This window comes from Monodon monoceros, unplaced genomic scaffold, assembly GCF_005190385.1.
Source record: "Monodon monoceros isolate NGI ecotype Baffin Bay Population unplaced genomic scaffold, NGI_Narwhal_1 Super_Scaffold_1, whole genome shotgun sequence".
NCBI lineage: Eukaryota > Metazoa > Chordata > Mammalia > Artiodactyla > Monodontidae > Monodon > Monodon monoceros.
In genome coordinates this window covers 73,108,365-73,252,042 of record NW_021703765.1, presented here as the reverse complement: position 1 = coordinate 73,252,042, position 143,678 = coordinate 73,108,365, and the positions used below count along the sequence as shown (strand labels likewise).

Sequence of the window (143,678 nt, the reverse complement as noted above, 5' to 3'; positions counted from 1 at the left end):
ATCTTCTCGGACCGGGGCACGAACCCGTGTCCCCTGCATCGGCAGGCGGACTCCCAACCACTGTGCCACCAGGGAAGCCCCTAAATATATTTTTTAAACATATGATAGAGCTCCGAAGGGAAAACAATCCAAATGTTCATCAACTGGTGAACGGATACATAAAATGCAGTGTATTCATATAAAGAAGTATTACTCAGCAACAAAAAAGAACAGAGCACGGATGCTGATACATGCTACCGCACAGACGAATCTCTAAAACCTTATGCTAAGCGAAAGAAGCCAGTAGCAGACGATGCCAGAGTTCATCCATTTATACGCAATGTCTAGAAAAGGCAAATTCATGGGGATGGAAAACAGATTAGTATTTGCCTGGCTCTGGAGTCAAAATGGGGAGTGGCTGCAAATAGACCCAAAGGCCCCTTTTTGGGGTGATGGGTATGTTTTCAAATTGGATCATAGGGGACGTTGCACAACTCCGTACATTTACTGAAATGGTATTGAATTACACACTTAAAATGTATCAATTTCATGGAATATAAAATTTGTTTAAACTTATAAAAGGTCAACTCTGCCCTTTCCACCTTTGTGATCAGTATTTCTATGTTCCTAACAACAGTACATGTTTAAATATATTTATTCTATTAGATATTTGTAATTATTATTTCCTTTTTATAAAATATGATTAATAGTAATGTACTGTTGCTGTAAAAAAACAAAAATCCTAGAATGTGCAGAAATGTAAAGTAAAAAAGTGAAATTCAGAAATTCATCTTTTTTCTATACCTTTTCTGTTCAACTAGCTTAGTATATATACTTCCAGACTTTTTCTAGAAATATACATGATATACATATACACTATGTATGATATATGTGTGTGTAATACTTATGTGTATACATTGTACACACATGCACACATATATGTATACATACATATATACATATAAAATCTATGTGTATATATACACATACATATATATATAATCTTTATACACACACACATATATATATATATATATATATACATGAAAAAGTTTTTTTTTTTGCGGTACACGGGCCTCTCACTGCTGTGGCCTCTCCCGTTGTGGAGCACAGGCTCCGGACGCGCAGGCTCAGAGGCCATGGCTCACGGGCACAGCCACTCCGCGTCATGTGGGATCTTCCCGGACCGGGGCACGAACCCGTGTCCCCTGCATCGGCAGGAGGACTCTCAACCACTGCGCCACCAGGGAAGCCCCCATGAAAAAGATTTTACTTCTGTCATTTTCACAGATGCGTGTTCATAGTATACAACTGTTCTGCAACTAGAGGTCTAATTTTACCCTCTAAGCAATCTTAGCAAAGATGCTTCTACACCATGAACCCATCACAGTCTCTGTCTTGGGCACCAGCCCTGTCTGGAGTCCGGTCTAGCTCCCCAAACCCATGCCTTGCTTACACGTCTGTCCCAAAGTTCAGAATGACCAGGCTCTGCATCTTATTCCCACAGGACAAGCTCGGGGTTCACCCTGAATGCACCAAGCTGAGTCCCTGTGGAGTGTGCTCGGCTGTGCCTCTCCAGTCTGTCACAGACTGGGGACCAGGAAGGGCTTCACAGACAACCTCTAAATCAGTGGTTCTCAGCCTCAGCATTATTGACATTTGGGGCTGGATAATTCTTTTTTGCAGGGGTAGGGGGCTGCCCTGTGCATTGTAGGATGTTTAGCAGCATCCCTGTCCTCTACCCACTAGATGCCAGTAGCATCCATGCAACCCCCTCCATCCCCTGCCCCATTGATGACAATCAAAAATGTCTCCAGACATCGCTTGATATTCCCTGGGGAGGACAAAATCACACCCGGTTGAGATCCACTGTTCTGGAGAAATCAGCTCTTGTTTGTTTTTTCCCATCCGTCATCTGGGTTCTTTCAGGGAACTTGTTCACATCACGTAGCCAGTGGGATCTGGTTAGCTGAGGGAAGGGTCCTCCTAAGGAAATATTTGTATATTCACTCAAGACAAAGTCACTTCCTGTTGACAGATCCATTAGTGACCATAATATATTAAGTCTTATACTGATCTTTATTGTGTGATTACAAAAGCATTTTATGTTTTTTTGGTTTTAAAAAATGGAACATTACTACTATGTATGATTTAAAGAGTGAAAGTTCCTGGAAATCCCATCCCCTTAGAAAACCACCATGAACATCTGACCCAAAGACTGCCGTACACATGCACACATGAACACACACATATGCAACCATATGCATCTATATTTATTTATTTATTTATTTTTTGCAATACGCGAGCCTCTCACTGTTGTGGCCTCTCCCGTTGCGGGGCACAGGCTCCGGACGTGCAGGCTCAGCGGCCATGGCTCACAGGCCCAGCCGCTCCGCGGCATGTGGGATCTTCCCGGACCAGGGCACGAACCCGTGTCCCGTGCATCGGCAGGCGGACTCTCAACCACTGCGCCACCTGGGAAGCCCTTGCATCTATATTTAAAAGAGAGACTACTATGCACTTTCTTCAGCAACTTTTTCCTCCGACATAATCAGGGCATCTTAAGTATTAGTCAGCTATTGCCACGATAATGCTGCATAACGAAGACTCAGAGGCTTAAAGCAACAATCATGCACTCTCAAGCTCACAGTTCTGTGGGTCAGCTGCCCCTCAGTTGGACTTCAGGCTTCAGTTTGAGTCCAAGTCTGGTTTCCCTGGACCATCTGGGGCATGTGATCTGCCCCATGTGTTTCATTTAGGGGCACTGGCTACCACGGGCATGCTCTTTTCATGGTGGGTCACCAGCACGCAAGAGAGCAAGGCCAAGTGCGCAAGCACATTTCAAGCCTCTGTGTGCATCACATCTACTAGCATCTCATTGGTCAAAACAAGTCACATGGCCAAACCCCACCCACCTATGTAATACAGTATGAGACCACAGCAAGGGTGCCCATCAAATCATTAGGACCAATCATTTAATCTTCTGGACTTATGTGTGGATGTGTCTCCATGTCTTACAATCAATCAATGGTTTCAGACCTTGCCTGGATTGGGGTTCAGATCAGCCCTTCCTCCCCGAATATTCTGTTTCCATGTGGCTTCATGGTCAATATTCGTAGCCACAGAACTTCTCTTCAGAGATTCCCTTGTGTCTCTTCAGAGACAAGTTATATGACACTGGGCAAGTTATTTAATATCCCCCTGCCTCAGTTTCCTCATTTAAAAAAAATGCGTAAAAACTATATCTAACTTGTAGGGCAGTTGAGAGGAAAAAAGGTGATAACCTAACCACGGATGCTGGCACACCGTGCAGGCTCAAAAATTGTAGGTATTATAGTCATTTTAATGTCATATAAAAACCTCTGGACCTGGAATCAGAATGCCTGGAGTTACTTCCTGCCATTAAGCAGCCGTGTCGCCTGGAGCCTGTCACATCTGTTTCCCTCATGTACAAAATGGAAAGAGCATTCCCTGACCTGCCTCTTTCCTGAATGTGTTGATGAGAGGGAAAGTACTGTATAACCACTCAACATCCACATCGAATTATTGTATGTATTGTTTTCAGCCAAGCTTTCTTTTCATGCACAGTGTCCGACAAGTTAAATGCTAGCCAGAAGGATCTTCCAGAACTGGGCAGCTTGAACATGAAGCAGATACAATTTGGAGAGGGAGAAATTTTGTTTGCTTCCCTGTAAAATATTGGAGAAGCAGGAGAGGCAATAAGGACAGGCAGTAAACTGTGCTAGTCATTTGTATCTACTCATTAACATTGATTCATTTCATGTCGTTTTCACCACTAAGGGGAGAGGTGGAGAGCCCACTGTGCACATGGGGAAACTGAGGCACCCAGAGTTTATAAGAGAATGGATATATACGCTGCTTGCTGCTGCCTGAAACCGTCTCTTGCTTGAGATGGTCTGCGCCAATCGGGGGCCCATCTGAGAAGCAGATTCGCTGTGAGGTCTGGGATAAGGAGCTTGCAAATATAGGAAGAGCTGGGGAACAGAAGGTCCAGGAAGAAATTAGAGGATTCTATCAATAGAAGGAATCACCAACCAGACGATCTGAGAAACCACATAGGTCCAGCCACGATGGGACTCTTTTCTTTCTTTTTTTTTTTGCGGTATGCGAGCCTCTCACTGTTGTGGCCTCTTCCCGTTGCGGAGCACGGGCTCTGGACGCGCAGGCTCAGTGGCCATGGCTCATAGGCCCAGCCGCTCCGCGGCATGTGGGATCCTCTCGGACCGGGGCACGAACCCGTGTCCCCTGCATTGGCAGGCAGACTCTCAACCACTGCGCCACCAGGGAAGCCCCACAATGGGACTCTTGAAAGGAAGCTTAGGGCGTGCAGATTTTGGTGGGAAGAGGGGTCCGTGAGACGATCTGCTTCTGTATGGCTGTGGCCTCTGTGAGTCCAGCTCCAAACCTCTGCTGGAGAGCCTGGGACTGATGGTGGTTGTTATTTGGGAAGCAGAACTGCAAACAGAATAGAGAAGTGCTGACACCTCTGCTTTTGTCATCATGTCCAACCAAGATGGCCCTCCAAGGATAATGGCTGTGTTTCATTCCACCCTCTATTCACACAAATCCCACTTTTGGCCACCTACCATCTGGACCCCACACTAAGGGGGTGGAAACATAGCTCCAATGTTACCAGGTTGACACTCTATCAACCTCCACGTATTCCAAATGTGAATCTGTCAACTCACAGGCACGTTTCAAGCCTCTGTGTGCGTCACACCTACTAGCATTCCGTTGGTCAAAACAAGTCATGTGGCCAACCCCCCCCCCGCCCACCTATGTAATATAGTATGAGATCACAGCAAAGGTGCCCATGAGTAATACCACCTCAGGGGACCATCACATCATTAGGACCAATCATTTAATCCTCTGGGAGAATCCACTCGCAGACCTCCTGTACCTTTAAAACAAGTCTCTCTGTTTAGAGGAATCCCTCCTATGCCCTGGCATGTATGTAAATGTACCCTTCCCTGACTGTAGTTCCTCATCTTAAGATCTCTTCATGACATTTATTATTCAACTGAGTTACGTTTATTGTAGAAAATAGGAGAATAAAAGAAAACAATGGAAAATTTTAACAACGTAGTTCCACCATCCAGAGATAACCTCTGTAACTTATCAGTATACAGCCATATAGATACATAGTTTTTCTAACGAAATTGGGGTCATATAGTGTATACTGTTTTATAAGCCACCAACACCCACTTACAGACTACATACATTCACTCTTAGCGGTAGTTTTCTAAGACATTCAATATGGTGACACAATCTAGACAACCAGTTTTCTATTGCTGGAAACTTGGGTTCTTTCCAATTTCTTTCCACTGTAAATAACACTGCCATGAACATCTCACATCTAAATATCAGTACAGAATTCTGAGTAGTTCTTTAGGAAGAACTCCTAGCAGCGAAGTTACTGGGGTTCAAGGCTTTTTGAAACATGTTTAAAATTTTCCCTCCAGATAGGTTGACCCATTAGTGTTTAAGAATTCCTCCTTAAGTTTTACAAAACTAAAGAATTTCGGAGTTAGCTGATATTTTCAGTTAGCAGTAAAGTTCATCAAAACCTTCAATCAAAGGTTCATCCACTCAATAAATGAGTGCAACTATGTGTCAGGCACTGGGGACACAGCGGTGAACAGAGCAAGCAGAAATCTTCACCCTGGAGAGTTACCATCTAAAGAGAAAGCAAACGTTGAGAGAGTGGCTACTTTTTCAGTTCGCCTAGTCTAGCCTGGCTCCTTGGAATCACAGAGCAGCCCATTTGCTCTCCAAGCCAATCCACTTTCCCTGTTATTTGCAAAGCATCATTGTTCTCCCTCCAGAAACCCTGAAGTAGGTAAGTCAAGGAGGTAGGTAAACTTTCTCCAAGTGAAAAGAGTTCACCCCAGCTCCCCACCCCCAAAGTGAAAGGGAAAACCCTCAAAGAAGTAGGTCAAATACATTTGGAGCTGCCCACCCCGCCCTCCCAGGCGACGTCCCCTGCTGTAGTGACTTCATAAGCCGTGGAACACTGGGCAGAGAATCTGGGATGATGTCACCTAGACGCTGGGATATATTTATGTCTTCGTGCCCGCAGCTACCTTTGGGTAAATACTTCAAGAGGCCATCACAGTAAAGGTGGCGAGTGCTGGCTGAGTGGTTTACGGTCGTGCCTAAGGTGAGAGGTGTGTTTGCAGGCCTTCTTGGCTGGTCCCTGGATGTGACTTTCTAAGATGCTGGGTCCTGGATCCCAAACCCACAATATCATGGAGCCTGCTTTTGTCTCTTTCAGGATGTTTCCTTCCCCCTTGCTTTCATCCCCTGTCCTCGATGTCAGCAAAGTCACTCTCCCCACCCAAGCGTCCACCTCCCCATCTTTTCTTTCTTGAGTAACCACAAAAGAAAGAGGCAAACCTCTTCCTCGGCCTCCCTGGACCAAATGCAAAACCCCTTCAGGACACACCTCAACTATGTCGACCTTTTGATTTTTGATTTGGGGAAAACTGAAGGTAAAGCAACTGAATTTCACCTCTTAGACAGTTTGGGGAAGAGTGGGGAGAGGTTCTCAGGAGACGGCTGGGAGACGGTGGGGAGAAGAGGACAGGAGGGGGAGATCTCAGGGGATAGCATCTCCTCTAGGAAGACTTTGCTGCCTCCCATCCCAAGCTGGATTCAGTCTCCCTTCTCTGTGCTTACCTCTGTCCCAGCATCTGTCACACTGCAGAATGACACACCGTGAGGTGCTTAACGATGGGGACCATGGGCCTGGCACATAATAGGTGCTCATTAAGGGTTTTTTTTCAAAGAAGTGAATTCATGAATGAATGAATACAAAAGTCTCCCTTAGTGCAGAAGCTATTTTATCTCCTATTTAACTTGCCCATTCATTCATTCATTCAACAAAGGACAGCAATGCCCACCCCCCACCCAGCCCTGGACCATATGCATCAGGCACTAGGTTACGATGGAATAACATTGATTCTGTGATTCATTTAATAAAAATTCACCCAGTGCCTGCTGGGTCCCAGGTTCTGAGGTTGAGTCTAGGGCTAAAACTGGCCTTTCCCAATTTCATGATGTCCAGTTGAGTTACGAGCGGAGCAAAGGGGATCCTGGTTCAGACGTTGAAGGGTCATGGAAGGCTTCCTTGAAGAGAAGAGAAGATTGAGGGTTCTAGTCGACTTGTTTTGGGGAAAGACTTCAAATCACCTGTCTGCCTCAACTGTCGACACCCAGAAGTCCTTGGCTTCCAAAGAGATCACATAGTCTTCCTCATAGCGATGCTTCTCAGTTGTAATTGCTGTCATTTGACAAAACCAAGGGTTCGCAAGGCTGTGGAACAGCGGGACCACCCAGCCACTGTTTACTGCAGGATAAAATGGTACAACTGTGTTGGACAGCAAATAAGCAAGGGCCAGACAGCTCTAAAAGGAGCATAAACATTTCAAGCCAGCTCCAACACTTGAGCTCTGGTCTCTAGAGAAACCCTTACACATATGCACCGGGAGCCAAACACAGGTATATTCATTGCAGCGTTGTTCGTGATGTTAAAACCCTGGGAACTGCCTACCTGGTCATCAACAGGAAAATGAATGAATAAAATCTAGGCGCATTCTTTCAGTGGAATGTTTTACAGCGGTTAAAAATAACCAACTAGAAATGCACATGTCAACATAGATTGATCTCAAAAACAATGTTGGGGGACTTCCCTGGTGGTCCAGTGGTTAAGACTTCACGATCCCACGGGCCCAGGTTCGATCCCTGGTCGGGGAAATAGATCCCGCATGCCGCAACCAAAAATCCCGCACACTGCAAAGATGATCCTGCACATGGTAACGAAGATCCCACGTGCCGCAACTAAAGACCCAGCGCAGCCAAATAAATAAATAAATATTACAAAAAAACCAATGTTGGGCAAAATTTGCACAAGGATATGGACAGTATAATACTATTTATATGAAGTTTTAAGATGTGTGCAGCAATACCAGGTGTTACATAATACCATGTATCATTTAAGAGCACATGCATGTAAACATAGATGGTAAGAGTGTAAAGATACGCATATAAATGAGAAACTTCAACATCGGGAAGGTGGCTACCCTTGGAGAGGTAGGGAAAGAGTGCAATTAGGGAGAGTTACTTAGGAGAAACCGTACCTGAAAGATTTTATTTCTTAAGCTGGGGACTGAACACACGGGTGTTTATTATAGGATTCTCTATTCTTTTGTGTGCCTGAAATATTTCAAGAGGCAAATTTTAAAATGCTGCTACATTCATACATGATGTCCTGTGCTCTTCCTGAAACCCTGTGGCCGGGAAGAAGGGAAGGATTATTTTCCCCTCCCAGCCATTCCAAACTTTTCTGTAAATTTTGGACATGGGGAAAGAGGTTCCCAATGTTTGGTTAGAAATAATAACGTGGATAAGGTTAAGTCCTCCTTAGCTGGGTGTGGATTATCTTAGGCACATCACAGCAGCACTCTGAGGCAGTTAGCTTTATTGTCCCCATTTCACAGATGCAGCAACTGAGGCTCAGAGAGGAAGCAGTTTGCAGAAGTCCCCTGGTTGTAGAATGCTGGGGCAGTAGGGTTTGATCTCATGACCCAGGGCTTCCCTGCCAGGTAGGCATAGAGTGTAGGGGTTAAAAGTGTCCCCTCTGGAGACACTCCTGGGCTAAACGCCCAGCTCTACCTCTTCCCAGCTACATGGCCTTAGGCAGGCTCGCCAGGCTGTGCCTCAGTTTCTTCACCTAAAACATGGGGCTAATCATAGTCCTTCCTCATAACGCTGTCATGAGGATTTAAAAAACTCTGAAGAACTCAGAATTGTGCCTGGCACATAGTAAGTGCTCCTAAAAAGTGCCCGTTGAGACTGTTTCTAATTAAGCCTGAGCACTCCACGTCTCAGAACTCAGGAAGGCAGACCCAGGTGACCTTCAAGCCACGCTCTGATCAGCACTGCCCAGAGCTGGGTGCTGGTCGGGTGCTGGCTGCCCAGCTTAGGTAATAAGGAGACTTTCAAAGGGGTACATACTTTGGCCAGCAGATGAAAAAGGACCAGTGATGGATTCGTGGACCAGGTACTCCCTCACCCTCCTTTGGCTTTTCAGCGTTTCCACCTCACCATCACTCACTGGCTCTATAAACAGATTTCCCAGTAATCGTTTTCCTTCCCTTTGAAGTCCCCCATCCATTCTCTCCCCACTCTTAGCCTTCTCCCCTTCCTCTCCAAGGAGGACCTCGTGTTGGCAACAGTTTCCAGCCCGACAGGGTGGAGACGCAGTGCAGAAGGGCTCTAGGTCAGTTCCGTTCAGTCCAACACATCTTTTCTGAACACCTACTGAGTGCCTTTGAAGAACTTTGCTGGGAAGAGAAGACCACGAGAGACAGGAGGAAAAGGTTTGACCGACCGGCCGGATTTGGAGATAAGAAAGCCAATTCAATTTGGAACACAGTGAATTTGAGGCAGTTGAGTATGGACCACATGGAGACATCCAGGAGGCGTCTGGCAAGACAGGTCTGGAGTCTTGAGGCTGAGATCATGAAATGGTCATCCTTCCTGAGATCTCAACTCCCACCCTTCACAGTGATCATGCAAACCTACCCAGAGAAGCTGGCATCCTTTGAAATTCATGGGGGAGAAATCTTCTCCCCAGACACCTAGCACTGGCACACACAGAAACCACACATCTCTGAGCCAAGTTCCTGGGCTGCGTCACTCAAAAGAAAGAACCCAGTTCAGAAAACGACCAACTATAATCTCCCTTTCACCAGAAGACAAAATCTAGCCTCATCCCTAAACTAGGGAAGGAGCAGAGGTGATGTTTCAGGGAGATTTCATTTTGAGGATCTTACAGCTCACATGACAAACGCCAGCAGAGTCTATGGATCTACATTCTACTCAGTAGTTGCCAACTTCAGAACAGGGGGTGGTCTCTGGTGGGATGCCCCTTGTCTCAGAGGTCTCAAACCATGAGACAGGTGTGGCTGGAGGAGGGACAGAGCGGGACCCTCCAAGAACTGACACTCAGGGCAGGCCCCCTTCCCCCAAGCCTCTGGATACAACTACACATCTGGATATAAGCGGGTTGGGGGGCCTCCATCAGCTAAAAGCGGTCATAAAGCTCATCCACAGAGCTTAGAGGACCACTTCTTAATGGTCATCTATACTCCGATTGCACGTGAAAAGTCATGACTGGGTGGGGACCAGAGAGCAGGGAAACAAATATTTGATCAATCGCCATGGAGAATGGTGGGTCCACTTTCTCTTCCACGCTTTGTCCATGTCCCTACAACACACTTCAAAATATTTTAAAATTCGATTTCATTTTCTACAAGGACTTTAATACTTTCATACAGATCTTAAGGGATCATTAGAAAAATAATTTCTTTAGATGAAAAAAATGGTTACAGACCCATTAGCAAAATGTTATCCTATGTAAATCTAAGAAACAGAAATGAAAAGTGTTGCTTCCTTTTCTCCTCCAATTCCCGGAGGTGTCCCCAGCTGCCACTCTGGATCATTGATTTCTCCAGCTTTCTCCACGTGGAATACATAGGGAAGCTTAACCGAACGCGTGCCAACAAATACAAAAGGTTTCAGAAAGTTCCTGCTAGTTCCACAGTTGTGAGAGCGGAGAAGCTATTGCCCATAAACATGTGTACTTGCAAAAAAAATGCATAAACGAAGATTGGTACTTTGATGCATTGCTTAAGAATTTATGGCGCATCTGCTCCACGAGAGGCAACATGTGTATTTATTTGTGTGCCAAAGAGCAAGATGGGCTGAGGGGGACTGCGCTCCCTGCCGGTGTCCACACACTTCTGTGAGCACGGCATGTGTAACGGGGACGTCCATTTTTTATCTCAATTGATTCCTTACCCCAGGGTCTGCTGGTAGCTGTTTAGCCCAACGCACATCATATGCCCGTCCACCCAAGCCCCTCGTCTTTATGGGACTCTTTGCTCTTTTTCTCCCCCTCTTTGGAGATTTTATTTATTATCTGTGGGGTAGTGTATTGTTTGGAGATTCTGGTTTTTATTTCTCTGCTGGCTTTGACAGATACTCAGTGAAAGGGGGGCGGAGGGGGGCAGAGAAAGCATTTGGTTTTGTTTTATGATATGCCAGGGAGGCTCTGTTAAATTCTCCTTGGGGTTTGGAGGACCATGTGAGTGAAAAGGCAATAGTGATGGTCAGGAGAGTTTTTGGTGGGAGTCGTGACAACACCGAGGTGATGGAAATTATAAGCCTGGTTTCATACGGGCAGTCATTTTAACAGTGCTAGGGATATGCAAGCATGAAGAGGGTGCTAAGGGCGAGGTATGGACCCTCTGCCTCTGAGAGCAGACTGCGTGTGTTTGACTCTGGGCTCTGCCACTTCCTTCCTCCCGGGTAACCTGGGGCTAGTTACTTGGTCTTTCTGAGCCTCAGTTTCCAGCTCTGCAAAATGGGCGTGATAATAATAGCTGCTGTGGCGACAGCCTACCGCACTCTGCCTGGTTGCTTAGGACTATAATAAATGTTTTCTGAGCACAGTGCATCCTTTTTGTAACAGTGCTGTGGGAGAGCCATTTAATCTCTTTATGGATTGACCAGCTTGTATTAAACTATGTCAAGCTTCCTGGAGAAGGATTCAAATCCTTGTTATCATGAGCCCAACATGTTCCAAATCGAAATCATTTCTTTCTTTCCTTGCTCTGCCCAAGACAGAATTCTGGGGATTCTCTAAAGGGTTTTTGGAAAGGCATCATGTATTCCCGCCGACTCCAACCTCAGTTGCGAGTGAGAATCTGCTGGGGGAGCTCTTAAAAAACACCAGTGATGGGTGCTCAACCCGGAGGTTTTGGTGGAGCTGACTTGGTGTGGAGCTCAAGCAGGTCCAGCTGGGGGAAAACTCTCCCAGATGACTCAGGTGCACAGTCAGGGTTGAGAACAGATGATGGCCACAGCTGCCCAGGGGACGAGCATGCTCCTTCTCCCTAGCTCCTCCCCATTTTCGGGACCCCTTTTGAACCCACTACCCAGATGTTCTTAACTCTGTCCCCGTTCTCTTCATCCTTGGCCCCAATTTGCACACTCATCACTTTTCACTTGGGCTGCTACAGAAACCTCCCTACTGGCTTCTGGGCATCTAACATAATCCCTTGTCAATGGTCAACCCATCCACCATTCCAGCCCCTCAAGTGTCCTTCCATAGTATGCATCCGGTCACAGCTCCTAATCCCCCAATATGATGGAGTCAAACTCCCCAGCCTTCATTTACCTGAGCCTAGTCTGCCTTTCCAATGTCATCTCCAATCTCCTCTCCTACCTGAACCTCCACTGTTTGATCGTCCTCTTCTTTGTAATGTGCTCTCTGTCCTTGCCTAACTGGTAAACTCCTGCACATCCCCCAGAGCCCAAGCCGCCATCCACCTCCCAGGCAATACGGATTGCTTCCTGCGGACTTTACAGCCTAATGTGATACATGCTGTAGAGGTCTGTACAGTATGGTTTTTATTTACATCTCCATCTCCTCCATTTGCCTTGGGAATTCCTCAAGTTCAAGGAGTGGGTCTTGTTCATCCACATGCTTATTTATCACCCCTCAGAAGCAATTGTTGAGCAGAACAAGCTGTATCACTACCAGGGTTTGTTCTGTGGCCGATTCTAGTTTCCAAAGGCTGCCCTGACCATATCACCCATTCTCCACCTTCTTCTCCAGAGTGACCTTCCACTCCCTATCAAAAGTCTAGTTTCCTGTCTCTTAAATCTGGGAAGGCTTTTGACTGCTTCCACCAAGAAATGGGATAGAATGAGGCTGTGTGACTTCCAAGGCCGGGACATGAAGGTCGATGCCACCTCAGCTTTGTTCCCTGGAACACCTCTGCGTGGATCCCTGAGGCCGCCATGATGGGAGGAAGGCGGGCTCTCCGTTGAGAGTCTCAGCTGAGCCCAGCCTCCACATGGTCCCAATCCGAGCACCAAACTATGAGGAAAAGAGCTTCCAGAAGATTCCAGCCTTAGCCATCAAGTCACCTCCAGTCATTTGAATCTTTCCAGGTCAGATCTCAGATTTTGTGGGAAAAAAAAAAAAAGACTGAAAAGGACCCAAAAAAGTTAAAAAAAAAAAGATCTCAGACATTGTGGAATGGCAATAAGCCGTCATTACTCTGCCCAGTCTAAATGTCTGACTCCAGGAATCTACAAGCATAAGAAAAGAGTTGTTATTTAAAGCTGTAATGTCGGGACTTCCCTGGTGGCGCAGTGGTTAAGAATCTGCCTGCCAATGCAGGGGACACAGGTTCGAGCCCTGGTCCGGGAAGATCCCACATGCCGCAGAGCAACTAAGCCCGTGCACCACAACTACTGAGCCTTTGCTCTAGAGCCCGTGAGCCACAACTACTGAGCCCGCGAGCCACAACTACTGAAGCCCACGCACCTAGAGCCGGTGCTCCACAACAAGAGAAGCCACCAGAGTGAGAAGCCCGCGCACCGCAACAAAAGAGTGGCCTCCGCTTGCTGCGACTAGAGAAAGCCCGCGCGCAGCTACGAAGACCCAACACAGCCGAAAATAAATTAAAAAAAAAAAAGCTGTAATGTCTTGGGATAGTTTATTATGTAACAATAGTGCCTCCAAGGGCTCTATTTTTTCTTTTGTGAAATACACAGCCCTACATCTAGCTCCTGCCTACCATCCCCTCTCCTACCATCCTTCGTCACTCTTGATAACACCTGCCCTGGCTATTCTGCTCCTCAGTCATCCCTACCTGGTTCCCACCTCCAAGTCTTTGCTATTCCCTTTCCAGGGAATAGTTTTCCCCTGTCTCTTCACAAGGCTGCCTTCTTATCAGAATTGAATTAATTCAAACAGGTGTTGTATAATACATATGTTATAAAGTTATAAACACATAAATATATATAATTATAGTATAACATGTAATATACAAAATTAAATGTTTCGTATAATGATGGCCAAGAAGTACCTGAAAAGGTGTTCAACAATATCAAGCATTAGGGAAAAACACGGTAAAATGGCTAAAAGTAAAAAGGTGACAATACCAAGTCTTGAGGACTTGGAACCGCTGGGATGCTCTTATGTTGCTGGTGGGAATGTGAAACTGTAGAGTCTCTTTGGAAAACAGCGTGGCCGTTTCTTATACAGTTACAAACAGAGTTACCATATGAGCCAGCAATTGTACTCGTAAGCATTTAACCAAGAGAAATGAAAACATATGTTCATGCAAAGACATGTGCGTGAATGTTCGTAGCAGTTTTATTCACAACAGCCCCAAACTGGAGAAAACATCATGCGTCCATCAGCTACGGGATGGACAAACGAACCATGGTACATTCACTTGGTGGAATACTATTCAGCAATAAAAAGGAACTGACTGATGATCCTTGCAGCAAAATGGATGAACCACAAGAGCACGGGGCTAAGTGAAGAAAACCCAGGCACAAAAACCTACATACTATCTAATTCCATTTATATTACATTCCAGAGAAAGCAAAACTATGGGACAGAAACTAGGTCAGTGGTTGCCAGGGACCAGGGGAAAGGAAGGAGACTAAAGAGTTTCAAAGGAAGTTTTCGGGGTGAGGGAAATATTCTGTACCTTGATTATCGTGATCATTACACAACTGTACACTTTTGTCAAAAGTCACTGAACTATAAGGTTATCAAGGGTGAATTTTAATGTATGTAAATTTAACTCAATAAAACTGTCTATTATTTATTTTTTAGAATTTATTTATTGTTTGCGGTACGCGGGCCTCTCACTGTTGTGGCCTCTCTTGCTGCGGCGCACAGGCTCCGGACGCGCAGGCTCAGCGGCCGTGGCTCACGGGCCCAGCCGCTCCGCGGCATGTGGGATCTTCCCGGACCGGGGCACGAACCCGTGTCCCCTGCATCGGCAGGCGGACTCTCAACCACTGCGCCACCAGGGAAGCCCTATTTATTTATTTTTAAATTGAAGTCTAGTTGATTTACAATGTTGTGTTAGTTTCAGGGGTACAGCAAAGTGATTCAGTTATATATATATATTCTTTTCCTTTACAGGCTATTACAAAATACTGAGTATAGTTCTGTGTGCTATACAGTAGGTCCTTGTTGGTTAACTATTTTATATATTGTAGTCTGTATAGGTTAATCCTAAACTCCTAATCTATCCTTCCCCCACCCTTTTCCACTTTAGTAAACCTAAGTTTGTTTTCTGTGTCTGTGGGTATATTTCTGTTTATAAATAAGTTCATTTATATCATTTTGCGATAAAACTTTTTAAAAAATTATTTTTGTGGGGAGGAATTCTCTGGCCCCATTTTATCTAAAAGACATTCTCCTCCACCGTAATTCTCTCCCATGTGATTTTATTTTCTGCATAGTACCTAAATATTTCTAAAAGTTATACATATATTATTATACTTATAAAATTATATAAAATTAAACAAATCACATATAACAATATGAAATTATATATAATTTAGAAATCATTGAGTAATATGCAAAAAATAAAATAAAATCATATGAGAAAGAATTATGGTGGGTGAGGAATGTATGTGTGTATACTAAAATTATGTATTATTTATAATTTTATCCATATAAAATTTTAGAAATCATTAAATACTATGCAGAAAATTACACACATACAAACATATATATTTTTTACTTGCTTATGGTTTGTCTTCTCCTCTAGAATGGCTAGCACCCCAAAACAGGGATACTATACAGCATGTTCACTGTTTTATCCCTGAATCTCACACACTGTGTGCACCTAATAAATGCTGTAAATAAATACTTCTTGAATTAATCAACAGGAAAACAAAAAAGCTTGGGCCACCAGATGCAGTGACTTAAACTGTAAGAAAACTCATTTTTGAACCCCGAACTGAGTTACTTCCAGACTCGGCTACTTAGCCATGGCTCACCCTCGGCCAGAAGAAACCACAGCCCTTTCAGAAGGACCAGATGTAGGGGATGAGAATTCCGGAGTGGTCTGGGATCAGGGGACAAGATAAGAGCTTGCCCTGGACAGCTGGGGTCTGGGTCCGAGAAGGAAGCTTCCCTCGGGCGTGGCTGAGACATGTGTTCCCATCAGGTAATAAAAGCCTGGTTGGAAAGCTTGCACCCTTTGGATTTCATTTCATTTTACTTTATTATTAAAAACTAAACATGTGGAACAGAGATAATTTGGTTCTGCACGAGGCTTCCTTTGGCTCCTGCATCTAAGGAATTTAACGAGGTAAAAAACAGAGGGAAATATTTGTATATGTGGAAAGATTGAAAGCAAATTTTTACATCAAAGGATTTTTAGGGTAATCTCTGGGCAAGTTGTGATCATTCATGCTGCCCGGATCATCATATTGTGGGCTTCTTTTGGAGGCGGGAGGGGGATCGTAAAATTTTTTGGTTTTGTTTTATTTAAATGAGTTTTAAAAGGAAGAATATAGTGAAGGTAGAGCCAAACTTTTAAATATCCTTTTTGCAATGGTTGGAATTGGGTTTCAAACCTTAATGTGCTCCAAGAGACAATAATACAGGCTGGACAATAATTATGTTCCAAGCTCCAAGGGCTCCTTTGCCCCTCTCTCTGCGCTGTCTCTGCACACAGGGCACAGCCCTGTTTAACTCTGTTCTCTGCCCCTGCCTCCTTCAGCATGATGGAAGGGACAGGTTCTCCCTTATAAACTCTTGGCGATCATTCCAGAGCAGAGCAGTTTAAAGAGTTTCGCCCTCTGGAGTGTGAAAGTGTGAGACAAATCAGGATTCAGTTTCAGCCGGGCCCCTCAGGTGTCATGAAGCAGCAATAGGAACCCTCACTATAGGACCCTTTCGCATCCTCTTCTTTCACTCAGTGTTATGCTTGAGAGATTCATCCACATTTTTGCAGGAGGTTGTAGTCCATTCGTTTTTACTGCAGAATAAGATTCGTTTTGGTGACTTTATCGCAATGCAATCACCTGTTTTACAGGTGATGGATAATTCGATTGTTTGGATTGTAAGGCTATTAGCAGCGGTATTGGAGGTTCTTATACCTATGCTGGGGGACATGGGTACCACTTGCCCCTGAAAATCCTTAACCTCTAAGCCCAGGAGCTCAAAACCCTTTTGGGATCATGGATAGCTCAGATAATCTGATGAAAGCTGGGCCCCTTACCCCAAATGCACAGACACACAGACAGAAGCAGAGAGACCGAGGGATAGAGACAGACATACCAGATATTAAAAAGGCAGAGGTATAGATATGCACAATATTGCATACGATTTTAGCGTGATCTCAAGGATGCTCAAGTGCACGCAGGGACCACCTCTAGAACCCCAGATGTACTCTGATTTGGGAAGGGAAGCAGAGAGGTCTTCTCAGCCGTGACAGGCAAGCACCAGGTATCTCTGGGGAAAAGCGGAGAAGGGAAGGTGGGTTTCCCTCCAAGTCTGCTCCTAAATGCTTTTGTTTTTCCTCCTTGGCACTGGGAGGGCTCCAGCTCAAGCAAGGGAGAAAGGAGAGGTCGGTTTCTTTGCCATAAGCCAAACCCCATGGAGCTCCTGCAAAGCCCACTCTGCTCTGTGTGGATGTCTTTGTTTGCACCGAGGGTGAGGGCGAGGCCAAGAACAACCGAGAATTCTGCACACAGCAGATTTTCTTGCCAAATGTGCTCCCAGAGGAAACATCAGCGATGGCAGGAGCTGAGCGTGGCTGGGGCCTCAGAGGGTGCGTAAGCTGTGGGTGTCAGAAAGGTTTGCAGACAGTGAGGGGTTCTGGGGGGCATCCATGGTCGAGTCCAGCCGTGCCAGGGCAGTGCTTGGTCTTGGGCAAGAGGGCCTCTGTGCTTTAGTGGGCTCCGCTCTGCCTCTTTTTGCCCATGCCCCTCTCATAGGGGCAGAGAGTTTGTAGGACAGAGGCTACATCCCTCCATCACTGGTACCCACATGTTCAGGGTACCCAGAAACTGAGACTTCTGCCCAAATGGGCCCCAGTCTGAACCTAGACCCTGCTTGGTCCTATTTCTTGGATGCATCACTGGAGGGTACATCCCCCTACCCTTGTGCTCACCCCTGGGCATGCGGGATGGCCCAGAGGTGGCTGTTTGCAGGAGGGAATATACATAAGGCTTGGGAGTGCAGGCTGGGGTGTCCACACTTGTGTACAGAGCCCCTCATGGTAGAGACAGACCAAGGTGTGGGGTGTGGGGCTGGAGGCTGGGTGTCAGCTCTTCCTCTGTCACTGGATTCTGGGACAGAACTCAAAGGAACTGAGAATTCTCAAGTCCACTTTGGTCTTTCAAATTATTAGAAAGGTACACTTGCCCACTTGTCAGATGATAGAACACATTTTATTTACCAGTTTCCTATCTTGGGACTTCCTTGGCAGTGCGGTGGTTAAGATTCCACACTTCTACTGCAGGGGGTGCGGGTTCAATCCCTGGTTGGGGAACTAAGATCCCGCAAGCTGCACGGTGCAGCCAAAAATTAAAAAAAAGAAAAAGGAAAAAAAAGAGACTAGTTTGCTATCTTGATTTATAACTCTGAAGTTCTCAATCACAGTATGGGGACCTCAATTTGTACCCTTGCCCCAGGGCTCCACATTGTTAAGGATGGGTCTGCCAGGGTGCTACAACCCAGTGGGTTTTTTTCCCTCTGCCTGGGAGGTGCAGCTCAGAGACAGAACTAGATATTTTGGGACAGGAGCTCAAAGGCAAAAAAAGCCCACCCTCTGCGCAGCCCCCAGGGAACAAGTGACCTTCCTGTTCGCACCCTACAGAACTTGCTTCCTGAGATGTGGCGCAAGTAGCTTAACCCCTGTGAACCTAGGGACAGAAGAGACAATAATGCTACCTCTTCATAGGTTTTTTGCAAGGACTAAATGGACATTGAGCAGGCACTGGACTGATTACCCTGATTCTTCAGCAGACATTCATGGGGCATCTCTAATGTTCCAGATGGTCAACTGGCTCCACCCTGCATTGGGAAGCTCTTTGCATCCCTCCTGGGGACCCCACTAGCCCAGTTCTCTGAATAAGGAAGGGTGCTCTCTTGCCAGCTGAAGTCTCACTATCGAGAGGTTGGCAATCTCTTGACACCAGTCCATCATTCTTCAATGGTACCTTCTTGTCAGATGTGTCGGCGTCCTAGGTGTTCAGTAGTTAGTAACTTCCTTTCATGTTGGGTCAGCCATGTAGCTACCAGCAAGCTACCAATCATGCCTAAAGCCCTCATCTGCTCAGATCCCAAGAGCCAAGTAACCACCGGGGACCTCGACAGCTCTCCCAGGTCTCAAACGGGACATGTGGGCTCACCGTACAAGGTGAGTACACAACTGGACCGAGACCCAGCAGCTGGAGGGGCTGTCATGAGGCTATCGGGCCACCATATGGCAGCCTGGCCACCAGAATCCCTGGGCTGTGGGTGATGCACACTCTGGACTCAGGATGCTTTGAGTCTCTCTACCTGTAGCTATCTCTGCATCTTTCTGGGTGCATCTCTTATGGTCTACCGCTCTGCTTTATCTACTTCTGTTTCACTATGTCACTTTGTCTTCTTTTACGTATGCATCTCTTCCTCTCTTTCTGATGTTCCTCTCTCTCTCTCTGTTTATCTCAGTACATCTCTCTCCATTGCACCCTCATCTGTCCTAAGCTGACGTCTCTTGGGACAGCTGCCCTCTGTGACCCCAGCACCCTTTGCACCCACTCTGCCCACCTCCCTTCTGCAGCACCAGTCCTGGGCTGCTGGAGAGGAAAGGGGTAGGGTGAGCTCAGCCCTGCCTGGGCTGAACCAGGCCCACATTTTTTCCTGCCCTGCCCCAGGGTGCCTAGCCATTAGGAGGTCTTCAAAACAATTAAACGATTGAAGACGACGATTTGGATGAGGTTTTCAACGACTCCTAGGATAGTTATTTTAATCCTCTTGGCCCCAGGGCCCACCTGAAGCAGACAGGAAGCTCCCTGCAATTAACCAAATCTGGATTTCCGGGGCCTGCCAAGGTACCATCACTTAAAGAGGTCTTCCGGACTTGATACTTGATACTTTATTCTAAGGGGAAGCGGAGGGAGATGGCCAAGTTTAGAAGACTCCTGTCCCAGCAGCCCGCTGTGGGGACCGGAAGGAAAGGACTGGGGCGGTGCCGGCAGTGTGAGGAGGTGGCCTCGTTGAAAAGTGGGGCACCGGCAGCGGCGGAATGTTCAGCGGGCCCAGGTTTCCAGGCTCCGGGTCTGGGGCTACACGGAGTCCCCAGTTAGAAGGCGTGCCTGCCAGCTCTTGCCTTTTCCAGAACGAGGATGGATTTTTTTTTTTTTAATTAGGTCGAAATGACCCCTGGCAAACAGGACTCGTCCCGAATTTTAATTGGAAAGGGTTCCATTCCAAGGCAAACGGCCGGGCAGAAGGTTTTGGAAAAAACTTCCGCGAATTGCGCAAAAACGGTCCGCTCCGGACTCCCGGAGCCTCCAGAAATTGAATACAAACGTATCACGTCCCTAAAGGGCATTTTTTTTTTTTTTCCCAGGGAGAAGGTCCACAGGTCTCATCAAATTTTCAAAGAGCTCCAAGGAGCTCACCACCACCGCCGCAAGGGTGAAAAGGTTAACCATCGTTACAAAGGTACCAGCGAGGCGTTTTTCAGTTGGAAAGAAAACTTCTGCCTGCCCACTCCCTCCCTCACCCCACCCCCTTTTCCTTTTGCAACTTTTCTTTGACATTTCAAAGCCCCCTCTCCTGGTTTCGATTTGAAGCTCCCGGATAAAATCGATCAATTTCAAAAAAAAAAAAAAAAAAAAAGAAGAATTCCGGGTCTGGAATTCAAAGTCCTCCCCCTTGGGCGAGGGCGGAGCCGGAGGCAGGAGAGCATAAAGTCTTTGCTTCAGCACCTCATTTCCCGGCTGCTTCCCCCTTCCCCCCGATCCCCCAACCCCTCAAAAAGAGGGGATCAAAGGAAAAGGTTTAAAGTTCTCGGAGAGCTAGCGCAGCGCACCCAGAACGCGTGGGGTGGGGTCGTTGAACTTGCCCTGCCCACTGAGCCGCAGGAAGCCTCCAAATCTGTTTACTACCTGTTTCTGCGACTTCAGGTATTTGAGGAAACCAGTCCCGGCGGCTTTAAAAGGCTGCGAGGTGGCCAAGGTCATAAACTGGACGACAGGAAGCGACTCTTGGAGCTAAAATCTAATTCGTGTTTTATTGATTAAGGAGAGGAGCCTAGATGGAGTTTAAACGCAAGACGGAAAGTTGGAATGTCCCACCCAAATCCTCTTTCTCGCTTCAGCCTTCCAAATAGCCTCGGTGCTGTTCACCCCTCCTCACCTCTTTGGGGAAAGGGGCGCGCGCAGGGAGGGAAGGTGGAAATTTATGGCTGTGGCCCTTACGGGAAATTCGAAGGGGTGGGGCTAAGGTAGTGGCAAAATTTAACCTCACTCCCTTGGGTTACACTGTGGGTTGCAGGTGAGAGGGGGCTATCCTGGCCACTGATCCTCGCTTTAAAATGTTGACATTTTGTTCACCGTGAACTTTTTTTTTTTTTGCGTTAGTTTTGTTTTTTTAATATACCGCATTAAAATATTATTTATCTTGATGACTCTTTTTTGGCCCTGTCCTCAGTGTTGCCCGGGGAGCCTTGCTCTAGTCCCCGCCTTGTTGGCAGGGCAGCTGAGGGATCTCAAAGGCCCAGTCTTGGTTTGGAAATTTTGGGGGTTGGGATACTGCAGCGAGGCAAGGGCACTCCGGAATTGAAGGAAAGGGAGAGAGGAGAGATTTCCAGGGTGCTGAGGGTTTTTTCGCCCCCTGACTGGAGCCCGGGACCAGATCAAGGCGAGAGAGAAATCTCATTTTCCTTCCCTAAGATGTGGCACGGTTCCTTGTGACATCTCTGGCTGTGATTGAGAGCAGGGAGCTTGGACCATCTGACTCGGGGTCAGAGGCCTGGATTTCATTCCTGGGAGCCCAAATCAAACTTACTGTGTGGCCTGGAGCAGGCTGTGTGCTGTGCCGAGACTGTGGCCTCCTTGGGGGAATTTTTTTTTTTTTTAGTGGAAAAGACTAGCCAGATACATTCAGAACATGTTAAATAAAGCAGTTTTCCAAAATGCTTCTTGGCTCATGAGTATTTCTTTCTTTTTTTTTAACCCCCAGAAAGCCTCTATTTTATTAAAAGGCTTATAATAATGACTAAGATTTATGGAGTGTTCACCCCAGGTCAGACACTTTGCCAGCACTTTCAAAGCATTATCTCTTTTAATCCTCACAACAAGTCCAGGAGATAGAAACTATCTTTTATCCTCATTTCATAAATGAAGAAGTTGAGGCTCAGAGAGGGGAAGTAATTGATTCAGGGTCACACAGCAGCTGAATGGTGGACTTCAGAGACCAGGTGGGTTTCCTCCAAAGACCTAGTTCTTAAGCACTACTCGTTTGTGAAAATTTTGCCTCATTTGCATTTAAAGACATTTAAGGACAAAGGAAATGCGAATGGATTCAGAGAGGTGATGCCACGTGCTGAAAGTCACACAGCCAAGGGAGGCTGCAGAAGTTGCCTCCAGACCTGCATTTCTGGACCATCTGTACGTAGACTGGCCTTCTGAGGAGATTCTTCCTTGCCCTACCCATGTCCCCCAGAATGAACTAAACCATCATCCAAAAACAGCTGTTTTTTAGCCAGTAACAACCTAGGCATGTACTCTGTGTACCAGAGCTATTTCAATAAGGCACAGATCCTCAGGCTGAGCGAGAAGGCTCTGGAAGTCTGCAGCCAGGGATGGGGGATGGAGCGGACAGCGAACATAAGAGGAGAAACTGGGAAACAGAATGTTCTTATCCTGCCTAAAGTTCCAGGAAAAAAAGGACATAATGATAAAGGACTGGGTATAGGCCGCCTGAGTACCATGGAGGGGAAACTATGCTGGTGGGTCCCTTGCTAGTGGCAATTCATATCTCTAGAGTATTTGCTGTTGAAGAAGAAACAGCTGTGACGTTAAAAGCACTTCCTGAGTGAAGCAACTCTGTGTCCCACAGAAGCTGGGACACATCTGATTTTGTGTGATGCCTTAAATGCAGAAGGAAACATGATTAGACTTTTAGCTTTTCCTATAAACCACTAGAAGAAGGCATTTTCGGGATGGTCTGTCAGATTTGGGGTTCTAGTTTTTGGTTTAGTAAACAAGGTCATTAGAGATCAGATGGGCAGCTGGAAATGTATGACCCTATAATAGTCTGAAATATTTTTCCTGGTTGTCAATGAAAACGATAACTTTGATTCATAAAGGGCTTACTCTTAAATGCTTTAAACACATTTTCTCCTTTTCTGTTTGTACATCTAGGTGATAGATAGATGAGTAGATCCTTTTACCTGTAAAGAAACTGAAGCACAGCAAGGTTAAGTTACTCACCCAAGGGCACACAGCTAGTAAATGGAAAAGCTAGGATTCAAACCCAGGTTTTGTGTTGAACTGCAGACACCATGTTCTTCATCCATCCCAGGAAATTTTGGGCCGGGGCAAAGCTGATGGAACATACCAAACGTTTTACAAGGCTCTCTGGGGGAGCCTCAGAGATTCAAAGCATCAAAGGAATACCAGAGTTTTTGGAGCCAGCCCCAGAAAGTTCTCTCAGTCCCTTTTCCTGGCCAGGAGGCAAGAGAGGAAGCGTGTAAGGAGTTGAAAGTTGCTGTCCAGGACATGGAGGGCAAAGGGGACAAGTGCTGAGAGATGGGCTGAGATTTACTGAGACACCGAGACCCCACCCCCAAAACAGATGCTCCATGAGAATTCTCAGTAAGTGGCCAGAAGAGATACTATCATCCAACCTATTTGAGCCAGAGCTTAACACAGCAGCCAACATTTGCTGAGGACCTGTGGACCATATCTACCAAAGTGCTAAGTAAACACTTGGCAGGCAGTATGAAATTTCCCAACAATCCAGTGAGGAATTACTGGGCAACCATGTACTGTTGCGCAGGTCACGCACTGCACAAAGAGGATGACATTCACAGCCTGGCTTGTACACATGTATGTCTATTTATTACAACAGCTTTCCAGCAGATGGCAGTAAGGTGTCTGTTTTAAAGAAATTAATATATTATGACAAATTTCCAACACAGAAGTAAGGTGACTTGAGGGAGGGGTGCCTTTTCCTAACTTTGCAAAGGCACAACAATATGGGCTGGCAGTGACTGTGGCTATGAGCATCCCTCCATTCACAGGTGGTACACTGAGGTTCAGAGAGGTGGAGCCCCTGGCTCAGGACCACAGAGCTGATTAGAGGGGATGTCAGCTTTCAAACCTAGGACTGTCTAACCAAAGTCTGGGCTTTCAAACACTCTATTAGGGCTCTTAGGATGTTGAGAAACAAGTGACCCAATAAGATGGGAAATAGAACATGGGAGATTACTTCATGTGATGGTCTATTGGTCATATTCCGGAAAGGAATAGCTGTTTCATCAAAGGGTAAACTCTGCTTTGGGTCTTTAAGCCTGATAACAGATGCAGCATTAATTTTTGACATGAGGACTCTTCCAAATTATCATGGAGAAAAGTCATTTAGATGATTGTTTGGGCTATAGTCCATAGCAACCATACTCTGGTAATGCTACAATTTGTTCACATCATGCATGACTATGTCGAGATTTGCAGGCATGCCTCTACAATTTGAAAACCTTGCATCTCACAGGCATGCAGCTTGTCTTAGTAATATAGCATCATGGTTAAGAGTATCGTCTCTGGAGTTACCGAGATCTGGGTTTGACCTACCTCTCCTACTTAAAGCTGTTGTAACCTTGAGCAAGTGATTTACACCCTCTGAGCCTCGGTTTCCACATCTGTAAAATGGGAGTATTAATAGTCCACCATGGCAGGAAAAGTAAGAAAATGCAAGCAAAGTGGTTAGCACAAGGCCAGGCATATAAATGTTGACTAGCATTGTTGTGAATTGTGTCTGATTTTCACTGGTTGAATCCTTCACTTTCATCTGTGTATTGAATGGATGGATCTCAGACCAAACCTTACAGCCCAGGACACAGGTTTGGGCATTTGGGGACATTTAAACATGGTTTCTAGTCATCTGGGCTTCCTGGAAGGGGCTCTGGTTTGGGAACATGCTGTCATCCCTTTTTTTTTCAGTCCTATTTTTCTTCAGTCTGCAGGTGGAGATGGAGGAATTATTGGGAGTGTGGGCATGTAGATGATTTGTACAGGTGTGGCTGCCTTGGGTTCCTTGATGGAGAAAGTAGAAGAGAAAGATGGTCAATCCAGAAACGTTCCTGAAGTCCTAAATTCATTTTGCAAGCGATGTCTATAATAATTCAAGCCCAGCAAACTCGGCTGAGAAAGTCGAAGTGCCACCTCATTCGGCACCTTGGTGACATTTGGAATTTAGAAGTCGGCCCCTCTCACTGCAGCCTGATGATGTCACCAGATGCAGACGATGGAATTTCCACACACACCGCCACCCCACCAAAATAAAGTTATGAAGTACGCTGGGGAACTTACGATTTTTAACATTTATTATATAATTGTTATGATTATTACCACTCTAATTTATTTCCCTACTTAAAAATGTTCTGGCAACTGTAACTCATTTTAGTCTGATCCTTGCAAACCAGGAGACCTGGGGTTATTTAGAGAAAGAGAGAGAGAGAGCATTTAGCCAGGTGCGTGGGTCTCAAATTTCTTCAAAATTGCTGCAGGGCAAGCTCTCAGTATAGAAATAAGCAAAGCACAGTGTGTGTATTATATCAATATTATGATAATGTGCACCAAATGCAGATCATAAGTGATTAATTCGGTCGTTTTCCAAGTTTATTCCCTGGGGTTTTCATCCTAAGTAGCCTGTGAATGCGTGCATGCATGCACATAATCCCATCTTCCTCGGACTCTCTGGAAAAACACCCCGATGCACAATGAGGGACGAGAAATTAGGTACTTTGGGCCAGGAAAAGCAGCTTATTAATCGCAGACTCAGTTTTGTCTGTCACCTGCGTGTGGGGGAAGGGGGAGAAAGAGGACAGTTTCGGAGGCACAGAGCCAATAAAAATGGCTGAATCCTGTTGTTCTGTATGTAGCATTTCATCAGTATTTTACTATTATACAGGTGAAAAGTTCTCCTAAGGAAAAGTTTGTATCTGAGGTTAAACTGAGTATTTTTTCTGTAAGGGCTGTGAATAGAAAGAAGGAACTGGACTCCTTCACAGCCAGTTAAAATACCAGTAGATATGTATTTTTGTATTAATTGAGCCATGGAATGTTTTAGGTTCAGTAATGATGATGATATAGAGGAGAGTTTATTGAGCACTTACTATGGCGGAGGACGTGGTTGTGACTGGAGACTTCCGATTGGCACAACTGTTGGGGTCGGGGGAATGCCCTCCACATCTAGTGAGTAGACGTTAGGGATGCTGCTAAACATCCTACAATGACAGGCCAGCCTACCCCTGCCCAGCCCCCTCCGTCAATCAAGAGTTCTCCAGTCAAAATGTCAGTAGTGCCGAGGTGGAGAAACATTTTGCTAAGAGCCTTACATGCGTCAATTCATTTAATGTTTGCAACAATTCCTCAGGCTAGATATTATTGTTTGTCCCACTGTACAGATGAGGAAATGAGGTTTGGAGATATTAAAAGGATGTCCAAGGTCACTGGAGGACTTGCTGGATCCAAGAGGCAAACCTAGGTATGTGGGATGTGGATGGTCCCACCTCCAGCCACATGACAAAGCACCTCTCTTAGATGCCCCACCAAGCCCAGCACGTGTTTTTACATGCATCCTATCTGCACTGAGCAAATACCAGAAGGATATACCCCAATCTCTCAACGCTTATCTCTAGGGTTGGATTATGAGAGACGATTTTTCACTTTACTCACACATAGTGCATGTATCAGTTCCATAATCAGAACAAAAACAGTGCATTTTAAAAATGAATACGTAGGAAGTCTATGTAACAACACGGGAAAGAATTGACTCTATTTTAGTACGTGAAACAGGATAAGAAAGTGCATCTTCCATGGCTGCTCTTGGCTTTGCAAGACTGTAAGCCATGAACGTTGTCGTGAATGGTCCTTGATGGAGGAAATGCTGAGAACTGCCTTTCTCGTATGAGGTAGGAAAAGAATGCTTTCCTTCTATTTTTCACATTGTCTGTTAAATTGTTTTACTCTATATTCGTATAGGATTTTTATTATTTTTTCTTTTTCATAAAATATATTCATAATAATAAAGTAAAATATCTGTATGGATTAATTTTTAAAACATATTTAATTCTTTTTTATGTAAAGGAAGGCAAGCATTTTATGTATATTTTCCTGAAGGGTCTTGCATAGCTTTTTGTAGATTCTCAAAGAGGTACAGGTGACCCCCAAAATAATCATTGCAACCAGCATGTATTAAGCATTTACTTTGTTCCAAGAATTATGCTAAGCACATCACAGACATCACTCACTTACTGTCCCAACAACCCTATGAGGTCCATACAATTTTTATTCCTATTTGACTCAGGCTCAGAGAGGTTAAGTCACTAGTCTAAAGGCCCACAGCAGCAGAGTCAGAATTTGAACCCAGATCCACCTGACTCTTAGAGCTTTCATTGCGTACCTCATAAAAAGAGTTAAGAAGCCTGGGATTCAGTTATTCTTTAGAGCCCTTAAAAGTGTAACATTTTATTCACTTCCAAGAGGGTTTGAGGAACATTTGAAATGGAACCCTATGCACTGAACAAGGATTCTTGCACCTAAGAGCCAGGGACCATCACATGTGTGCACAGTCAGAAAAAGACTCAAATCTTGTCCTTGTTTCCTGCTGGAAACCGGGCAGAGAAGCAATCCCAGAAAATAGAGAATGTGTCTACCTAAGGACGGGGGTGCGGTGGGAGAATGTGGCTTGTATCAGGTTAGAAGGGGGTGAAAGTAAGAAGGCAGAGTGAACAGGAGACAAGCACTTGGGTTGGCTATGGATAATTAAAGCTGATTTAAAAACACTAAGAAGACTCAAGGCAGGGATGGCAAATAGCGTGTTCTCCCTTGGCGAGACTCCTAATTAACCACAAGCCACCACGTCCTAAATTTGGACTGTGTCTCCCATTGTGGTTCCTTGAAGGGTGGAAGAGGGTGTAAAATATGTAGAAGCGGTAAGAGTGGCAGGTGGCGAAATCTTCCGCGGGTAATTACCTGGAAAACAGTGACCAGCTCTGGTTACCCTGAGGCAAGGCATCCCCCAGGCAAGGAATAAGGCGACTTGAGTTAGACACAGTGCCAGGACTAATGCTTCACTCGCATAGAATTTAAGGGGCCGCCCAAAAAACTCGGTAATCAGAATAAATAGTATTTTAATGCAATATTTTAAAAAAAACAAACTAGTGCCGAATAATCTGTGATTTTACATTTTATTTAAATTTTAAAGAAACACAAACCCTGACAGTTCCAAGGATTAAAATGAGGAGAAGTAAGGGCAGGGTCAGACTTTGTTTTTATCTAAAAAGGAGAACTTTAAAAGAAATCCCAGCCATTGTGTTATTTCATTGCTACTTCCATGGGCATCTTTAAATAACATGGGCATTTTCTTACATGGCTTCAGTGCTATTATCACATTAACAAATTTGACGATAATTCTTTGCTATCATCTAATTCTCAGTTTAGGATCAAAATTTCCTGACTGTCTAGAAAATCTTTTATGGTTGTCTTGTTCTAATTAGGGTCCAAACAAGTACACATATTACATTTGCTTGGTGTACTTTTTAGCTATCTTTTCATGTAGAGCACGCCCCAACTCCCTTTTCATGCCACTGACTTGCTGTAGAAACAAGTCATAGATAATGTCCCACATTCTGGACTTGTCTGTGTGCCATTTAGGTTCATTTATTTTCTCTATTGATTTCCTGTTTTCAATTTCATTGATTATTGCTTTAATTTTTATTATTTATTTTCTTCTGCTGACTTTGAATTTATTTATCTCTTCTTTTTCTAGTTTCCTAAGGTGGAAGCTTAGATGATTGATATTAGAGCTTTCTTCTTTTCTAATATATACATTCAATTCTATAAATTTTCCACTAAGCACTGCTTTCACTGCATCCTACAAGTTTTGATAAGTTGTATTTTAATTTTCATTTAGTTGAAATATTTTTAAATTTCTCTTAAGACTTCTTTGACGCCTGTGCTATCTAGAAGTGCTGTTTAATCTATTAATGTGTTATTTAGAATGTGTTGTTTAATCTCCAAGTATTTGGGGAGTTTCTAGTTATCTTTCTGTTACTGATTTCTAGTTTAATTCCATCATAGTCTAAGAACATATATTATATGGTTTCTATTCTTTTTTTTTTTTGCGGTACGCGGGCCTCTCACTGTTGTGGCCTCTCCCGTTGCGGAGCACAGGCTCCAGACGTGCAGGCTCAGCGCCCATGGCTCACGGGCCCAGCCGCTCCGCGGCACGTGGGATCTTCCCGGACCGGGGCACGAACCCGTGTCCCCTGCACCGGCAGGCGGACTCTCAGCCACTGCGCCACCAGGGAAGCCCGGTTTCTCTTCTTTTACAGGTGTTAAGGTGTGTTTTATGGCCCAGGATACGGTCTGTCTTGGTGAATGTTCCCGGCGAGCTTAAGAATATATTTTCTGCTGTTGTTGCCTGAAGTAGTCGATAGATGTCGATTATATCCAGTTGATTGATGGTGTTGTTGAGTTCAGCTATGTCCTTAATGACTTTTGGCCGGCTCGATCTGTCGATTCCTGAGGGGTACTGAATTCTCCAGCTGTAACAGTGGGTGTGTCTATCTCTCCTTGCGGTTCTATCAGCTTTGCATTGTGTATTTTGAGTCTCTGTTGTTAGGTGCATACGTGTTGAGGATTGCTAGTGTTTTTGGAGAATTGATCCCTTTATCATTATGCAATGCTCATGTGGTGTCATTTAACTTGTTTCCAGTCCCTTGTGTTTCTTGTAAATACCAGTGAGCTCTAAAGACTTGTAGTAGACACTGGGCCTCATGCCTGTCCTCTCGCATGTATCACTTTAGTATGAAGTGATAGTTTTGGCATTTCTGTACCTAGAGGCTGTCTCAGCTACCAGGGTCCGCTGGCCAGAAGTGCTGGAGACTCAACCCTCCCCACTCAGGAATAGCCCTTAACCAGTGGCTTAGAGGAATTGCTATATAAATACTCCAGCTGTGCCGTCCCTTGGGTGGGATGACCCTGAGGGGCATAGTTTACACTGGCTCCTGGGTTGAGGGTTCCAGGGTTAAGCTGTAATCACCCACAGAGGTAACATGCTTGATAACTCACCCTTTACTGTCTGCCTTCCCTTTCCGGTCTCATTTTCTCATTCCACTACCAGCATTTCCAGGCACTACCTCCAAAATACATTATGTGTACTTGAATTTTCATCTTAGAGCAGCTTCAGGGGGAACCCAAACTAAGACAAGGCTTAAGTAGACTCAGATTCAACCTTTTCATGAGAATCCATCACAGAGGGCTCACAATGTCTGGTTGTCCCACTATTAGTTGAATGCTGCAATTGATCAAGGAATTCAGGTGATGACAGCCTGATCTCTTCATTGCACGTTTCCTCATCAGGTTTTCATCTAATGGTTTCATCCACAGATCATCACTGCCTGAGTCTGCATCATTTGTTTTATGAGACAGAGAAAGCAAGAAAACTGGCTGTATCATTGAGCCCCTGGGTCAAGCCATGCCTGAAGCCATTACTATTCCTGGACTTCCCGGGTTCATGAGCCAATAAGTTCCTTTTTGGCTAAGCCAATTGGAGTTTAATTTCTGTCACCCGCAACTGTACAAGTTCTTGATGGATACAAAGTTCACCAAGTATGGCTGAGGGTACCAAAGGAGGAGATTCAGATGTGCTCGCAAACCAATTTATCTAATATAGACGCCAAACTGTGCACGACTGTCTTCCCTTGGTTGAGGTCCTCTGTCCTGAGATGGCCCCACCATTGCTGTGGTGCAAGGGGCTCCTGAGAAGGTGCTCAATGCCAAGATAACGCTCTTTCCTCCTTCCCAAGTTCACAGGGCGGGTGAGCAGAGGTGGCTAGGGTGGGCCTCACCCCAACTCTGTGGCATATCTTGTTACCTGGGCCGACAGGCAGCACTGCTTGATCCCAGAGTAACCCACCTTCCTACAGCAGCACTTTCCACTGTTTCCCATCCATCCGCATCCTTTGCAAGCAACTCTCAAACATATACAGTAAACCCCTACATACGAACGAGTTCCACTCCGAGAGTGTACTCATAAGTCCAATTTGTTCGTAAGTCCAACAAAGTTAGCCTAGGCACCCAACGAACACAATCGGCTATATAATACTGTACTGTAATAGGTTTATCACACTTTTCACACAAATAATACATTAAAAAACCCCACAAAAATAAAGAAAACATTTTAAATCTTACAGTACAGTGCCTTGAAAAGTACAGTACAACAGCTGGCATACAGAGGCTGGCATCGAGGGGACAGGCAAGAAGAGCTACTGACTGGAGGAGGGAGAGGAGGTGGGAGACGGTAGAGCTGAAGGATCGTCAGCAATAGGAGACCAGATGCACGTTCACATCTTTGAAAGCTTGCAACTTGAAGGTTCGTATGTAGGGGACTTACTGTACTTTTCTTCTCAAAAACATCCCTCCCTACAGGACAACGGGACGGCTTATTTCCTCTGTAACACGAACACACCTCTATTAGCACAGAGGTTAGCAGCCTAAAAAGCACAGCTCCAGCTCGCTCACACTCAACAAAATATATTTTCTCACCCATTCTGGTGATCTCTCCCAAAGCCCAGAGTTAAATCAAAGTTTCCATTTCTAAAGATAGAAAATTTCTTATGACCGTCACAAGTGGTTTTCCCACGGGCGGTTTTCGAAATATTTAACAACAGATACAGCAGGGACATCAATGAATCCGGATGCTGCCCATAAAAACAAATACCATAGGATGGACACATGCCAAGTTTCACCATCAGCCCCAGTTTTTCCCTCTTCTACTCATAATTTTTTTTTTTTTTTGGCGGTACGCGGTGCTCTCACTGTTGTGGCCCCTCCCGCTGCGGAGCACAGGCTCCAGACACACAGGCTCAGCGGCCATGGCTCACGGGCCCAGCCGCTCCGCGGCATGTGGGATCCTCCCAGACCGGGGCACGAACCCATGTCCCCTGCATCGGCAGGCGGACCCTCAACCACTGCGCCACCAGGGAAGCCCTACTCATAATTTTTAAATCTTAGAATCCAGTTGCCTCTGGGGTACCTGCTTTCATACACGAAACACCTGAGACTTTCTCAAATGATTGCTCATTTTTTCCTTCCCCCAGTAAGGCAACCAGAGATTGTTTCTGCCTCCGTATGAACACCACATCCATTTTACTGCAGCGGATCAGGGCAGTGTACACGCAGGAAGGCCGTCATTGGTTCTGATTAAACGCAGCCTGGCGAGCATCTCCAGGTCTCGCTTCTTGGAAGCTCCTCTGCCAGTACAATGTACAGGAGCTTCTGTTTACCGAGGAAAGTGGAAGAGAACAGGGAGAAGAAGAGGAAACTTTGGTTTGGTGTTAAACTTCAGTCTCAACCCAGTAGGGAGCAGGTGGTGCGACACACCAACTTCAAGGCGAATGTTGCCCCGGAGCTGGTGAACAAGCAGGTGCATAGAGGGGGGCATCTGGGGCCCTGATGTGCCATGCTGCAGCCTAGACTCCTGGAAGCCCCAGGACGATGATGGGAATACGTGGTGTTCTGGGGAGACCTTTCATCTGATGATCTCTGAGGGGGTTGCCAAGCCACACCCTTTCTGGGGCTGTTGGATACGGGGGAGGTCCAGGGCACCGAAGAACTGTCTGAATTATGCCTTAGTGGTAGTCACGGCTTACGGAGGTCTTCTATGGGTCAGGCATTTAGCATAAGTCATTTATGTACATTCGTTCGTTGACTCTTCATAGCAGCCCTACTTGGTGGGCAGAGTTATTTCCCCCTCTCTACAGATGAGGGAGCTAAGGCTCAGAGGTAGTTTGCCAAGGCCACACAACTAAGAAGTAGCAGAACCCATATTGAGACCCATATGGACTTTACTTAACCTCTCTCTTCTGCTGTCTTCTAGCCCAGATCAACTTCCCCATTCTAGGGATGAATTAGGAAGCTTTCGGTGCAAGTAACACAAAGCCCAAACTGGGGCTAACAGCGAAGGCATGATTTCACCCAACAAGAAGTCCAAGGTAGGGTGGGTTTCAGGGCTGGGTTGAGTCAACAGTGCCACAGTGCCATCAAGGACTCAGATTCTTTCTTCTCATCACCCTGCCATCCTTGGTGTGTGGTCCTTGCCTTCCACAATGATATCTCTTGTGTTCCCAGCTGGCTGCATCTAGACCTGACATGTCCAGGGGAAAGAAGGTAGGGTCATCTTTCTCTCTATCTCTTTCTGAGAAGCAAGATGACTTTCCCCAGAAGCTTCTCTCTCATGGTTCTTTGAGTTGACTGGGTTCAGCAGGGCGGTTGTCATTTGGGAGGTTTCTCGAGAGATTGCAGTCAGATGACAGCTGGGGTTACAGTCATTCGAATGGCAACTGAGCTCAGTGTCCAAGGTGGCTTCTTATCTAGTGCTTCAGCTGGGATGATTGAACAGCCGGAAGATGGAAGCCCAGGCATCTCTCTCTCTTTCCATGCAGTCCTTCCATGCAGCTCACCTGGGCTTCCTCACAGCATGGCAGTCTCAGGGTAATCAGACTTCTCATATGGCAGCTGGCTTCCTTCAGAACAAGAAATCGGACCGAGCCTCAGAAGTCATACGGCATCACTGTCACTGTATCCTATGAGTCAAAATTCAGTCCCAGGGCCAGCCCAGATTCAAGGGGAAGAGAAAACACAAGGGCGTGAATACTGGCAAGCCTGGTTTATTGGTGGAGGAGGCGTCTTTGGAAACTAGCTACCATAGACCCCTTCCTTCCAGCAAACTTCTCCTTTATATGTCATTGGCCAGAATTGTGTCACAGGTCCATTTCTAAACCAACCACTGGCAAGGACAATGGGGTTAGTAGGATTAGCCATCACACTAAGGGATGTACCACAATAAGGGGTCAACATCATTGTATTATGAGAAGTCACCAGGGCAGACTGACCCGTGGTTTCCCCATATTGTTGTGAATTCATTGGGTTTGGTTCGTACGATGATCCCTTCCCTCAAAGTCCAAACACATACTTACCTTCCCTCAAGACAGAGTAGAGAATCAAGAGCTGAAGACTTAGCCCAGTTCTGAAATTTTGCCAGTCCCCTGCCATGAAACAGACAGAGGCTAGGGCAATCTTCTCTGAGATTTTTTTTCTTAAGTTCAATTTGTCCTCTAAGTGACATGTACCAGCTTACTGTCAAAGACTATTCTCATAACTGACTTAGCTTCTGACGTCCTGTGACGCTTTCCTGTGTCCACGGTTGACTCTGCATGAACCCCAAGATAGACAAGTGAGAGGAGAGCAGAGGTAGCCTTGGGGTCACAGAATGAGAACTGGACCAAAAGTCAAAAGACCTTTTATTAGCCAGGTGACCTTAGACAAATGACTTGACCTCTACGAGTCTTGGATTCTTCATCCATAAATGATAATGATGATAATAATCAAATACAGAGCTGTTGAGAAGTTCCAATAAAATATTATCCAGAAAAAAATATGCATGGATATATAAATGCAAGATATTCTTATGAGAGAAGGGCAAGGTAGACTGTTATAATGGACTGAAGGTGAGGGGTAGAGTCAGAAGCCTGGGATTTGAGCTCTGCCCCTTCCCAGCTGTGTGTGTTCTTGGAAAAATGACACCACGTCTCTAATTCTCAATTTCCTTATCAGTGAAAGGAGGGTCGGGTGGGAATGCCTGCATATCCGTCTCACAGAATTGGGGGAAGTTCAATTGAGATAAGAGATGTGAATGAGATTTGAAACCCATCCAATGCTCTGTTGATGGGAGAGGAAGCAAAAGAGAATAGATATTTGTTGAAAGGGCGTAGGATGGGGTTACAGTAGATGTCTTAGGCAGGGTCCCCAGAAGCAGACCCTGAGACAAGGTTTCCCGTACAAGTAGTTGGTTTGGGAGATGATCTTAGGAAAAGGGAAGGGAGGCAGATGGTGGTACAGGGTAGCAAGTTACCCAGCTGGGCTCTGGAGCTTAATTCCACTGGGGAATTGTGGGAATCAGTGTAGACCACACACCTCAGAGTAACCCACCCCAGGGGCAAGGAAGGTGGGACATTAATTCCTTGGCAATTTCGGTTTGCTCGTGAGCTAGCCGAGAAGGCTCCAGTGGCTAGAGAAAGTCCTCAGGCAAAGAATTTCAAGTGCTGGCCGTTGGAAGTTCAACCAGCACGCTGGAAACGGAGATGTGACAGATATGGACAGGCACAAACGGCGCCTCTATACATAGATGACCACGGTTACCTCTTACATCCAACCTACTTGACAAGATAGGATAGAGAGGGTGGCCACTGTCAGTTCCAAGGTTGTCTACAGCCCAAGGGGTATTCTTTTGTTTAATTCTCACGCAGCCCATGAGGTTAAACAAGATAATGCTGGTAGAGTGTTTTGCCCAGTGTCTGGCATGGAGTGAGCCCTTGATTGCAATTAGACATTCTTCTTGTCATCTTTAGCACAGCAAAGGAAGGGACTCTCACTAAGAAGGGAAGCTCAGAATCACTTCTCCCTGGTCCTTGGTGACCTTAGAGGAGCCCCATTCAGCATCTGAGTTTCTCCATCATTGAAAGGGGATGCAGACTGTTTCTTCCCTCTCTCCATCTTTCCACTGGGCAATCGTCATGAGCGTTGGGCATTTAGGGTCCCTTAGCATGAAGGCACAGGGCAGCCCTAAACTTCTGAAGTGCATCTCACCCCATCCTGGTCCAGAGCGCACTCGCCCTCTTCTCAAATCTTGGCTTTCGCGCATCTGGAAATCCTGCTCATCCCACCCAAATACCCATAAACCTCTTTTTATTAGTCCTTTTCCGTGTCCCCTCCCCGGCCACCTCCAGTCATTTTACAATGATGATTTCAGAGATATTTAATGCACATATAAAGGAATCCATCCCATTGAGAGTGAAGACGGGAAACTCATTTTCTTCCTTCCTTTTAAAAAAAATCTACAAAAGAGTTCTTTTTAATGTGCATTTCAGAAATATCAGAAAGCAATGTGGAAAACAAAAGAGGAAAAGTGGAAAAACACCCACAAACCAAGGTACCTGGAGGTAACCAACTCTAAATGCTTAAATGTCCTTTTAAAAAACGTTTTCCCCTGCATAGAGATTCACAGGTATTCTCTGATGATTTATTTTTAATAATTTCATTATTTTCATTTACTTTTAATAGGCAAACATTTACATGGCTCCCATGTTAAAAGCTACAAAAGCATAAAGAGTGAAAAACCTGCCTCCTAATTCTGTGCCATACAGCTCCATTCCCCAGCCCAGAGCAACCAAAGTCATCACTTCCTTGGGTATATTTCTCCTTTTTATACACATTGACATATTCTAGACCCACTGCTATGAGTCTTAGCTTTTTCTTTAGCGATATATCTCAGAGATGGGTCCCCTTTTCCTCCTTTTAATGGCTGTATAGTATTCCACTGTGGGGATTAAATCATGGTTTATCTAACCACATCCCTACGGTTGGGTATTTAAAATCCCTTGTAGATACATGGTTGCGCAAATTTGCAAGTCTATATCAAACTATTTTGTGACCTTTTTTTAAACTTAGTGATGTGTGTGTGTATGTGTATGTGTGTGTGTGAGAGAGAGAGAGACAGAGACAGAGAGAAAACTAATAATAAAATTCTACACCATCAGGGATGTCGGGCATGTTTCATTTTGCAGACGTATCCTTGTTCATTTAACCCATCCTTAATTTGGGAATAATCGGCTGTTTCTGCCACTGTAGAATTAAAAATTGTTGCAGAATGACACCTGCTTTGTGGCTAGTAAGAAAGCCATTTGCAACCATGAGATTCAATGTGAAATAGAACAGTGAATCTAAACGCCACTCCATTAGACATTAAGACAATTCAAAAGGATGAGAAAAAAGTATCAAGAGCCTGGGTTTTATTTTTGTTTTGTTTTGGTTTAAGTCAATAAAGTGTCAGAGATCCTTTTTAGTTATTTTTTTCTCCAATAAGTATTCAATGTTTTAACTCAGACTGTGCAAATAAATTATTTATAAATGACATTCCTTTCTTTTAAAATAAACACGCTTCTTCCAGAAATTTAGACAAATAAAATGTCATCTATTTATCAAATTGACTCTTCATGCCTAATAACCCACAGCCCAGCTAAAGGAATTGTTATCTAACAGCTAGGTCAAAAGTGCAAGAGTCCAGACTTATTAATTCTAAGCCGAGCCAGGCCATTGATTAGGTCTGTGGAGGGAAGGGGGAGGCAGGGGCCTGTGGACACTTCAGTTCCCTGGGTCTTCTCCGCTCCAAGATGATACCATTTTCCCTAGCCTCGGCTTGTGTGTTTAACAATGTTTGTGTAGCACTCAGATAAAAGGCTCAGGGTGAGACTTAAGTGGTTGTTAAAATTGTCAGCCCCAAAGTCATCAGAATTCCGATTGATAACCCGCACTTACAGTGAGAGGAGAATTTGTTTTCTTAGGGAGGCTGATTTTCCCTTTTTAATGACTGGGAAAACTTCCACTTACACTTTGCTGCATTTTGGTCCTCAGAATCTTACACACACACACACACACACATATATACATAGAGAGAGAGAGAGAGAGAGAGAGAGTTTTGTTTGTATTTTTCTGTAAGAATTGAGCTTCTGAGCTAGGAGAAAGGGCTCATAGAGATCCTGAACTGGAAGGTCAGGAAAGGTAGGGTTCAGGAACATAGGGTCTTACAGTGATGGTACAGTCATGGAAACTGAGGCCCCGAAAGGGGGCTGCTTTGTACATGATGAATTGGGGACAGCTCTGGGATCAGGACCCCAGTTCTTCACTCTTGGTCCATTGTGCTTTCCCTTAATGGTTCCTTGACTTTCCTATTTAACCCTTGCCAGACCACTCTCAGAGGCCAATCTCCCCATTTAACAGGTGGATAAACTGAGTGAGATACGACCCCACAATCATTCAAGGGTAACATCCAGAATGCCTAAATTTTGTTCTCTACATCGGCTCTGCTCCTCAGAAGGCTTGGAGCCTATTTGCACATTCTACCAGACTCAAAGTCGCTATGAGTTTTAAAAATATCTAGCCATGTAGAGAGAACGGTTAGAGAAACAGAAACAGCCTAAACAACTCATCACATCCTGGAGTTCTTAGAAGTTATGACTTGGGGTCAAATCCCACCATCACTGCTTCTCACCTCTGTGGCCATGGGAAGCGGATCTCCCTAGGACTCAGTTTCCTCATCTATAAAATGGGGATAATAATGATCCATACCTTATAACGTTGTGAGAATGAAATTAAATAATCCATGTAAAGTTACATGACACTGATTAAATGAAAAAAAAATTTTTTTAAATCTATGCTTAGCATAGTGCCTGTCTCCCAGGATGCCCTCAATAAATGGTACCTGTTATTGCTATTGTTGCTGTGGCCATCGGTGTTGTTGAAAGGGGTGTGGCTTCGGGCAAGTCACTTCACCTCCCTATGCAACAGTTCCTCTCCTGCAAAACGGGTTTACTGTCTACTTGAAGGGATTGTTTGAGGATTAAATGAGATAATACATACACAATTCTCGACAAAGTGTCTGACACAGGATTCATGTGAAATAAATGGCGCATATAATATCTAAGTGGTATTTATCTATAAGAAACACCAAGTAAAAGGTCGTAAGAATATTTATGATGACATGACTTTGCGAGACTTATGTCCTTCTCTGTACCTTAGGACTTTCTTCTAGAAGTGAGCAGCAGTGATGCCTCCAGCAGTGCTGTCATTGTGAGTGGGCATAAGAACGACCCAGGTAAGTGTTAAAATCGCTGAGGCTATGTATCAGAGATTCTGATTCATACCGTTAGGCTGGGGCCTGGGAATCAGTGTTGGAACCCATCCATCGGGTGATAGGGTAGCAGGTGGGCCTAGACACACACTTGGGGCAATAATGCAATAAAAGTGGGGCCATTTTGCATGAGGACAAAAAATTTTCATGAATTAATTGATTCGTTTGTTCACACATCAAGGAGTTATTGGTGCCTCTGAGTTCCAGGCACCGCAGAGGAGCTGGCCACGCAGAACCCATGGAAGACCCTGCCCCGGAAGCTTACAGGCTCCTGTTCCGGTGGCCGAGCCAACAGGTTCTGTGTCCAGCTGTGACAGATTTCCACTTCTTCCTTCTCTCAAAAGCCAGCCTGCAGGTTTTCTGCAGGCTAGTGGGCAAGAATGCTTACTTCTGGTGGTTCCTTTAAGGATTTTGGCAAAGGAGGGCAATAATTAACCTTCTCTAAAATGGCTCAGTGCCCCAAACCTCAGCCCCTTTGTAATGGGACCTCTGCTCCCCTTCCTCTCAGCCCCCAGGCCTCAGTGGCCCCGCTGTCAGAAGGTTTCAAAGACCATTTGGAATTACTTAGCCCCAGGGTCACTGGGCCTCTCTCCAGCCCACGGAGATGCCCAGGTTTGCCATTTTCCCATTTCAGCTTCGCTGGGTTTGTTCATGCATAATAGCAACCAAATGTCCCCCAGGCCTAAAAGGCCCTCCTCTCACTCCCCTTTTCGCGGAGACTGTCTACGCTAACTCCAAGCCCCTTAGAACAACCTCTCATTGCAAACCCACCTAATTGACTTCTCCTGGCTCTGCCTCTTTCCTATCCTTGCTGACTCTTCCTGGACAGCTCATTATCGGAACTGGGTATCCAAGCAGGGAACACCTCCACCCACCCACCGTGGCCCCGCTCAGGGTTAGCAGGGTGTCATCTGGGTTTGTGAACCCCCAGAATCCAGAACCCTGGCTGCAATGGCAAAAAAAGCTTCTGGGAAGCTCTAAAGCAAGAGCCTCAAAAGGGAAACGAACGTGAATTACGTCTTTTTCTCAGCCAATGAAAGAAATATGCATCAATGTAAACGTTGAAAGTATGTTATTATGGAAAAGTTTCAAACATACACAGAAGTAGAAAGGACAGTATAATGAACCATGGTGATTTCAATACCCGGCTTCATATATTTATATATATATATATATATATTTTTTTTAATTGAAGTATAGTTGATTTACATGGTGTGTTAATTTCTTCTGTACCGCAAAGTGACTCCGTTGTACGTATATATATATTCTTTTATGTATCCTTTTCCATGACGGTTTATCACAGGATACTGAATATAATTCCTTGTGCTTTACAGTAGGACCTTGTTGTTTATTCATCCTATTCATTACCCAGCTTCAAACATCGACCTTTGGAGGAGGGAGATAGAAAAGTACAAACCCTTCAAACTCTGTAATCCTGACTCCCAGTATTAACATCTTGATGTACACACACCATCGTTTTAATGTGTATGTAATACACACACACAGACACACACACATAAAGAAAATGGCATCGTAAAAATATACACTACTTTAAATTTACTTTCCTCCCTTAAAATTGGATTTTTAGTGGCTATATAGTATTCTATCTAGAGCTAAAACATAATTTTACCAGTCTTCTATTTTGGCCATCTAAGTTCTTAATTTTTTGTGTGTTATTACATATTTCAAGACTATGGACTTTTATTTTTAACATCTTTATTGGAGTATAATTGCTTTACGATGGTGCGTTAGTTTCTGCTTTGTAACAAAGTGAATCAGCTATACACATATATCCCCATATCTCCTTTCTCTTGTGTCTATAAATAAATATTTGTCCACATTTCTGGGGACTTCTTGAGAAAACTTTTCTAGAAGTGGAAGAGTCATTGCGTGTACTTTAAAAATAAACTGCAAACTGCCAACAACCCCAGCAGGGTTGTTTCACATGTACAGTCCCCATTGTCAAAGAAAACTTGCTGTTTCAGTTAAAATCAGGTCCCCGACGACGCTGAATTTGAAGGCCCCAGAGACTTGGTATGCAGTTCTCATTGTAAATCTCCCTCCTGGAATAAGAGAGCTCTGAGGAGAGAGGAGAAGATGGGATGAAAAAGAGCGATGGGTGTAGTGGGAAGAGAGAATGACAGATAGGAAGGAAGGGAGGAAGGAAGGAAGGGGGAAGAAAGGGAGAAAGGGAGAAAGAGAAAATAGGAGTAAAAGAAGGTGGGAAATGGAAGAGACCAAGAGAAAAGGGGGGATGAGTATTCTTTGCTAGAGAGCTAGAAACTGGTGGGCAGGAGACAGTTTGAAGCAGCCCAAACCACTGGTCACTATTATTCTAAACAAGGAACAAGATATTGTGGTCCAGTAACTCTTCACCAAAGTACTTTCCCCTGCCTTGTGTTCTGGTCACTCTACCTTCTCTGAACAGATTCCACAGGCACTGGCCCTGCCCGCCTGTCACTGGCGGGACAGCCTAGAAATCTTCCCTTGGAGCTTCATGGGTTTGTCAAGAGGATGCTCTCTATTTGTAAACACAAATACCACCTGGGAAAACAACTTTGCAAAACATATACAAGGGACATTTATAAAAATTACGTGCTGACTGTTGTGGGTCAGCTGAGGAATGGGGTCAACATGACGGTTCCTTAAACTTGACGGCACCCTGGCAGGGAAGCCACCGTGGGGAACCAGGACCAAAAATAGACAAGCCTCATCTCCCCTGGTTCCTGTTTGTCCAGCGGGTCCGATGTCGCTGAGCCCTCCATCCTGAAAGCCTGCCCCTCCACACAAAACAGAGAGTGACTAGGGCTCTGGGAGACCATTTAAGGCTTTGAAAACCTCCTGCTCTGAAATGCAAGTCTGGTGACACCCCCGTGCCAAGGGCGGATGAGCATGTTCTGTTCCTGGGACGTGTGCTATCTCTGATTGGAATGTAAGAGCTGTCTGAGCTTCCTTATCCTGTCTCTCCACCCCGCTCCCTCCCCCCCCCTCCATTTCTGTCCTAAGTAGCTAAAATGACCCTGAGCAAAACTTGACCCTGCTCCATTCCCCAGGACCCCAGCCCCACCGATGCCCATTTTTTGTTCAGTTGGCAAGATCTCGTTTTTGGGTCCGGTGATCAGCGATTAAAAACCCACACCATTAAAGTGCTTCATCCAGTTAAGCAAATAATAAAAATGCGTAGTTCTGAGCAGCTTCTATCGTGAGCTCCATTTGCAATGTAAAAGGTGGGAGAATATAAAAAGATGTGCAAAATACGAACTTGGTTACCAGTGTTTGGGAGAGGAAACCAGAGGAGGAGAAGCCAGGGGTCATTTCCTATCAGACTCTTCTCCTGTTCGATTTTTTTAAAATTGCATTTATTAAAAAAAATCTATTGTTATTATCATTATTATTATTATCAGTAGTAGTAGTATTTAAAGCCTTGTGGGCCTGGTTTGAATCCTGCCCTACCAGCTGTGGGCATGGGGTATGTGACTTCACTAGATCTCAGCTGTAAAATGGGGCGATTGGACTGTTTGCCTTGTAAGGTTGTTGTAAAGCACAGTTAGAGTGTGCAGAGCTTTTAGCACCAACCTGGTGCGTGTGGTCACTAAATGTCGGTCCCCGGCATCATCACCGTCATCACAGTCATCACCATCCTTAGCATGTCTGTGGTTGTTATTCTGCCCACAAAGAACCCGGTTGATTGTTTGTTAGTTTCCTGAAAGCCAGGAAACCCCTGTAAAATCACCTACTGGCTGTTCTTTGAAGTAGGGCTGCCTCTGCTCCACCGAGCGGGGAGCGGGGGAGGGAGGGAGCCATGTGTTACGGTCCTGAAGCATATAGATCTTCCCCTGCAGATCATTAGGCTCACGTTTGTCACATTTATTTTAAGGAAACTGGTTGGGAGAGGGTGGGTGAGGTTAATTGCTCGATGGATGCTGGGCGGCCCTGTTCTCCAGATGGAGGGCCCGGAGTGACCCCAGAGGCACGACTAAGGCCCCCGCGCCCAGGCCTGACCAAACAGAAACAAGACTCTCAGCCTGGATTGGTGGCTGGAAGCTAAGCTTTCACCCCTGGGACGCCGGGCTAGCAGGGAAACCCGAATAGTTTGGTTGCGATTCTTAGCAAAGCTTGGGAAAGCACCAGACTCCATCCTATCCAGAGCGAGTCAGGCTGGACTCCTCTGAAGCCCACTCCCAGGGCAAGTTAAGGGCCATTCTGTTTGGAATTCTTCTCTGGCATGAATCATTCCATAGGGCGGGGAGGAAATGGTACGGGGCCTTTTGGGCTCTAACTGCTTGTCCTTCAGGTGGCAAACAGGTCCCCAAGACAAGCTAGTGAAGGGATCCTCTCTGTCTATCGTCAAGGGTCAGACGTTCCACCAACTTTTATCAGGGGCCTTCTGTATGCCTGGGTGAGGCACGGTGAGGGCCATTTGGGGCTGATCTTCCTAGGGCTGTGTGACTCTGGGACATCACTTTACCTGTTCAAGCCTCCAATGATTCATCTGCAAAATGGGGAAAATAAGAGTTACCGCCTTGTAGACTTTTTTTGAAGGATTAAAACACATAAGTGGTCAGTAAATGGTGGCTACTATATCATCATTGTGATTACGATCACTAAGACTACATAAGACCCAAGTTCAGCTTTCTCCTGAGAATCCTCTCCCAGCTCCCAAACTCTCCATTTTCCCAAAAAGAAAACAAATTAATCCATTAAACCGTATATGCCTCAGCCCTTCCAGAAAATAATCAGGAATACACAACAGTCCTGGATAAATTGGTTGGAAATTAACTCCTGGTAGATAGGAGAAGGAAGCGATATATCTATTCAATGTTGATTTGTCTGACCACCAAAAAGATTCCTTTTTACAGACCTGCTGGAGCTTTATAGATTAACAGCCTTGGCCCAGCACTCAGGCACTCATCGCCCCGACCCCGGCAAAGCTCCCCAGTCCCCCGGAGAAGGTGTGACTTCAGACAAAATGGTAAGGATGAGGGGGTGGGGGGCGGAATGCAAGCCTGTGTGTGAGGTGATTGTAACCAGAAACACCTCGGCAGGCATCTCGCTGCTGTCCGGAGCGGCCGCTGGCAGGCAGCCGGGCCGGGAGCCGGGAGCCGGCCCGAGGTGCCCTGGTTCGCCGCTGACCGCCCCTCCTAGGCCTGGACGGCCGATAGCTTATCGGGCCCACTCCGGGGGCGCCCGGTGCAACAACCGGAAACGCGGCTGGAGGCCAGGGGATGCTGCATGGAGCGATTTGTGGTGCGGTGCGCGCGCGCCAGCGTTTAGGCTCCGAGCGCGGGCCTTCGTCCATCCACCCTCGGCCAGGTAAGGCATCAGGTGGGTGGGGAGAGACGGACGCGCCTCTGCTCTCAGGGAACTGTTCGCTTTGGGCCAGTAAAATGCTGGCAATTTAGGGGCATCGGGGAGGTGGGAAGGGGCTGTGGAGGTGGAGAGCCAAAGCAGGGATGCCAGAGGTCAGTGCAACCTCGGAGCATCTGGGCTTCAGGGTGGGGATGTCACGAACGCAAGGAGAGGAGAGACAGCGCTGGGACCCGGGCTGTGCACCCCAAGTTGTCAGTGACGGTGCGTCTGCTAGGTGTGCCTGACCTCCGATACGTTTTCGCACAGCTGGCCGGAGACTCTTGGGCTCAGGCAACAATGTTCTGTTCCGCTGCGCGCCAGCGTGCATTTGGGGGTACCTGTGTGTTGGGGTGGGAAGCCCTGAAGTAGAGGCTGATCGTGGTGCAGTAGGAAACGCCAGGGATTTGGAGTCTGAAGCCCTGAGTGTGAGTCCAGGTTCTCCACGTTTTACTGTGCACTCTTGGGCTGACTGTTTAACCTCTCTGGGGTCCAGCCCCCTCATCTTGGAGGGAGACATTCTAAAGGCAACTAAGTGGGTTATTGGAGTTTAGTAAAATGATGATTTGGAAGATCGTTATAAAATAGAAAAAGCCTTATTTGGCGTTGTCTATTATTATTCGAAATTTGGGGTACTGTCTAGGGAGAGTCAACCGGCTCTGGGATATGTGGTCCCCTGGAAGGAGGCCAGGGCAGGATCAAACAGGTTGAACCATAGCCTGCTTCTGCTCTGAGCAGGTGTCCCCAGACTCGACTCGCGGAAAGACGTTTGGGAGGAATGACGTTGGGAGGCAAGAGTTGCAGACTTCAACCAAGTGCATCTCCAGGCCTCTTAACTCCAGCACCCCTAACAAGTCGCTCGGGACTGGGCCCCTGGGAGATCGCGGCCAGAGCCTGGCCCCCAGCGCGTGGTCTCCAGGGTGCGCCCGGGCTCACCGCGCGCCCTCGCACCGGGCTAGCCGCGCGCTCCCGCAGCGCGTCGAGTTCACTCGGGACAGCCGGGGACCCGCGGGCAGACGCGCAGACAGACAGACGCCGCGGTGCCGGGCGGTCTCCGGCTGCGCCCGGGTCTGCGAATCAAAGGAGGGGCGGGCGTACTCCTCTCACCCTCTTACCCTGCTCCGCTCGCCGGGGAGCCCTGAGCGCGGCTCGCACGAGTCAGCTCACGTGGCCCCCGAGCCCCGTGGCGTCCTGGGGTCCCTTCCTAGGGCACTGGTCAGGGTTTACGCTCCGTCTCTTCGCTTTAAGCAGGGGACTTTCACCTGCTCAGGGACTCCGAAAAATTGTATGCAAAATCGCCTATTTAAGTGCTGTTTTTTCTTTCTTTCTTGGTGCGGAGGAAGTCCATTTTTAAAATCTGCTTCTCAGTGGGATCCACATTCCCCCAAAGGTTAAGAACCACCTTGCCCCACCAGGAGCTCCCGGTCTTATCCTGGATGCAAGGTGGAACATTCTAGATTTTGTGTTCTCCTACATATACCTTCAAAATCAGTTGGCTGTGAAAGAGAGTACACGAGTGTTCGCGCGCGCGCACACACACACACACACATCCCGAATATGTCTCTTCCAAAAGTTTAAAGGGAAACTGAGGCTCAGAGAAGATTTGCTGCTAGCTCAGGGTCAGACAGCCAGTTAGAGGCTGGAAGCAAAGCTCAGGCCCCTTGGATCTTAATCTAAAGCTCTAAGAATCCTGAGTGTCCTGAGTCCAATTGTTACTCTTTAATGGCGCAAGCTAACCTGGTTTGAAGGACAAAAACTTGTGGAGCGTGCGGCTACCAGCAGCACGGGGAAGGTGAAAGACCCAGCTTAGCTCTTTCCTTAATTAGAGGGTTTTTTACCTTCTGGATCCACAGAAAAGCTAATGAAAACTGAGTTTTCTCCAGAAAAATACACTAATGTCTATAATTTTGCAAATAGTATCCAGTGCTCTGCAGATTTTTGATGGTCACCCATGTAATCATGTTAAGAACCTTCATTTTAACTGATCCGAAGATGAGGCCTGGGGGAGAGGCCGACTTGGGGGGACCCCCTCTGCGCACCCTCTCTCTGAAGAGGCTTGTCCCCGGGAATGTACTGGATACTCTACACACGTGTACACATAGACACAATCCATCAGCACACCCGCATGGGCACACGGCGCAACTATTGGCGTGGTCCCGCAGACCCCTGGCTACGCACCCACAGCCAAGCTGCGGGGCGCCAGGAAAAAAGTTCAAGTCGCCAGCCCACTGCCAGCTTAAGTGATCTTTAGCACCCAGGCCCCTTTAGCCTCATTGTTTATCCATCTGAACGACTCCCCTTCCCGGCCCACTCCCACTCCCCCCCCCCAACCTTTTCCGAGGTCGACTATAAAAATAAACTATTTTTCCTTGTTAATAAATCTCCGCCCGGCGCCCTCTTTTAAAGAACTCAAAAAAAAAAAAAAAATCACTGAGCCCAGCGCGAGCGAGCAGAGAGATTAATCTCGAAGCAGGATTTATGTGGCGCGGGCATCCTCAAACAATTGGAATCATAAAGTGAAATGAGATTCGGAGGCGGGTGGGGGAGGGGGAGGGCCTCGGGAACCACAAACACGTTTGTGTAGCTAAACAATGTGGAAACTCTTAAAGACCCTTTTCTGCAGACATCTTGCAGCAACGGCGCTTCCCTGTCAGCCCGCGGGAAAGGGAGGAAGATATATTAACTGAAGACACAATCTAAAATTACTTATGGGTTTTAAACATGCGGGCAATGGGGGCGGGGGTGCTGATAAACTGTTGTCCATATTTCCTTCTCTCAGTGTATTATTTCCAAGATATTTCACCCCCCTTCACAATGTCCCCTCTCTCCCCGCCCCTTCTTTTCTCTCTCCATTCATTACGTTGACTAGTGTGCAGCGGCCGAAGCCTGGCGGGACTGGAGACCAGCCGGCAGGATCCTGGTTTGCGCCTATGTGCGGAGCGCAATTGCGCTTGTGCGTAAAGACGCGGGTGGGGCGCACGGCGCAAAAGCACAGGGGCTTAAATCGGTCACATCCGCCTCTGGGCTGACCTTTTTCAAGACCCTTTCTGCCGTTACCTGCGGACATTCTAGATTTGTAGGAGCTCTAGGAATTTCGAGCAGCATATTTAAGAGCGGCCTTGGGCAGGTTGGCAGGGGAGACTTCCCCTTCTCTCTTGAAGAGTAATGGCGCAGGAACACACGAATGCCCAAGCAGTTATGGGTCCCAGGCCTGATCTGTAAATTTAGAGCTGGCTACAGCTCTTCCAAGTTTCCAGTCTTAGTCTGAATGGACTGCTTAGCTTAAGGTGTTCAGCTAGGGGAGAGGCGGACCCTCCGTGTGGTTGGAAGGACTTGTGTAGAATTATAGTAAGTCTGAAGAAATGGGTGGCCACGGGCTCAGCACCCTGGAGCGATGCCCCAGAGCAAAGGACTCACACGGTCATCAGAGACCTGCATGAACCAGGCAGCCTGAGTTAATTAGCCTGTTTGAGCTCCAGTTTGCTCGTCTGTAAAATGGGGACATAACAGTACCTACCCCTAATAAATGAATATAAAGCTCGGTGAAAAGAGTAGGTGGTCAATGAATGACAGATGTTTTTTTTATGACTGAGTTTTTAACAATGACAGATGTCACTTGTTATGACTGAGTTGTGAGACCCTGGCGGGGACCGCTAGGACTGCCCTGTTATTCTACAGAGGGGACGTCAGAGAGAGAGACATTCAGTTTCTGGGAGGGAATTATGATACACTTAAGATTGAAATCCTGATTTCTGGATTCAGTCATTGATTCAATAAACATTCCATTAGTTTCAGCCTCCATTCTGGACCCTGGGGGCCCAGCTGTGACCAGGATGGCCCTCTGTCCCATCCCGCAACCCACCGATCACTAGAAGAGACCGTTGAAACCAACAGTGTCTAATTTGGTGCTGAACTCTCGCCTGCGCATTTCCTTAACGCCTTTCTGGTCACAGCTGGGGCGCTGCAGACGGAGTCCTGCTCTCGTGGGGCACACAAACGTGGAAGTCACTCTCACACACACAAAGATAAAAAGAAAAACCCGCAAAAGGCGGAGACGTTCTCCTCCACCGAGGACGCCACGGTGGCCGCCGCTCAGCGCCAGCCCGGGACCCCCGGAGCGCAGCTTCGCCCAGGCCGCCGGCTGCTGCTGTCGCCCTCGCGGGGCAGGCGTCCAGCAAAACATTTCTAAAAGTGTCTGGGCCCGATTCCGGAGTGTGAGGCAATCCCTCCGGCCCACGCTGCCGGAGGACCCTTTATTTAGGCGCGTTTCAGCCGGGCAGCTCTCGTCAGCGCCACTTACGTCATCTTTTCTGGGTGCGCGCGGGCAACTTTTCTCCGCTTACGCCCAGCGACCTTCTCTGAGTGGCCCCCACTTCGGGCCTGCGGAGCCAGGGATTTGCTCCCGGAGAGCGGGGGGAGGGGTTGGCCGCGGAGAAAAAGTGGCCGCCGCGACGGTGTTCTCAGTGCTTCGCGAGTGTGGCCGAGGAGGAAATTCCAACTCAAACCGAGCATTTTAAATTAAAACAGAACGAAAAACAACTACACTTATTTTTTTTTTTTTTTTTTTTTTACTGTGGCTCGAAATTGCCGCCTAGTTACAAATTCTCCCATCTTGTGTCTCTTGAATTATCCAGGCGAAATTGCCAAGTATCCAGATGTTATCCTGAATTTTCCAAAAGTTCCTGGATTTACCAGGCGGTCAAAATCTACTCTTATGCGGAGTAGACTGTATTAACAAGAGTAAAAAGTTCCATCCACCAGCTATGACTCTGAAGGATACACAGTCTCCTGAATTTCCCAGATACTTCGGGAGTGTCTTCCTTTGCCAAATTTCCCTGTGGCCCCGAGTTTGGGATGGAAGGAGAGAAAAATGGATGTGGTGTTGAGGGTGGTGAGCAGAGCTCAACTGGACCTCTTCTCAGAGCTTGTGGGTTTCAGGGTGCTTTCATGGCCTAGGGAAGAGCCTCAGCCTCAGCACCAGGTTTCCCAAATGGATGTTCGGCCCCCTCCCCATATGCACATGCAACTCCCCCACGCGCACACAGACATAGGAAATTAAAGCGCTCCTTCTGGCCGTGCAGACATTAATCCTCTAAAATTTCCCCAAATATCCAGAAAATTAAGTGTATACGGGAGAAGGCAAACTGAGGCCAAAATTTCGAGATAATTTTCCGATTTCCTTTCATCTCCATTCTCTCAAGGAAGGTGTAGAGACACGTTTCATTGTGAAAGGCAAAAGGCAAACCCCAAACCCCCGTGTTTGTCTGCTTTATGCAACTCCCTCCCAGCACTTAGCAGCCTCGAGTTCCTCAAACCCAGCCGAGGTGACTGGCTAGTGGGAGAGGCAGGTCAGGCTTGGGGATGATTTTGGCGACGTTTTCAGCTTCGCAAAAGACCGTCAGATCTCACCCGGAGCGGATGTGGCTTTGCAGCCGAGGCGCCTCCTGATTCTTCCGTTTCCTGGAGGGGCCCCCGCAGGGGAGAAGAGGGTTTCTTCGGCAACTCTGTCTGACACAGCCTAAGGATAGAGGCCGATGCTACACTAGCAAAGCACGAGGTTTCACCAACAATTTGGATATTTGGAACGGAAAACCCGCGGCCGGCTGGGGGGCGGGGGTGGAATAATCCGGGCGAGCTGGGTCTTGACTCCCCTCCCTGCCACTCCCCTCCCTGCCGTTCATCTGGAGGATGTAGATGTCTACTCGGAGGCAGGAAGGTCTGAAAGCCAAGACTTTTTAGAAGTCCCCTCCTCTGGGGCTCCTTGAGGATTGGGGTTAGTTATGGTCCTCCAGTTACGGGGGGACATTTTTGAGGGCACAGGGGTGCCTTGAATTTTGCAGCCGGAAAGAGGGGATTAAACAGTGTTCGTGGTTGTCCCCCTGGTTGTATGCTGCCGCCAGCAGCACACAAAGAGGAGGGAAGGTTAGGATATGTGAAGGGGCCATCCTCTGCTCTACTGTCCCCAGGGAGACTGTGATGGTTCACCCAAGTCACAGGTGAGGCCCCAGATCACAATCGTGGTTCCAGAGACTTTACCATCTGGGTTCATGGATCTCTGCCCCCTTAGAGAGAAGATGCTGCGTTTTTATTGCATCCCAAGGATATTCCTAGCCCCCAAATGTTAAGGATACTCTCACTAGGATCTGTTTCCCACCAGCGGTCCCCCACCTACCTATGGACTCCAATTGAAGTGAAACTCCTTGGTATGGGGTTGGGAATGCAGTTATCAAAATTCAGGGTTTTAGAGACCCAATACCTGAACCGTATTACTCTCTTACTTGCTGAGTGACTGTGGGCAAGCTATTTAACCTCTCTGAACTCCTTCTCATCTGTGAACCACGATAACAACGCTTCCTTCACATGGCTGTTAGGAGGAACCAGCCGAGGAAGGGGACAGGAGGAGGGGACAGCCACACCAAGGTCAGGTCTGATGACTGAGTTCTCAGCCAGAGGGCTGCAGAGCGCAGGCTAGCAGCGCTCATCTTGGCCAGGTGGTGCCAACATAGTAAAACAATGATGGGCTATTCCAGAAACAGCAGTGTGTGGTGTGGGATATCTTCCTACCTCAGCTGAGTGGATGGATGTCTGCTTCTCACTGCCAAGCCCTAAGCTGTGGGTTCCAATCCAAGCCCTGTCCCTTTCTGGCTGGCTAACTCTGAGCAGGTGCCTTCCCCTCTCTGTGCCTCGCCTGTGCAGCAGAGGTGAGTCCTCCCTCTGGGGTGGTTGTGTGGATCAAATTAGTAGGTGCCTGGCACATGGCAGATTGAGAGATACAATATCACAGCACGTCGTAACAAACATGTAAGCAAGCCTAACACAATATACACATGCTAATGGAAGGTAAACGCGGTATAATATCCGATATTACGATGTGTTATATTGTATTATAATCCTGGGCACACGTGTGCGCGCTGGGAGGGACGGACCGCCTTAGCCAGGACATGCTTCGCCTTTGCAGTGCCTGGGGGGGGGGACACTTGGGCTTGCTCTCCCACCTTTTCTCCAGCGGTTGCTAGCTGGGGTTTCACAGCGCGCGCCAGCGCTTGGCAAAACGCAAGAACTTTCGTTTTCTCCGCGTGGCGCTGCTCTGAGCCGGCTTCACCCCACCCGCGAAGGTTTTAGGAGGCTCCCGGACGCGGCGAACCTTGGCTGGGTCCGGCCGTTCTGGGAGGTCTCCAGCAGTCCACGGGCACCAAGGAGACGGTGCGTCGGAGGAAATTCGTGCCTGAGCTCGGCGCAGTGCTATGCAAACACCCTCCGCTGCTTGGTTCGCGCCGACCTCTGGGAACAGGAAGCTTGGTGGAAGCCAAGAGAGGACCCGAAAACACCCACCGGTTCTTTCCACTCTCTGCTTTCCCGTCCACGCCGGGAGCGGGCAGAGCCCGCTTGGAGATGGCACGGTCGGAAGCAAGGCTATTTTTCTTTTACGCGCTGCTTCTCGGGACGTAGCCAGTCCCGCAGATGTGCACTCTGACCAACCATCGAGAAAAGATTTGGAGGAGCCCTTTCTTTGGCCCTGTAAAGGCAACACACACCCACACAACCGTTTGCAGCGCTAGAAGCATTGGCGAGAACACCAAATCGCTTGCATGCTGAACAATTTGCCCAAAGAATTAACACCCACATAGAGGTGCTTGCGCACCCCAGATCCCAGATCGTCGGCACATGGGCACGGGATTGTTTGCACATCGATGATCGTTTGCGTATGTTGTTTGCACTTACTGGCACGGATATTTATATTCTATCTGTAGACAGAATCACCTTTTTGCACACACAATTATTTGCACGGGCGTTAGCGCGCATACACGTCATTATATTCACGCAAATGAGGGCACACCCGCGGCCATCGCGCTTCTGCGCCGCCCTTGGCACGCACACACGCGCAGACCTCAGGGTGTTAAGAGGGAGGTGAGGTCGAGGTCTCTTATCTTCTCGGGAAAGGCCCAGGGTTTGGAGGAAAAAACTCTCTCGGGTCTGCGTTGGCCCTTTGTTGTCCCTGTTCTTTTTTTTTTTTTTTTTTTCCGGGCAGGGGGCGGGAGCCAGACAGTTTCCCCCGTGGGGAAGGGGGGGGGGGGGGGGGGGGGGGGGGACGGGACAAAGGCCAGGCAGCGGGTCACCAGTTTTGAATAGAGGTCCAGGAACGGTTCTAGGGTTACGGGCAGGGCTGGGAGCCCCGAGTCTTCGGGGCAGCCTCCCTGGCCTCCCCGGGGCCCGAGAGCCAGGTGGAGCCGGGAGGGACCCAAGGCCTGAGCTCAGAGGGCCGAGGAGCTGTGTTTATTTTCTAGTTATTCTTGGCCGCCTTCCACGCGATTATTTGTAGCAGCGCAGGGAACTTCAGGGAGACCTGGGGCCTGGGCGCGGGGGGGGGCAGACAGAGGTGGAGGTCACTTTGCCAGGCCTCACGAGTTTTATGGCACCGAAGCTCACGCTCGGAGGGCGAAATTACAGGCGGCATCAAAATGTGTAAATTATAGGTTTGTGTTGTAAAGAGGCCTAAGCGCGGTCGCTGGAGAAAGGCGGGTTGTGGGTTCCAAGCCGACTCCCAGTCCGGCGCCGCGCGCGCCAATGCGCCGTGGGCGTTTGCGCACTCCGTTCCCATTCGCGGCAGCCTGGGCGCCGGGCCGCTGGAAAAGACTGTGTCCCAAACCGGGTGGCCCCAGCAGCCGGAGAGAAAGAGACCAGGCCGATCTCCGGCGGCGCCCGAGGCCCTAAGGTGTCGCAGCCAGAACCGGGGGAACTGGGGCCCTGCCTCCCCCACGCACCCCGCACCCCCATCGTCACCGGAGACGCATTTTAGCCCGGCTTGCTAACTCTGTTTAATCAAAAATGGTTTTATACGCTTAGCCCTGGGCAAACGCTCATTTAAGAAGTTAGATGTCTGTGCGGCTACAAAAGTGGAGTGCGTTGGAGACGATTTCGGCAACGTTTCAGTTACGGGCTGTCTTAACTTCATTTCTCATCACTTAGCTTTTCCTGGATCTCTTCTGTTTTCTTTTCTCCTTCATGTCTTAACTTTTTCCCCTTCTTCATCGCTTTTTCTTACGTTGCTTCCTTTCCCTTTCTCTCCCCTTCTCCCCATCCCTCCTTGTCTCTCTGTCGCCATCATTTTTTCTTTTCCTTCTATTTGTCCTCACCTTGGAGATATTTCAAGCCCCTCTTCTTTGTAATATCTTTTTCCTTATTTACACTATTTTGCATTTCCCTTTTATTCTCACCCCTTCCTCTTTTATGGAATTACTTTTTTCCCTTCTTTCCTTTTTCCTTTCTACTTGGGTTCTCCACTTCTTGGCACTGAATGTGCAGCAGTTGAACTTAAACTTTCTTGATTATAGAAAATCCGACTAAAGCAGGTCCCATTGGCCTGGAGAAAAGCAGAAAGGGGGAGACAAATAACCTGCAGAAGCGCTGCATTTGGTTAGCACCAGCCTCCTCAGGATCGGGTGTGTTGGAGAGGAGAAGTGGGCCGGAGGATTAGTAAGAACTCGAAAGTTCCATAGGCAACGGGACTGTCCACTTGGGTGGGGGTAGAATACCCAGTTATCAGCGGTCCACCCTGTGTGTTATCAACCACGTGTACATACCAAGGTCTGTGCATGTCTGCCGCCCATTCGATTCCCATCTTTGTCTGATCTGAGAACTCAAGAGAAAACCTTGCCAAGAGTTAGCAAGAATTTCAAGAAGAGAAACAAACCACCCACTGTTAAAATCCTTCTGAGACCACCTAGCTCCCTTCCTGGATGCCAGATTTCTATGTTTTTTTTTCCCCCTGTGAGCCCAGGTCTCCCTCTTCTCAACAGCGATTCGTCCATTGTTATATTTATTAGGTAAATATAAACCCCATAAATATGCCTGAATGAAAACCTTCATGTTCCCTAATATGCTGTGCAGAGCCACCAGCATTCATCTTCCAACCATTTGACTCCTTTGGCTTGACAGAGAGGGTAGGAATTCTACACTCTCGCTCCTTGTCCTAAGCGATGAGAATATTAACATCTGACCATTGTGCCCCCATAGTAGCCTCCACCCCATCTACCTTTCCAAGGCTTCCTTATTAAGAAGTCATTTCCTCCCAGGCCTTAAACTCAGCCTGCAATTCAGACCAGACAGGGAGAAAATGTTGACATCTCTGAGCCAGTGGCAACACCAGGGTGATCGTAGCCTCGTGCGAGGAGAGGCCCCCTGGGGACCCACGCTGGGAACTTGTGCTTCTAGGGATGGGGAGACACACACGGGTGCTCCTGTGTGGAGATCAAGGAGGTGACTTCCGGGAAAGAAATACTGGTAGCAGAATGACTATTCATTTTCCTAAGCACATACTCTTTAAGTCTGGCTTTCTGGAATGACTGAAGCAGCTGGCTGGTGAGCCCTATTTCTGAAGTCATTGATTGCCTAGCACTCACGAAGCTGGAAACCAGTAAGAAGATTGGTGAAGATGAAAATGTTTAATTAACTCGCAATGCTAATGAGGATGTGGGAAACAGCCACTCTCGAACATGGATGGGGAGAGGATACATGGTTACAACCAGTATGGGGGCAATTGGGTATACCCATTAAAAATAGGAGAGCACGATCCTTTAACGCAGCCATTTTCTTCTGAGGTCTTGGTCCTACGGATGCAGTCATACATACGCAAAATGACACACGTATAAGGACAGTCAACGCAGCACTGCTGTAATAGCAGAATTTGGTAAGCGATCTGATAGATATTAACAGGGATCTGGTTAAACTAATGATGGTAAAAGGAGCATTAAAATATTATGCAGCTAGAGAAAAGACGGAGGGCTTTCTGTATGTCCCGATAAGAAAAGATCTCTAAGGAGCTTCCCTGGTGGCGCAGAGGTTAAGAATCTGCCTGCCAATGCAGGGCACACGGGTTCAAGCCCTGGTCGGGGAAGATCCCACATGTCGTGGAGCAACTAAGCCCGTGTGCCACAACTACTGAGCCCGCATGCCACAAGTAGTGAAGCCTGTGAGCCTAGAGTTCGTGCTCCGCAACAAGAGAAGCCACCGCAATAGAAGCCCGCGCACCGCAATGAAGAGTAGCCCCCACTCACAGCAACTAGAGAAAGCCCGCGTGCAGCAACGAAGACCCAACGCAGCCACAAAATAAATAAATAAAAAAAATTTTTTAAAAAGGTCTCTGAGATGTAAGTAAAAAATGATTAAAAGCGAAGGGCAGAATGGTTTGTAAAGGATGTTTGTCATTTGTCAGAGGAAGTACAACTGCATGTGTGTGTACAATTGTGTGTGTTTAGGCTCTACAGAAGGGGATACAGGACCCTGTCACCCTGTCACCATAGTTACTCCCAGAGGCTAACTACATGGTTGAGGGAGGAAAAGTTACTTCCACCGTATAGTCTTTTCTACGTTTTCAGTTGTTTTGCCTTTCGCATGTCTGTACCCACAGTGATTTTTAAATGAATTGAAAAAATAATAAAAAGTGGTTGTTGTTCACATGGTCATTTTCCCAGTAGCCCCCATATTGCCATCTTCTGTCCTCCTTCCCCTTCCAGAATAACAGTCACCATCTGATGAACACTCGCCATGCGCAGAGGCTGGGCCAACCACTTTTAAAACATTTCATTTCATCCTCACGTCCGTTCTCCCAAAGAGGCATCCTTAGCTCCATTTTACAGGTGGGTAAACTGAGGCTCTCAGAGACAAATCTCCTGCCCAAGGTCACACACTTAGTAAGATGCTTTCTATCCCAGAGAGCCTGTTTCCTAAGCCAAATAACTGCAGTCTGATCTCCTCTTTGTCCACTTTTTTCTTTTTCCAACTCTTCCAGTTCCTGTCCCGTCCCATGATTCGCACCCCATCTCGCACCACTCACAAGTGGATGAGTGCAAATAAAATACTTGAAAGAGAACAAATAAGTCCAGACCAAGGCAGGTCAACTTGGTTCCAATGTAAAACCAAAGATAATTTGCTAGAATACATGGCAGCAGATGGCATTGAGAGGTGGACTTGAACATGGAGACAGAGGCAAGACAGGCACATCCCTCAGCTCTTCACAGGAAACCTACTCGGTGCTTCAGAAGGACTTGGTCCCGAGTCCTGTCCTTTTCTCCAGCTCCTACAGCCGTTCCCATAAATCCTAGCTGGTCTTCATTCCTGGAGCCAGCTCTAAGCCCTGAAAGGTAATGGGGTGTGAGAATATGGCTTCGGAAAATTGCTCGGTTAATATCTGGATGTGGGGCTAAGATTCCTGTGGGGAGCCCTTTAACTTAGGAGCTGGGGCCTTTACCAAACTTCCTCTTATCTGAGGATTGGACTTCTGCATGTGATGCCTTTCAACTTCAAATGCATTCCTTTCCTACCAGAGCAATACCCCAGGAAGATACCAGGAATCCTATTTTTTGGCAGCTGGGACTAACTCATGGCCAAGTCAGCAAATAGCTCTTGAGCACCTAGGATGTCCAGGGTGCTTACTGCACACCCAAGATATTAACACGTGTGTTAGTTTCATATATACTTGCATATTATAAAAATTCAATTTGAACTCTTTAAAAAGTTACACAGTGAAAATATGTCTCCATCTCAGCTCCTTCCGCAGTCTTCCAGTTTCCTTCTTTCCAGGCAATCCCAGCTGTGGCTCCTATCTTGTATATTTTCTGGACATAATCTATGCATGATTAATTTCTTCTTAATTGAAGCTTTTAAAGTCAATGAATAGCCATGGCCTACTGGGTAGGGGCCCAGGTGCCTGGGTGCACATACTGGGCTGTGACTTTTTTGTTCTGGACCTCTGGTAATTTCCTCGACTTCTCTGCCTTGGCTTTCTCATCTGTAAAATGGGGCTGATACCTGCCTTAAAGGTTTCCTATGAGGAGTAAATGTGACAAAACATGCCAAGCATCTAGGATTTTGCCTGCCACAAGGAAAATGTGCAATGAATATTAGCTTTTAATATTAGAATCAATAATAAATAATCGTGCTCCATTTGCAGCGTTTCTGCCCTATTCTCCTTCACTGGGTTCCTTTCTCACGTAGGTCATAGTGTCTTAGACCATAGCTGGAAAAATAACTGAGGAATTAAGTTTCTACCATCAGAGGAACAATCTTACAATTTGCAACATTTGAAAAAGGGGAAAGGATGCTTCTCTAATCCTGGCTTCTTCTAAATAGAGAGGTGGGATGGGGGGTGTTTTACAAAGTAGAACTGGTATTTCCGTTACTACGTGTGTGTGTGTGTGTGTGTGTGTGTGTGTGTGTGTGATACCAAAAGTTGAAGGTAATGCCTGAACCCAGAATCTGGTCCCTTTGAACGTGGGTCAGATTCACTAAGGAGTGGAATCTGCATTAAACTTGAAAATGTTTGTGGTCATATTAAAAAGTAGAGTGGCATTTACAAATTTAAATAAATTTAAGGCTGAAACACACTATAAACTATCGACTTTTGAAATGAATTCTTCTGGATAAAAATTCATTCCCTTTCATAGGTGTGTTCCAGCATTGTTTACTTAAATTGAATCTTATCTCTGCACCGTGGTTTTTTGTGTGGCCATCGGAAGATGGTATTTCCCCTGTATTCCTTTGGGACAACTGGCAGGTTGGCAATGGAGGGCTTTCTCAGGCCAGGGTCTGCGGTTTAGGGCGTGGCTGGAAGTGTCTGTACCTTATAGAGACAAACAGTGAATGCTGGGTTCCTCCCTGGAGATGTGTTTTGAAAATGATTTCATAGTTCTTTGCAAAGACATTGTACCGTCGGATGGTAAATGATGCTTTTTTCTTTTTTGGTCATCAGTAAGTAAAATTTATCCCTCCTCCCTTCCAGGAAAGAAGCCAAAAACATAAGAGGACAGCAAGATCACAAATATGCTGAGTGTGAACTTCTTATAGCAACATAAGCAAAAACTCTGTGTGCTTTTTCTTTGCACTTGGAAAAAATTCTTTAAATACATGGTGCATAGATTAATAGATCTAATTCCTGTGTACTTAACACCCAGAAAGAAAACTTCACATATTAACATGTGGTCATATTCATTTCAAATCTTTTTTTTTAATAACACAAGTAAAATATTATAAAGTTGACGTGCTTTTCCCTTTTCTGATCTCATCTCCATATTTCTTCCTCTCCTTAGAGGTAACCATGACTGTAATTTTGGTAAATACCAGCAGTCCACATTTTTATACTTCTATAAAATATGCACTTCTCCAAAAGCACTACAAAAATTTGGTTTGTACTTTTTTAATTTGCATGAATCTCATATTCTGTACATAGTTCTCCAGTTTGCTTCTGTCACTCAATGTTATATTTCTTTCTTTTTAAAAAATATTAATTTAATTTATTTATTTGGTTGTGCTGGGTCTTAGTTGTGGCTGGCAGGCTCCTTAGTTGCAGCACATGTGCTTCTTAGTTGCGGTTCGTGGGCTCCTTCGTTGTGGCATGCGAACTCTTAGTTGCGGCACACGTGTGGGATCTAGTTCCCTGACCAGGGATCGAACCCGGGCCCCATGCATTGGGAGCGTGGAGTCTTAACCACTGCGCCACCAGGGAAGTCCCATCAATGTTATATTTCTGAGTTTAATTTGTATTGGTAAATAGATATGACATGTAATTGCATATATTATATAAATATATAATCTTTAGTTGCTACATAGCAATTTATTTTAGAATAATAATTGTGGCTGACACATGCATAGCACTCTCCATGTGCCAAGCACTGTTCTAGCATTTTCTATAATGAATTCACTTAATCCTCACACCTATGAGATAGCTGCTATTATTATTCTCATTATCCAGATAAGAAAACTGAGGCATACAGGGTTAAGTAACTAGCCCAACGTCACTTTCTCTGTTGACGGATATGTAGATTTTTTTCCCTTTTTTCACCACTGTAAACAGTGATACAGTGAACGTCTTTGTACCCGCTTCTTCTTGTATCCCAGTCATTTTTCTGTGCGCAAGAGTTTCTATCAAGTAGATACCCCAAAGAACTGCTGGGACTTGTACACTGCTGACTTCACGAAACATTTTCCGTGTCACATTTGCATATGTGACCTTGGGCAGCCCTTGCTTTACTGAGCCCCAGTTTCTTCCTTTGTAAAAAGGGGACGTAAGAGCTAACTTGTAGGGACTTCCCTGGTGGTCCATTGGTTAAGACTTGGCCTTCCAATGCGGGGTGGTGCAGGTTCAATCCCTGATCGGGGAGCTAAGATCCCACATGCCTCCTGGCCAAAAAACCAAAACATAAAACAGAAGCAATATTGTAACAAATTCAATAAAGGCTTTAAAAATGGTCCACCTCAAAAAAAATCTTTAAAAAAAAAAAGAGCTAGCTTGTAAAAGTTGAGGTGGGGATTAAAAGAGCTATACAGGTGGTAAACACTCAGTAACTAGTAGCCATGATAGTAGTAAGAATATTACTGCTGCATTAGACTATGGCATTGTTGGCCAGGCTCTAATCAAGGATACACTTTCAAAAAAAAAAAAATTTTCCAAAGTTAACTGATCTCTAGGCCCAAACTGGACAATTCTTCTTAGTTGTTATCATTTTATAAGCTTGAAAATAAGCAATAGGAATTTCTGTTAAATTTATATATCAAACAACCCAGAGTGGGCAAAATGGAGCAGAGCCTTGAAATACAGAACTGGGCCATTCTGGGCCAGACGATGACTGCTGTGTGACCCTAGGCAGATCACTCGACCTTTCTGGGTGTCTAGTTCTCCAGATCTCAAGGAAAAAATAATTTTACTGTTTAGCCTTGCAACCTAAGGCTGCTGTGAAGAAACATAGACGGATGGATGGAGGTGATTCCTTTTGAATTATTGAAAATAAAAGATCTGATGTATAAAGATATTATTTTCTGTACCTTATATTTGGCTGGACGTCCAGAAACCATTTTTCTGTTGCATACATATCCAAAACATTTCAGAAAAAAAAATCTTAACTTTTGAAATTGGTTTTCCTTAGGAGATAAAAGGAGCGCATTATAATGGTGTGTTAGGGAATTTTTCTCGTTACTGTGCCAATTTCTGGTACGCGAAAATGTTAAGACTTTGTTTTTCTACTTAAACTAATTTAGGTAGTAAAGAGATGAGAGGCAGAGGAAAATACACAGATGCAACTCAATCCAACGGTTGTTTTGCAAACAATTGGTTACTTGATGGAATTTAATTAGTTGTTTTCACAACGTCTTGCCTGACCAAATTCATTCTTTCCTTTGCCTCTCTGCCCCACGGCCAAGATGTTATAGCTCCAACTAGTTGTGTTTGAAATTTCTTCAATCAGTTGTCAGCTAAATTTGGCTTCTTTTTATATCAAGATAGCTCACTGGTAACTTAAGTCAAACCAACTGGCTTCTCTTCAAAGTGGTTTGTCTGAGGCTTGAGGCCACCGGAAATGCTCTGGCCTTGCTCCTAGCTGAGACCCCACTGATGTCAGTTGGAGTTGGGCCATTTTCATTTGCTAATAAAGCCCCAGAATCCATGGTGAAGAACTGATGAAAGATGCTGGCTGCTGTTGGTTGCAGGGAAACAATGCAACATCTCCTCGGGGGAAGGGAAAAAAATCAGAAGTAAACGTAACCAATGGTCCAAACCTACTGTTTCAGCCAAGTCCTAATGGTATACTGGTTGGCTTAGTTTTCCAGAGATGATGTGGGGATAATAGGGTTGGGGAGAGAGCGAGAGAGAGAGAGAGAGAGAGATAGAGAGAGAGAAAGGGAGAGAGAGAGAGCCAGAGCAAGGGAGAGGGAGAAGGAGAGAGAGAAAGAGCGAAGGAAAAAGAGAGAGATTGAAAGCAAGGTCAGTGATGAAGTAGATGTTTTTTATTTGTGTAAATTAGCTAGGAGAAGAAAGGAGACTGGGCATTACTCAAAGACAGAAAAGGGAGTTTGTATCCCCTGGTGGGGTAAGAGTTAGCATGTTGTCAGCGGTATGTGGGGTAGTTGTATCATGTCAGGCAGAAGAACTACTTTGTTGGTGTCGTTATTTGGGGATTAAATACAGTTTAATGAGATGTACGGGTGTCAAGCTGACAAGGAGTGGTGTGGGGACTTGGTACTGCGTTTGTGTGCATTTATATATTACAAAGGTCATTCCTTCCTCAAATCTGGTCCTTATCGAACTCACCTCATGATTTTAGCCTTATCCAAGCACTCTCTATTCTATTTTCTTTTTATTCACTTTTCTAGACCTGAATATCTACTTTGGGCTCATTCTGAGCCCATGAGTTTGGTGGGTTAGTCTTTTTCAAAAATAATATGCATGAAAATGAATATATAAATATTAACCTTTTTTTTTTCCGAAAGTTTATCTGGTTACACTTCAAAGCACCTTGAGAATGGCCAAAGTATGGGCCACTTGAGGGTGATGGTTAAAAACATAGGATTTAGAGGGCTTCCCTGGTGGCGCAGTGGTTGAGAGTCCGCCTGTCGATGCAGGGGACATGGGTTCGTGCCCCGGTCCGGGAAGATCCCACATGCCGCGGAGCGGCTGGGCCCATGAGCCATGGCTGCTGAGCCTGCGCGTCCGGAGCCTGTGCTCCGCAACGGGAGAGGCCACAACAGTGAGAGGCCCGTGTACCTCAAAAAACAAAAGAACCCCCCAAAAAACCACATAGGATTTAGTGTCAGACCTGATTGAAATCCCAGCTCGAACATTTAGCAGCTGTGTAACATCATTCAAGTTACTTAAGCATTTTGAACCTCAGTTTTCTCATCAGTAAAATGGGGATGATCGTGTCATCTTTATGGGGTTATTGTGAGAATTAAGTAAGATGAGGCATGTAAAGTGTCTGCACAGTGCCTGGCACCCCCTTCGGTCCTCAACAGGTAAGTAAAAGTGTGTTGTGGACTGAATTGTGTCCTTTAAAAATTCTTACGTTGAATTTCTAACCTCTGGTCCCTCAGAATGTGACTGTATTTGGAAGCAAGTCTTTTAAAGAGGTAACTAAGGTAAAATGAGGTCATACAGGTGGGCCCTAGTCCATTATGACTGGTGTCCCCACAGAAGGAGAGACTAGGACACACAAAAACACAGACAGAGGCAAAACCATGTGAAGACACAGGGAGAAGGTGGCCATCTATAAGCCAAGGAGAGGACTCAGAAGAAACCAGGCCCACCAACACCTTGATCTCAGACTTCCAGCCTCCAGAATGGTGAGGAAATCAATTTCTGCTGTTTAAGAGCCCCCCACCCCTCAGTCTGTGGTACTTTGCTATGGCAGCCTGAGCAAACTAATATAAAGCATATAGAATATCTATTCACGGAAGTCTCTACTTTATAATCCTGGTGATTAGCCATATACAGACATGGATTTAGGCTCTATTTAGAGCCAAGATGATGACACACAAACAACAAAAAAATAATAGTGGAAACTGGTTTGAAGTACTGCCTTCTTGTTGCTTTCTTGGCAAATTCACAGCAATGTTGTCATCCAGAAATGTTATCACATGAGAAGGGTGACTAATCCCCAGTGATTCTAACTCATCATAATTTTTAGGTAAAGATTTTTGGATTCGGTGAAATGCAGTCATTTTTAATCAGGCTGAAATGTTCTAAAGAGCTTCTGGCCCAGATTCATGGTTCAAGATGCAGTTCATGTTGTCAGATGTTTCTGATGGTTTCTCAGGCCTGAGAAATTCATGTTCATCTAAGAATCTTTTTTCAGCTACTCTCTCTTGGCAAATGTCATTAACCACCCCCCCACCACCACATGCCCTTCCAATCACCAACTAGACTATTTATATGATTTAATGAATTCCAAAACAGTTCTTAATTGTGATTACAGGCCAGTCTCTATACACTTTATTCCCATGAGCGATGAACGGATCTGGCAAAGTAGGACATGCAGTGTCATGCGTCATGGATGTTTGATGGTTTGAGCTTTCTGTAAACAGTGGTCAATGAAGGCTCATGAACGAGAGTGCTTGGGCTGACCCTTCCAGGCCAGAATGAGATGAGAATTTGGATAGGCAGAAAAAAAGAGGAGAGGCTATTTCAAGCAGAGAGGAGAGGTTGAGAAAAATCAGATGTCATCATATTGTAATCGTTTATTACATGTCCATCTCCTTATTAGACCATGGTGAGGCCACTGAGAGTAGGGACTGGGTCTTATTTGTTTTCGTACGCCTGTTGCCACGCAGAGCGCCGGCAACCTAGTGGCCATATAACATAGCAGTAATTGTCAGGACCCATGCAGTTCTCAACTTAGACCACTCGATGGACAGGAACACAATTCAAAGTGGCTTAAGTGAGAAAAGAAATCAAAAGGAGAGGGTTTTATTGCCTCATTAAACTGGGAAGTCTAAGGGCGTGTCGGCTTCAGGCATATGTGCATCAAGGACCTCAACAATGCCTCTCATCTTCTGGCTCTGTTTCCTTCTCTGTGCGATTCATCATCAGATAAAGTCTTTCCACATAGTAGTTACTGGATGCTCTGGGTTTGTAGCCAACGAGTGCTCACTTTCTCTCTCTCTCTCTCTCTCCATATATATATATGGATACCTTTATATACACATGTAGATACGCACACGTAATTTTTAATGAGCCATCTAAGTTAGAGACATTGTTTCTTTTATTCTCGGTGCAACAGCAACCACTTACTAAACACAAGGAGGTTCTCTCAGGCACTCACAGCACAGTTACCAAAATCAGAAAATACAACATTGACTCAATACTATGACCAAATCCACGCTCCACTTCCATCAGTTGCCCCAATAATGGTCTTCTTAGTCATCCCGTCTCCTCTGCCCCAACCAGTTCAAAATCCAACCCGGGACCATGCATTGTATTTAGTTGACATGTGCTGCTCTCTTTCAATCTGGAAGAATTTCCTAGCTTTTCTTTGTCTCTCTTGACCATGACATTTTTGAAGAGTACAGACCAGTTGTTTTGGAAAATGTCCCTCCATTTGGGTTTGTCTGATGTTTCCATTTATATTTTTGTGAACGTGATGTTTCTTTTTTTTTCTTTCTTCCTTTCCCTGCCACCATCCCCGGGACTGCGATGGTGGGAGGGAAATTATCCTTTGGATAGCGATGGCTTTTTCACTAGAGATCTAATATGGCATTACCCCAAACCTTTGGCTCCTGTGAACTCCATGGAAGTGGGCTGCGAAGGAAGCCCGTCAAAGATTCCTGTGTTACTGGCTCACGGTTTCTTGAGGCTCGTTGGCCAAACTTTTATGGGTGCTGGGTTTTCAAAGACCATGTGACGTTTTGGAGCTACCTTAAGCCCACAGGCCATTTTAGGTCATCTTCATCTAGGTGTGCCTGCTTACAGGTTTGGGTTACTCTTAAGATTTGTTCAGGAAGGCAGCCTTCCTGTAAAAGCATAAAGGTCTTTGGTTTCCTTTATTGAATCATTTACACTCAGACCATTTCCATTGCTTCGTATTCCAACTTGTCTGAATTGACTTCGTACCCTCTAATCCATTCCCATAATTGAGGTTTTACTCACAGGCTGCCCTTACACCAATTATGGTGGAGTTCTGAAGCGATTCTTTATTAAATCACATCACTTTTATTCTCTGAGCCTCAAGTGCTCCTATCCATAAACAGGAGACAATAACAGTATCTATTTCCTAGGTTGCTGTGAGGATTAAATTTGCGTTAAAGCAAGTGCCACATTTAGTAAAATGCCTGATACAGTGCCCATACTCAAATCCTTTTCTGTAGCTCGAGCTATGTATTTGTATGTGTATCTGTATCTCTATTTACCTCTCCATAGGGGTAGATTCCACCCTTTACTTTGCAAGTAAAACCCCGCGTGATCCTTTCCAGAACTGCACTGGAGAGAAAACCAGGGAGGATGCAATTGATACAGAGTTGTCCAAGCCCCTTATTCATTTGTGGTTGAGCAGCATGACATTAGAATATGAGCTTCTTGAACGCAGAGATGTTTACTGATTTTGGTCACTGTTGCAACTTCAGCAGAAAGAATAGTTCTGGGCACACAGTAGACGCTACCAATATTTATTGAAACTGCAAGCCCCTCCTTGGTAGCCTTGGAGGTTGGAATAAGATGGAGTTAGAGTATTAAATGAATTCCAGGTATAGCTCAGATCTCTTCCAGCTGGTCTGGAGAAAGGGGTGGAAAAGATGCTCTCGGCCTTAGACCTGTGAAGCATTGACTAAGTGCCAATATTTGAGCTGAAGCGGGGTGTAAAGGGAACAGCAGGGAACTAAAGCTCAGTAAATGCAGTCTCATGGGTGTCTTCATCTGATTCACCGCTTAGGATTGAAATTATGCTCGAGCCATTGTGCTTCTGCACTGTGCCAGCCATGCCACAGGCCTTACTTACAATCCTCAAAATCTCCCTGCAAGGTGGGTGTTCACAGTCTCAAGGCTTCAGATAAATCGTGAGGCAGAGGAACAATCTACTCAGGATTGGCTTTTTTTTCCCTCCTGTTAAAAGGCCTGAACGCTTTGTTGTGGGTTAAAGGAAACAAGCTTTCTCAGTTCTACACATTCTACACATGGACCACAGAGAGGAAGAAGGATGATTTTATCACATCTGGTGGCCCTCTGTCAATGGCGTGTTAAGTGATAAACATGAGTATCTTACTTAATCCTCTTAGCAATCCTAGAAGAGAGGTACAAGTATGTCCATTTTGTAGAAGAGGAAATGAGGCTCAGAGAAGTTTAGTAACTCACCCATAGTCACCCAAGTCCACTAATGCCCTTCACAGGGCAACCAGCTACTGAGCTCCACTGGAAACGTGCTTCATGGAATCCATGGGTGGTACGTGAATGAAGGCAACTGCCCAGGGCTACTGAGATGCAAAAACTGGGCAGTGGCTGGTACGAGTGACCGCTAGCTCGACCCTCTGGCCATCTAGATCCAAGCAGACGGTAATGACTTTCAGCCAGAATGTGGGCAGAGAGATGAAAGGCCTTAGTTCAGATTTCCCAGTCCTTAAGCCAGCCACCTTGACTTTAGAGCCATTCTTTGAACCGTCTTCAAAATCCAGCGTGAGAGGAGCTATAGAGCAAGACCACCCCCTATTATTGCTTAATAAGTTCCTGGGGGGTCTCTTGGTATATTGCTTCCCCCAATGGCTTGCTTTTCCTTTTAAGGGGTGTGAAAGGGGAAATAAGGCTTTGATATAAATAAATGGATACTAATATTCTTGGGAAAAGAGGACGTAGTCCTCGTGACCCACGTGGGCTGTGCAAACATCTTCCTTCATTGAAATGTAAGTTGTTCCAGGTCAGTGACTGAGGTCTCCTGGCAGATGGGTCAACACACATTCATTCAATGTCTTTTTATGTAAATTGAGTCGTGACTACTTGATGAGCTACAGGGGCGGGGGGCGGGTGTGTGGTGGGAAAACTGGACCGCAGCAGCCTGTAGCTGTGTTGTCCTAAAGCGGCGCCCAGATATCTCCAGGTGCTTGAACCAACGCCCTTGCTTTTGGCTGTTGAGCTGCTAAGGACGCTGTGCAATCTTAGCTTCGTTCACTGCCACATTGCAGGCGCTTCCTTGGGAACGCAGCGTGAGCCAATGTCTCACCCGGAAGTTTCGTCTTTCCAAAGAAGCGTGCCCCGCCTTTCCCTAGAGATTTGAGTCAAGTGAGCTGAGGCAGAACTTTGGGGTGATGTACCTTGCTTGACAAGTCTCAGCTCCAAGACTGGCCTCCAGAACTGTGGGAGAATATATTTCTGTTGTTTAAGCCCCTCAGTCCGTGGTACTTGGTTACAGCAGCCCTAGGAAATTAACACAGCCCCAGAGGAGAGGGAGACAGTGAGGACGGTCCTGAGAATAAATGTAACCCAAACTCAACCGACCCTCTGCACACAGTACCTTCTGCGGTGGCCACATCTGTGCCTCTGGTGACTGGGGAGAGTTCAGGGTGGCTCATTTCAAACCTCCCCTCACAAGAGCAAGTCAAAGGACATGCCTGATTAAGATTAGGATTTTCTTTGCTTAGAAAGACCAGCTTGGAATTTTACTAGCTCATCTGGAAGTATATGCCATACAATATGTTCGCCGGCATCCATGTACACATGGAAAGCATCATTATATGGATCTGTTTATTTTTAGTTACAAGTTAAATATCAGATACAGATCTAGGCCCATGGTTGCACCGAATTCATCACAATAGCTAACATTTACGGATCACTCGCCTGGTAGCTTTTCGTGTATTATCTCATTCAAACCCTCCTAATAATTCTAAGAGGGGACACAATTATTATCTCTTCTTACATGTGGGAATACTAAGTCCTAGGGATGTCAGACGCTTGTCCTTTTGGGCAGCTCTCCCTTGGCGGAGCAAGATGGTTATCAGCGGCACTAGGCTTTCCATCCTTAAAACTCTAAGTCCAGTAGACCGAGACCTTCTTTTTTTTCTAATTGAAGTATAGTTGATTTACAATGTTTCAGGTGTACAGCGAATTGATTTAGGTATACATATATAATATATATAAATTCTTTTTCGGATTCTTTTCCATTATAGGTTATTATAAGACACTGAATATATCTGTGCTATATAGACAGAGATCTTCTTTTTCCAATATTTCTGGCAAAAGTCCCACAATAGCCTCTGATTGGATAGGATTTGGACACATGCTCATTGTTGAACCAATCACTGTAGCTGGGGGATGGAATATGCTAATTAGCCGCCTCTTGGGTAATTGAAGAATGGGTTGCTTCCCAGGGGGTATCAGAGTGCTGTATCCAGAGGAGGAAATGGACGTTGTCTACTCTGGCCTGATAATGTGTTCTACAGAAAAACCTGCTGCAGTGTTTCTCAGAAAGCGCTCACTCATCCTGCCTCACTAAACCCAGATCTATGTGCTTCAGATTAACCAGGAAATTGTTTCAATGTAGACCTGACTTTATACGAACTCTCCCCGACTCCTTGTCTCCTCCAGTTTCCATGGTCTGAAGCCAGAAGCGCCAATCTATTTCTCATGCTTTAAATAACCAACCCTTGAAATTAAAGTCTGAGAATTTGCAGCTGGAACCTTAAAACGTCTTTCCTTAAAAACTGGAATGTGTGGATAGTCAGGGCTGGATTTGGCACAAGACCTCGTATCAGCTACCTACTGCCATGATAGTGCTGCGTAACAAATAAGCACTACCACCCGTGGCTTACAACAAAAACGTTTATTTTCGCTTATGAGTCTATGGGTTAGCTGCAAATGTCTGCCACTTGGTGCTTACTCAGGTGCTTGTGGTCACCTTCAGTCAATAGGTGGTTTTCCTGACCTTGGCTGGTCTTTCTTATGTATCTATGGCCTTGGCTGGGACAACTGGGCTGGCTCAGCTCTGAGTCTCATGCTCCAGCAGGCTAGCCCTGGCTTCACACGGAGAAGACAGAGGGACAGGATAGCAGAAATGTACAAGGTGTTTAGTCATCCCATTGGCCAAAGCACGTCACAGAGGCCAAGTTCAGTGTCAGTGTGGGAAGGGGTTACCCAAGGGTATGGGTATCAGGTGGTGGGCAGTGTTTGGTCCACTACCAGGAAGTGACAGGGTCAGGATTTGAACCTGTGGCAATGCCTGGGAGCTGAGCCAGCCCACACAGCCAGCTTCCTCTCCAGGCGTTTTCTACCCCAGATATTTGCTCTCTCCTCAGTTCCTGGTCACACTTTGGGTCCAGATCTGCTCTAAATATAATAGAATACAAGAAATAGAATACAAGAGTGCCCTCATCCATGAACCCAAGAGAGAGAAGTGGAGAGATTAGTCTAGAAAAATCAGTTTGGGAAAAGCCCAGCAAATGTTCCTTTTAAGCTGACTCTTCACTCAGCTCCCTAAATCTCCCCTCTCACCAGAAGCCCAGTTGTCCTCCTCCCTGGCCCCTGGGAGCCTCCACCCAGGGAAAAACAGGAGGTCAGGGGGCGGGCGACAGGCCAGCAAGATCAGCGAGAAACAGCTCTTTTTTTTTTTCTGCCGGCGACGGGTCCACACCCAGGGTGCATAAATCCTTTCTTTTATTTTTATTATTATTACAGCTCAGGGTCTAGCATGGGCCATAAATGGATTTAAGAGGCTGCAAGAGTATAGAATTTAATACAGTTGGCACCATTAAATAGTGGCATAGCAAACCCACTTGGAGAAGTGCGAACCCTCCCTCACCACCACCCGCCCCCTTCCCCATCGCCTCTCACCTCCCTTCTGATCCCCAAAATCCTTCTGGCAAAGGTTCCCCACCCCACCCCTGGCAGAGGGGGAAGGGCAGAGGGGAACGGGGCAGACGCAAGGGCAGAGGCAAGTGGGGAGAGTGTCTGCAGCCCCAGTGGAGACGGCATTGGGCAAATGGCCAATTAGGGACATTGGGGAGATGGGACAGAGCTTTCTAGATAAGCATGGTTTTTTATCAGCCTATAAAAATACCACTTTCACTTATCTGCTGGTTGCTTGTCCAGGCTCCTGGGAACAGATGGAAGGGGGCACAAAAGAAAGGCCCAGAGGACATGGGAGGGACAGTCCAGGGTAGGGGGCATTTGGGGCAGGGAGAGAGGAAGCGGCTCCGAAAACCAAAAATATGCTGCAGGGACGTTTTCTTCCCTCCAAACTTACCACCATTCAGACTTCTATTCTTATTTTATTACATGGAGCAGGGAGAGTCCTACAGTCTTGTGCGCCCTGTGCATTTTATTGATCCCGTAGATATGCTTTGTCTACGTCTCCACGTCGTTGGGTCTGAGTCCGTCTGTTACAATACCTTCATATATTCTAGTCAACTATTTATGTAGTGCCATGTAGAAGGGACAGATGCTGTGTTGAATAAGACAGTTGCAATCTCTGTCCTAGGCAGTTTAGAGCCTATGGTGGAGGCAGATAATAAACAAGCACATAACAAAGGTGATAGAAGGAGGCAGCCATGAGGAGAGCTGGGAGCAGAGGCAGTGGTACATGCAGAGGTCCTGGGGTGGGAACAAGGGTTGGTGCAAATGAGGAACAGAGAAGGAAGCAGATGGAACGTGGAGGCACAAAGGGGGCGGGAGATGAGGTGGAAGGGGCAGGGAGGGGACAGCTCGTGCAAGGCCTTAAAGATACAGAAAGGAATTGGTTGGTGTTTTTTGTTTTTGGTTGTGCCATGCAGCTTGTGGGATCTTATTAATAGTTCCCCGACCAGGGATCGAACCCGAGCCTTTGGCAGTGAGAGCATGGAGTCCTAACCATTGGACCACCAGGGAATTCCTAAAGAACGATTGACTTTTTTTTTTTTTTTTTTTGGCTGTGGCACGGCTTGCATGATCTTTGTTCCCTGACCAGGGATTGAACCCACACCCCCTGCAGTGGAATTGTGGAGTCAACCACTGGACCGCCAGGGAAGCCCAGGAGTTGGGATTTTATCATAAGCTCTTTGAGCTGCCCTTTGGAGGGTTGTAAGCAGGAATGAGATATGGTCTGATGACTCACTTTTGCTTATGGGCGGGTCGCTCAGGCATCCTTGGGCCAGTAGGTGGAAGGGTGGTGATGGCAGTGGTGGGTGGTGTGTCCAGTATCTTGCAGTGTGGTCTGCATGAGGGGCAGAGGATGGGGGCCCCAGTCCTAGCTCTGCTCCAAAATCCTTGGGAATTGTGTCTGTTTCCTTCCCGGTCTTTAGACCTGTGAACTGTGCCTCTAGACCTCAGTTTCCCGAGATGTAAAATCAAAGAGTTGGACTAGTTATTGCTGAGGGCTCCCTTGGGTCCCACTCCCTAGATGAGTCTATGGCAGAGCGCCGGGACCTCTGTGGGCGGTTGACAGGCAGCTAGGGAAGAGGCGGGCTGCAGGGCTGAGGGCAGAGCTGGAGAGAGGCTTCTCCCTCGCCTGCTGCAAAACCCCTTGTGTCCTTCCTCCTCCTGACCTGGAGAGTTCCTGCCTGGGTGGGGGAGTTGAATCAAGGGGTTCTCTCCAGAGGAACCCCCCGTGCCTTGGTAACGATCCCTGGTCGTGCCCACCCAATAACTGCCCGACTGGGCAGGGGCAGCCCGACTCTAATGGCACCGTGTGCAGGCCAGGCTGCAGGAGGGGAGAAGTGAGTGTCCAGGGTAGGGGTGGACACAGTGACTGAGTGCAAACCATGGATGAATGGACGTGAATGTGACTGTGTGTGATCGTGTGTGCGTGCGTGTGCGACTCAGGGTGAAGGACTGTGATTGTGTGTGTGGCTTTCTGTGCGTGACTGTGGGCCAGTGTGATTGTGATAGTGACTGGGTTAACGTTCACATATGTGCAGGTGTGAGCCTGTGGTGTGTGTGACCATGATTGTGTGTCTGTGTGCGTCTGACTGTGAATGTGGGCCGGTCTTTGTGTGACGACGAGCATGAGAGTTTGTGTGTGTGACTAAACAGGTGTGTATTTGCCTGTGGGAGCTTGTATGAGACTGAGTATGGGAGGGAGTCTGTGTATTCATGTGACAGAATCAGTGTGTGTGTGTGTGTGTGTGTAACAGAACTGCTGCCCCTGTACATGCAGTGGGTGGCCGTGCACGGCTGTGTGTGCTCCAAATGACTCCCAAGTGGCTGGGTCTGGGGTACCTTGTTGCTTGATCCCTTGGGGACAGAGGGCTAGGACAGTGGCATCAGCGAGGGGCCAGGACACAGGGCTCAGTCAAGCCGGCTCCCTCCCAGCACCGTGGGACAGAAGTGGCTGGAAACCTCACTGCTTTCCGTGCAGGGGTGATGGAAGCATGGCCTCAGTAACCCAGATGAGCGCTGTGCCCCAACCTGGACCCCAGAAGGACTGGCTGCAAGTGGCTGTGGCCCTGGATGGATAGGGCTCCAGGGGCAGATCCATCAGGCCCACAGCCTTGGGGGACAAGGTAAAGGCCACTTGGGAGGGGCGGGTCAGGCACTTGTTACAGGGGCAGCCAGGATGCAGCACGTCATGGCTTGAAACCAACTTCCGAGAAGGAAACATGGTTAGGATGTAGCGTCGCCTCCCCTTCCTCTGGGACGGTGGAGGGCTCTGGAGGTGTGTGCAGGGCGCGTGTGCACACCTGGGTGTGGGCGAACGCTCTGGGCCAGGGGGTGGGGCGTGCTTGTGTATCAGCTGCCCCCCTCCTGAACTCTGCCTGCAGAGGAATTAACTACCCTGCCTACTGTCCAGGTGTGTGGCCAGCACATTTATTGCACCTGACATTTTCAACCTGCCAGGAGTGTGGGCCCTAAGCCCCCGGGTGGCAGGGTTGAGAGGGGACTTCATTTACAACACTGACCCTTCTGCTCCCAGGCATCTTCCAGCCAATCCCCAGGAAGTGACTGTGGAATTTGTTTCCAAATATAGACTCTGGTGGCCCGGGCCGCCTGTACACGGCCCCTTTGGCCTCCTGGCTGAACAGCTGGGCTGTGACTGCCTTTCAGGAGACGCAGGCGCGCAGACCTCCGCTTGGCGCTGTTGGTAAAAATAATAATCACACGAGTGGCCCATAAAAAAGGAGGGTAGCTGAACACTGGGTTATGAGCCCAGGACACCGGTTGCCCCGTGATGATCTTTGGGTGGTGGCTACCCTGCAGGCTATACGCAGACACAAGGCATTCCACAAGGACACACGGACCCACACCAGCCTGCACCATACACACTCGGGGCCCCAACACCGGGACTCACAAGTGTTTTCCCATAAGGAGATGCACAGAGAAAATATATATGTATTTTCAGTGTTCTCTCTCAAGGAAGGACACACGACAGCACACACACACACACACACACACACAAACACAACAGCAGAGAGACACACAAAGTCCCTCCTCAAAGGACACACAGTCATCCAGAGAGACTTAAGGATAATGTCATATCCTTAAGGAGGAGACACACAGCCCACCTCTCCAGGTGGGTAGTAGAATCTCCGGCTTTGTTACAAGATGGAAACTGGGCAGGAGGCTGGGGAGTGAGCTCGAGCCAGTCCTTGCCTGTGCTCACATTCAGGTGTTGTGGAGTCAGGGACCCACTCCTGGGTCCTGGGCACTCCCTAAGATGTACCAGGAGCCAGTCCTCCTTGGGGCAGCTGTTGTTGGAGGACTGGCATGGGAGAGGTCGGGGATAAAACCCCAAGAACCCAGCTGGTGTCTGTCCCCCAGGGTCCTGGAAGTGAGAGGTACGCAGGTGGTGTCGGAGATCCTGGAGGTGGGGCAGCCCAACGGAGCGCGCATTTTGCATGGAGGAGGGAAGCATTGGTCCCTGAAGGCCATGGGGTCTGGCAGGTCCCGGGAGGAAGCTGGAGTGAGGATCACTTGCGCCTCCCTTTGGGGCGCTGTCCTGGGGTTTGCATCTCAGAGTTCCTCACTTTCTAAAGGAGTCCCTCCCTTCCTAACTTGGATTTGCGGCAGCCAATGCTGCGCCAGGAGCCGGTGTGGCAGAGGTGCGCTCCCGGGCACACGGGTGGCAGGAAGAAGGGTCTAGAAGTGGGAAGGCGAGGCAGGCGCGGCTGGGGAGGCTGCAGGACCGGTGCCAGGCACAGACTCCTCCGAATCCCAGGTCCGGAGTCCCTAAGAGGTCTGGGACCTCCCTGAGACCCACGCCACTGGCGCACTCTCTCCACCCCGAGCATGGAGTGTCTGGGAACTGCAGGCGGCTCCATGCCTTCAGCAGGCTGAGCCTACAGGCCCCGCACACTCCCAAGCGGCTAGGGTCCCCTTTCAGGCTCCTCCTGAAGGCGCAAAGCCTAGGGATGGGCACGGAGCTGGGTGAATTTCCAGCAGAGGCTGTGTGACTCTCCCCACCCTCTCTGAGCTTAATTATTTGTTTCAAGAAAAGGAGCCAGGCACACCTCCTCTCCTCCTCTACCCTACCCACCCTATTTCTCTCCCTCCAGGGGACAGCGTGTACTGGCTTGAAGCTGTGATAAATACGGGCCAGGGTTTGGGAACGGAACGCTGAGGTTTGGAGAGGAGGACTCAGCATCTCCCCATCTTCTGTCCCATCCTGCAAAGCGCTGTGGATCCGGGGCTGTGTGTTCACAGGCCCTCTTTTGGGTCCCCCTGCCTCCTCGGTGAGAGTGGGGAGAGGAGATGGTGACATGAAAAGAGATCTAAGCGTTTATCCCACGACTGAAAGAGCAACTGCCTTCACCTTCAGACTGTGCTTTTAGGTGCTTACAAAGTGCCCTTCGCACCCCTCCCGCCCGCAATCCAGGAGACCTCTTCCCATTCCTTCCCTTTCCCTGGCCTTGTCTTGTGAAAGAGGAGCTCCTGGCTTCTGGAGTCAGAGTGCCTGGGTTCAGGTCCCACCAGCATGTGACTGGCCAGGAGCCACCTTCTCATGGAGCTATTTAGAACTAGCTGAGCTGAGTGAAACCATGTTACAAGAGCTCCTGGCCTGCCATAAATGTTAGCTCTGACGGCACCTCGAAAGCTAGTGGACCTTTGAGCCTCTCTCCTTGTGGCTGTGTGGACACAAGCAGGACTCTTCTGCAAATACGAATGCAAAATGCTGGCGAGGAAAGAAATGGGAGCCTGAGTGTGCTAAGGGAACCCCTGCAGGTTGTCTTCCAGACTCAGACGGAAAAAGTGGGTAGCAACACTGCAAGGCAAGCCCAGAGTTTTTGGAGACATTGGATGCCCCATTGGAAGTAGAGGGAGAGAAGTTTTGTCTTTCCTGACCAGCTGGGAGATGAATGAGGTCCACTGCAGAGAATGAAACGAGGCGGGGATGGACCCAGAACAGGAATTGCTCTTTCGGCTACCTCCATTCCGCCAAACCCGGCCGTCCAAGCTGGTCAGCAGCCTGGTTCTTTCTGAGGGCTTACTGCCTCCAAAATGAGAACAGAAAAGTTGTCCTGTATTGTCCATTGGCCACCCCACAGAGGGGCATTTCCCCCTGCAGTTTCAAGGAGAAAGCAATGCAACCCCCAAGTATTATTTAATGCTCTTTATAGTACGCCCACAATGCAACATTTTTCTCGCTTAAAGGAAGAGGAGTATAATTTATTTTTTCTCTCAATGAGATCTGGCAGACATTAATGCCATGAGTTTTAGCTCCTGGCTTTTCTCCTCCCACTTTGGAGACTTTTTCCAGGCAGGAGAAAGCATTGCCTGGACGGACGCGCGGGGAGCCTCAGGTGCCATGGGGGTGGGCAGTATGCGTGAAGAGAACCCCCTGGGATTCCTCAAGACGCAGGTCCCTAGCTGAGATGTGCCGGATGCGGGATGGGATGAAAGTATCCCACCTGCTGCGTGAGCGCACGTCTCCGAGGTCATCATTCGCCATTCAAAGTGGGGGCTTTTGCTGGAGACCCGAACCTACCCAGCAGAAGTTCTACTAAATCTCGATTTTCTCCCCCAGTTTATAAAAAGAGGGGAGTCTTTTCAATCCCTGCCGTGTTGAGCCCACTGAAGAGGCTCTGGGAAGCCAAGAGCGAAGCACGGAAGCGCCTTGCAGGCCTCAGGGCGCGCGGCAAAAGTGCGTGGCGATTGTCCTCCGGGCGCCCGGTGGTTGAGAGAGGTCGAGGGGACTCCAGGGTTGCCATGGCGACCAGGAAACCCCGGGCCCTTGTGGAAACAATTGCCGGGAACGTTTCCACCGTGAACCTCTGTCAGTTGCACCCCACGGCCAGCCTCTGTCGGTTTCACCCCAGTGTTTTCCGGGTGTGATTACGGCTGCATCGGAGGAGCAAGGCGTTTGGGGTCCCCGCTTCCTTAACCTTCTGTCGCTGTCGAGGCTGCCCCCAAAGGCCAGAAACACAGTACAGGGAGCCCAGAGGCGACCCGCTGGGGCGCTCTCGGCCCGAGCTGAAAGGGAAGAAAAATTAGAGGTCTCGACCAAGCAATCGTTTTGGTGATGGATCCTTCCAGTTTGGGGTTTGGCGGCCCTCGTCATCCACGCCTCCACCCATCTCCCTTCACCTCCTCGAGGTCATTACTAGAGTTTTCCCTCGCAGCTCCAGGCGGGGTGGCTTCCTCCATCCTCCACCCCTGCACCGGTGCAGAACTCCTTTCCGGCAAGTTTCTCCCAGAAAGAAAAGAGGAAGGGATGAGAGGTTTAGCCCTGCAGATGGATCTGCCTATTCCCTCGTCTACAAAACAGCCTCTAAGATTCTCTTAAAACAGATAGGCCCAACGTCTGATCAGACCTTAGGGTTTTCCAAAATCACTGGCCTGGCTCACCCCGGCCATAGGGTGAGTGCTACCTGAATCACTGGGTTGACGGGGAGATAGCAAGCTGAACTTTCTTAAAGGAGGTCAATATTCTCACAACTGCCATCTTCTGTGTTTTCTTTGCTGTTACGTGTTCTGCCTCTCCGCAGGTAGACGGAGAGAAACCATGCCCCTTCCCCCTTAAATAAAACGCTTTGTGAAACATCGGATCTAATTGTCTCCGGTGGGGATGCCATGCTCCGTGAGACCCGGGCTGTCTGGAAAGAGGCCCGCGGGCAGCCAGAACTGGAAGAGTCCGAGTTTCGTCTCCGTTTTGAATTCTGCCCTTTGAGCAAAGCTTAACACGTGTGGATTTAATTTCCCTTTCTTTCTTGCTTTCTTCCCCCCAGCCCGCCGCCCCACCTTGCGAGGAAACAAGAAAAATAGTCTGCCGTGTCGACAGCGCGACACCGTTCCCTTTGCCAAAGAAAATTTGTCTTTCCAGAGCCCCGGAGAGCAGCAGGCTCCCAAGTTTCCACCGCACCCTCCAGCTGAGGGAGGGAGTGTCCAGACAGCCACCTCCCGCTCCCCATCCCGCCTGCATCCCAGACCTGGAGGTATTAGCCTAAATCTCTATCTTTCCAGGGTCAGAGCCCTGGAATGTAGTCTCTTCCCCACCCCCCAACTCCTTTCGGGGCTGTGGGGACATTGTGACCCTGCAGACGTGGTGACTAAATGAGGAGGCCTTTCTACAGGTTCTAGGCTGCGGGTACGATTGGAGTTCTCAGGCTCAGAGCAGCCTACGGAATGGGGGGTGTGTGTGATCCAGGTTTTCTCAGCTCAAGACCCTCGCCCTTCTCTTCCACTGGGGACTTGCCAAGGCGGACGCAGCAGCAACAGGGGCTCCTTTGCATCCAAGTGTGGCACCGCCTTCTCTGTTCTTCTGCACATCTCCAGCGCTGAGATGCTCCAGGCTGAGCCTCTCGAATGAAGTTCCCGCCCGTAGCCATTTCCTATTTCATTAACATGACTGGGGTGGTGGTGGCCGTGGGGAAATCTCGTCCACCAAACTTGGGGGAGTGGAGGGAGGGGAATATTTCCAAAGCACAGGGGGCAACTTCAACATGCCTGATCAGTAAAGTAAGTAACAAAACTAATTCTTGGTGGAAATATTGGAGAATAGTGGATATTGAAATAATCATAACCGCCAGTATTCCCGGATACTTCTGGTCAAAAGGGAGGAAACCAGGAACCGAGTAAAACATTGGGAAGGAAGATACTGCAGTCCTGGAAAAAAATACAACAGAGCCATATTTAACTAGGCAGCAGGGAAAGTGACCGCCTGAGAAACGAGGGAATTTCCCACCCTCAGTCTGACCCTCTCTTCTGCAAAACGAGTTAGTCAAAGTTTGCTTTCGCCATCATTTCTACTGTTGTTATAATTCTTCTTAATTTTCCCAGCCCCATCTGCACTTCTACCTACTTTTTGCCTTCGATAGAGATCCGAGTCAGGCGGGGACACATCTCGGAGAGAAACGGAAATGGGGTGAATTCTTAAGCGAGTTCTCTTTTGGGAGGAAAGAAATACGGTGGTTTGGAATGCGACTTTCTTTTTCTTTTCTTTTCTTTTTTTGCGGTACACGGGCCTCTCACTGCCGTGGCCTCTCCCGTTGCGGAGCACAGGCTCCGGACGCGCAGGCTCAGCGGCCATGGCTCACGGGCCCAGCCACTCCGCAGCATGTGGGATTTTCCCGGACCGAGGCACGAACCCGCGTCCCCTGCATCGACAGGCGGACTCTCAACCACTGCGCCACCAGGGAAGCCCCAGAATGCGACTTTCTTAAAAGTAGAAAGCAAGAGTGAAGGAAAAAGATCAACAGCGGTCGCCCTTGCTTTTATTGTTTTCGATTTTTAACGTAGGAACCTCTGCTTCCCTATCCACTGCAATATTAAAATGAAGGCAGGAATTTTGCAAAATGAGGAAAACACATTTCGGGAGAAAACCGAGCGCGGGTGGGGGTGGAGATGGGGGTAGGGATGGGGGTGGCAGTTCGGGGAAAGCATCGGTCCTCCGAAAGAAGGAAGGGAGGTTGCTGATCGAAGCCTCTCTTTCAAGTTAACTGTCCAATGACTGGAGAAATAATGGAGATTCTCAAACCTAGTTGAGGTCTTCAGTTTATTCTACCAGCGGTGCGGCCTCCGGACCCTCTGGGATAGCGGGTCCGGAAGCTGAGCATACGGAATCCTTTGTGAGTCGGTCCGGGTCGTTCCGGGGCCCGCGCCAGGGATGCGAGAGAAAAGAGCGAAACGGAAAAGAGCTCGCCCCGCTCGGAGTTTCGCTTTCCCCTCCCAGTCTCGTAGGGGCCCAGGCCTCCGTTTCCGGCCCACCTCGGCCCAGAGGTCAAATAGAAACCCATCTCCAGGTTCTGGGCGAAGGATTTGGGGTTGCGCTCTCGGGCATCTGGGAACAAACGCTGCACCCAAAGGGCCTCGGAGTGGGTAAAAGATAACTATTAATAATTTGGGAAATGAAAGCGAAGCTCGGGAAAGTCACTGCGGCCTGGCCGAGGGGAGAGACACGGGTTCTGCTTGCTGGAAGCAGCAGAGTCTGCGGCCCGACTGGCCCGGGCGCCCGCGTCCGGCGCTGGAAACCACTGCCAGGTCTCCCCGCGGGCCAGACCTTAGCTCCAGAGACTGCCCGGTCGACTGCGTTCCTGCACTTTTTGTTGCTGCCCCAGCCCCAGACAGACGCGGCCTGGGGCCAAGCCGTGCTTCGGAAAGCCCGGGGGGTGGGGTGGGGCTGGGGGCACCCGCGCAACCCAGGCTCGAACCCCGAAGCTGCGGGCAAGTCCAGAGTGCGATGTCCGGCTCCTTCGGGGCCCCTAGGAGGGGAACTTACCCTTTCCAGAAGGCCGGGCGCTCGCTCGCTCGCTCGCTCGGTGCTGGGTAGGCCTAGCTCTCCTTTCAGCGCCGCCAGGGGCGTCTATGCGGTACGTTTCGCAACTGAACCTAGTGTGTTTCCAGTTGCGCGCAAAAGCTTGTGCGCATCCGCCACGCGGCTGCTTAGAAGGTATGCCCCCTGACGAGACTAATATTAATAATAATAATCGTCATTACAAAACAAAATAGAGCGCCTCGTCCCTCTGCAGGACCCGGCACTACAATTTTTCTCTGCACAAATCACCCTCCCGGACCCCGCCCCCGCCGGGCCACGCTGGGACCAGTTGCATCCCCCGACCTAGCTAAAGGAGGATTCGCAGAATGGACTTCTTCTAAGCGAGAAACGCTGCGGACGACTCTTTCTTGCTCCAAACGTCTCTGTGTCTTTTCCCCTCCGCGATTAACCCAGTAATTACTTCTATGCACGCCGGCAAGCGGGCAGTGAGTTATCGCGTCCCAAACTTAATCAGCTAGAGAGGCGCCTCAATGGTCATATGCTGAGAGCTCCTCCTGGGAAAAAATTTTTTTAAATAATGAGAAGACTCTTACCTCCTGCGAGAGACCTCGATTCCAACCGCCCCCCCCAGCCCCCGCCAACTCGGGTTTTTTCCAATCCATGGGCTGATGTGGGCTCCCACCTCCCTTCGCCAAAAGACCCCCTCCCTCTCCCTAAGCAAATCGATCTTGTCTCTATTTGTGGCTGATGTCCGCCACCCCCATTTCCCCAGAGAGCGTTGGATCTGTTTATTTCTTTATTTATTCCCGTGGCCCAGGCGTCTGAGACTTGTGGCTGCGCAGACCCGGGCGGGAGTGATAGGCGAAGACGGAGAGGACTCAACGTCCCGCCGCTGCCCCCCAGTCGAGCGTGACAGCGCGCGGGCCGGTTGCGTGACTCGTGACGTCTCCAAGTCTTATAGGTGCAGCGGCTGGTGAGATAGTCGGTATCGCCTGGTTGCCTCTTTATTTTATTGGGGTATGCCTGGTAATAAACAGTAATATTTAATTTGTCGAAGACCACAAACCAACTTCGAGCTGGGAGGTACACACTACTCTTGAAAGACGCTGGAAGAAGGCTTGGCCTAAAAGGGGTCTCTTTTGAGGGGTCCTTTCCAAACTCTTCATCTGAACACACCCCTCCCAGCGAGGCGTTACTCTCGGCATCTGCGCTGTAAAGAAGAGGTAGGATTTTTGGAGGTGAGTGTCGCCCTGGAGAGCTCTGGGGTGGGGGGTAGAGGATTCTCTTAGCACTGGCCTGCCCACGGCCCCTTGGCTTCCCTCCCCAGCTCGGCCTTGATGAATCCACTCCACTCCCAGCCTTGCTTCTTTTTTTCACCGTGGAAATAAGCATGCACCCTCTTGCTCGCAAGAGTGTCACCTGGCAAGAATAGATTCGCCCTTGAGATTTCAAAATCCCAATTTAACTTGGTGGCCCGCAGAGTCTGCACTTCACAAACTAAGTGAATCTGGGCCAGGCAATTACTTGGGGAAGTACAGATTCTCCCTCTCGGGAGGGACCCGCAGAATATTTATGGGAATTTATTTTATCCGCAAATCTCTGAGAATGTAAAGGGATTGGAGAGCTCTTTCTGGATTTCCCCTTCCTTTTTGCCAGAGATGCGGAGATGCAGGCTTTTCCTGAAGCCATGTTTGTTTTCCGTCGTTGGCCGGGGGTCGCCCCCTGAGCGAGCCCAAAGTCCTCTGAGCTGACATTTTGGAAGGGTGAGGGTGTTTTCACAAATAAATAAGCTGTCTCAGCAAAAGGCTGTTTGAAAACAAACCTGGAAGGTGGAGTGAGAACTCTAGAGAATGCTTGGGTTGGTTTTCTCCCCAGTTGCTCCACTTTTAGGGTTGGACAATCCACTTAGGAATTTTGCAGCGATGCATCAGGCCTGCGCTGGGATTTTAGTTCCCGGGGCCATAGAGGATGGCACTGAGGCAGCCTCAGATCTCCCTAGCGGTTCTCCTCCCTCCATTCCTCTCCCCAGACCTTGGCCTGCAGGCTTGAATCTCTAGACAGAGGCTGAGAAAAGAACAGGGTGACAGAGACATGGGTGAGAAACAAAAACGGGGACCCTGATGTTTGTTCCAAGCACTAATTCTTGACTTTCCAAGCTGGGTCTGCTCAGGCTAAGACCTACTGACTGTGTTTATGCTTCTATTGACCTCTTCAACTCGACCCTCAAAATAATACATTTCAGATAGGGGGAGGGCAGGGAGAGGAGGCGAGTGGAGATGAAAACCCCAGCCAGCCCCCAGTGACTGTTTGATTATTTTAATAAAACTGGGCACTGCCTTGTGTACACCTCCAGCACGGGAGGTCTGGTGGCCCTGAGGGGGTGGGAGCGCAGGGCGATTTCTGGGCATCTTTGATCTTGGCCCCCATCCCCACGCACCTTCACCCTGCCTTCACCCCGGAGTCTCTCAGAGTCGGGGTGATGAGTGGGGGTGGGGGGAGATATCAGGGCGGCTAGTGGCGGCAGGCTGGGCCAGGCGGGGTCAGGCAGTTCTCCGTCTTGAGGTCAGCAGTGGAGAGAGAACGCGGACGAGGCTGCAGAGGAGGCTCCCAGCGCGTGTGTGCACGCCTCGTGCGTTCCTACTCCGTTCTCTGCACAGCCGCGTCACCCAGATTACTTCCCGGGCAGAAGCCGAGCGGGTTTGCGATGATTTGTGCAGGATTTTTTGCAGCCTCCGAGCCGCGCTCAGAGAAGCAGAGATGGATGGAGGTTGGAGAGCGGGTGGAGAGGAGGGGGTGATCTCGAGGTCTGGGTTTGAGAGTCGTGTTGTGATTTGAGTGTTCGGGAAATCTAATGGAAAAGGTGGTTGGGGGAGGGAGTGGGAAGGGAGAGGGAGGAGGGAGGAGGGGAGGGAGAGAGAGAGAGACAGACAGAGGCAGGCGGCGTGCAGTGGGAGCTAGTTGGATAGGCAATTTCAGTACTTTGTAAGCATCAAGGCAGCCCAACGTCACCGAGCTCAGCTGAGTCGGCTTGTATTTCTGAGAGAGAGAGAGAGAGAGAGAGAGAGAGAGACAGAGAGAGACACACACAGAGAGAGAGACAGAGAGAGAGAGAGGGAGAGAGACCACTCTTACCTCGGATTCCGGAACTTTAACCCTGAAAGCTGCGCTCAGAAAGGACGTCGACCATTCCCAGGCTCCCTCTTGTCTCCCAGTTTTCCCTCCCTGTGGGCACAAGGGAGAAGCAGGGCACTGAGATTATATTATTGGAGGTGCTCCCGGAGGCTGCTTGTTTTGCTTCCTTCGGAGCCCTTCTGGCGCCTGACGACTTGGAAGTCTTCAGGGAGCGCGAGCGCAAGCGGAGGAGGTGTGTGTTGAATTGTGGGCAGTCACTGCCGAGGCTCCCGCGGTGGGTCCTCCTTTGTAAGCAGCGGTAGCCGCTGGTCTGGGGAAGCAGTCCCCCCCATAGACCCCGGAGCCACCATGCCCGCGCCCCCGCCTCGCCGCCGGCTTCCCTGCTAGGAGCCAGAAGGGATGCAGTGAATGCACCGGCTTCACCGAGCGAGGTAACAGTTCCGCAGATGGCCCGGGAGGCTGGGGAGGGAGCCCGCCGGCCGAGCCGGCTCATGGAGGCGCGGAATGCGGCACTCGAAGACTGGCCTCGGATTTTGCAGGGCCCGGCTCGCGGAGATTTTGCGCGGCCCGGAGCTGTCCGGTGTGTGGAGCCGAGGAGGCGGCCGGGGCTGGGGGAGAGGCGTTGAGGTTTGCAGGACGCGCGGCCCGGTTCTGTCAAGCCGCATCTCGTTCGGCCCCGCCAGCCCCGAGCTCCCCGGGACCCCGGCCAGGGCTCGCGGTGGGATTGTCCCTGCGGCCGGCGGTGAAATGGAAGCGCACGTGGGGCACGCCAGCCCCACTTTCTTTTGTTATGAGCAGGCTTCGGGGGCTCCTATCACCGCCTCCCCCAAACCCCAAGGGCGTGGTGCAAGAGGCGGCTTGGGTGGGAGTCGGGCCTCAGAAGCTGATCTTCTCCTCGGCACCATTTCTGGGTCTCCGGCCACTGCAGACCCGGGGTGGGATCCAGCTTTTTGCCCAAGCGGCTGCTAAGATTTGGGGGAGGGGGGATGCATTTCTTGCGCCTCCTTCCCAGTCTTCCCGGCTTTTGAGGGAGGAAATCCCTACTTGGGAACGTAGAGGATGTTGGAAGGAGATCAGAGCAGGAGGCAGGCTCCTCCAGGCTTGAACCGTTCTGCAGCTGTTATTTTGTGTGTTCCAACCTCACATGCCTGTAACCCCGGGCCATTCTGCAAGTTGTGTCGGACCTCAGTGGACGGTTCAACGCCGGAAGCCCAGGATTTATCCGGGCACCACTCTGGCGTCGCTAACCCCGAGCTTGGGCCTGCAGTTCCAGCGAGCCAGGCCCGACGGAAGCTCGGAGAAGCTCCTCTCGGCCAGGCCGCTCGACAAAATGCCCGTCTCGGGCTGGAGAGCCGAGAAAACGAGGAGAACGCGCCCCCAGCGCTGGCCTCCGGCACCCAGCCGCGCGCCGCCCTCCGCACCGCTGCGCCGCCGCTTTCCTGCCCTTTCTGTTTGGCTCCTTTCTACTTTTCATGTTGCTTACGGTTGGGGAAAAGGGGAGGACTCAATGTTAAAGGACTTTTCATTTCAAGGCCTGTGACTGATAGAAGATGAACGTGAATTCTCAAGACCTGGTTTCTGGATCTCCAGCTCTTTCCTTTCCTATGTTTTTGGTTTTTGCGAGAGGCGGGTTATTTCAGGCATTTTGCCTGCTGCAGAAAAATATTCCTCTTGTGAGTTTTCATAAACAGGGCTCTGCTGGCCTCTTGTAATTTGATGAAGAAAAAAAAAATCTCAGAAGGGCACCGGGTTTGTGTTTTGTTTTGTTTTTGGTTCGTACCCAATGGCTTCCAAAAATACCCAGGCCTTATCTTTATTGGCTCTCCCAGAAGTCCAGACAAATTTGACGGGCAGCTCGCTTATCGCGGGGGAGCCTGCGAAGGGGAGATGCGGGCCTCGCCTCCTCCCGCTGTGACGCGGGTCTTTCGCAAGAGGCTGTGCGTGGTCTTAAAGTAATAGTAATGATAATCATAACGGGACCTTCTGCAGCCTCCTTCAGCTGGGGACGGAGGCGCTGGTAGCTGGAAACTGCGGGTGGCAGCCAGTCACTGCCCCCTCCTGTCACCAGAACTGTGCTTCCAACCTTCTCTTTTTCTTCCTCTGCGCCCCCCCCACCCGTCCCCCGCCATCTGTCTTTCTCTTTCCTTCTCGTCCTCAGAGCAGGACCCCGAGCGGTCACAGGGCCCCGGGCTCATCATGGCCGACGCAGACGAGGGCTTTGGCCTGGCTCACACACCCCTGGAACCAGACTCCAAGGATCTACCCTGTGACTCAAAACCCGAGAGCGCGCTAGGGGCCCCCAGCAAGTCCCCGTCGTCCCCGCAGGCCGCCTTCACCCAGCAGGTAAGAAGGGCCTCGGGGCCCTTTGCAGGAACCAAAGCCCCTCTTTCGAGTGTTTGGGCAAGGGGGGTGGGCAGTGCCCATGATCTGCCCCTTTTCTTTTCATCCTTGCTCAATTCCACCCTTCCCTGCCGTGCCTCCCTAAATGCCGGTATAGTCCCATCCACTTTATTGTGACGATTATCTTTACGGCCAGAGGATTTTTGAAATACATTGAAGTTGTTAGGGGAGCCTCAAAGATCCGGCTGTTTGGGGCCAGCGAACAATGGCCCAGATCATTTCTTTCCTGCTACACTAGGTGTAAACTCGGCTTGAACGCCTCATTAAGGGTCGGGTCAGCGGCCGCTTCAGGCCGGCATGAGCGATGGCTTGACCCCTCTTCAGATCTTTCGTAGCCTTCGCCTCCTCCCGCCTCCTCCGCGCCACCGCGCAACCTCGCGCGCTGCACCGTTTGTCTGGCGGCCGGGACCTGGTGGGCTGGCTCCGCGGGGCCGGCGGCGGGGAGCACGCATGGCTGGGCCGGGAGGGCGCGGGGAGCCCGGGCTCGCCTGGCTGGAAGCTGGGCCCGAGCCGAGCGTGAAGCCTCGCCTCTCGCCCTGTGCCCTTCACCCCCGGCGCCCTGGGTGCTCAAGGCGTCGTCCGCAGACCTTGATGGTTTTGGAATGGGGTGTCAGAGGGCTGGAAGCGGGGTGTCTTGACCAGAAAAGATATTTGCACACAGCTAAAACCCTTCTTTGGAATTTAGATGTCCTTCCTGGCTTTTTCATTGTCTCTCTCCTTTGCCCTTCACACCTCAGGAAGATGCGCGTATATTTGTAGTGAGACAGTGGGCACGCATTTTCAGAAACTTAAGAGGTTTTCTTTCAGGGGAAAACAAATGTACTTGTTAGACGTTTACAAATTATTGCGAAACGAAGACTTTGTATGTAATTTTTTTGGTATGGGTTTTGTAAAATAACTTGTAGTTGAAAGTAGAAATGTTAAATCGCTTTGCCCATAATCCAAACAACTTGAAATGAACGAAGCTGGATGTGAGGAAGGCCTAGGAGGTATGTTAATATAGACGTTTGAGAATTAATTTTTGTTTGGGATTGTGGAAACCTATTATATAAATATTTAAAATTTTATATTTCACCTGTGTCTACATATGCACTGCCATGGTGAGAATAAACACGCATATATACAGTGCACATCTGTCTATTTTCGTGTGGACATCTGGGTGTCTACATAAGAAGATCCTAGGTGGGCTTTTCAAGATTGAGGCTGGGTTTCTTTTTTTCCTTTTAGCTGCCCCTTGGCTAATGCGCATTGGGATTGATCCCATTTTTTTCTCAGCCCCGTCCTCCCCATGCACATTCTGGAACACCCTGATGGCTGGGTTTTTTTTCTCTAGCCTTGTGTTGGTGGCATTAGAAGGAGACAGCTCTGCACTGTGGGGTTAAGACCTGCCCGGGAGAGAGCATACACAGGGCAGGGGCTGCTCCAGAGCCCAGACAGTGCTGCAATGGGTTGGGGGCAGTTTTCAGCCTATGAGCCCACTGGCTCGAGGGGGAAGGAAGAGAAAGCTCTGTGTTTTGGGGGAGTTTGGGGAGGGAAGGCTCATTGACTTTTCCTCTCCTTATAGGGCATGGAAGGGATCAAGGTGTTTCTCCATGAAAGAGAACTGTGGCTGAAATTCCACGAAGTGGGCACGGAAATGATCATAACCAAGGCTGGCAGGTGAGATGGTCACCTCTGTGGAGAAGGTACAGGGAACTTGTGGGAGAGACTAAGAAAGGTGTGGGAGACCAGTAAAAGGGGAGAATAGAAACAGAGAGGGAGGGGGAGAGAGACAGAGCGAGAGCGAGCGAATATGAATATATTTCATTTGACCCTATTCTGGTTAAAGAGGAGAACGGTGAATTCCTCCAGTGATGTCCCATTGTGAGGGGAAAAGCCTGAAAGATTCAACTCAGGGACCTGGGCGTTTCTTCCACCTCGTATATAAGAAGAAGCAAGAGCTTGGGAGGCTGTGCTATCTGGATGGATTAGTAATAAGAGGAGGGATGAGGTGGGAGAGCCAACGGGAGAACAGAGAGTTGCAGAGACACACAGAGATGAGACGGGGTTTGGGTTTCATGGGATCTCAGACTCGATTCCTGGCCCAGACCCTCCTTCCCACCCTCCCTGACCTTGGAGCGGTTCCAGAGTCCCACCCGATCGCCAAACTCGGAATCGTTGAATGTATTCGCTACCTCTTTCATTGTTTATAGAAAGCAGGCGAAGCCTTTGAAAGGGAACCGGTCTACGCCGGGCTCTATATACAGACACCGAGAAACACGGCCGTTTCATCAAGACCCTCACCCCGGAGTTCCTCTTGAAAGCTCACAGTTTTAGCTAGAAATGCGAGACTTCTGGGGGAGGGGGTAGGAGGGTCGTGCAACTCGGTGTCTCAGCGTCTGAGTGCGCCCGGGTGCGGGGACAACCCCGCCACGTCCCTACCTGTGCTGGACTGGCCCTCCGCGTCCCTGAGGGCAGAAAGTCCCAGTCTGCGCACAGCAGGCGTGTGAAGCCGAGCATCCGGTAGGCCGAAGCCACCGAGTGTGTGAAAGGGGCGGGTAGAGCCGCCTCGCCAGACGCCCACCGCTTCTGCAGCCCAAGCCTCTCGCAATAAACTGACAACAGTGACATTTATTATTATTTGAAATTAAACAATGTGTGCTCCCCCGCTCGGCCCGAGCGAACAGGAGGCGCGTTCTGTTTATACCAAAGAACTCAGGTCCTCTTCCCATTCCGCCGAGGAAGGAAAGGGCGGCCGGGGCCTCCTTTTTCCCTCCCAAGCCTGAGCCAACGGGATTTAACTATAAAAGGCCTGCGAAGCCTCCGGCGCCTCCGCCTCCAGGCGCGCCCGCTCGGGCAGATAAACACCGCGAGGCGAGGCTCCAAGGCCAGAGGGAGAGGTCTCCACTCACCCCTTCCCGCCATCCCTGAGCGAGCCAGGTTCCAGCAACTGGTCCTTGCGCCCCGGGCGGCCTTGGGAAGGCTTGCTTTCCGGGGCGCCCTCCTCCCGAGGCCGGATGGAGACGGGGGGTGTGCCTGTGCGCGGAGAGGGAGCCGGGCACGGCACACGCGGGGCGGCGGAACCTCCTTCCAAGCACCAGATCCTCGCGCACGGCCCGGTTCCTTCCGAAACTAAATTTCTTTGAGGAGGGCCAAAGCGTTTGGACTCTCTAAGGAGGAGTGCCAGGCGCCTCGGAGATGCGGTGGGGGCATTTAGGGAGAAATTCCTGCGCGACACTCGTGTCAGAGGTCACGCACCGAGCTGTATCCTGGGGGCGGAGTGAAGCCGGGACGTGCCGTGGGCACCCACGCGCGGGCAGCCCCAGGGAGCACCCACTTGGGTGCCCACGTGACGCGCAGCGCTGCTCAGAGCGCCCAAAGCACCTGGCTGGGCGGAGGAAGCCAACTTTTTTCTTTTCCTTTTTTTTTTTTTTTTAACAAGCCTTTTCCTGACCCCAAATTTAAAAAGTAGGTGTCTGGTTCTGAAAAGAGTCTTTAGCAAGAGTTGAAATGAGGGGTCCCTTTCAGGGCTTCCTCGAAACCAGTCTGTAGAAGTCCTCGCCTTCTGCTTTCTATTTCCTCTTGTAGATAGGTATAGTCCCAGCCTGCTTTCTCATCTCTTGGCCTTTCTCCTCCCCATAACTTGGAGGGAAACCTGGGATGGATCTTGGCAAGAGCGGAGCAGGGACCGCGTTTCTCTTCCACGATCGATTCTTCCATTAAAATTTGTGGACGCTCAGAATGTTTGCATTAATTCCCTCTGCCTCTGTGTCTCCTCCTCGTCTGTCCTAGGCGGATGTTTCCCAGTTACAAAGTGAAGGTGACCGGCCTTAATCCCAAAACGAAGTACATTCTTCTTATGGACATCGTTCCCGCCGACGACCACAGATACAAGTTCGCAGATAATAAATGGTAGGCACCGTAGCGGCTGGCGGGGAAGGCAGGGAGGACCGTGCAGACCAAACTTCCCTCTCCCCACTGAACCAATAAACATTGTTTTGAGCTCCTACTGTGTGCTAGAGGTTTTTGCTGCCCCTTCCGCTGCATCCTCCTGACCTCACCCTGCGAAAAAAAAGAGCAGCCATTAGCCCCCATTTTATAAACGAGAAAACTGAGGATCAGAGGAAGTAAAGTGCCTATGTCTGATGCTGCACTGGAGGGTTGTGGATTTTTAAAAAGGGCATTGTTACCAAGCGTTGGAGCTATTTCTGGGGGCATAAACCATTAACAGTTATTTTTTATGAGTTACCTGCTTTGAACATGCCTTTTTTATGAAATTGCAAAATCAGTCCGGGGTATTTGAGTTAGACAGGCAAGAGAGGAGAGGAGCATTCCTTGGGTACGTTGCTCCCGCGGCTGCCAAGAGTGCAGAGGCTTGAAGACGAAGCCCCTTTGGAAAGCCCTCAAGGAGTGTTCCCGAGACTTTTTTGCACATCCAGGCTTCCAGAACCCGCCAGTTGTTCATGGGCAGAGAGACGCTGCGAGGCTCCCCACGGCGCCCTTGGTGCTGGGGGAGGAATTAGGTGGAAGGAGAAAGAGCCGGGCGGCGGTGGTGGTGGGAGCGCTCGCCTGGACACCAGCTCCAGGCTTTCTGCGCATCTGGCATTGCAGATGCCCAAGCAAGACCTGAGGGTCAGGCCATTTCCAGATCATTCTCGTAGTCAGCAGCCGTTGCTTTGCTCAAGAACCAGCCGGCACCGCGGTGCACTAAGTCTAGGGGGGGTGGCGCCTCTCCTTGGTCTAGGTCTGTGACGGGCAAAGCGGAGCCCGCCATGCCGGGCCGCCTCTACGTGCACCCGGACTCGCCGGCCACTGGGGCGCATTGGATGCGGCAGCTCGTCTCCTTCCAGAAACTCAAGCTCACCAACAACCACCTGGACCCATTTGGGCATGTGAGTACCTCGTGCAGCTCTTCCTTGTATCTTCAGGTTCACACCTTCTCTTCCTCACCTGACTCTCCTCTCCCTCTTCTCCAGGACTGTCTCTCTCTTCTTCGTTCCTCACGCCCACCCATGCTTCTTTCTTTGCTCCATTTCACCTGCCTTGGTCTTTTACTCTCTCTCCCTTCTTGACCTGGCCTTCCTTTCTCTTCCCCCTTCTCTCCTCTTTCTCATCTCTCTTTCCTTTTCTCTTATTTCTCACACCTTCTAATTCTTCCTGGCTGTCTCCACCTCTCTCCTACCCAGACATCTCCCCTTTGCAGTCCTCCCTGTGGTCCACTAGTCCACGCTCTGGGTGTGTCTTTCCTGGGTGGCTGGCAATCGAGCCCCCTAGGCCTCCTGGCCTGGGGCTCTCACCCTGCATCCCTGCTGCCAGTACCCAACCCACCTGCCTTTGCTGAGGGACAGGGGTCATGGGGTGACTAAGGCAGCTCATTCTGGGCCTGGAATTCCTGTTCGTTCAGCCTCATCTGTGATTAGGGGTGGGGAGTAGTGTTTCAGTCCTGCAGAAAACATGGGCCCTATAGCTCGGCAGGTACTCAGCACAGACTGCAGTGGTTGGACCACGATGGGAGCTGTATACCTTACCTACCTCCTTGCAAATCCTGCCATATTATGGGGATGTTCTGGCTGAAAGGGAGACCTGAGGCCCCCTGCTTCCTCTTTTACAGATGGGGAAACCAACCCACCAGAGGCGAACTCCGGTACTCCTGCCCCTTTTAGCTCGACGCTCTTGGGTTTATCTGTTTTTTTCCCAACTTCCAGCTTTCCCCCCTCCTCCCACCATGCCCAGAGTGGGCAAACCAAGATCAGGGCCCTACACCTGGAATCTGGACTGGCCCCGAGAGAGAGGGGCCTGATGAGCTCCCTGAAACTGCAGGATCTTGAGTGTGCAGTCCGCCACCCTCCAAGAGAATGTGTAGCTTCTAGTAGATTCTCTATAGGGTATCATCCTCTCTTCCCCCAAAGAAAAACAAATGAACAGAACACTGATTTGAGGGAAAATGTCCCTAAATCTCTTCATTGGAAATAATCACCGGGACAGAACGCAGTCTCTGAATTCAGAGTTTACAGCCCTTAGTTTGATGATTCCACCAAACAAGGAGGCTGGTTCTCTTAGGGCATTTGATCCTCATAGCAGCCTAGAGAGGAGGGTGGAAATACACAGCCTTTATATGGAGTCCGGGGGAGGGGAGGTTACCTGCCTGAGGTCACACAGCTTGTATTTGGGAACAGGGATTTGAGGCCAGGTCTCTCTAATTGCAGAAGTGGCCTGCATCCTGCCACTTTGGAGAATCAACACACAGGGTTCCCAGTTTGGGGACGTGAGGGGATGGGGTACAAATGCATTTGATCCGGAGGGAGGACAGTTTGTGAAGGTCCAAATGAGAAATCCGTTCTGTGGGGCCTTAGGGCTGAAGCACTGAGTCTATGGTGGGAAGGAGACCAGGGCCCTCCACTGATGGGCTCAATGCCACTGTCTGTACACGTGGTTGGTGTGAGATCGGACTGTTGACTACTGGAGAAGAGAGAAGGAAGGCCTATTCCCCTTCTACGCTGTAGGAAGGGAGAGGAAAGGGGCGGGGGGGGGGGTGCGTTTCTAGGCAAAATGCCGGGCCTCCTTTGCGTTTAAACCAGGGTGTTTTGCCTGCAGCGGCCAGCTCGTGGTGCATCCCAGCGCAGACGTGACCTCCACCTTGCGTGGGTGTTGGCTGGCTGACGGTGTACCTGCTGTCCCTGCGGATGCTTTAGGTTAAGCGCTGGGGAGAGAAGGGACCATTTTGTAAAGGTCCTGCGTGCATCTCCCAGGACCGCGTCCTTCTGGAGGCTGGGCCTCCGTGGCACCTTGGTCTGGGCTCCTTAACTTTCCCTCTGCGGCCCGGGTGTGCCTTTGGGGTGGACCCCCGGGGAAGGCGCGCGCACGGTCCCAAGCCCTGGGCGCCCCTGTGAGTTTCAAGTCCTTCCAGTTCCGCGGAGGAGGGCGCGGTGCTCTGAGCCGCTCCGGACTGACCAGTTGCCACGCATTCCCACCCCAAACTCCGGACTTTTGAGTCCAGAGCCGCCCTAATGAAATTAAGGGCCATTTAGATCGCCCTCGCGCTGATGTCTCTACACTGTCCCCAGCCGTCAAAGCAATTTGGCTAAGCCGGGATGGTGGCCGCGCCGGCCCGCAGGGCCCCGCTGCGTCTCTCTGTCGCCACGCCGCCCCGGCCGGCGTCGCTATCGGTCAGGGGGGCGGCCGGGCCGCGGCTGCCGGAGATTAGAGCCGCGCGGCCCGGGGTCGGGGAGCCGCGGGGTCCCGAGCTTTTCGCCCCTCCCCCGGCCTAGTCGGGCCGCGCTCCCCTCCCCCTCCTCCAGGTCGGTTTCAAGGGTTGGCCCGAGAACCCTGCCCCAGGGTCATCCAATCAAAGACACTGAGACTACCTCCGCCGCTCAGTTTGCGGTCCTGGGGTAAAAGCAGGCCAGATTTTTCAGCTCGTGAAACGCGGCAGTTCGCCCATTCGGTGGGTATAGATCAGGACGTTTTGAGAGATATTAGCGTTACCAGCTTCCCGGGAGCATCAAAAGCACGGCGCCATCAGAACAACAAACTCAGTTGTTTTTAGTAAAGATGCGCATCTTCTCCGGAAAGTTCCGCTCCAGCAAGAGTGTGGTGACTGCACACCCCCTCCTAATATTCACAATGGTGGCTGTAAGAAGAGCTGCAACCGTGAGACCCCCGACTAGTCCCTGGGAACCCCCCCCCCCCCGCCAAAGACATGGAGAAGATCGAAAGGAAGGAGAGAAATATTCCCCCCAAAGCAGATGCCACAGTGCTGTCTGGGGCCAGGTCTGGGGCTAATTCCGGTGGCGGATCCTGAAATACTGTGAAGTTGGAGACAGGGAATCTCAAGGGCAACCAGACCCCTGTTTGATGTTAGGGGTGGGGTGGGTGCTTCCCTCCCACCCAACTCACACCCTAGAGTCTCCCCCTTCCCACCATTTTCCTCTCTTTTTCCTCTGATATTTCTTCCAGTTCTGCAAATGCTTGGTCTCTTCCTTTGCATCTCTTTGAGCCTTTTTTTCTTGGGCGGGGGTAGTTATATATATATATGTTTGTTTATTTGTTTCTGCTGTCCTTTCATTCCAAAATCGTTGCCCAGGCGTCCTTGAGGGGGGCACCAATTCCTTGCCCCAAACTAGCTTCACTCCCGCTGGGGGGGACATGCCCTACGCAGGGAGTTAATTTATTAAACTAACTTTATTAAGCATTCTGATTTACTGCTGTGTGTGCTCTGGGTAGATTCCTGGAATATTACCCTGGCCTTTTCATATGGAAATTGTCATTTTTGAAATGTTTCTTTTTAATGAAATCACTGGCTTCTTTTCAAAAACAGGAGAAAAAAATGGGACCTTTTCTCCGAGAGCCTATATAAGGAACGTAATTTTGGGGTGGAGAGTGGGGCTTTATGGAAACAAAGGGGTTTGATTTTTCTTACAATCTCATTTTCTTTATTATTTTTAGATTATTCTGAATTCCATGCACAAATACCAGCCAAGATTACACATCGTGAAAGCGGACGAAAATAATGGATTTGGCTCAAAAAATACTGCATTCTGTACCCACGTCTTTCCTGAGACTGCGTTTATTGCGGTGACTTCCTACCAGAACCACAAGGTAAGCCCAGTACCCAGGAACCGGCGGGCCTGGGGCCGCCCGCTTGTTTGCATGAATCGAAGTGGCTTTATGGGCACCAACTTCTACTTCAGTGGGCCGGGGCAGGGACAGAGCTGCAGCCTAAGGATCACAGCTGTTTGTACTATATTCATGCGGTTGGCACGAAAGTCACACATACACACACACACACACAGCCCAGATAGAAACGAAATTATCAAACCATAGATGACCACGTGGTATCAATGCTTGGTACTCAAATGTAACAAGGAGGCATCTCGCTGCAGTCGTGAAGTGATCAGTGAGAAGAAAGGTCCCTGTATTGTCCGGCTCCGTGCTCTTGTGTGGGGACGTGGTGCCACCCTTCCTGGGACCACTTTTTCTGTGGGGGGTCAGTCTCCTTCCCTCCTCCACTCTGCCTTTTAGATGCATTTCAATTCCAATCGGGGCAGGTGGCAAAGTTGCCGGAAACCTTGAGCTTGGGTTTTCCCAGATGCTTCCTTAATTGTTTCAGCGATTACTGACCCTGGACCACATACTAAAGCAAGGTTGGCATTGCTTAAAACAAAAGCAAAGACTGAGTAACCTGTGGCACTAGCTGCCTGGATCAAAGCTCTGGGGACTTAAATATGATCCTGCAAAAATACAGCTTGGCGAGGGGAGCATGCACGCGGCCAATGCATCATTTGGTGGCTGTAGTGTGGTATAGAGGTGGGATGTCGCAGGTGGATTGTGTCACTGTCAGACCTCCACGCCGTTCGAAATCCAGGCCCCGATTTGGGCCATTCAAGGCTTGACCGTGATGTTGGAACAGGGAGCCCCATAACCGCAGGTTGGGGGGGAGTATCTTCTATTCTTGCCCAGGAGAAAGGGCTTGTCTTGACTCGTCATGGTTCATGTCTGTTCTTTAGAAACCTGAGTGCACGTGGATTCATTTTATTGGGGGGGGGGGAGGGCAGGACTGAATGATTCCTAAGCCTCATTACGGAAAGATCTGGAATCAGGAAAGGCAAGATATAGGGGCTGGGGAGAGGCCGCTGCCGCTGTGGGATTGTGGACCGTTGGGCGTATTATGAAGTGATTTGGGGTTAGAGGGCTGTGGGAGGGGAAAGTAGGGGGTCCATATGGGATCAGTGAGGGCGGGTCATGTGGATGACTTACCCAGATGGACGTGGGGATGGGGGGGCCCTCCCCCTCTACAGCTCCTATCCCTCCCCAACCTGCAAGGGAAAAGTGGGGTGGAGGGAAGGTATAGGGACTGTGGAGCCAGGCAGGAGAGGCCAGGGTAGGGTGAGAGATGGGCTTAGCACCCTAAAGCCTCCAGTCACCTCTTGAAGGTCATTTCATGCAGTCTGTGTGTTGGTTAATCCCCGCCCCCTGCCCCCATGAAGCAAGGGCAGTAACGAAATGCTGTGGGTAATCTCCAAATTCAGATTGTCAATGACCAAGGCAAGCTGTGATGGATGGTCACTTCCAGGCCACACGGCCTGTCTGGGATCCCAGGCCTTGAGAGAGCTTCCTTTCAGCAGAAAACTCACTCACCCCCCTCCCCCCACGCCACGCAATTACTTTTTAAAGGGAAAGCAGGATTCTTTTTTTTTTCTAAGTTCTTCCCACTCGTTGAACCAAGAAGAGCGAAAAAGTAAGGTCAAGTGCCCTGAAAGTTCCAGCACTGTTTCAGGCTAATTTGAGGTTGGCTGCTAGAAACCTGTTTCCTCCATGGCTGTTGTAAACCTATGTTTAGCTTTGTGGTGATGGCCACAGGGCAAAAAAAAAAAAAAGGAAAACATAGCAACCAGGATGCTCAGTTCCTCATATATATGTATGCTTAGAGCCTGCTAGTCCCGACAGGGGGTCCAAAAATATGTGGGATCTTTTTTTTTTTTTTTTCTGCCAAGGAAACCCATGTTCATCCACGGAGGACAGGAAGTGATAGACACATGAAAGTGATCTGTTAAAGAAACACGTGGGTGTTCAGGTCTTTTGGGGGAAATTCCTAAGTTCTATGTAGTAAAGATCTTAGGCGGGGTCCATCAGGAGTGGGTGGATCTGGGGGACCACGCATTCTTTCTCTGTTTATAGCTTTATTGAGGCATAACTCATACAGTAAACTGCACTATTTGATGTATTCGATTCGCTAAGCTTGACATATGTGTATATCCATGAAACTATCACTGTAGCCACATAGGAACATGCTCCACATCCCCTAGATTTCTATTTAAAAAAAAAAGTCTTCTCCAGTGAATATATTTGGTGATCTGTGTGTGTGGAATGCCTGTCCAATGGGGTGTGTATGTGTGAGTTTTGAACACAATCTAGGAGATGGTGTATCTAAACGCTCATGGGTCTCAAAACGTGTGTCTCCAAGTATGCATTTGGATATATGTATTTTGTTTTTGTTTTTGTTTTTTTTTCCAGTTTTATTGGGGTGTAATTGACATACGTACTGTTTGAGTTTCAGGTATATAGCATCATGCTTTGACTTACCTATATCATGAAATGATGACCATGATCAGTTGAGTGATGGATATAGCTGTATTTGAGGATCACACAGGAATTACTGATTTTCTTCATTGGTTGGGCCAGGGAGCCCGGTTGTGCTGTACATATAGGTCTTTTTAGCCAGCCTGACATCCAGAAGAGGGATTTCATAGGAGAGCACTTTCAGTCACTCTCCCCCATATGAGGTTTTCCCCAGTATTTAGTTATTGAGTACCAAAGACACCTATTTTCTTTGTCAGGAGGAAGTCTAAAGCAATGGATTTTTCCAGTAGAATCCAGGCCCTTGCAGACATTCCTCGCATGGATATATGATGTGTGACTTAAATAAGCAGGTCAGGTTGAGTGTGATTTGTGGACTCTGTTTTGTTACTTTATTGTCCCACCTGGACGGGATGTTGAGACTCCTGGCTTCATGGGTAGAAGCCAACTGAGCTGTTCCTCACCCTCCTGTAGGGTTAGGATGAGAATCTGCAGGCAGACTGCCTGGGTTCAAACCCATTTGACTTGGGCAAATGATTTAACTCAGTTTTCCCTGTCTGTAAAATGGGGATAAGAAGAGAATTTATTTTTTGTTTTTTTGTTATTGTCTTTGTGGGGATTAAAATGAGATAATCCGTGGAATGTGTTTTGTGTAGAACCTGGTACAGAATCAGCACAGTGTTAGTGATGATTCCATTGATCGACTACTTAGCTGATCAGTTTAATAACGGGGCAACTCCATCCAAAACATGCGTGTTGGAAAACTCTTTGCCTACCCTATTTTAGAATCTGAAAGACTGAGATTTTTAAATAACTTCTTATTACTGTGGTTGAAACACAACTACAAATGTTAGTCTTTGTGGTTTAGTTGCTTCATTCCGTGGTTGCATTTTCAATCCACGGACTGTTTGCCCAGCGTTATGCTTTGGATAATTGCGCAGGGAAAGAAAAGCAGTCTGTGAGATTAAATTGCCAGGATAATTTGGAAAAATAAGAGCCACCAATTTTGGGTCCAAAGGGCTTAGTGCCTCCAGACTGATTTGGAGGCAGGTACCAGGTACCAGGCGGAGATTAAATTGCCAGGATAATTTGGAAAAATAAGAGCCACCAATTTCGGGTCCAAAGGGCTTAGTGCCTCCAGACTGATTTGGAGGCAGGTACCAGGTACCGGGTTCATTTCTTACACTGCTGTCACACACCTGTATACCATGGAGTTCCAATGACACGACATATTTCCTGAGCCCAGCTGTGGTCCCAAGCTGGATTTGGGAGTTATTCCCTCAGGTGGTTGACAGCTTGAAAAAGATACTTAAACGCTCGACTCTCCCCCAGCGACTGTTCACTCTGTGAAACATGTTTTTGGAAGGTTTGCGCTGCAGTTGTCAGCAGCTCCCAGAGCAATCCCTAGAAATATTTAGGTGTTAAAAAAAGATCACATGGGCATTTCATTTCACTGCTTTTGCAACAATGGCTTTGTATGCAAGCATGTCTCTCCCCCGACATTAACTTACTTTGCCATTAAAAGGCATTTTCCTCCTGCTTATATCATTGTGTATGGAGCCTGTATTTATGAGGTATGAGCCTTCTGCTTGGGACCAGGAAATGAACCCCTAAGAGAGAGACATAATTAAGACTTTTGGCCCTCGAGAGGGTTTTCTTTTCTTTTTTCAAAAGTGAGAATTTACAACAATTATTCTCATTAATTTTTACAACCTCTGTCTCACTGGTTGGAGCTGGTATTTATATTTGTTTCCCCCACCACCACCCATGCCCTTCCCCTGGATATCCGGTTTTATGCTGATTTTGGAGGGAGTACATTTGTATGACGAATGGAAGTCAATTTCAGTGGACCCTTTGGGTAGAACTCAGACATCCAGGTGTATCGGTTTATGTGCCCGTGAGTGACTAGCTCTGTGTTAGGAAGGGAATATCATAGACAGGGTTATGGTAAGTGAGGGGACAAGTGTGAAATAAGTGTGAAATCAGATGGACATTTTTACCTGCACCTAAGCTTGCATGTTAACTTTTCTCAGGGGTAATTCTTATGTCCAATAGGCATCTACACTAAGACATAGGTAAGACCCACACACCTAAGTGTATATCTAGCAAACTGTGCGTATCCTTTGCCATCGTATTTTTGGAAGCTATGGTGATAAGAGCAAGAATTAGGTAGTAGTTAATCTGTTTGAGGTGCAAGGAATGGGTTTGAGCAGAAAATTTTTGCTGATAAAATACCAAAGCCACCCTTTTCTTTTTTTTCTCAGGGTAATTTTCTTATCCTGAGCTCTTGGTGGAACAGTGACGTCATGGAATAGGCATTAATTCAGCCCTGATGCCACACCCTCATTGTCTTACTGTCCTCAGTATATTCAGGGGCTGCCTTCTGTCACCGGGTGGGTGGGAGGTACAGAAGTCGGGATAAGGATTCCCTCCACCCCTTTTCAAAATGATCTAATTTTTACTTAACTTTTTGAGAATTCCCCTCTCCCCCTTTAAAAAATGATTTATGATCAATTGGGTTGCATTTTATTGTCATAAAACCGGAGTGAGAAAGAAATCCCCACTAGGTGATGGGCTTTTGGACTCAGAACTGGCTTGAGGAGTACACATGTTCAAGACTGTTTTCCAAAGAGATTTTTTATTTTTTATTGCAGTATCATTGATCTACAGTATTGTGCCAATCTCTGCTGTTTGCCAAAGAGATTTTACAGACGTTTCTACTCATTCTGAAGAGTTAATTCAAAATCAGAAAGTTGCAGGAATGGGTACAGTTAAAAAAAATGAAGGAGGAGGGAATGTGTATACATAGAAATACCCAGACATATTTAAAAAGTTTTACAATTGATTTTATTTTTTGGAGCAGTTTAAGGTTCATAGTAAAGTTGAGTGGAAAGTACAGAGAGTTCCTGTATACCCTCTGTCCCCCTGCATGTACAGCTTCTCCTGCTCCCAGCATCGCCGCCCAGAGTGGGACATTTATTACCGTTGTTGAACCTACGTTGACACATCATCACCCAGAGTTCGTAGTTTGCGTCAGGGTTCACTCTTGGAGTTGTAGACTCTGTGAGTTGTTTTTTTTTTTTGGCTGTGCCATGCAGCTTGTGGGATCTTATTTCCCTGACTAGGGATGGAACCCGTGCCCCCTGCAGTGGAAGCGTGGTGCAGTGGAAGCGTGGAGTCCTAAGCACTGGACCGCCAGGGCAGTCCCTAGACTCTGTGGGTGTAGATAAATGCATAATGACACGTCTTCACCATGATGTATCCTACATCATGATTCGTTTCACTGCCCTAAAAATCCTCTGCGCTTCTCTCGTTCATCCTTCCCTTCCTCCTAACCCCTGGCAACCACTGATCTTTATGCTGTTGCCATAGTTTTGCCTTTTCCAAGATGTCATATGGTTGGAATCACATAACATTTAAAAAATGTTAATTTTACATATATATTTTACTGTGGACACACACACATATGTAGTAATTTTATGTTCATGGTAGAGTCTTGGAGTTAGAAGGAAACTTTATAACACCACCTCTTCCAGAAAACTGAACAAACCAGAATGCTTGCCCCCAAATGGACAAATTGTGGGTGCGTTCATCGATTAAACCTAGTTTTGCAAAGCAACTACTTGGTTTCTCAAAGTCTATAACGATACTACTGGGGATAGAGGAGATAGTTTTGTGGGTACTTGAAGGTGATGGGATCACAAAAAAAAATTGTTCTTATTCCAATTATCTTTCTATTCATTTATCAGAGAGGAGTCTTATTTCAGTACCAGTTTATGATAAATACTTCTCTAAAAGTGTCGAATTTTCCCTTGCCACAAAGAGAAGGCAGGCCTTAGGCTTGGAACTTTCCGGGGGTACCAGTAGAGGGAATTTTTTAAAAAATTAATTAATTAATTAATTTTTGGCTGCATTGGGTCTTAGTTCCGGCACGTGGGATCTTTTGTTGCAGCGCGCGGGCTCTGTAGTTGTGGTGTGCGGGCTTAGTTGCCCCGTGGCACCTGGGATCTTAGTTCCTTGACCAGCGATCGAGCTAGTTCCCCGACCAGGGATCAAACCTGGTCCCCTGCATTGGAAGGTGGATTCTTAACCACTGGACCACCAGGGAAGTCCCAGTAGAGGGAATTTGATATACTTATTTTCTTTTTATTGACTAGCAAGTGATTCCACTTTGACGTATAGAGAAGTGATATAATTATTTTTATAATATAAATTTAAATCAAAAGTGGTTTGATTTAAATAAAAATATTAAGCAGACCAGTGAACAGGGACTGTATAGATACGATAATGATGGTGAAGGTGACCTTGGAATGACTGGCCTCTGAAGAATGCTGCCCTGGTTTCCATGAAGTGATTATATATATAAAAATTCAGTTCACACACAGCTTTTAGGAAATACTTCTGGCAAACTCCATAGGGATGCACTCTTTTACCTAGACCTGCTACCGTACGCTCACGCTAACAGAATACGTGTTGATGGTTTCCATGAAGGTTCTGGACCTTGAACCAAAGACCCTGTTCTATCACTAAGTTGTGTATAGTGCAACAAAAATTTCCAAGAAGAGGGCTCTCTCTTTCTTACCTAGACAATTTTTTTTTTTTTGGACTTACCGTGCGACATGTAGGGTCTTAGTTCCCCGACCAGGGATTGAACCCCACTGCCCCCTGCAGTGGAAGCGCGGAGACTTAACCGCTGGACCGCCGGGGAAGTCCCCTTACCTAGACAATTAAAGAGTTTTGAAGCTGTTTGGTAGCTATCATATACATTATAATTTTATATGTTGGTCTTTATTTAATTAGACACCATTTTCCACCTGAGCTAGCAAACTGTATCTGTGAAACTATGAAATGAACGTGAAATGAGGTATAGTAGGATTTTGAGAGCAATGATCAAGACCTTCCCAATGGAGATTGCCACGCTGCAGGAAGTTGACACCGTGTCAACATGGTACAATTTTCCAAGGAGCAGGGGGTGTACCAAGTGTTGAGGCCAAGATTGTGTTTGAAACACAAAATGCTACGATTTAGAAAAAAAAAAAAAAGCCACTCCAGCCGGAACGATGCAGAGTAGGACTCCAATTAATGGGCAAACTGAAACCAGGTTTTCTTCCCCTTTTAAATACAATCTGATCTAGGACATTTTCCTCCTTTCGAATGAAGTGATGGGTCCCGTTGATGTGACGGGCTTCACTTGCTTCTTTGGGTTGCCAGAAGGTTGCATTTCCATGACACTTATTATTAGCCGGGTCCCGAGGTAGTCTTATAACAATCAAGTGAAAACGGAACTCTCTCTCTCTCTCTCCCCTTCCTTCAGATCACCCAGTTAAAGATTGAAAATAATCCCTTTGCCAAAGGATTCCGGGGCAGTGATGACATGGAGCTGCATAGAATGTCGAGAATGCAAAGGTAAGAAAATGGTGTCCCCGCCTCTGCACTCCCCACCCCCACTAATAACACAGGTGAGCCAGCAACACCAGAAGTGCAGGCACAGAGAAATGGGGTCCTCTTTGCCATCAAGAAAAAGGAGAAAGAGCCTCTTCAATCCCACTTTCTGGTAACCCTCCAGAAAGGTGGTTTCCTCTATCAGGCAACGTGGAGTGCGTAGCTTTAGGGGAGAGCATGTCGGAGGGCATGTGATGGTCTCCATCTGCCTCGGGAACAAAAGCTACAATCTTGTCCTATTTCTCTGTTGTCTCTCTCCCTCAAGTGAAGTCCGCTCTCTCTTTCTTCCCGTAAGTCACAGCCGATGAATGATGTTCTTTTAGGCAACAGCTCTTGATAAATGAAAGGGAAGTTAATGGCTTGAGTTCCTGGGGGTGATATACAGACAAAGTTGACACCACGTGGTGTCCCAGGCATGGGGGATTGGAAGCTGGTGATAAAAACTGCTCGGTGTTTTTACATATCCTGTGGTCACGGTCGCTGATATGATGAATAGAAGGGGCTGTGGAGAATGGGAATTTGGTCTGATTTGAAAGGATTGTACAAGCGTTGCCAATTTTGTTAAATATTCTCTCTACCTCTTGGTAGAGTTCCAAAATAACTTACCATATGGCAAGAGAATTAGAAATATATCTTGATCCCTTTGACCAAGAAAGTTTTCTTCCTCTCTTTTTGGTGGGTTTAGTATTTCAAAATAAAATGAGGTCATTTAGGAAGCTTTTCCTTATCCCTTCTGGAAGACACGAAAAGGGAGAGTTGGGCAAATGGACAGATGTAGCCATTCAAAGGAGGACAAGAGACCTAAGAAAGAGAAAGAGAGAAAGGCCGCAGCTTTGTGGTTTGAACATTGGGTTTAGAAATGCATGCCGTGGAAATTGTTTTCAGATAGCGGGCTTACCAGACCTAATTTTGCATGCTTTTAAAAAATAAATATGCCATTATCCTCAGATGGGACACGTATACCACACTCATATGAATTCCTGCATTCATAACTGGTTTCCTTCCAATTGTGGATTTGTAAGACGCTTTTTGTGGCGAAAATAACGAAGTTCTTAGATGATTATTTAGAAACATTTTTGGCTTTACATGTCTACATTTGGGAACTGGAGTTTGGTTTAATCTATGGCCGTTGGAAGAGTTGACAACAAATACCACTTAAAGGTGAAAGAGGCCAAACTATTTTCAGCCGTAGGCTCGGGATGCCAAGTTTTTATTTCTATGGCGTCTAAACCCCCATCCTATCCTCATGGTCGTCTGTCATCACAGCAGCTTTGCCGTTGATGGACAGTCTCATCTTGGTCCTCCTGCAGGTAGGGGTCCAGGCTGTGCAGGTAGGGACTGGTTCCAGCCTGCAACTGAATACCTTCTTCCCTCCCCCACTTCTTCCTTCCTTCCCACAAGGTCAAGAGCAGGTGGGATCATGGGTTTAAGGTGCTCGAATCGCCCCCTCAATCTTACCCAGTCACCAGGTCCTTTTGATGCTACCTTCTTATCATATCTCTCAAGGCGCCTCCTTTCTCCATCCAGGCTGCCTATTCCAGCCACCACCGACCTCGCCTGCTGCAGCCTCCTAACCTCTTTAGACCTGACGTCAGCTCTGTTCCCCTCCCGGGGGACGTGCTCCAGGCAGCTGCCAAAGACATCTTTGTACCACGCAAATCAGACACGCTTACTGCACAGCCTAGAACACTCCCAGGCCTCCTGTTGCTCTCAGCGTCAGGTCCAGACTCCTTGGTGTGGTTGACCACGCCCTTCCCATCCAGCCTTGCCACGCCCCCTAGCTTTGTTCCTCACCAGCGTCCCCTCTCCCTTTCAATCGTGCTGAAGGAGCTGCTCCAAGTCTGTCTTCTTTCCATTATTTTTGGCCCTTTGAACACCACAGTTGGCCTGGCTCTGTCTTTCTCTCCTCCTTTTCCATCTCCTGCCCATCACTAAAGCCTCCCTGTAGCTATTTCTTCCTCCAAGAAGCTTCCCCTGGCCACAGACTGCGTAGTCAGGGTGTGTCTATTCCCAAGAGCCCTCACTGCTTTCCTTTGTCAGGCCGGGGCACCTGTGCTCTGGAAGCTGGTTGGGCAGACGATGGACGTCAGAGGAAAGGCAGGTGGGGAGGGACAGGTGTTTGAGAGCTCACATGTCAGCGATCCTGGGGACTCTCTGTTACAGCTCTGAACAACACGGCTGGTTAGATATTTAGGCAAATGACTGTACTTTGGTCTGAACGGGCTGCCCTAACCGTCCCCTAGTTACTGCAGATTGGCTGAGGCGTCCTTTCCGGGTAGGCCCTTGGAGATGGAAGGAAGGCAAGACGGTTGGTCCTCAGAAGTCAGTGATTGACGTGTTGGATCGAAACTCTCAGCCTCCGAGCCACGTGTGTCTTTGTGGCCGCATTAGGAGTTGTGCTGGGGAACAGGGAGTGGACAGGGTCATGCGCTCAGTTCTCTAGAGATGGCCCCTGGGGAGGAGAGGGAGCAGAGAGGCTCCAATAGGCTTTGGAGTCAGACAAACCTGGGTTCAATCCTTGCTCTGCGTTTATCGGCATGTGACCTCAGGCAAGCAGTTTCACGCCACGGAGCCTCAGTATCCTCATCTGTAAAATGGGCATAAATAAATATAGCTTCCCCTTTCTGGGGTTCTTGCAAGAATTATGTGAGAAAATGCCTGAAGAGTGCTTGGTTCCTAGACCACGCTCCAAAAAATGATCCAAGCTGGGGAAAACTCTTCATGACTCCCAGTTTTACCCTTGTTCAGAATTTATTCTGGGCTGTGGTCCCAACTCCCAGCTCGCAGTAGGTAGTGACAAGTGGGGAAGATGGCTCTCCGGAGACGGCTGTGATAACAGCCTGGCTGGAACGGCAGGCTCACTGTTGATCTTGTAATCCTGTTTCCTGTCCCCCACACACCCGGTGACAGCTGGCTCAGGGAGCAAAGCGGGAGGAATGAAATTTCCTCTAATTCCAACAGTCGGACGAAGGGAGAAGGGTGGGGTTAAGGAGGGTTGAGCCTTCACTCGCAGTGATCCCACATAAATAACGTTTGGATTAGCTTGGCCAATGTCTGGGCACTCACCGCCCTCTCCTCTCTCTTCACGCAGCAGTCTGCGTTTGGAACATGCAGAGGGTGTCTTAGTTTTCCAACACTGAGGTGCGGTTTCTAGTTACAGAAGTAGTAACTGCTTATTCTGAAAATGGGGGCGCGAAGGGAAAGCACAAAGAAGGGAATAAAATCATTCCACAAATCCTGCCTCCAGCCGGCTGATTAAAATACATGCCAAGGTTCTTTTGAAAGGTTAGTCTGCGGCTTAAAAACTTCTTATCCCTAAAAACCAGTATTTCCCAAATTGCAGTGCCCCCTCCCCTGGTGAGAGATGAGATGATTTTAGAGGGCGCCCACAGACACACAGTTGCATCAGGCTGATTTCATAGACAGTATTGTTTAGAATGCGACTAAGTTTGGTTTTTTTTGGCTACACTGTGAGGCATGTAGGATCTTAGTTCCCCGATCAGGGATTGAACCTGCACCCACTAAGCGCAGAGTCTTAACCACTGGATCGCCAGGGAAGTCCCCGAGACTAAGTTCTAAGGAAGGAAGGGAAGAAGGAAAGGAAAGAGGAAGGGAGGGAGGGAGGGAGGAAGGAAGGAGAGTTAAGGCTGATTATTTAAGGAAAATATTAACTAAATGGCAGGACAGCTGGTGGACATTGTCAAGGTGATATGCACATCGCAGACATCTGGGAGTTGCACCTAAATAAATGCTCACCTTAATGAGAAAGTGTGGGAGCTTCACTGTCAAAGGTGAACAGGAGTTTCCTTGGCCTATGGGGCCGAGGCCAGGGCCCTGGGGTTGGGGAGGGCACCTTTATGGAGAGAATGGGATCCAGGCATTGCCCCAGCAATGGGATTTGAAACTGTTGGGAGGAAGGGTTTTCTGCGTTGGATCAGGGAAGGAATGCACAGGGACCTACCTGTCTTGGGCTCTGGAGGAGGCGTCAGACTCTAAAGATCTCTGGAAGCCGGCTGGCGTGGCACTATGACAGGGAACACTGTTCCTTAGAAGCGTGGGGTTCTAGAGGTAGAAGGGATCCCGGGAGGTGGCATCTGGTCCAACCTTCTTCCTTTTGCGGAAGGGGAAACTGTGGCCCAGACACTCTTTTATTCAGTTTTTGATCTGTTGCTTGCTTCTTCAGCTAGCACACATTCGTTCAGGGCTTATCTATGCCAGGTCCCGGGGATGCAAAGGTGAATCCTTGCATCGAGGGGCAGGGTCCACTGATGGAAAAGCAGGCTCTGGAGCTGGGGTCCAGGCTATCACGCTGATTAGCCCCGGGGCTCCCCTGCTCCATGGGGCTTCTATCTCCTCATCTGTAAAATGGGAGATAATTATAGAACCTACCTCCACTGCTGTTGCAAGGATGAGGTGAGGTAATGCGGGTGTCCTAATTACTATTGCTACGAAACGAATTACTGCTAAATTTCACATGGACCGGCTGCGAAGCCCTGCGCTCTGAGCTGTGCCATCAGCTGTGTGTGTGTGAGACTAAATCCAGGACAGCCAGAGCTGTAGCACTTAGCTTCCGACGCCTCCGCAGCCCACTCAAGGGGGAGGAGGTACAGGCAGCCTCGGTCCTTCCGTGGGGAGCTCAGAGGCCATCACAGTGCTCCAGATTTCATCCGCTTGCAACCTGCTAGCCCTCAGGAATGCTCCCTCAGTGCTACTTATGGTGGAAAGACCAGGCATCGCTCGCTGTCACTGTGCATGAGGTGAAGCAGGAAGTCCCAGGGAAACACTTGGGTTTAGTTCAGGATTTGTGGGTCGGGAATTTGGGAAGGATGCCTCTGGGCGGTTGTTGCTTGCTGTCCGGTGTTGGTGGGGACGGCAGGTATCTGAAGGCCAGACAAGGCTGGACGTCCCAGATGACACACCCCACGACCAGCAATTGACTCTGGCTTTCGGCTGGGAGCCCACCTGGGTTGTCCACTGGAGTGTGTGCATGTGACCTGTCCGGCATGGTGCACTCAGGGGAGTTAGACTCCCTCCGTGGTGTCAGGCTGCCCCTGGAGAACCACAGGGTCTTTGCTCACTAGACCTTGGGAAGCTGTAGTGTCTTTTCTGCTGCGTTCTGTTGGTTGAACGGGACTCACTGAGATGGGCCCAGATTCCAGGAGGAAGGGCAGGGATCCTTCCTCTCGATAGAAGGAGGGTCAACGAGTGTGCGCACATGTTTTAACACTGCCCCAGTGTGCCCAGGAGTGCCTGTCACGGTCCCTGGCCTGGAGTGACCCTGGATCATGTTAGGTGCTGAGATGGGGTCCTTCCCCTCGTAAAGCCAGAGGCCAGGTTGACTGCCGGTTAAGGTACAGAGGCCTGGCCGTGAGCTTTGTTTCTTTCGGATGGAGCGAATCCCCCCTCCGCCCTGCCAGGCCGCCACTGGTCTTTTTGGAATGACAAAGCCCAGAATCTGAACGAGCAGCAGCAAAGCGCTTCCTTGGACACTTCTTGCTCTAATGCACACAGAGTGGCCGTGAGCGGCGCCTGGCCTCTGCGGCACACACAGCATTTACTGGGTATCATTGGGAGGCTAGCAGAGTGCAGCGCTGGCGGCTTCAGAGCTCTTCGTGGGAGAATTGCGGTTGCCTCTACTTCCTCAGGTTTTCACTGGACTGCCGATACCTTGGCAGGAAGTCATCTCCAGAGCTGGGGTACTTGGAGTCTCTGTTTGGCTGGCCTGGATTTTGAGCCCCTCAACCAGAGAGCGGATAGAAAAGCCTAGAGCCCAGGATGTCCCGGGTAGAGCCAATAGGTTGGTTTTGTCAGCCGCAGGCCGTCGACGTCTCTCCGCCGTTGTGAGAAATCCACCACTGTCCCCCACCTCTGCACTGCATGTCACCTCCTCCTCTTCTACCTTTAGGGCGGGGCTTCTTAATCAGAATCTAAGATCCCATTGGAAAATCCAATTAGCAAGGAACGCTGGAAAACTCAAAATATATAAATAGAAAAAAATGTCAAAGAATTTCAAGGGATTCATGGGGTCCGGGACCCTTCAAAGGTTAAAATCCTTCTACTGGAGCCATCCCTCCTTTTCCAGCCCTTCCTTCCTGATTTCAAATGAATGTTCAGCTCCCTAACCTCAGATGGCCTTTTTCAAATGAAAGGCTCAGCACTCTTGTATTCTCATGCTTGTGGTTAAAGGTGATGGGGAAGTCCAATTAATGAGGCGTGATTTCCAAGACAGCATCCTGGAGATGGCGTTAAATCCCCACTTCTTGCTGTACTTTTGGCTAGGCATGTGGCTTCTCTCAGGAAATTGTGAAGTTATGTAAAACAAGAGGGGGGTTATGTTTGGGAGGCCAAGCCAGCCTAACTTGTGAATGGAGGTTTGTCCCAAGGGGTCCCATCCTGAGTCCTGGTTGTCCATCATGTCCACCATCGTTTAAGGTTTCCCATTCGTCTGCAACATTGTACCCACCTCTGTCCTCCCCAGCCCCTGCCCCAGCGAACCTGCTCTTCAGGGATAGTGTCTAAGGGCAAACCACATTGAAGCAGTGTTTCTCGAACTTTTGGCAGACATCGCATTAGCTGGGGGTGGGGAGGCTCGTGAAAAAAGCAGATTTCTGGGTCTCACCTCAGAGGTTCCGAATCAGTGGCTCTAGGGAAGGGGTCCGAAACTGCCCTTTAACAAGTTATCTGATGGAAGGGGCCCCAGGTCACACCTGGATAATTTGTTTTGGCCCTACAGAATGAGCAAAGACCTGCAGGTAATGTGTGATCTTACTTTCTGGAAATAGAGCTCTTGTGCTGGGTTGTTTTATAAAAAAGAATCCTTTTCTCTACTTGGTGGTCAACTTTGGCTGACTATTAGGAGTTCCTGGAGGGTGTCCCAGTGTTTCATTATGAAACATGTAAGACATATAGAAAACATGGAAGAACTAACTATATGGTGACCACCCATATGCCCACTGATTAGGGTCTGCAGTTAACATTTTGCTATATGTTTGCTCTATCACACATCCATCCACCAATCTGTCCATCTGTCCATCCATCCATACACCTACCGATCTATCCATTTATCTATCCATCTATCAATTCATACATACATTTATTCTTCCGCCGATCTATCCATTCACCAATCCATCCATCCGTCCATCCATATTATTTGTTTTTTGGATGCATTTCAAACTCAGTTGCAGACATGAGTACCTTCCATCCTTGTGTGCTTCAGCGTGCATACCATTAACTAGGATTCAGTTTTTGTTCGTGATTGTCTATTTCAGGTAAAATTTACATACTGTGAAATGCACAGCTAAGTGCGCCATTCACATCCTGACAAATACCCATACCCGTGAAACCCAAGCCCATATCATGATATAGAACCTTCCTTCACCCCAGAAAGTTCCCTCAGGCCCCTCCCCTGTTAACTCCTCCTCCATTTTCCCACCAGAAACAGTCAATACTCTGATTTTTTTAAACTGTAGGTTAGGTTTGTCTGTGATAGAATTTTATATAAAAGGAATCATACAGTGTTTACCCTTTTGCTTAAGGCTTTTTCCTCCTGGGTAGCTTTTTAAAACTCCCAATGTCCAGGCTGCACCGCAGAGCAATGACATCAGTATTTAAAACAACATTCCCCAGGTAACCGCAGGGTGCAGCCAAGTTTGAAACTCACTTCTCTGGAGAGATTTCCCTATCTCTACCCATCCCCACCTTAAGCCCTGTCTCTCACCTGTCCCATCATAGTGGTTAACGTTCTCACATTAGGAATTTGTTTTCCTAGAGACCCATTACCCCATAGGTGTTTTTTGGTTGGTTGGTCTTTTTTTAAGGGGGAGAGGCAGACTTTTTTTTTTTTTAACATCTTTATTGGAGTATAATTGTTTTACAATGGTGTGTTAGTTTCTACTTTAAAACAAAGTGAATCCGTTATACATATACATATGTTCCCATATCTCTTCCCTCTTGCATCTCCCTCCCTCCCACCCTCCCTATCCCACCCCTCTAGGTGGTCACAAAGCACCGAGCTGATCTCCCTGTGCTATGTGGCTGCTTCCCACTAGCTATCTATTTTACGTTTGGTAGTGTATATATGTCCATGCCACTCTCTCACTTTGTCACAGCTTCCCCTTCCCCTTCCCCATATCCTCAAGTCCATGCTCTAGTAGGTCTGTGTCTTTATTCCCATCTTACCCCTAGGTTCTTCATGACCTTTTTTTTTTTTTTTTCTTGGATTCCATATATATGTGTTAGCAAGAGGCAGACTTTTATATTAGTCCACAGAACATTTAGTATTCTTGCAGAAGTGGCTGCTTTGGGGTGACTTTAAGGTCATCATTTCACTGACGGTCATTCTGCATATGACCAAGGGGCCCCCGTGCTTCCTTTCGGAACACAGGAGGCCTTAACACAACCCCTTGAGTACAGGAAGCAGTTTCAGAAAGGTCCCTGTGCCAGGTTAGTCCCGGTCCCTCTGCACTCTGGCTTCCAGAAGCACCGAGGCCCAGCCTCAGAAGGCATCCCTCTACCTTCTCATCCTCCCTCCAAAATCATTAAAAACAAAACAAAACAAAACTAAAACTAAAATCGGTAAAGTATTAAGCTCTTCAATTTAGTACTAGATACCTGGGAATACTATCTGATGTGCTATTACTAAGAGCCCGCCCCAGGTTTAGTTTGCTTTGATCTTTCATGACTGTAGCTTCACATCCAGCTTTTACCTTGGGACTCACAACTCATCTGTGACGGGGGCCTTGTTATCCCCATCTGCAAAGGGAGAAACTGAGGCAGAGGGAGATATCCTGAATCATCCACATAACTGGTCCAGGACTTTTCTCTTGATTCTGGAGCTGCTTCTGTAGTGTTACTCAAAACCTTTTTGTGAATCTCAGACCCCTTCAGAGTAACCGATGCAAGTATGGACCTCTCCCTAGAAAAACTGACAAGCTCTACTCATCTGATATTAGGGGTTGGGGGGGGCGATTCATAGATCAGTTGAAGCCCTTGCAAGGTAAGAACTTCTGCTTCAAAACATAATTGTGCGGTTTATAAGCTCGTGTTTATTGAGCAGTGTGTCCCAAATATATGCTAAGCCTTTCCAAACATTGTATCATTTAACCATCCTCAGAGGCGGTGAATCTGATATTCCCATTTTACAGACAAGAGACTGAGGCTCAGAGAAAGGAAGAATTTAGCCAGCCCCACAGTGGCCAAGTTGGTGGCTGGGTACCAAAGGAAGGTACATCCACACAGCCTGACTTCAGAGCTGCAACTTGAAATGACCACCCTGGTATGAACTTATATATATGAGATTTAAGAGGTTGCCAACCAAAGTTGTCATAAATGGTGGGTGCTCATGGCTAGAGAGGGCAGTGTCTTTGAGTCTCTCTCTCTTTTTTTTTTTTGGCGCGGCATGTGGCATGCAGGATCTTAGTGCCCCCTGCAGTGGAAGCTCGGAGTCTTAACCACTGGACTGCCAGGGAAGTCCCAGTCTTTGAGTCTCTTGCTGTCGCTTACATCAGACAGCCCTGGTTGAATCAATGGTGGGAAATTCCCTTTACTTCTTTGTGTCCCCGTGGCCTCGCCCGCAAGTTGGAGCAGCGTCCACCGTGATTTTCTCCAGCTCAGTGGTGTGGTGAGATCCGAGTCATAAAGCGGTCGTGAAGCACTTTGTAGACGAGGAGGGAGCGATTCGTTATTTGCAGAGCAAAAACCCACTTGGGGTGAGCTGCCTCCTGTCCCTTGAGTGTCCACACACGTTAGATCAGAATCACTTCCCCAAGCGTATCAGAAAGTTAGTAAACCGGGAAGGCTCTCATGGGACTTTGGGGCCCCACTTTTCATTTTAATAGCAGATTGAAGTGCTAGTGAGAGGAGGAATTTGCTCTTCGAGAACAGAGATTTTACAGTCCCCAGCCTCGCCCCAGTGCGCTGCTTTAGTCGTTTGAGAAAGGCTGCCAGAAACTGAGTAAGCATCACCAGGGGAAAACAACAGAAACCTCCCAGCACCCCAGAACCTCTGCCACCTGCTCCCGTGAAAAGGCCAATTCAGTCGGCTGCAGTGGAAAACATTCTCGGGCCGTTCGTTAGCAGGCTGCGACGCTGTTTGGCCTTGGATTTCAATATTCCCTTGTAACATTTTACAACCCAGACCCGGCGACAGTGGTGTCTTTCATTGCATCCGCTCACGTGGAACAGAATGTGGGAGGGAGGCGGAGCTGGGGAGAAGCTGGTCTGCAGCCCTGACACCCAGAGTGAGCTGAGGGACTCAGGACCCTGGTTGGTGTCCCGACTGGGCAGAGCGCGTCTGTGCCTGCAGGAGACAGCGGGAGAGCAGCGGGATTTGACACTTGGTAAAGCAGGATTGATTGACAGTTTGACCGGTAAAGGTTGCTGTTGCCTGGTGTAGCCAATATCTAACTCTGGCGTCACAGAGGAGGATGCGCTATGTAACAGAACGGTTGTGTCATCCCAGCAGTGATGGGAAGGCAGCAATTCCCTTGGCAAGCGCTTTGGAACAGCCCTGACCTGGAGTGCAGCTCGGCTTTACCTCTTCTTAGCTGGGTGATCCGGATCAAGTTGCTTAGCCTTTCTGAGCCTCATTTTCTCTATCTCTAAAGTAAAGCTAATCATAGTGATGAAATGGGATTCTTGCCAGGATCAAATGAGGGAAAGCATGTAAGTCAACCAGTACAGTAGCTGGGACGTTAGGACGCACAGAGAGAACAACGTGGACGATAAAGAGGAAGACGAGGATGAGGGTGGTGGAAAAACAGTCCCCAGTTGCTGCCCTCTTCCCAGACGCACGAGGGCTTTTCAACTTTCACTTTAATTCTCTGGTGTCCTGGATTCTTCAATGATGCTCTCAAACGGTGGAGGAAAATAGTTTATCTTCTCATTATAGGGACTTTAGAGGCTTTTGCTGTGTTGCTACTCCCTGAGTTCCTTTGATTGGTCCATTGATGAGCCCAGGAAAAACAATCCCGGGAATTCCCTGGCGGTCCAGTGGTTAGCAGTCGGCGCTTTCAATGCCAAGGGCATGGGTTCGATTCCTGGTCAGGGAACTGAGATCCCGAAAGCATTGTGGCCAAAAAAAAAAAAAAAAAAAGATGCCAATGTTGTTTGTTGGTACCATTTTCTCCTCTTTGCCTCTGTAGCCCCATCCTGATTGAGAAGTCATTGTACTCTTCCATGCCTCAATCTTGACACCTGTCAGATGGATTTGGGGATGTTGCATTTCAGGCATCAAGAAAGATGTGCGTGATTGATGGTGGGAATGATGTTTCAAGTTCTTCAGAGAGGAACAAACTGAGAGGGAATGATGTTTCAAGTCTTCAGAGAGGAACAAACTGAGAGGGACAAGTGGTTATTGGGATAATATGCCTTTCCCACTTCTGTGAGTGTTAGTAATCAAAAGCAGAATTTGGCCTTTCCAGGGAGTAATTTTGCAATTTGGCAGTGCTGGAAGGGAGAATTCCACGGAGTCCATTGATACATTCTCTTGTAAATTCCCTCAGCCAACATTTTTTAAGAGTTATTTTCTTTAATTAAAAAAATAACGGTCTCCATTAAGAATATCAAACGAAAAGAGATTCCCCCCTTCCTGTTGGATCTCTGACAGTCCAGTACTTGAACTAAGCAAGACCTAAATAGAATTGCCAGTGAGATTTGACAACTTTTATGTTTTATTATTATTATAATTTTTCTTTCTCTTCTTCTTCTTCTTCTTTTTTTTTTCTTTCCATTATGTAGCTTCAGCAGCCAAGGGAGAACTGTAAAGCTAATTTCATTCCTTTCAGCCTCCTGGCCCCAGGAGGAGAGTCTGAGCAGTGACGCTGCTCAGGATGGCTCCATCTTTAGTTCTGAGATGACACAGGCCACGGGAAAGCTGGGCTAGGAGACCCCTGGGTGTCGTGAGGGTGTCTGTAGCCTCATGGAAACTTGGCAGGTGCTCCATTGTCCCCTGCCTGGTTACTCTGACGTACTTTCAGATGACAAAGGCAGGGGCCCAGGATGGAGATGGTCATCCCCCTGAGGGATGGGAGAAGTGAGAGAGGAGTCTTGGGCCCCAAACACCCGCACCCCCAAAAGCATATTATGTTTTAAAATTGAAAGAAGTCAGTAGGAGATTGGCTAGAAGTAATTCGGGGACAGCTGGGTTAGAAATCTGGTGGTGTCTCTTTGTAGCTCTGTGATCCTGGGCAAGTTATTTAATCTGCCTGGGCCTCAGTTTTCTAATCTGTAAAATGGGGACTAAAGCAGTACCCACTTCATAGGGTCATGGAGAGGACAAAGTGGGCGGATGCAGCAGTCTTCAAAATGTGCTAGGTGTAGTGCTCTTCGTACGTAAGATGATTTCAGGTGTACCTTTTTTTTTTTTTTGCGGTACGCGGCCTCTCACTGTTGTGGCCTCTCCCGTTGTGGAGCACAGGCTCCGGATGTGCAGGCTTAGCGGCCGTGGCTCACGGGCCTAGCCGCTCCGCGGCATGTGGGATCTTCCCGGACCAGGGCACGAACCTGTGTCCCCTGCAGCGGCAGGCGGACTCTCAACCACTGCGCCACCAGGGAAGCCCCAGGTGTACCTTTTGATTTTAATAGGTATTTACTTTAAATTGCATTAGGGAAACTGTAACTAGTACCAAAACCCCCTAATTTCATGTATATTACTACTCAGAGTGAGGCAAAACATATTTAGATAAAGAATTCATTTTAAAAATGGAATAAGTTAAAGTATAGTTGGTTCATGGCAAAAATCACAGCTAAGTTCGAGATTTCCTGATACATATTTCTTCTAGAGAGGCGTTCTTACTCTGTTTCAGGCCATGGGCCTCTCTGGCAGTCTGGTGAAGCTTAGGGATCACTTCTTAGAATAATCTGATTAAATGTGTAAAATAAGATGCATTGATTGCCAAGGAAGCCAGTTATATTAAAATATAGTTGTCAGAATCTTTCCTAAATGGTGATACAGTAATATGCGCACTTTATGAACGTCTTAAGTAACAGGATCTAGTGGCAGGTCAAAAACGACTGTATTTTTGTAGTCATCATGAGAATAAATGCTGTCTGGAGACACATACCGCTGCAACGGGATGTGAAGCTATTTTGTTTCTGTTGATGACAGTCGCTAGGGCTGCTAACTGAACTGTGGCTTGTTGCTGACACCCAAACAGAAAGAAATACTAAATTCCAATTCAAGATTAGTGAAAACAAAGACATCATTTTGAAAATCTAAGTTTACACCCCTAAGTTTTTCCCCAAAGTTAAGATCTCCAAGTTAAGGAGACAGACAGGCTTATGGCACTGCTCCCTCCCGAGAAATTTTATGGGCTGAAAGCATGAGTCATTTTGTAACGGCAGTCACGTTAGTTTCTACTATGTGCCAGACATTTTCTAGAGTGTATCGTTAGGTAATTTCAACAATCTTGGGAGGTAACTGACGCTCAGAGAGATTGTGTCTTGTCCAAGATCACATAGCTGTTAGATGGTACGTCTGGTATAGAACATATATTTTCCTGAATCGAACACCTTTATTCTTCCCACTATACCCTGATTCTTAGATACTCAAGTAAAAACCACAGTCCAGTGGGTTATCAGGGAAGGGAAGGTGTCCAGAGGACTCAGGGCTGACTGCTGTGGTTTCTCCAAAGTATCTCCGTATTTCTCCCATTTTGCAGATGAGGAAACTGAGGCTTAGCTAGGTCACCTGCCAACTCTATGACCTTTAGCTGAGCTCTGTGCTACAGACTTAGTGGATTGGAGAACTCATTTCTGTGGGTTGTGTGAAGAAGGGACATTTCCTGAGGGGTATTGCTAGCAGCTTTGCTGGATCCGCAGATGACCAGAGATCGGATTCAAATCCTGTTCTGTCCCTCTCACTTCTAGGGACCTGTCTTGGGGGAAATGCAGGGGAAGCTTTGAGTATCTTCAACTTCATTTTCATTTTGCTTTCCAGCCAAGCAGGTCCTCCCCTGGGAATTTCAGCTCTGTTTCCATTGCGTTTTGCCAGGCGCGGTGGTGCGGTGGGTGGGGCTGGGGGGAGGATGGATGGAGAGCCTGGAGGGTCACACGTCGCTCCGGACGACTGTATGCGCTTCCTTTATTTGTGTATTCCTCCTAAACTAGTCCTCCTGCTACACTATAATAATAATTATTATATTAATTAATTAATTCTGTTAATAATTGGTAATAGTAATTATTGTTAATTCTGTTAATAATTGGTACATTAATATATTAATTCTGTTAATAATTGGTATTATATTATTAATATATTAATAATTCTGTTAATAATTGGTAATTATTAATTACCAATTATATATTAATTCTGTTAATAATTGGTAATAGTAATTATTGTTTTCAACATGGAAGTATTCATCTAAACTTCGTAAGTGCTCACTGTAAAAAGAGCCAAGCCGTGCAGACGTACAGAAAGTAATAAGTTGATCTAGAAAGTCTCCCAGGGCTTCCCTGGTGGTGCAGTGGTTGAGAGTCTGCCTGCCGATGCAGGGGACACGGGTTCGTGCCCCGGTCTGGGAAGATCCCACATGCCGCGGAGCAGCTGGGACCGTGAGCCATGGCCACTGAGCCTGCGCGTCCAGAGCCTGTGCTCCGCAGCGGGAGAGGCCACAACAGTGAGAGGCCCGCGTACTGCAAAAAATAAAAAATAAAAAAAAAAAAAAAAAAAAAAAAAAGTCTCCCGTAACCCCAACTTCTGGAGGGAATGTCTGGGATTCATTTCATAATCTAGACCATGTTGTTTCCCCCTTCTTTAACTTAATTCAGCTCACACAGATTTCTGAATTTGTGCATATCCAGCCTTCTCATCCTTTCCAAGGCTGCATAATATTCCATCGTTTAGCTCTATCAAAGCTGACGCTACCATTAATGAGGACATTTAGGTTATTTCTGGTCTTTTCCCTTGTTACAGACAGTGCTGCAGAGAAAATCCTCATACTTACGTCTTTGGGTACTGACCTGATGGCTTCTTGGGAAAATCCTTCGTAATGGGATTGCTCGTTCCATGTTATTGTATATTATTATTATTATTATTGTTTTGGCCATGCCTTATGGCAAACGGGATCTTAGTTTCTTGACCAGGGATGGAACCCGTGCCCCCTGCATTGGGAGCGTGGAGTTTTAACCACTGGACCACCAGGGAAGTCCCTGTATATTTTTAAAAATGGATGCTCTTGGGAATTCCCTGGTGGTCCAGTGGTTAGGACTCGGGGATTTCACCACCGTGGTCCCAGGTTCAATCCCTGGTCGGGGAACTAAGATCCCACAAGCCGTGTGGCGTGGCCAAAAAAAAAAAAAAAAAAAAAGGGGTGATATCATATTGCCTTCCAGAAAAGATGGGCAAATTACCCTTCCATCAGCCTACACACTGTACTAGTTACTCTCCTGAACAAGATTTCCTTCCCGCATCCCAAACGCTGGCAGCCCCCTCCCCTTTGTGCATATGGGAATATTATGGGTCGGGCCGTTCTCTTCTTATACACCCCAGATGTTTCTCTCAATTCTACCTGTTATCTTTGAGCTGTCCCTCCTCTCAGCTCCTTTGCAAACTCTCACTCTGATCCCTCCCCCACCCACCTGGCTTCCTTTGGGACTCTTGTGATGCTCGGCACCTCTTTCTTCCTTTCCAGGAGAGGTTTCCGTTGAATTTCTCAAACTCTTATGTGGGAAAAAATGGTCTGAAAGCTGAAGGGAAGGGAATGTGGAGGACGGATCATATGAGTGTGAGGGACCAGATTTTGAGCACTTTGGAGGAGGCTGTACCTATGGCGTCATAAACTGAGGCTCAGAAAGGTTGTGGCCCGGAAGCCTGTGAGTGGTGGAGGTGGGACCTGAATTTGGATCTGCCTGGTCTTAGCCTCCATGCTCTTTTCTCTATCTCCTTTGTCCTCCTTTTTCTTCTCCTTTTCCTTCCCCCTCTCTCTCTCCCTCTACTCTGCCTCCAAAACTGTGACAGTCCTGCTGATGGCTACCATCTGTTGTGCCAAACACTGTTTTAAGCCTTTCACGTGTATTAACTAATTTCCTCTCTCAGTAACCCTTTGAACCTGGGGTTTTTCATTATCCCTTTTTTACAGATGGGAAAACCGAGGCGCGGAGAAGTTAAGTGTTATGTCATTGGCGACAAGTACGGCAACTCAAAAGGAAAGTCTAAGGCACGAGGAGCAAACTATTCAAATTAGGGTCACCTAGGTTCTTACGTGGCTACCCCAGGTGGTCAGCTACCATTCTTTACTAATGTTGGGCAAAGGCCACAGCCCCATTTTAAAGATGGAGATCCAGAAGTTAAGTCTCAGTGAGCTCTCAGCTCTTTAGCTTTTGAATTAGGGAATTCAAAGACGTCTAGAATAGGTTGAAATATTTCACCTGCCATGTGTGTTTATTGATTGTTGAGAGGGGTCTCAACTGGGGATGCTCATTTACCTTTCTGCATATGTATAGAGCTATTCATAAATCTACTCGCCTAATGTATAAGACATGAAAAGGTGGTGACTAAATATATATGTATAGGATAGGATGCATTGGATGCACTTGAGTATAACTGGATCTATTCATTCATCAAAGATCCCTTTGTTTCTTATTCTGTGAGTTTTCTGGTAGAGCCTTTGACCCTGTGGTTCAGCCACTGGGAGGATCTCTGTCAGGCCACTGATCAGTGTTACTTCGCATCTTCTCTCTTTCAGTAAAGAATATCCCGTGGTTCCCAGGAGCACAGTGAGACAGAAAGTGGCCTCCAACCACAGTCCTTTCAGCAGTGAGCCTCGAGCTCTCTCCGCCTCATCCAACTTGGGGTCCCAGTACCAGTGTGAGAATGGTGTGTCTGGCCCTTCCCAGGACCTCCTACCCCCACCCAACCCGTACCCGCTGCCCCAGGAGCACGGCCAAATTTACCACTGCACCAAGAGGAAAGGTGAGTGTGACAGCCCTGCCGTCCTGGCCACTGTCTGTACTTCTTCCTTCTTTTCCTTGAAAAAATAAGTACACATAACTACGTGTATTTATTTTTAAAATGTAAGCAATGCAAAACTACAAAGAGATTGTAAGAAATTCAAACCATTCAAGTAAAGCTACAGATTCCTTTGACGCGTACCCCCCCTTCCTTGGGGAAAACTTATTTGAAATGTTCAGACCCATTTATTTATTTACACTTGCACACACCCACAAATACAAAGAGTTTTGCTTTTAACAGTTGATATCATACCGCATCTATTTTGCAATTTGCATTCTTTTAAACTTTAGACTGCATCGTAGATACCTTTTTGTGAACTTAGAGTGGCCTCATTCTTTTCAGCTGCTGAAGAGGAAGTATTGCCCCAAAAGGATAAAGCTGAGTTTATGTTGCCACTAGTCGTCAGGGAGTGTGCTTCCAGGGAACCTCCTTGGAATTGGATGTGCCCTTTAGTTCACGTGCAGGGTTTCTCCCAGGTGGATTCTGAGCTCTTCTTTCCTTTCCAGATCAAATCAATACCGAAAAAGGCGGGGAGGGAGAGAACAAAATCACAATAGATTTTTCTCTCCTGTGCATCCCCTCTTTAAATCTACTAGGCTGCGGTCTGAGACACAACCTCGTTTCCTTTGCCAAATGAGAAATGGATGATTTTTTTCCTAAGCTATCTGAGTCCAGAGTGGAGGTTAAGGAAGGAAATTTCTGGTGGCAGTTTTTCGAGGCAGAATCGAAGGCGTTGATGCGGGCAGTGGGACCAGAGAAACAGATTTGAGTCTCAACTCTGCCACCAGCTTCCTGTGTGACCTCAGGCAGGCGTCCTAGCCCTGCTGTGTGTCACTTTCTCCCTTTGTAAGTGATGCTAAGTTCCCTAGAGCAGTTGGTACTTGGTAAGCTGGGTGACAGCTATGAAGGAATAAGTGGCAGGTATCCCTCCAGAAAGTGAGTCCTGGGAGGAAGTGAAGAGAAGGCTGCTTATCTAGGTGAAGGTTTGGGATAACAGACATAAGGGGGCGGAGCCATGTAGCCTCCTGCTTACGCCTGTGGTCTTCAGAGTCAGAAAAGCAAGATGAATCCTACCTTTGCCATTTTCAAATGTTTATGATTAGGTGCGAGTTACTTAGCAAACATCACTAAAAGTTACTCTAAACATCACTAAAAGTCATCTATAGGTTCGGGCCCGTGATTGGACCTGTCTCATAGACTCGGTGTGAAGATGACATGAAATCATGCTTGTCCTGTGTTCAGCACAGGGTTGACTTAATAAACCGGCCCTGTTTCGCTCCAGCAGGCCCACGGCTCCGTCTTTAGAGTGGCCCTGTTGGGCCTCACAGCCCTAGCAGCCAACACGACGCCTGTCAAAGCCCAGTGCCTGGTGCCTGGACCCTTTTTTTTTTTTCTCTTTTTTTTTGGGCTGTGCTCATGGCATGTGGGACCTTACTTCCCCAGCCAGGGATCGAACCCGCACCCCCTGCAGTGGAAGCACGGAGTCTTAACCACCGGACCACCAGGGCAGTCCCCCATGGGTTTTCTTTAAAACAAACAAACAAACAAAACCCAACAACTCACTAACCAGAACCAATGGAAAAGGATGCTTTTGCAGTTTTCTCTGGAACAGGGGTGACATGAGGAAAGGATCACGGTTTGGTGATTTGACATTTACCAAAATCACGTTTTGAAAGAGGGAAGAGCTAACACGGCTCCAAGCCTGGGGCTGGGGAGCTGACTTGGGTGAGACTGAGCTTTCCAGACTTACCTGAAGCCCATCCAAGCTCCTTGGATCTGGAAGTCCTGCACAATATCACCCCATCAGGCCCCCTGGCCCAACTCCCAGCACGACCGCTGCCAGATGGGCTGGAGACCAGATGCCTGCAAACATGCCTCTTCAGGCACAAGCAGGGGTTAAGAATGTCCCATGAAACACAGGTCCCTGCACAGAGATTCTGTTTTATATTATATTTAAGGGTGCCCTGCCTAGGTTCCAGACCACAGCCTTTTCAAGAAAGTTATTAAGTAGGTACTCTTATTAACCCACTTCACAAACGGGGAAACTGAGGCCCACAGAGGGAAAATTGTGAGCTAATGGTTCTTGAAGGCAGCATTTGAACCCAAGCCTGGTCTGCAGACTCTGCCTGGGCCCTGAACCACCGCCCTATCTGCCTCCATTACCTTTGCTTATGGGCTACGGTCTCCAAATTTCATCGTCCACCAGAGATCTGCTCTTGAGGCTGGGTCAAACACACTGATTAAGAGCTCACCAGGTTTGAATTAAAGAGTTCTTTCGATTAAATTAATGCCAGACCAGCAGAAGAGAAGGAAGTTACAAAGACTCAGGGCGCTGTTTTGAGTTCAGTATTTACAGCAGCATCCTTGTAAATGCACTCCTGGAGGATGCAGCGTGGAGGCTTTGAACGCAAGCCTGATGGACCCTCTTTGGGTGATGTGAGGACTTGGTTTGCGTGGGGGTGTTGTGCGGGATCCTCGAGTGAACTTGGGATCAACTTGAGGCGGCCCCTTGGGAAGCTAGAGTCAGTGGCTGGTCCGTTGCAGTATGTTCCAGAGGCCGACACTTTGCAGCAGTGTGACCATGGGTCAGTTGCTTCAGCTTCCTCAACTACCTTTTCTGCAGAATGAGGATGACAGTAGCACCTACCCTGCAGGATCGTTAGGAGATGAAATGAGATGATCCAGGTAGAGCACCTGAAAGAGTGCCTGGTACCTGTAAGTCCTCTATTGAACGTGAGCTAGCCCTGCCCTTGGGAAACTCACATGGTTGCAGGCAGCTCACACATTCAATGACTCATTATAGATTTGTTTGATGACAGTGGCGATCGAATGCTCGAATGCTATAACGGAGATACGGAAAGTGTTAACAAAAAGCCAAGTGGGGTATCGATTGGACTAGGGTAGGGCATCAGGGGAGAATTTCAGCTGAGGTCTGTGGAGAGTGGGAGTTGGATAGGAGATTGGGGTGCCGAGTGGGTGTCCAGGCGTTGAGAAGAGCACGCGTGCAGCCCCTCGGAAGATGGGGAGCCCGCTCCCACTGGGGCAGTGGACGGGAGGCCAGGGTGGCTGGAGCACAGAGCAGGGGAAAGTGACGGGAGGGGAGGTTGCCAAGGAAGGCAGGGGCTAGCACGACGCCGGCCCTTGTGAGCCATTTTGGGGGGTTCAGATTTTAGCCTAACACCGATGGGCGGCCATTGGAGGCGTCTGAACCCCCGAGTGGCAGGATTCAGGTTGTGCTTTGAGGCGGTCACTTTGCTGTGATAGAACTGATGCCAGGGCCCCGTTCGGAGGCTGTTACAGGCTCTGAGGTGTGAGATGACGGTGGCTCAGGCCGGGGTGTGCGGAGAAGAGCTGGCGATGTCGGGAGAGTCAGGACCTCGTGACTGGTTGAAGATAACAAGGTGAAGAATTGCCCCTCGTTCACGGATGCGTACACTGGGGCTCAGAGAGATTGAGAAACTTGCCCAGAGTCACCCAGCTAGTGAGCCGCTCCGCCCCAAATTCATACATACTGAGGTCTGTGCACTCGGGGCGCCAGGCTCTTTTCACCTCTGCAGAAACCTCTGCCCTTCTCACCTCCCTCCACCCCCCAAAAGGGAGCTCCCAGAGACAGAGAACATTCCAGCCAAGCTCGGTCTGTCCTGCCTGCCTCGGAGACGACAAAAAGCGATTCATCATTGGCCTCCATTGTAAAGTGATAAGGAATCAGCCGAGGTTTCCTTCCAGTTTGGGACTCCCGTTAAGTGATAACTCCATGGGTGGCTTCCCCCGACCCCGGCCCCTGACTGCCCCACTATCTGACTTCCCCTCATTGTCTGTCTCCTTTCCAACCAGCCCAGGAGGCAGCCCCAATGAAATGTCAAAGGGCCAGGCCGGCCAGAGGGCCCCTTGTGTTTGGACCCAGCTGTCTCCAAACTATCTCTCTCGATGGTTGGAGCCAAAAAAGCTGGGAAGGTCTTTTATCAATGCCACTCAATCAAATCCAGGACCCCAGGGTCTGGGAGAGCACTTGTCTGTCTTTCTTTCCCCCTCCCACCCTGACTACCCTCCCCACAATTAGAAACCAAAGGCAACCCAAATAAAGATTTTAGCAAAGCCATTTTCTGCACTGGTACGGAGAGGGAATTGGATAGAGTAAAGGGTTTTGCATCTTCTCGGTCTCCGTAGTTTGTAGAGCGATTCTACCTCCTTTTCTTCACTGGATCCTCACTGCAGTCTTTGAGCCATGGGAGATGCCCTCCCATCCCCATTTTGCAGGGGGGAAAATAGAGGACTAAGAGCTTGGATTCCCAAGGTTATGTGGCTGGTGAGTGGCCGATCCGGGATGCGTTCATCAAGTAGATATTAACGGTACACTTACTGTGTACTGGGCACTGTGCTGTGTGCTGAAGACAAGGGGAGAGCACAATGGAAAAGGTCCCTGATGCCAGGAAACTTGTATTCTCGCTGCGGGAGACAGATAGTAAGCAAGTCAGTACATTTCATGGCTTCAGATAGCGGCTGAGATCTGAACTGGAGTCTTTTGATTCCCAATCTAGGATCTGCCCACAATACCATCCTAGTTCTTTGCACTTTAAAGTTAAGAGCTAACAGCGTGGGGACAAACACACACACAAATCCATCCATCCATCCATAAGTGTCAAGGTTACCACCTTGTCATACTCTCTGAACACAGTGGGTTGCATGAAGGCTGAAAAGTTGGGGCCATCTAGCCGAAGGAGCACTGTTTGAGGAGTCCAAAGGCCTGAATTAGAGTCCTGCTTCTGACTTGCTGAAGGTCACTCAGCTGAGGAGTGGCTGCTCACTGCTCTACTTTCAGGGTCTCTGTCTGTGAAGACTCCACCACGGTCTTTCATCTGAATGAACTCCATCAGCAAGGGAAATGACCCATTTGGGAATGGTGACAATATTTACTCAATGGCATCAGTGATTTGCAAGCAGCTCTGTGAGTTTTCTAGCTCTGGAATCCACCCGAGCACCTTCAAGTATTGGATGACCTTCACAGAGCCGTCTGTCCAATCTTCCAAGGGGGAAAACAGAGTCGACCCACATTACTTGGGCAGATAAGATTTGAATACTTACTTTAGGTACGAGGAAGATAGAAACTAGACTGCACTGTTATTATCTCAATTCCTACATGAAATGTAGGTATTATCCCCACGTACAAACAAGAACTGAGACTGGAATGGTCCAATGGTTCGCCCAAGGTCACGTAGCCAGTGAGTCAGAGACATAACTGTGCCCTAAGATCTGTGTTCTGGATTCATCATTAAAGTCACCTTATCCAGAATCGACAGCATCCAGAAACACGCAAGGCACCAGGGTTTTTCACACTGCTACATGGTGATCCGCGGTCAGAATCACGAAGAGGTTTACTATTGTCCAAGAGACTCCTCTGGGCTTGGGACATTCTATCAGTATTATTGACCACCCTTACGCAACTTCCTGAAACCAAGCCGTGGATTCATCTGATTGAGGACTTGACCCTTGACTACAGCCCATTCCCCAGCCGTGCAAGAGAGAAACAGGACTCGTCTGGGACAGAGGTCTTTGCTGTTGATCAGTTATCAGGCTCCCAATAAAAAGATAGAAACCAAACCATCACGAAAATAAACACAGAGATTACATCCCAAGCATTTATCACGACCGACGTGAAATTTGGATCCTGGCTTTGGAATTTCTTTACAGTGAGATGAGAACCAAGAGGCACTGGAGAATGCTCACGTCCTGTTTCCATCAATAAGCCAGCACTGAGCTTTTCTTAGGACTCTGCATCAGATCTTTGGGGTATTAAGGATTGGAATGTGTAATTTTACGATTTTCCAAAATGTGCTCTGGCCTTTTTCATATTATTCTTCCTTCTTTACTTGTAACCAGTCTGGAAGGGGATCAGAAACTCGGGAATGGTTAGTTTGCCTTTTTTTTTCTCTTGCCAGGGTACCCTGCAGCTGTACTTTCTATTATTGAAGAGGGGAACGCCCTGGTTAAATGGAAAACCCAAAGGTTATGAGTCCAGCAACAATGGAAACATTCAGATTTATGGATCTTGGGGGGTGGGTGGAAGGCAGAATAGAGGGAAGGGATCAAGGGAGGAGGTGGCCAGGACAAAAAAAGAAATAAGTCAAGAGAAGCAGTGTCTTTAAGACGCCCTCAAAACGTCCGGTTGAAAAGTGAAAAAATGTGGACACTTGCTCATCTGAATGTCTTCAAACATCTGGATGGTTGGCATCATGTAGCTAGAACACCTGGAAGAGTGATGACTGCATTTTTCACTTTTTTTTTAGACCGATGTTTGGGCGTCCTACGGGTCCCAGACGTGTCGCAGAAAGAGTCTAGTTAAAAATAAGTTTGCTTGCTGTTAGGTGGGTACAACCTTTGTGTAGATACGTGTTATTTGGGGAGATTTTTGACTTACCTGGGGGTATCACTCGGAGAATGATGCGAGTAGAGGGGTTTGGTGGAACCCACACCTGTTGGTTTATAGTCCAGTGTGAAGCCGTAGGACTTCCTGTGGGGAGAATGACTGACTTGGAGCTTTACATCCAAGGAGCACCTGCTCTTCACACAGTGTCAGCCTCCTGCCCTTACAGGTCCTGCCCTTGTGCAGGGGAGGATGGAGAGGGGCCAAGGATGTGTGCGGAGCAGGACCACAACTACCAGTTGACCAGCACCTGGCACTTGGTAGAGGCTCAGTGAGTATATGTTGGATAACTTGAGTGAGTGGCGTTGCGTAGTAGAAATCGAGAGAGCTTGGAGGCAAGGTGTGGTCGGCAAGGTGAAGCAGACCCAGCTTTGATTCCAGACTCTGCTCCTTCCCAGCTTCGTGGCCTTGAGCAAGTCACTTCTCTGAGCTTCAGTTTTTGCCTCTAAGAGATGAGAACGAGAGCAGCCGCCTTGAGGAATGACTCTAGGAGATTAGAGTCAAGTCACTTAGTAGGTGCTTAATAAATCATGGCTCTTCTTTCTTCCCTTACTTAGTCCTGTGTCCTGCCCACATGCCATCAACCATCACAGTGGTGACAGTTGTGGGAGTGTCCCAGTGTTTCATTTTTCTTCATACTTGCCAAACTCAGGCATATTTCTTTTCTTTTCTTTTTTTTTAATAAATTTATTTATTTTAGGCTGCGTTGGGTCTTCGTTGCTGCACACGAGCTTTCTCTAGTTGCGGTGAGCGGGGGCTACTCTTCGTTGCGGTGTGCGGGCTGCTCATTGCGGTGGCTTCTCTTGGTGTGGAGCACGGGCTCTAGGCACGTGGGCTTCAGTAGTTGTGGCTCGTGGGCTCTAGAGCGCAGGCTCAGTAGTTGTGGCGCACGGGCTGAGTTGCTCTGCGGCATGTGGGATTTTCCCGGACTAGGGCTCGAACCCGTGTCCTGTGCATTGGCAGGCGGATTCTTAACCACTGCGCCACCAGGGAAGATCAGGCATATTTCTTTCTTTTTTTTTTTTTTTTTATAAATTTATGTATTTATTTATTTTGGCTGCATTGGGTCTCTGTTGCTGCGTGCAGGCTTTCTCTGGTTGTGGCGAGCAGGGGCTACTCTTCGTTGCGGTGCGTGGGCTTCTCGTTGCGGTGGCTTCTCTTGTAGCAGAGCACGGGCTCTAGGCGCACGGGCTTCAGTAGTTGCAGCATGTGGGCTCAGTAGTTGTGGCTCGTGGGCTCTAGAGCGCAGGCTCAGTAGTTGTGGCGCACGGGCTTAGTTCCTCTGCGGCATGTGGGATCTTCCCGGACCAGGGCTCGAACCCGTGTCCCCTGCATTGGCAGGTGGATTCTTAACCACTGCACCACAGGGAAGCCCAACCAGGCATATTTCTTAACGTTATTCATTAGAAAGAGATTGGAAGTGAGGAAAGAAAAATTTCCAGTTTGGGGAGTAAAATTCCAGCCAAGGAATGAATCTGTATGAGGTTTACATCTTGGTAGAAACTCCCAAGTATTGCTTCCCTTGAAGGAAACACCTGGAGGTGTGTTATTACAGACGAGGTCTGCCATGACACAGGTGGTGTTACCCTGGTAACAAGAGCTGCCCTTGGTGATGGGTATCAGGAGATTTACATGCTCGATTTTATTCCTTAGCTGCCCAGTGAGGTAAGTATTGCTAACTCTGATTCAAAGGTGATAAAAATGAGTCCCAGAGATGGCAGATGCCTTGCTAGCGTCACACTGACATTAAGTAAAAGAGCCCGATGCAGACTCACGCATGTCTAAGCTTCTTAACCTAAGATCTGCATTTTAGGGAGTCCTTGAGCCCCCTGAAGTTGTGTGCCTCACTTTGGTCTATACATACAGTTCTCAAAACTTCGTGTTTCAGTTTATTTTTCTAGGAGAGAAAAGAGCCCAGCTCTTCTGTTAGTCCCCAGAGGGGTCAGTGACCCCAAAGTGGTTAAGGAAGACCCTCTTTCAGAGACAGAACTCTCTCTACTGCTCTCCACTAGGGATTAATTAGTGCTTACAGAAGGGAAGTGACTTGTTCAGCGATGAAACAGCGACACATGAATTGGTACCAACTCAACAGATCATAACTGGGTCCTTGTTCACATAAGGCATCAGGAAAGGATTTGGGGATTCATTCGGGCTCCCATCCATTTATCCACGTATCCATCCACTGTTCCATCCATTGCACGAGTATTTGCTGCGTGTCTTTCTGTCTAGCATGGCATGGAAGAACAGGAATTTTGTCACGAGATTCCTAGGATTCTAATCTTAGCTCCACTGTTTATCAGCCATATAAGACCTTGGGCACGTTTCCTGACCTCTGTGTGTCTCCTTTCATCTGTAAAATGAGGAGACTGAGAGAGCCCACCTCATGGGGTTGTTGAGAAGATTAAACGGGTGACCTCGTGGAGAGTACTCAGAACAGTGCCAGGCAGAGTAAATGCTGTATGTGTTGTTACTGTTGATGCTGTTGTTATTATTTTTGTCACTAGGTACGTCCCAGGTTCTGGGAATACAGTGATGGGTAATCCAGACCATGTCTTGCCTTCATGAAGTTCACATGCTGGGGAGGATGGAAGATAATAATAATAATTGTTATTTATTGAGTGTTCCCTTGTACCAAGCTCTGGACTAAGTACTTAATCTATATGTTCCCATTTCATTGTCAACACTTCCCTTTCTAGAAGGTGCTGTCATGACCCTTTCCATTTTACAGATGAAGAAACTGAGCTCAATTTCCCCAGTTTACTGGAAACTATACAAAGCATCTTTTCTAATGATTGCATTAATGTTCTATTGAGGGAATATACTGAAAATTATTAAAAAAAAAAAAAAAGGAAACTGAGCTTGGAAAGGTCAAACTGTTTGCTTAGAACTCCGTAGCCCAAAGTCCACCCTCTTTTTATCAGAATGGAGGTTGGAGCTAACCATCTTCCGGACTTAATTCTTCCGTCCTTGGGCCAGATGGCTGTCTCTGCCTTGAGCTATGGGGTAGCTGATCCTGGCCTCACGGGTGTCTGTCCTCCTGTCTCAGCAGATGAAGAATGCTCCACCACAGACCATCCCTATAAGAAGCCCTACATGGAGACATCGCCCAGTGAAGAGGACCCGTTCTACCGCTCCGGCTACCCCCAGCAGCAGGGCCTGGGTGCCTCCTATAGGACAGAGTCAGCCCAGCGGCAGGCCTGCATGTATGCCAGCTCCGTGCCGCCCAGCGAGCCCGTGCCCAGCCTGGAGGACATTAGCTGCAACGCCTGGCCCAGCATGTCCTCATACAGCAGCTGCACGGTCACCACCGTGCAGCCCATGGACAGGCTACCCTACCAGCACTTCTCTGCTCACTTCACCTCGGGGCCCCTGGTCCCCCGGCTGGCTGGCATGGCGAACCACGGCTCCCCGCAGCTTGGAGAGGGAATGTTCCAGCACCAGACCTCCATGGCCCACCAGCCTGTGGTCAGGCAGTGTGGGCCTCAGACTGGCCTCCAGTCCCCCGGCAGCCTTCAAGCGTCGGAGTTCCTGTACTCTCACGGCGTGCCAAGGACCCTGTCCCCGCATCAGTACCACTCGGCCGTGCATGGAGTCGGCATGGTTCCAGAGTGGAATGACAGCAGCTAAGGCGAGGCCTACTCCTTCACTGCCATTTCTGGAGGGAGGGGAGAGAGGGAGAGGGAGAGTCGCAGGGAGAACCCCAAGGACGAGATGTCTCATTTCACCCCATGTTCACGTCTGCACTTGAGAAGCCCCCACCCTGCCCCAACACTGATATAATCAGTCACCTGAAGCCACAATTCAAAAAATGTGACTTTGTTTTGTCTCAAAACTTAAAAAACCGCCAAGAGGAGATGAGTCTCTGCCTCCCCCCGCCCCTCCCCCCACCACACTCATCAACCGGCCACATTCACACCACCTCCAGATGCCCTCCTTGATTTCTTTTCTTTTGGTCTCCAGAAAGTCCTGCCTCCTGGAGTGTTTGATCCTCATGCGTAGTTAGAGTCCTTCCCTGTCTTGGTGTTAATGTTGACGTTGTTATATAATAAATAATAATATATTTTTTTTCTTTCCATTTTCTTAACGGGACCCAGTCCCTTATTTTGGGGGAGGTCTGAGGCAAGTATGTTTCAAAATATGTATTTGTGCGGTTGCCCTCAAATACTCCTCCACCCCCAAACCTAAATCCGCAACCCTCCGCCTTGACTAAGAAATTACCTACCTCTGCCATGTGGTGTCTCCGATTTTGTCCTCCCTTCCCCATCCTCACGAAGTCCAGTTTCGCCTGCTACCAACCAGTGGAGTCAGGGTAACACCAGACTCCATCTGGCATCCTATCTTACTCGACCCTCCCTGTGTTCCCGGCTCCGTGTTTTTCCCGCCCGCTAAAACGTGCCCTATAGCTTCCCGACCGGAAAGCTTGCTTTGAAAACTTAAAAAGCCCCGGTTTACATGCGGGCAGAACTGTGATAAGCAAGGCGCAAGCTCTGTGCTGACAAGAGTTGTGAAAAAGCCAAAATAAATATTCGTCTTGATAAAAAAACAAAGCCAGCCCCCAGCTTCCAAACCTCCATCACTGACGACCCAATCTGGATACAAAGGCAAAAGCCACCATCCTAAAGAAGCAGCCAGACGTGCTCACTGAGGAACGTTCTCCAAAGACATCACACCAGCACCAAATGCAGGCCCAAACTGTGGTTACTGAAAGCAGAAAACAGAATGAAAACAAGTGTGTAAGTAAAATGTTATTGCAGGGTTCTTCAGATGTAATAGTTTACTGGTACTATTTATTTATAAATGGGAGTTCTAATTAAGTAATAACCTGAAATGAAATCCAGCATGGGATCTGGCCCAAAGCTTTTAATTTTATTGATACTCAAAACCAAGTTTGCGTTGTTGTTTTTTTTTTTTTCCTTTCAAATGTGCTTTGCTTTCTTGATTAAAAAAGTTTTGTTTTGTGTTTTTTTTTAACTGACCCTAATAAAGAGAACAGGGTAATATGTGAGACTGCATATGTTCAAGTACGTGAGAGTGTGTGTCTGTGTGTCATGTGAGTGTCTTTATGCGATGATGTCTTTTTATGTTGCTAAGGCGGGCGGGGGGGGTGAGAATTAAGTACTCGTTTCGTGTATTTGTGTGCCAGTTAAAGCCTAATAAATACCATGTGCTTAAAAAAGTACAGGGACTTGGACACCCGTTTTTTCTCCCCTGTTCTTTCGATGGACTGATTTGAGAGGAAATTTGGTGGAGGAAACTGCTCTCTCCGGTTGTTCTCAGGGGTATTTGGAATCCTGTACTTGAGTGTAATGGAGCTGAGTATGTTTACCACTGGTTTAGGTGTCTGGAATGGAGATATTTGTTTTAACTGAATTTGGGTCGCCATCGGAAAGGAAAAATCATCAGGAATCCCAGCTGATCAAAAAATGATATCGGCCATACTATACATAACACCTAATCCTTGGTTTTCTGAAGGATCTCCTTCTTTGAGTTAATTTACTGCAATCAAGGGTTTTGGAGCTCCCGATATAGGCAACTTTACAGACCTTCAATGGATATTTACTTAAAACCCACGAATTTAGGCTGTGTGAGTTTGTCCTATCTAACACGTGTAGGGCAGAACAGAGCCGCAAATTGATAAGTAAATCAGTGCTGCAATTTTTTTCCTATTTTTATAATTTCAGCTCCCACACCTTTGAAATGATCTAGAACCATTGAATATGTCACATCCCCTTAAAACAGGAACAACTGGCTTGTTAATTCCAAATTGTTCACTTCATCAGGTCCCCCTGGACTTTTCCTAGGCAAAGAACTCCCAGGAAGTGTGAATTAATTATACAGAAATGACAATTCAGCTTCTTTCAAGTACAATGGAGAAACTAGGTCAATGGCCTTTCTGTCCCCACAGAGAATGCATGAGGAAAGTTTTACTGGGTAAGTTCTGACTATACTCTAAACAGATACATACTTTGATGGGTTAAAAAAAATCTTTGAAAAAATTACCTTCTAAACTAATTTACCAACTGTACAAGATAGGCAGTCTTACTCTTTCTCTTTCTGTCGTAAGAATAAGGAATTCATGTCCCCATCCCCAGCACTCAAACAATTGCCCCATAGGAAAAAATCATTAAAAGCACGTCCAGGGCTTCCCTGGTGGCGCAGCGGTTGAGAGTCCGCCTGCTGATGCAGGGGACGCGGGTTCGTGCCCCGGTCCGGGAAGATCCCACATGCCGCGGAGCGGCTGGGCCCGTGAGCCATGGCCGCTGAGCCTGCGCGTCCGGAGCCTGTGCTCCGCAACGGGAGAGGCCACAACGGGGAGAGGCCCGCGTACCGCAAAAAAAAAAAAAAAAAAGCATGTCCACAGCAAGTTTCATAAATCAAAAAAGGGACACTGTCCTCCCATAACAGATGCAGGTTGACCTCTTTGTGCTCCAGACAGTGGTAATAAAGGAGCTTTTCAGGGAATTGGTAGGTTTAAGGATGTCATATCCAAAGATTCATGTGGTTTTCTCGTCGTTTAGATGTCAAAAGACACAACACAAATTACTGTATTTCTATAATATGTTTAGTGGATGTTTGCTCTGGACTGGACATGTGATGATTACTGAGGACACAGGGATAGAGGTTGTGTCCTCCTGGAGCTTATGGTTTACTCAGAAAAACAGCCCTTAGGCAATCATCTGTGTAAGTAAAGGATTGCAGAGGCGGGGAGAACTATGAGAGCAGCGTTCATGATGTCATAGAGAGGTAAGACATGGAGTCCTAACCTGGGTTAGAGGAGCTGAGTCCTGAGTGATGAGTAGGAATTAGCCAGGTGAAAAGTTGGGAGGGAAGCATCTCAGGCAGAGGGAACAGCTTGTGCAAAGGTGCTGAGGCAGAAATGGTGATGGAGAAATGAGAAAACAGATTCATGAATGGGTAGTAATCACTGAGTCCGCATTCATTCATTTGTTCAACAAGCATGTGTTGGAGTCCCAGCCTGTGTGACAGATAGACACCCTTACTTGCTGAGGACCTACTAATGGTGTTGAGGTCTTTCCCAGTTTGTTCCCACTGCTGCATATGGCGGACTGGATTTGGGAGCCAGTAGGCTTCTTTGTATAATACCCGGGAGAGGAGTGTTATAGCATTCTTCTGGCTGCCTTGCCCAACACTGAGTACTCAAGTGCGTGACTTAAAATTATGGGGCAGAGGATCACCAGAGCCATCAGAGACTCTGATCGTTAGTATTCTTGAGCTCAGAGAGGTTGGGAACACCCATAACATCACACAGCTGGTGTGTGCCAGAGCTCAGCATGGAACCTAAGTTTGTCCAAGCCTTAGCTTCCTTGGTTACTAAAAGGAGTTATTTTACCTGCTTCAAAGAACTGTCATGAGGTTTAAATGAGATAATATCTCTGGAAATGTCCAGTTAAGTACCTAACACAGTACGTGCTCAATAAACACTTAAAAAGAAAGACTTAGATCCATGAAATGCAAGTTACATAAAACTTTTTATTCATTGATTCAGCAAATCCATATTTAAAAAATAATAATACAGGGAATTCCCTGGCGGTCCAGTGGTTAGGTCATGGAGCTTTCCCTGCCGAGGGCCCAGGTTCAATCCCTGGTCGGGGAACTAGTATCCCACAAGCTGCTTGGCATGGCCAAAAAAAAAGAGTAATACATGTTGCTAATGAGGAAATAGGAAATTTCATAAACTCCTGGCTGGAATGAAGATAGATAAACTCTTTGGGAGGAGACTTTAGCAAAACAGATGAAAAGCCTTAAAAAGGTGCCAATCATTTAATTGGGCTGTTCTGCTGTAAGGAATTGGTCCTAAGGTCACAATCTGGGGTGCGCGTAAATATTTATTTTCTGGGATGTTCATCATGATTTTTTTTATCATGTTTTTTTAATCATACAAAACTGGAGACAGCCTTATTATACAATATGGAGTTGGGGTAAATAATTTAATGTCTGCCCATACAGTGTAATATCACTTTGCCATTAAAAACCACATTTGTGAAGACGATTTGAAAACGTCAAGATCCATTGCGAGTGAAAGAACGGGTTACAAGAAGCATGCCCACCAGCATCTCAGTTTTATTAAATACAACAGCATTCATTCATGCTCAGAGGGAAAAAAAAAACAACAGGATGTGTAACACAATAATAATAGTGGTGGGAATTGTGAGCGTTTAAAATTTCTTTGTGTATTTGAATATTTTCCATCTTTCTGTGATGAAGATGAATCCTCTTTATAATTAGGAATAGAATTAGTAAAATAAAATCTAGTTTATTTTTTGGTTGTTGACCAAATCGAGTTTGTGAGGAAGGTGAGGCACCGGTGTCTGCTTTGAGGATGAAAGGCTGGAGACTCCATCAGGGGTGATATTGGCCTCGGCAGTGACAGAGCTGGGTACCAGTACCAGTCAGCCGCCTGCTCAGCGTGGAATGTTCTCCTTGGCAGAAACAAGGAGGCATCTGGATGTATCTCTGGCTCCGTTTTCTGGGATTGATTTTTGCAGGCTTGGTCCTCTTATTGGGCTGAACTATTGTCTTGGGAAAAGTGTCCTTCTCTTGTTAACAAATACACACCCACATATACACACACCCACACAAACACACAAGCACACACATACATACATACATACACACACAAGCACACACACACACACGTATGTTGAATCAGGCAGTTGTAAGAATCTCACCTTTGTTCTCTACCTGACCCGGCTTATAAAATTCACCTTACCACTTAGTGCTTCTGTGACCTTGGGCAAGTCACTTAACCTCTTAGACCCTCCATTTAATCATCTATGAATCGAGGACAATAAGAGTACTTACCTAAAAAGAGTTGTTCTTGTAAGGATTCAATGAGACATGAGTGTAAAGTGCTGAGCACAGGGCCTGGTGTAGAGGAAATACTCAATAACTTTTAGCTAATAAGAGTATTAATTATTATTATTATTATTATCTTCATTGTTAGGAGTCCTTCTCCTCCGCCCCTTCTTCCTCCACTTGCTGGGAAATCTACCCTTATGTTCTTCTATTTTTATAGTAGACTTAAGCTCACTAGGGGTTAGGAAGGCATCACCACCACCATCACCATCATCACCATCATCACCTTCAACAATAATTAAAACATAGCTTTCCCGAGCAGGCTCCATATTGCAGACTATCTAAATAGCTAGCTTTGTAAGTGGCTTATCAACCCTGAATCTTCCATGGCAACAAAGAAGGAAAAGAAGTTTCTACATCTTAGAAGGCTGACAAGCCAGCACCTTTTCTGACCTCAGAATGCATTCTTATACCTCCTCAAAAAGCAGTCAGGCATGTTAATCCTACCGAAGATACGAATTTAAGAATGCTTGGTCCCTGCTCCTGGAATTGTAAGGGCTGAGGGTGAGAGATAGCCTGGAGAGTAGATTGAGGGTTATTCCTGACAGAATTTTAATATCTGACTGACACCCCTGCTACTGTTGATACTAGTACCAGTGATAGTAAGAGTGGCTTTCCTTTACTGACCATATAGTATATGCCAGTTCCTGTACCAAGCGGCATACCTATATGGCCCCATAACTGAGATTGTAGGGGCCAATCTGATTCCTGTTTTACAGATGAGAAAGCACCTTAGCAGAGACTTCAGGTGACATGTCCAAGGTCACTCCGCTTATGACTGACCATTACATGCTGCCAGACTCCCTTATGTGGTGGTTGGATCCAAGCCACCTCTGCAGGACCTGCAGGAACAGGAGAAGATGGGCAGCTGGAGTGTGCCAGGGCGTGTGTGCCTTCAGGTGGCGTGTCCTTGGAGCCTTCAACCTCAGGGAAAGTAAAGGAGGTTTTGTGACTTGGTGGCTTCCTGGTCTCGGATGCCCAGCTAACCCTCTGGTTTGTGAGCAAGTTGTACTCACTTCCCCAAGCCTCAGTCTACACCTCTGTAAAATGGGGGCAATCAGAGCTGCCTCCAGGCTTGGGGTAGGGGTTAAATGAGAGAGTTTAATGTGTTTATAGGAGAGACACACTAGGAGAGACTTCTTTCTTTAACTTTCATCACAGTTTACCCTTCTTCCTTTGTTCACTGCAGGCTTTCTCTCCTGGGGTCAGGAGAGCTTTGTGAGGGCAGGAATATTCCAGGCTCGTCTGATTGTATTTTCATTTAGAAGGTGTTCGTCGTCTGTGTCCTGAGTGAATTAATGAATGACTCAACAGATGTGCATCTCGGAGGACAGCACGTCAAGGACTCTGTGGTGGTGATTCTCGTGCCCGCTTTTGCATCCTCTCTGCCCACCTCAAGTTGCCGATGCAGTGAAGGGGGACAGCTGAGTACACGCTGACAGCGTGCCACCTCAAACATCCCCTAAGATCTTTAGCCACAATCGAGGAAGCAGGACAATCAGCCACAAAACCTCAGAGGCATGTGTGGAAAAACATTTATTTTTGCTCATGAACTAAGTGAGCAACTGAGTTGTTCTGTTGAATCAGCTGAGCGGTTCTGTGGATCATGGCCAAGTTCCGCTAGTCTCGGCTGGGCTTGTGTGCCGTGATCAGCCGATGGTTCGGCGGAGGGCAGGCTGGTCTAGGTTGTCCTTGGATGGGTGACTCGGTTCTGCTCCAAAGCCAGGAGTGTGTATGCTGTGCCTATAAGTCATTTACAGGCCTCCCCTTAATAGTTCTATAGCCGGGCTTCAACCAGAGAGGCAGAACCGGTAAGAGATGTACAGATATGTATTAAGAGCCTTATTGAAAGGAATTGGCTCACGTTTGTGGGAGCTGGTAGGTAAGTCTGAAATCCATAGGGCAGGCCATTAGGAAGGGCAGTGTAACTGAGTGGCTTAAATGACAGAAATTTATTTTCTCACGCTTCTGGTGGCTGGGAAGACCAAGAACATGGTGTGCTTTGTATTATATAACCCCAGCTCACTACCCGGAGAACCCCATTTTAAAAAATCTTATTTATTTATTTTTAATTGAAGTAGAGTTGGTTTACAATGTTGTGTTAGTTTCAGGTGTACAGCAAAGTGATTCTATACATAGACTATATATTCTCTCTATATAATCATATATATATATTATTTTTCATATTCTTTTCCAGAGGAGCCCCATTTTTTTTTAACATCTTTTCTGGAGTATAATTGCTTTACAATGGTGTGTTAGTTCCTGCTGTACAACAAAGCGAATCAGCTGTACACATACATACATCCCCATATCTCCTCTCTCTTGCTTCTCCCTCCCACCCTCCCTGTCCCACCCCTCTAGGTGGTCACAAAGCACCGAGCTGATCTCCCTGTGCTATGTGGCTGCTTCCCACTAGCTATCTATTTTACATTTGGTAGTGTATATATGTCCATGCCGCTCTCTCACTTCGTCCCAGCTTACCCTTCCCCCTCCCTGTGTCCTCAAGTCCATTCTCTATGTCTGTGTCTTTATTCCTGTCCTGCCCCTAGGTTCTTCAGAACCATTTTTTTAAAAACATCTTTATTGGTGTATAATTGCTGTACAATGGTGTGTTAGTTTCTGCTTTATAACAAAGTGAATCAGCTTTACATATACATGTATCCCCATATCTCCTCCCTCTTGCGTCTCCCTCCCACACCCCCCATCCCACCCCCTCTAGGTGGTCACAAAGCACCGAGGAGCCACATTTTTACCCTGAGTTTTAGGGTCCTGGAAATGTGAGATATTAATACTCTACAGACCTTTAGAGAAGAGGAAAGTGAGGCCTTGGTAACTCCAAAGTGGAGGCGGTGACTTGCTGGAGGCCGGGAGGCTACTTAATGGCAAAGATGGGGCAGCACCCGGACAAAGCCGCATGTGTTCTGGATTCCTTGTGTGATGAGTATTTGGTATTCTGTGACCTTCCTGCATCGGTCTTCCTTCTTTGGGAGATGGCACCCCGGTTCTTTGGGATGGTTTACATCGTTCTCGTTGTGTGTGGGCACAGCAGGTGCTGTCAGGGCCCAGCCCTGTCTCCTGGGCCCATCCTCCGGGTCACCTGCAGCTTGGGTGGATGGTTCTCAGACACCAGTGACTGTCTGCTTCCTACCTCGGGGTCTCTTTGCTTGATGCCTTTCTCTGGCCTTAGGTATGTGCTTGGCCAGGGAATTAAGTAATGAGGGACCGGAGTACCAACTTGTAAATATCCCAGCTTTCTGTCCCCTTGGCGGGACTCTTTTGAGTATGTTTTGCAGTCTCTTACGGGGTCCCTAGCAGGACTGAGTCCCAGTGGCTCACAGAGGTGACCTGCTCGTTACCACGCCCTTCATTTGTTTCCTTTCCTGCCTTATCTCGCTTCTCACTCCCTCACTCAAATAGACCACTGCACTCAAATCCTTTTTTTAGGGTCTGCTTGGAGGAAACTTACCCTAGGAGAGGAACACTTTAATCCAGAGCTCTCCCCGGCCTTAGACAAGAGGGTGGGAGCCCTTGACCCAAGCAAGGCTTATTGCCTCTCTCTCTCTCCTTCTCCCAGAAAGAGAATCTCGAGTGGAGAAATAAACAGACTGAAACTACTAGCGTACACTCAGTTTAGTCCCTAACAAAACTCTTTTTTAGTTCTTTCCACCTTGATCCCCCAGATTGTCCCTTTATTATAATTATGATTTTCCAATATTCCCTTCACCTCTGTTAGTTCCCTTTCAAAGCTGCCACCCACTCTTGTAAAGATTGATCAGGGAACACCCCTCAGAGCACGTCATTCATGTTGATAGTCTAGCCAAATAGGGCCACCTGAAGCTGTGCAGTGCACACCTGCCCAACTGTTCATGGCGGCCCTGTACCACTGATACTTTCAATACATGCTTTTCTTTAATATTGTACCATAGCGGATAAAACCTTGATATGGAAGTAGCCTTCTGTCTTCAGGTAAGTGAATGTCTAAACTATGGGCATGAGATAGTTGAAACAGCATTCAGGTATTCGTCAGGCTAAAGTTTGTCTCTAAAACAAGAGTCCAGAGGAGAAAGAACCAGGTGTCACAAGGGAAACTGGGGATAGAAGATTTGACTTTGCTTTCCCAATACCGACTGTATTCAGGGAGTAAGCCTTATTTCTGTTACTTTCATGAAGTTGAAATAACCAGCCCGAAGCCCAGCTGTTGCCAGCAGCCTTTCCCAACTCTGCCTGGTATCTACTTCCTTTCTCTGGAAAAAACATTTGTAGGAAAAGAAGGGGAGACAGAGAGAATGACAGAGAGACAGACAGAGACAGAGAGAGATAAAGGAACCTGAGAAAAGTTTTTACATTACTCTAATTTCTGAAACATAAAAACTATTCTTTTAGAGTAAATCCATTGTTTTCCCTGTGGCATTGAGGATAGAGAAATTCCTGGGAAAATAATTTGTCAAGTCCCGACTGATCAAAGATACATATGAAAGGAGCTCACCTTTTTTCCTTCCCAAGGAAAAAACCAGCCCCATCTAAGCTCAGAATGAATTGGCAATTCATTTACTGACTGTCAGATAAAGTAGCACAATCTCCACCACATCTTTAACTGGGACAGGACCAGAAGGAAGCAATTCTGTGCCCACCGAATGAACAAGCTGGGGGTATGTTAGTGATTAAGGACTCCTGGCCTAGGGGGAGGCAGAGAGATATGACTCAGATTCGAAAATGCACCATAAATCTCTCTCTTTTATTCAAAATGTGTGTTTTATAGTCGTTTCCTGGCCAATTCCTGCCTTGAATAAATATATAACATATCTGGATTTAGCTTTTAGGCCCAGAGCTGGGGTTTGTCTTGAGGGCCAAGTATTCTCGATATTTCCAAGAACTTAGCAAAAAGCAAATAATGAAGCTCTCCTTTCTTTCTGACTCACCAGCCACATCCTACACGGAAAATAAAAATAAGAGGTCGGTGCTAATTGGGCAGAGAGATATAAAGCAACACCTGGTCAGCTGGGCTAATTTCCTGTATTCTCCAAACAGGCTGCCACTTTACCCTCTCCCCCGACACTTCTCAGCCAGGTACACCCCCAGTGAAGTTACCAGCTCTGAGCCATTGACAGCATTTCGTTAGATCGACACATACTAACTCACACATTTGGTCGAAAACTTTGGTTTGGAGGATTAAGGTTTATAAAAAGGTTTTTAGGAGATTTCCATTTGATTTCATCCATTCTCTTGTTCCCTCTTGTTATCAACTTCAGTTGAGTTTGGAGTTCAAGCCCCAGAGTGCTTTACAGTCCCGATTATTGAGGGTTCATTATACGCTAAGCATTTTACATGATTATCATGCATAGGGTCCAAACTTGCTATGGAGTGTTTTAGAAGTCAAGACCAAAAGGGAGACCTACTCAGTTATAAGATTCCCGATATAGCCCTGGGAGGTGTGCAGGGACCATTCTTAGTCCCATTTTACAGGTGAACAAATAGAGGCTCAGAGGGGCTGTCACTCGCCCAAGTTTTCATAGCTGGACTAGACAAACACTTCTACTTCCTCCAGCCCCGATGCCGGGCACTTGCAGTGTACCTATTGCAAAGCCCAAATGGCACAGTCCCTGCCCTTCAAGAGATCTCAGTCGAGTGTGACATTAAATGTCTTGTGCCTAGATTCCTGAGAGTTAGCTCAGAGCCTGGCAAGAAGTGGGTGCTTAGACTTCCTGCCAAATTCCCCAATTCCCGACAGCCTGGCTGATCTAACTTGGAGGGAATGTTAATCTTGATATATATGCAGAAGTCGTTGAATACTCTCTTATTTCTCAGAGAAAGCTGCACTTGAGGACGCTCGGTGGTCAGAGGAGACATTTGAGGGAGGACAGAGCTGAATCTTGTAGAGCCTTCATGCTACAATACCATGTCAGGATCTTGGTGTGCGATGAGGTTCAAAAGGCTGAAAATGGAGGCACGTGGGGTGACTCTACCTGTGACAGCTGAGTCAGACTGCCCGGAAAGGAACCCCACCTCTGCCACTTCTCCACCATGCCAGATCTGGTAAACCTCTTTAATTTCCTGCGCTCTGGTTTCTCTACTTGTAAAATATTGATAAGAGGATTGTTTGTGAATTAAAGCAGTGAAGGCATAAGGAAGGATCTATTTACACGGCTCTCAGCATAGAACAAACACTCAGAAAGCGGCATTGATGACAGGCATTGTCTATCTCCTGCCTATTTCCATCAAGAATCTTTGACTGCAAAAATGCATGCAATCCACAGGTGGCAAATAATAAAATAATGAGGCCAAGAGTGATTGGTATATGTCAGTGAATTCCATTTGGTCGCGTGTGATAGACTATATTTTCCAAAAGTGGCCACCACAATATTTTTGTCCCACGCTGTCTTCCAGGGCCATGATGCTTCTCCCATCAAGAGATGGAGTCTGGGCTGATTCATTTTGTTGTGCAGTGGAGGCTAACACACATTGTAAGGCAACCGTACTCCAATAAAAATTAAAAAAAAAAAAAAAAAAGAGATGGAGTCTGATTCTCCCCTTGACTTTGGGCTGGACTGACTTCTGGCAATAGAATGTGATGGTGGTGGGGTAATGTTCCCCAGCACTAAGGACTGAGCTAAACACAGGCCAGGCCCAGGGTAGGCGACAGGTGATGACCCCTTCAGTTGGAAGACCTCCCAAGGCTAGGTCATAAAAGCTGATACAATTTCTGCCTAACTTGCCCCTGCACTGGGACACTCACTCTTGAAACCCAGCTGCCATGCTGTGAGGAAGCCCAAATGAGCTTATCGGGAGAGCCCACGAGGAGCAGCCCATGTGGAGAAGAGCTGAAGCCCCAAGCCTACGGCCAGCACCCAGCCCCAGACGTGCGAGCGAAGAGCCTTCAGATCATTCTGCCCTCAGCTCCCAGCATCGCGGTACCGAGACTGCCCTGTGCCATGCCGTGTCTGAATCACTGACCCACGGGATCCAGGAACGTAAGCAAAGGTTGTTTTACATCACTAAGTTTTAGGATATGTCGCTTCTCAGCCTTCGGAACTGGAACATCCTGTGTAGTTAAGAGAAATATATTTGGCACTGAGTTCTCGAGCTGCCAAAAACGAGGAGAGAATTATAGTTAGTTACGAGAGCCCTAAGAGTTCATAAAAGACAAATACATCGAGATGTTTGCTAAACACCAGGAGGGAGATTTCCCTTGGGTTCTTATAAAGATGATATAGTGCTGTGCAGTTTTGTGATTTTCTTGAGGGTACCATCGTGTTAATGAAGCCCAGTAGCAAATATTACAGGACTGTCTCTCTTGGGTTCCTTGGATGTGCTACCACCCTAAATCACAGTTTGACAAAATCAAGTGGTACAGAGGCCAAAATGATAAAATCTGGTTATTAAGGTCTCTGCAGGTCTGGCTTAATGTAGAGGGATATGTTGTAGAGGTCAGTAAGCACTTGGAGTCAAGTCTTTATTGCCAGTACCCAGAGCAGAATCTGGCACCAAGGCGATAAAAGTATTTGTTGAATGAATAGAGAACAAATCCTTCATCCAGAGGAGTTGCAAGAAATACGCTGGTTAAAGAGGTAAGACGTCAGCTTTGGAGCCGAGAGAAATCCACGTTCAAATTCCCCCGACACCTCTGATTAGCGGTGTGGCCCTCGGTGAGTTACTTAATGTCTCTGAGCCTGGCTTCCTTATCTCTGAGACAGGGAGAGTCATAGCCCCCATTTCACAGGGTAGTAAGAGCCACAGCTGGTTGTTAAAGGATCATGGGGCCGGATGGCTGAGGTCCCTTTGAACAGCAGCAAACAGCTTTTCTCTTCTGCTCACTCTCTCTTTCCTGGATTTCACACTCTCCCCCAGCCACTTGAGAGAGACAAGTTTCAGTTTCAAGTGGTTCCCCTGGGAACGGGGCCCAGGTAGGGAGCCAGTGCTGAGCTAAAAACAGGCCTGGCCTAGGGTGGGGTGACCTTCCCCCTCTGCGAGCTGTGTGTTGCTCTTCGGGGAAGCTGGCCGCCAGGGTGCCCGGTCCTAAATGCCTCACTCACTTCCTCCCCTCCCCCAGCATCGCCTGGTTAGCACTCCTCTCCAGGAGGGGCTGTAAGTACTTTAGACAACGGGCTGATAGTGTCCAGGAGATAGATGCGGCCGCCGCTTATCTTGCTTAAAGAGACACAGCTGGCTGGGTCTGTTGCTTCTCCCCTTCCTCTTCCTCCCCAGCCTGTGAATTTAATTTTCTTACACACACACGCACACACACATGCACACACACAGGCAAGCACATGCAAGCGCACATGCACACAGCCTCTGGGAATCTTCTTTCTGTTTCTTAGAACCACTTACCTTGTCTTCCTCCCTCTCGTCCATCCTTTTCATGACCTATAAAACTCAGAGAGCCACCCGGACACAGACCGTGGTCTTCAAAAGCCTGAAAAGTGTAGGCTGGAAATTTGAGGTGGGCACGGGGATGAGAGAAGTATCCTCCCCTCCCCTCAGCAGAACTGCCTTAAAAGAGAAAAGGAGGGGCTTCCCTGGTGGCGCAGTGGTGGGGAGTCCGCCTGCCGATGCAGGGGACACGGGTTCGTGCCCCGGTCCGGGAAGATCCCACATGCCGCGGAGCGGCTGGGCCCGTGAGCCATGGCCGCTGAGCCTCTGCGCGTCCGGAGCCTGTGCTCCGCAACGGGAGAGGCCACAACAGTGAGAGGCCCGCGTACCGCAAAAAAACCCAAAAAACAATAAAAGAGAAAAGGAGAAGGAAGGAGGGAAGGAGGGAAGGAGGGAGGAAGGAAGGAGGGAAGGAAGGAGGGAAGGAAGGAGGGAAGGAAGGAGGGAAGGAGGGAGGAAGGAAGGAGGGAGGGAGGGAGGAAGGAAGGAGGGAAGGAAGGAGGAAGGAAAGATATACAGAAAATAAAGAAATCGGTTCCTTCTCACCCTTATTTGATAGTCCCTTCTACTCCAGACCTCTGGGTTCATATTCTAGATTCTAGAATTGTGTTCCAAACATGATAGGATTCCTGGGCTTTGGGGCTGCAGGAGGTATTTGAAGGGAGAGATGCTCAGGGTTCAAGCCCAAATTCTAAGTCCAGACTCACAGAGACAAAGGGGCAGGCTGTTGGCTGGCAGGATATTCCTGGAAAATTAGACATTGTGAATTAGTGCCGGAACTTTAGAGCCATGTGGACTCCAAGAAAAAGTATATATCCTCTGTAACCCTTCCCTTCTGGGTTCCCACCCCAGAGCAGTTGTTCTCAGCCAGGGGCGATCTGGCTCCCCAAGGGATATTTAGCAATATCTGGAGACGTTTTTGATTGGCGTGATGTCCTGGTGTCTAGGGGCCGGGGGCCGGGGATGTCGCTCAGCATCCTACAGTGCACAGGATAGCATCCCACCCCAACCAAGAATTACCCAGCCCAAATGTCAACCGTGCAGAGGCTGAGAAACCCTGTCCTGGAAAAATACCAGCACAGATGCATAAGAGAGGATGTACAAAGAAGTGCCCAGAAGGCTTTTTTTTTTTTTTTTTTAAATCAGCAAAGGGCTTGGAAATAGCTTAAATATGGCATGAATAGGCAACTAGCTAAATGAATCAATCTTGACTCTGGTTGCAAGTTAAAATCGCTGGAATTGTAACATTCTGATACCTAGTTCCTGCCTTTACATCTCATTCAATTTGTCTGGGGTGGGGCCCAGGCATTCATAATATAAAAGACTCCCCCCAACACACACACCTTGGTATTTTAACATGCAGCTAGCGTTGAATAAACTAGGTTCTCTCCACCTTCAGGAGTGCTATGCAGCAGTGAAAAAGAGTGAGGTTGATGTGTTTGCAGCTCTATGGCAAGATTCCCAGACACGTCACTAAATGAAAAAGAAAAACCAGTTAGAGAATCATAGGTTCAACGTGCTGCCCTTCAGAAAAAAACAAAACACAGCAAATCAACACACCCCACTGGAAAAGTCTACATACCAGTAATATGTACACATGCAAACTAAGGCTACCTATTGTATGATGTACAGGGTATAACAAGCATCAAATGAGTTTTAGAAAGATACATACATCCTGAAATGTGGTCCAAGGTTACTTCCTGGGAGATGCTGAACGGACCAAGATGAGGGTGAGGTCCATGTGACCTGATGTGCAAGGTGAATTTTTTTCAACAAGGAGAACGTATTCATGACTGTGTAAGTAAAACTTCATTAATAATAGGAAATCAGAGGAGAAAATTGGGTTTATAGTCACTTAAGACCATCGAAATCCAGAGGTCCAATATTGCCAAGGGCATCGGGCCTTTCTCAGTTGTAGCCTGGGCTTATTTATGTATTTGATATCTGAAGGCAGCGGCTTCTCCC

General features: G+C 47.8%; 1 protein-coding gene and 1 non-coding gene across 4 annotated transcripts; both read left to right on the top strand.

Moving 5' to 3' along the window:
- The first annotated feature begins 79,705 nt into the window (after nucleotides 1-79,705).
- On the top strand, nucleotides 79,706-128,310 carry TBX5 (T-box 5). Of its 3 annotated transcripts, none has more exons than XM_029229541.1 (9): nucleotides 79,706-80,312; nucleotides 84,365-84,549; nucleotides 86,171-86,265; nucleotides 88,378-88,497; nucleotides 89,330-89,477; nucleotides 93,031-93,183; nucleotides 100,976-101,067; nucleotides 117,783-118,009; nucleotides 127,519-128,310. In XM_029229541.1, the coding sequence occupies exons 2-9, from the start codon at nucleotides 84,403-84,405 to the stop codon at nucleotides 128,094-128,096; spliced, it is 1,560 nt and encodes a 519-aa protein (XP_029085374.1). In that variant the 5' UTR covers nucleotides 79,706-80,312; nucleotides 84,365-84,402; the 3' UTR covers nucleotides 128,097-128,310. The 3 variants fall into 3 exon arrangements, with proteins under 3 accessions (XP_029085374.1, XP_029085392.1, XP_029085384.1); XM_029229551.1 differs by lacking the exon at nucleotides 79,706-80,312 and adding an exon at nucleotides 82,507-82,637 and having other exon boundaries at nucleotides 127,519-128,214; XM_029229559.1 differs by lacking the exon at nucleotides 84,365-84,549 and having other exon boundaries at nucleotides 79,737-80,312; nucleotides 127,519-128,214.
- Nucleotides 116,282-116,354, top strand: TRNAE-UUC. The gene has a single exon. It is a non-coding gene; the product is annotated as a tRNA-Glu (tRNA).
- Nucleotides 128,311-143,678: the final 15,368 nt, after the last annotated feature.

Bases quoted from the DNA above. Each gene is read 5' to 3' on its own strand.
- TBX5 (XM_029229541.1), top strand. From the start codon at position 84,403: ATGGCCGACGCAGACGAGGGCTTTGGCCTGGCTCACACACCCCTGGAA. The intron at 84,550-86,170 runs GTAAGAAGGGCC...CTCTCCTTATAG, and splicing joins AGGCCGCCTTCACCCAGCAG to GGCATGGAAGGGATCAAGGT. The intron at 101,068-117,782 runs GTAAGAAAATGG...TCTCTCTTTCAG, and splicing joins AGAATGTCGAGAATGCAAAG to TAAAGAATATCCCGTGGTTC.